We start from the raw sequence: 111,418 nt of genomic DNA, 5'->3' as shown, positions 1-111,418 counted from the left end.
TAATAATAATAATAATAATAATAATAATAATAATAATAATAATAATAATAATAATAATAATAATAATAATAATAATAATAATAATAAAAGTTGGAAGGGACCTTGAAGGTCATCTAGTCCAACCCCCTGCTCAGGCAGGAAACCCTATACCATTTCGGACAAATGGCTGTCCAGTCTCTTCTTAAAAACTTCCAGTGTTCCAAGTTTTAAAAACTTCCAGTGTAGAGCCTCACACTGAATTATTTCTCAGTACAGGTAGTCCTTGACTTGCAACAGTTCATTTAGTGGCCGCTCAAAGTCCCAACAGCACTGAAAAAAGTGACTTATGACCACTTTTCAGAGATTGCGACCTTTGCAGCATTTCCCACGATCATGCGATCAGCATTCAACCGGTTCATATTTGCGGCGGTTACAGACCTACTAGACATACCCAATTCCTGTAACTGTTCTTTGTATGTTTTAGTGCAAGGCTTTTCAACCTTTTCACCCATCGTACCACTTTTAGGGTATGGCAATATCTGAGTACCACCAGTCGCCTAGCAAAGTGTCAAAAACTTGATGACCAAAAAAAAAAAAAAAAGGAAAAAAGTGAAGTACAGGTAGTCCTCCACTTACAACAGATCGCTTAGTGACTGTTCGAAGTTACAATGGCACTGAAAAAGTGCCCCCCAAGCTACAGCCGAGCAAGACACCTGCCTGCCCACCCAGCGGCACTCTTCCTCCTGTCTGAGTTTTTCATTGTTGTGAGCATTTCTGTTGAGGATTGGCAGTGGGGGTGGGGTGGGGGGTGTTTGGTTTTTATTCCCCCCGTCTGCTGGGTGGTTGCAGCAGGTTTTGGTCACTTCACATGACCCTGGGACACTGTGACCGTCATAAATATGAATCAGTTGCCAAGCATCTGAATGTAAATCACAAGACCCTGGAGGTGCTGCAACATTCCAGCTGATTGGTGCTTCTTCTGGGCTCAGCAGAAGTGCCAGGATCAGCGCCGAGCTCCAGCTGGATCCTGACGCTGATCTTGGTGCTTCCACTGAGCCCTGACAGTCCCGAAGAAGCGCTGATCCTGGCACTTTCGCTGATCCCTGACAGCCCTGCAGCTCCAGCCGTCTCTCGCTCAGGCTTGTGTGGTGCTGCCACCAGTTCAGCTCATTCCCCTCCCTCACTACCACTTTTCTAGGATGGTTGCGTACCACCTGCCAGGTGCCAATGTACCACAGGTGGTACTCGTACCACTGGTTGAAAAGCCTTGTTTTAGTGTACTGGGCAACAAATGTCGTGAAAATAGTCAGAACTGAAAATCAATTACCAGCTCTCCAGCAGAAATATTCAGGCCCTGGGTATAGGTGTGTGTCCGTTGATGAGAGCAATCTTAAGCACCCAGTGTTAAGAGTTTGGGTTCTTCTGCATACTTTTTCCATTAGAGGATCATATTCTGGATGTTGCACAGCTGAAAGAGAGATCAAAAAATCCGTCCTGACAGCAAAGCACTTTTCAGGAGCTTGGAAGATAAAGATGCTGAATGAGGGCCCATTGCCAGAAAAAGATCTCTCTGAAATGCACACCTACGTGTCCTTTGGTGAGGCTGTCCTGGTTTCTTCTCTGTATCTTTTAAAAATGGGCACTTATTTTTAAAAAAAAAATCTTGAGGAGCAACATTAAGCAAGCTACACTATATCGTATTTTGTGGAATGCGAGCAAGTGTTAACAAGAATTCAGAGTACTGAACACTGCATTTTTGCCATTTTTTCCTGCCGCTTGTATGCCCAACTGACCAGTTGTGTTTTCTGTTTTTTTCTGTCTTTCTCTCTCATTCCAGTTCACTTTTGCTATGCTTGCATATCAAGGAGAACCCAATCCCTTGGGATTAAAATCCGCAGTCAAGCCGCTGATCAGAAATCCATGTCTCGCCAATATTATATCCCCTTAACATTGAGAAGAGTACAGAGGATGGACGATGTGACAAGACTTTTGGGGGGAACAACCCAGAATGCCGTTCTACAAACTCTTGAAAGCTTGCTAAATCAACTACATCGTGCAACATTTTAATTGTAGGGTGTGCAACATCACATTCCTGAGATGGTTGTTACAAACTTTGTTTTAATTGGAAAATGCCTTCAAAATATAACTTTCATTTGACCACCAATAAATACATTTTACTGTATTCTGATGGGGGGGGGGAGAAGCTTTGTTGTGTTATTTCATATGCTGAGCTCCGCTCCTTTCTAAGCAGAAGAGGACAAGGGTTTAAATTTCACTGGAACTCAAATCCTTTCCTTAATCCTGGGAAGACGATGGTAAGTTTTGGTTTGAAAATGCAGTTTTTATAGTCACAACGGGACTCACTGCAATTGCTTCTTGGGTCCCACTTGATTTCTCTGGATGAAGTGGAACATTCTTAGATCCTCAAACGGGCATCCAGTGCCAGATCTGGAAAATGGAACCAGATATTTAAAGCTCTTCTTTCCTGAGATATCCTGGCAAGGATGTAGAAGACTTAGAAGGAATTAAATGCATTAATGCTTACTGGGTCTAAAAGGCATGGGTAAGTTGTTGGCTATATATATTCCCCTTAGGCTCCGCATCCTCCAAAGACCTTCTCATGACTTTGTTGAATTTGGACAGCAAAACACAATCCTGTGGATGTGTATGGAGAGTCATCCAGGTCATGGTTGTCCCAAAGGTGCTTTTTCACGAGGCAACTGGACTTAGTTTTTCTTTGAAGACGTTTCGCTTCTCATCCAAGAAGCTTCTTCAGAGCTGACCGGATGATGGAGAATGGAAGGATTTGCCTTCTTTTAGAGAGTCATTGAGACCACTTGGAGGTTTATCTGCATCCTTAAGATCACCTGAGTGGTGCAAATAGGTGTGGAGTCTTCTTGGAACTGCTGAAAGGACTGTGTTGTAGACTGGAGATGGATGATGTCGTATCCTTCCCTTTCTGTTGAGAGAGGGCTATTCAATTTTGACATAGATGGCTTCTTTGACCCTCCCCCTTCTGAAACAATAATGAGGATAGTGACATATTCAGCTATCTACCTTCAACACCCATGTTTCTTTTCAATCAAATCTATCAAGGTGTCATTCAGCCATAAATTGCATCTCTTTATTCACTTGCCCCTGGATAAATTTGCAGATCTTGGAGCCAATCACCCTTGCATGTTGGGCTCAAATTTGAGACTTCCCTTGCAGTGGATTCCTCACAAGTCCCATTGAGGTCAATAGAATTTGTGCTCAGGTAAGTGCATGGAAGATTCATGGTGGATATTTTTTTAATGGGTCCTGAATACAGGTAGTCCTCAGCTTACGATTGGGACCAGAACTTCCATTGCCAAACAAAGTGATTGTTCAGTTGTTAAGGTTGTTAAGTGAGTCACACTCAGCTTTATGTCCTTTTTTAATGTCCTTTTTGTCACAGTTGTTAAATGAATCACTGCATTTGTTAAACGACTCACTTGGTCATTAAGCTAATCCATCTTCCCCTACTGACTTTGCTAGCTGGAAGCTGGCTGGGAAGAGTCTATTCTAATTTTGTATTAGAAAAATGTCTAGTTCAATTTTCTCTTAAGTTTGAAAAAAAAAACCTCTTGGCTTCAGTTATTCGAAACTGGTCAGTCTAAAATTAGCAGGCTGAGATGCATTGTGGTTTATTTTCCAGGCACAGATTAAGTTCACCCTGCTCCAGAATTCTATGCAACTCACAGGGTTTCTGCAAAGTATATCCAGAGATTGCCGAGATGGCTTGATGTTGAAGGACTAAAGCCATTATTTTAGCGTTAACGTTCAACTGTCCTTTAGATGTTTTGGGAAATTGTAATTATCCGCGTAGAATCCTGCTTTGCTTGAAGGTTCTGTGTTGTGTCCTGTGGTTTGTTTTGAGTAACTGCAACTGTCTGGTGCTTCTTCTTCTTCATAAGGGAATAAATCTTTTCTTTGGGGTAATTCTAGAGAGGGGCCACAGCAGTTGGCCATCATTTTAGAATTTTGCCCCGTTGCAGATGGCTCTGGCTGGCTTTTCTTCCGTTTCTCTCTCGCTGTAATTAGGAGCCTTTAAGGCTCAGCTCCAGAGCATTTTGAGGTTAGGTCTCTGGACTTTATTTTGTTCCCTAGTGGCTCAATTTCTCCTTCGTTGGCACAGCCTTGCCTCCTGTCTGCCTGACATCATGTCACTGACTCATTCTCAAACCACGGAGCATCGCTTGCCTCTATGACTCAAAAGCAAAACTGTGTCAGATAAAAAGTGGGGAAGATTGGAGAGTTTGGGGGCAGAAGGACACCTGAGGCTACTCGGAAAAACAACAACTACAGAACAAAGATGAAGACAGCTGAAAACTGATCTGTAAAACACAGGTAGGGCAATTTTGTTCCTTCTATTATCGTGGCTTAGATTTTGCAAAGAAATATCTTTGGAGTTTGGGGCGTGATAATATTCCATGCAGGCCACATCCAGGATCATCAACCATGGCAGTTGCATGTAGATTTGGTTGACTTTTCTTTTGCTTTGGCCATCTGTGGTAGGAAGCAGAGTTTTCAAGAGGGCGTAAGAACCTTCCTCTCAGGAAAGCCTCACCCATAGGTGAGAACCTGATTAGCTTCTCTCTGCCTTCTGCCCTGTTCCCAAGTTATTGCCCACAGGCATTCAAGCCTACCTACTGATCCCCAAACCAAAGCAGCCTCAAAGAAATTCAGGAATTTGGAAGGGCAAATTTACATCTTGCTTAATCGTAGGCGAGCAAGGCTGCCTGGATCCATCTATCTGTTACGATCTGCAGGAAGAAATATTTTCATTGAGACATATGAAATGATTTCTGCAGGACCTGAAAGTTATTTGCTGCCTTGTGGAAAGCCTTTTTTTTTTTTTTTTTAATCCTTCCATGGGATTGAAATTGTGAACCGGAAGGAAGAGGTTCCTAGACCGTCTGAACTGCTTTAATGTCGCGAGTTGCTCAGGTTTAGGTCAGAGAGCGGAGAGATACAGAACATCATTCGCAACGGTGTCTTCTGCTCATGTCTGGAAGATCTCAACCTTCACTCAACAGAGACAAGGATGCTCTACAATTTCTGCCTGGGACACAGGTAATATTACGCGCCCAGCAGAAGATGTGGAAACAATAAGTTTGACCTTCTGGAAAATTACACATCCACTCAAATTGCCACCCCAACAAGGAGAAAACAAGGTGAGCTGAGCCACTGGTAAACAAGATCTATACTACAGAGGCAGAAAGGAAAAAAAAGTCTCCACCCCATCGTGTAAGTAACAAGCAAGTACAGGAGACCGGAGCAGTGAGCAGGTTTCAGCAAATAGCCAATCAAGCCATTGGAATAGATCTCAAATTGGGGAACCACGAAGGGTCATTGAAGGGCAATCCAGGTGCACGCCGAGTCCTCAAACTACTCCAGGTAGGTTTCAAGCGAGCTCAGACTTGTTCTGTACCTCGAAATAATTTCTTCATCAGGCAAATGAGGACATTTGAACTTCTCCTTGTTTTGTCGTGATGGAAAATCCTCGGTTACAGTAGAATCAGGGACTGGATTGGATTCTCGGTGATCTAAAGCAGAGATGTTCCAAACTGGTTTTGGATGAAGCTTGTTTTTTCTTTGGAAGAAAATATGTAGATAGGGCTAGGATAGCATTGAAATTGGGTTGGTTCTTCTGTTAAGGGCCGACAATGCGGTGGGTCACTGGCAAGTGACAATTGTCCCCCTCCCCTTTTTTTCTGTATTAAAATCTACAAGTCAGTACAAATGTGAGGGGGCTTGGAGCAGTGTACTTAAGGAGTTGGAGAGTCGGATTTTAGCCCTGGAATTTTAAGCTGTACGCTGAAGGTCACATTTATTGCAGTGTAATTTCTGCTTCCCTGAACAACAGCATTTTTGAGCACATCCAGACACAAATAACTGAAGCAAAGGCAGATCCTTGAAGACGTGTGGAGTCCAATATTTTGCGGGCGCGCGCGAACAAACACTGCAGCATATAGTGGAACTCCAGAGGCTACAAGGAGTTAAGAGGACCAGTGATAAAAGTGTTCTGTGACTCTTGGGAAGTTGTTCAATTTGGTGTGAAATTAGCAGAGGTAGATAAGTGTTAAAGCAATGCAGTGCTCTACTTCATCATTTTAAAGCAAGTTTCTGATCCTTAAAGGGAGATGTACAAGTGTCTGGTTATTATGCCTGATGAAACTTCAGTAAGATTTATATTGAGGAACCGTTAAAATTTTCTTTTATTCTTATGCTCTGGCAGTGGAGTTTCAGAGTTCTGCCTATTCCACCTTTTTGTGGTTCCCAGAATCATTTCTCCAAAATAAGCAAATGTAGACAACTTCATTGAATTTATATTGCTTTATAAAAAACCTGAGGGGTTTCGTGTTTTGTTTTGGCCCCTGGAGAGGATTTTGCCAATCTACTACTATCGACTGAAATCTCTTTCATATTACAGTAGAATTCAAAACTTTGGACTAGCAATGGGACCCACTGCTCTGGGAAGGGAGGACAAAATTTGCAAGAAACTCTTAAAGTTGTGCCTTTCATGCTGCAGGGGACTACAATTCCCATAATCCCTGGCTGTTCCATGTTCAGCAGTTAGGTTTACATTGATTGGATTGGACTGGATTGGATTGCAAAGCATACTCTAGTCCAAAAATACATGTCTTGAGGCAATGAGTTTGCTGATGTTGGGCTGGATATTCTGCCTTGAGCATTGAGTGGGCTGGAAGTTTTGTGTTGTACATTGTAGTTGAAAATTCCCCAAGGATCCTAGGGCATCACCCTGACCCAGCTGGGCCTTCTGGCTTGAATAACAATTGTGACCTACCACTGCCTTGTTTTGCATTAATTTCTGTCTGGAGACTGACACCTGCAGTAAGCAGTTATCAAAGGTCTTTTTTTATCTGCTTTCAGCAACCATCTGCTAATATTTGCTATCTGGAAAGATCCCAGTGGCTGGGAATCTTTTCAAAACAAGCCTTTGGCTAGAATAAGAGATATAAAACCCATTGATGTCCTAGCCAAATAGCTCCTTAATGGCTACTTGTGTCTGTGTGTGTGTGTGGGGGGGGGGTAGAATCCTTCCAGCTTATATTGAAATAGACTTTCTAACTCTTTTGGCTCAACCAGTTACTTAATAAATGAGCTACTTTCTGAATAGTAAAATCACGAACACTTTTTGGAATGTAATTAAAGACATCAAACTTTCTCTGTCCTCTCATTTCTGTGCAGGATAATGTGACACTTGGTAAATTTCAGCTTTTAAGCAGAGATTCCTTAAAAGAAACATACTTCGCTGCACGGTGTTGGTTTGTTGACGGTAAATCTTGTAATTTAAACTTTAAATCTTGCCAGCTCTGAAGTCTGAGAGAAGACCTAGAACACGTCTCTTCTTTGGCATTATTCCTGGTCCTTTTTTGCTTCTTGCACTAGGTTTTCTCTATCCAGAAAGCAACCCCTTCACCAATGGAGATGTCCAAGCATCTGTCTCATCACAGGGGATGAGAAGAGTTTTTATTTATACTAGAGAAACCACATCGTAGGAGGGGGAAAAAGCATTATCCTAGTTCATGACCTGCATAAGCTATGATTCACTTAATTATATTTCCATAAATAAATAATTGCTGGGGGAAACAAGTAATGCTGTGCAATAAATCATGGCTTATATTGTTGTTGTTAGTTGCAAAGTCGTGTCCAACCCATCGCGACCCCATGGACAACGTTCCTCCAGGCCTTCCTGTCCTCTACCATCTTCTGGAGTCCATTGAAGCTCACGCCTACTGCTTCAGTGACTCCATCCAGCCACCTCCTTCTCTGTCGTCCCCTTCTTCTCTTGCCCTCAATCTTTCCCAGCATTAGGCTCTTCTTCAGTGAGTCCTTCCTTCTCATTAGGTGGCCAAAGTACTTGAGTTTCAACTTCAGGATCTGGCCTTCTAAATAGCAGTCAGGGTTGATCTCCTCTAGGACTGACCGGTTTGAACGCCTTGCAGTCCAGGGGACTCGCAGGAGTCTTATGGCTTATATACAGTACCATAATGGATGACTTTGCAATAAAGACCAAGTCCAAACCAAATCTACCTTATGGCAGCTTGGTGCAGTTTTGAACCTGGTTACGGTAGGTTTCCTCTTAGACAAGTGAGTGGGCAATCAGAGCAAGGATATGGTGTCACCGTGGACAGATATTTGTAGGCTTCATCCCTGCAGAAATGTGGCACCCGCCTCTTCATGAGGTTGTCTCCTGACCTTTGCTGACTCAGTTTCCCCTGTTGAGCAGCAAGACCTGTGAGCAGTTTCTCTGCACGTGTAAAAAATTCACATATTCAGAATCTCAGTATAGTCCCACTTACATAAATGACACCGATTGCATTCAAGTGAACGGGATGGAAAGATTCTTGTTCAATTTTCTGGGGATGCAGGGAGCTTAAAGAGATGAGACTCAGGATGGGGTCGCAAGCTTGGCAAACCCAAGCAGGTGAAGTCACCGATGGCTTCTGCGCAAGGTCCTCTGCCATACTTGGGCATCATCTCTGGAAACAGGTTTTCTCTGTTGAGTTTCCTACACAACTATGGCTCTTCTAGAACATTAAAGGAAGTAAGAAGGCTGTTTGATGAGAGCTCCCGGGAGATGGTAATAACAAGGCATCATTTTCCAGCTAAGCTCAAAGGCACTTGCTGCATTTCCACATGACTATGGAATTAGGAGACTGTTAATAGAGCCAGCTGGCAGTAGGCGAAGTTCTAAACATTCATTTTGGCATCGGGAGATGATAAATAGTTGGATTTGTGTTTTCCATTGTCAAGAAGGGAATTCTGACTTTTTCTTCCTCCTCCACCTCTAGCTCCAAAATCAAACAGGCTGAAAAATCTATGTTCTGCCTTCAATTGGAGAACCTAGTTTGCCCATGAAGAGTAACAGTGGCCTCTTCATGCAGCTGCTTATGGAATTTAAAAGCTGGCTGGTTCTGTTTGGGGCAGGTAGCCATCTCTTCAAGGGCTCGAGTTTCCATATTTTGATGGATTTATTCACGGACATGTCTTTACATTGAGAAAAACCTTTACAGGGTTTTTCCAACTCTTCCCAAGCCAAGATACATTGAGTTGTACTTTCTAATATCTTGCAAAGTTACCTGATTAGGAAAAGGTGGTCCATATCAAGATTGGGTTTGGGGGGAAAAGACATTTAACTAGGCTACAACATGGTTGCGTACTTCATGTCCAGTATGTATCGGAAGCCCATCCATTATCTTGGTTTGTTGTAAGAACAAACCATAATGGGATATATTTGTTCAGTTCTCTGTGTTCTGGAAATACAGGAATGTTGCATGTTAACCCACTCTTAAGGTTTAACCTGTTGTCAGAACTTGCAATAACCAAATCAATCTGGCTGGGTGACTGGCAAGAAAAGAAAGCTACCCATATCTTTTGATTATGGCACCAGGTTTGTGCTGCAGTCTGAGACTCCAGATCTGCATTTTTTTTCCCTCTCTGCAGGAATCCAGTCATAGCTATGTGCTTTATGCTGTCTAAGAATGCTGTCTAATATTGTTGGCCTTGTCTTATCTGGCATAATTGTTAAGAAGAGGTTGAGCATTCTTTGTATTTAAAATGCCATTGACGTGTTTTACTTCAGCGGCTCATAATCTTTTTGCCTACCTGCACGGCAATTATTTCAGCGGCACTGGCAATTGGGCGATTGTGCGTTTGTGCTTTGGAATAATTCTCTCATAGTCTTGCTGGAGCATAGCTGGATGAATAGGATGAAAAAGCCGTGGAAAGGTTGGTGTACTTTTTAGTTTCAATTTAATTTATGTCGTTAGCATTCCTGTTTCTCTAAAGCAGTGTTCCTTAACTTTGGCGACTTGAAGATGGTGTGGACTTCAACTCTCAGAAGTCTCCAGGCAGGAAGGCAGACTAGAGAATTCCAGGAGTTGAAGTCTACACATCCTCAAGTTGTCAAGGTTGAGAGACACTGGTCTAAATATTAATCAACCTGTTTCTTTCATGGTTAGAGGTTCTGTGTCTTTGATCTACAGCTATTCCTTTTTTAGCCTGGTATCTTCTGGATGTGTGGGCATTGACGCTCTCAGGCTTTGCAGCTAGCATGTTATGATGTTTGCAGTTTGTACAGATGTGATTTAAAGAGATCTGAAGGGCGCTAGGTTGGAGCAAGATATTAGAACTGTCTCTCCCTTGCCTGATGCAAATACGAGTATCCATTTCTGTCTCCTAATTGGAAATTGCGGCTGCCTTGACCACCGGTTTTGACAGCCCTTCTTTAAAACACAAATGATATTAATCATCTAAACAATGAATTCAACTAATTGAGGTTCAAGGAGCAAGGAAACTCTGGGTTAAAGAAGTGATCCTGGCATCCAGATTCCTTGTTACTATGGACATAGAAATGTTGGCTTTGAATTAAGTTTGAGGAAGTGCATTCTCATATATCAGGCCAACCATCACAAAAGGCTCCTGGCACAATTTCAAAAGCTCTTTGCAAGTAGGGACTTCATACGTCTGAGGAAAGCAACTTACCTGCTCTGTTTTGTAAGAGCTGAGAGAAAGGAAAGATGGTATCAGAAAGGTGAAGAGAGGGAATAAAAGGGATGTCAAGAAAAGTGAGGGAAACATGCCAAAGAAGAGGGAAAAAAAGGATGGCCTCACCTAGTTTTATTCATGGTGCCACTCAGTGTTGACATAGTTCAACCCTCACACTAATTATTCCTGTAAATATTATAGGACAAGTGGAAATTTGCCTGATTCTTACACCTCCAGCTTGAGGGCCTGGTGACTTATTGGCAGAACAGGAGAGAAGAGAGAGGGGAGGGGAGGNAATAAAAGGAATCAAGATAAATCATGAGATACAAACCACAGAGTTATAGTCATAAGAAGCTAAAGAAATAGGTAATAGAAAAGTAATTTCAGGTTTTTGAAGCTATGAGTTAACTATAACCAGAACCATTAGCTTAGTTGTGTCTTTGCCTAACACTTCTTTAACACTTTTATAACACGTCTTGCCTAACACTTTTTAAACACTTCTATAACATGTCATAGATTGACCACAGATGTTTCTTATATAGACTGGCTAATAGATTGTGGTTTTGACACTTGGCTATGATACCTTGGGACCACCCCAACGATGCCGCGGAAGTGATGTCCCGGTGCCTGGAGGCCGTGCGAGTCTGGATGGGGAGGAACAGGCTTCGTCTCAACCCGTCCAAGACCGAGTGGCTGTGGTTTCCGGCATCACATCATAGCCAGTTGGTTCCATCTCTGGCTATCGGGGGCGAGTCATTAGCCCCCGCAGAGAGGGCTCGCAACCTGGGCGTCCTCCTGGATGCTCGGCTGTCTTTAGACGATCATGTGACGGCCGTGGCCAGGGGGGCTTTTCATCAGGCTCGCCTGATACGCCAGTTGTGCCCCTTTCTGGATCGGGACGCCCTACATACAGTCACTCAAGCCCTCGTTGTTTCCCGCCTGGACTATTGCAATGCTCTCTACATGGGGCTCCCCTTGAGGTGCACCCAGAGGCTCCAGCTAGTTCAGAATGCGGCTGCGCGGGGGATTTTGGGGGCCTCTAGATGCTCCCATGTAACACCTCTCCTGCGCGAGCTGCACTGGCTGCCGGTGGCCTTCCGGGTGCCCTTCAAGGTGTTAGTAACAACTTTTAAAGCGCTCCGTGGCAATGGACCTAGGTATTTGCAAGATCGCCTCCTACCAAATACCTCCCTTCGACCAGTCCGCTCCCACAGAGAGGGCCTCCTTAGAGTGCCGTTGGCCAGACAATGCCGGCTGGCGACCCCCAGGGGGAGAGCCTTCTCTGTGGCAGCTCCTGCCCTCTGGAATGACCTACCCCCCGACCTACGTACAGTTGCGGACCTGCACCTTTTTCGCCGAGCCCTGAAGGCCCATCTATTCCGTGCGGCCGGCCTGGCGTAGTTTGATTATGTTTCAGTGGGGGGTTTTTTACGGGTGTGTTTTTAGAACAGGCCTGTTATTTAATTCGATTTTAAAACTATTTATTATTGTGGTTTTTAGTATCGCCTGTTCACCGCCCTGAGTCCCGCAAGGGAGATAGGGCGGTATATAAATTTAATAAATAAATTTTATTTATTTATTTATTTATTTATTTATTTTATTTTTATTTATTTATTTATTTTATTTAATTAAATATGGCTTTGCTTTGTGAGCATGTGCGACTGTCATGAATCAATCAGCATTCCTCTTTTGTTTCTTATAGCAAATTGTGTAAAAACAACTATGCCTTTTTGTAATGCACTCCTTGGGTGTGACACTCAGCGGCGTCCTCTTCTGCTTCTGCACAGAAATGAAAGTTCTGTCTTTCCTCACTCCTGGCTGGATATTGGCTCCTTCACACCACCTTCTCATACCAAGTCAGACCAGTGGCCATATGGAGTAATCAGCAAGAAAAAAAATAAGATAGCCCACCCTTTCACTAAGATTTTATTCCAAATTTCTCCTCTGGATGCCTTGACTATCTGATGGAGGACAGGAGGAGAAGAAGACTGTCTTTACTGGGGTATCCATTAATGGAGGACTACCACTAGGCATTCTTCTGTTTTCTTGTTCCTAAATTTTTAAATTCTGAAATATTTCTCTTTCTGCTATATTAGGTCATTTTATGATTATGCTCTATCCATTGAGGTTTGAGTTATATTTGATGACCTTTTGAAAATGTGCTGAATATATTTATCGATCTAGCTATCATATCTGTCTCTATCTGTCTGTCTGTCTATCTATCTATCTATCTATCTATCTATCTATCTATCTATCTATCTATCTATCTATCTATCTATCTATCTATCTACCTATCTACCTATCTACCTACCTACCTACCTACCTACCTACCTATCTATCCATATCTATCATTGATATCTCTCTCATCTATCTATCTATCTATCTATCTATCTATCTATCTATCTATCTATCTATCTATCTATCTATCTATCTAATCTTTTCTCAAAAATATTTTTTTTATTGAATTTAGCCCAGAGATAATAATGGTTCACTATTTCAATGAAGAAAATTCTCAAGTTAAAAGCAACATACATTTAATATATCTCCCAGTTTATCATGAGAGTCAACTTCTAGAGAAGATGGGAGACATAGAAATGAAATGAAATGAAATAAAATAAATAAGAAAGATATAATAAACTTTGCATCTGAAAGAGCTGCACAATTCTTGGGCTTGTTTTTTGTTGTTGTTCTTGTGTGTAATTGACTTTCATCTTAAAAGTTTTTACATTCTTTGTGTGGTGTATGATCACACCATTCTTTTTGTCTCAAGGGTGTGAGCTTTAAGATATACACACTTAAAGCTGAAATAGATGTTGAAGCTGGGGATAACTTGAGACTAAATTCTCTTGTTTCCACATGAATCTTCCACCACATAAATTGGTGGTACTTACGCAAGGCACTTATCGCCATTGTTTCCCTCTGTGTTTTTATAATGCCAAGTAATTTTAATACTAAGCCCACGCAAAGGGTGCATAAAAAGGTGAGCCGGTGTGGGTGAATGTAAAAGCATATTTTTTACCTTTGTGCAGCCAAGTTAAGAAAAGGGATACATTAACATATTATTTAGTCATATAGTCAAGCTTAATCTTGCTTGATGCTCCCTTTTTTATATGAAACATACACGGACAAATGCTAAATGATTCCTCTTGCTCTGATTCTTCCTGTTTGCAGGTTTGCAGACGACAAAGAAGATCAAGAGACCTTTACACATCCAATGATGTTCCTGGCCATCAGCACGCTTTCTGTCTTATTAATGCTACCCGCTCAACATATGGGTAAGAGCTGTTGCAAGACTCCCTGTTTCAACGAACAAAATTCCTAGGTTAAAAGCAACATCCATTTAATATCTCTCTCTAGGTTTATCATGAGAGACATTAAAAAAAACACTGCCGTACTAACGTCAGCCCTGTTTTCGTGGCCTTATTTCTACCTGTTTATTTTCTCTGACTTTTAAAAAAAAGTGTGTGCTCCCAGTTGTAAGATGTCCTGAGCTACAATTAAAGCTTATCTGTTTCTTTTCCTATTTCTGTGTCTACTGAAAAGTTGGTAGGTTTCTTGATTGGATCTTGTGAAAGATGGGGGGGGAGGGCGGGTTCCTAGCTGAGTATTAAATCATGGGGACATTTGCGCTGGATGAGAGGTTTCATTTGTGTGCACTGGAGGCAAATAGAGAATGGACAAAGAGAAAGAGACACTTAAGATAAGGGTTGTAAAACTGTCACTGTCCCGACTGCAGTTTGCGATCCGTTCTTTGATTTATCTTCCAAGCTTGGCCATTAACCATCTGTGCGACTTAAAATTGCCCCCAACCCACCCTTGAATTACTGGCTTTTGATGGTTGCCTATTAACATGGTGCCTTCTGTTCAGTCATCTGGTCCTTTCCTCACAGGAGCCAAAGTAGGAATATTCTAGGCTAGAAATGCCCAACTTTGGAGGCCAACTTTGGAATGTTGAAAGCCTGTTTAGGACCTCTTGTAAAATAGTGGGGGTGAGGCAGTCATAAAACACCCTTTTATCAGAAGACAATTACCACCCTTTTATTTTCTAAGTATACCTCTGGAATGCCTTCCTGGAGATCTTCTAGAGGATAGTGAGCCAGTGAACATAGAGTGGCCAGACTTCACTCTTTTGAGCAGGTCAACGTGTCCCGCTAGTCTGACATTTAGCCTTCCAACAGGCTTTTGACGTCACAAAAATATTTACATTAGAATGAGATGGGCTAGAGATTTTTATCTCCTGATAGAACTGCTCCTCCATTGTCCATGTATCAGGAATCAGCCCTCTCTTTTTAAAATATACTTTATATTGAAGAAAATTTTAACAAGATACAAATACAAATATTAGAAAACACAAGGACAATAAGAGTGAATAATGAAGGAAGAAAGAAGATGGAAATAAAAAGGAGAAAGAAGAAAGAAAGCAGAGGAGAGGAGAGAAAAGGAGTGCAGAAGTACTTCCATTGTCCTCTAAGCTTCATGGACTTGTGTTCTATGTACCAGATAAAGAAGTCCATGTTTCCTTCATGTGTGCCAACAGGAATGGTCCCACCTTGTCCCCATTTGGATCCAGAACTGGAACTCTGGCAGCCAGGACACGATGAAGGGAATCGCGTGAACATTAGCCAGGGCCAGAAGCTTCTCTTATCTTCTTCTGCCACTGTTCATTCCATCGTCATCACAAATGGAGGTAAGGCTGGTCTGATGAGAAGCTGTAGCATCTGTGCTATATTCAGTAGTGCAGAAGGGATTGCTCATTTGCTTTATAAAGACCTTCATTAAATGTAAATAAGCTTAATATTCTTAAAGTGATTTTAAAAATTGCATTCATTTCTTGATTTTTTTTTTCATGAAACCCCTATTTATCTGATGCCGGATCTTATTTTATTCTAATAGCAAAAGCAAGAGCACTTAGACTTATATACCGCTTCACAGGGCTTCACAGCCCTCTCTAAGCAGTTTACAGAGTCAGCATCTTGTCCCCCAAACAATCTGGGTCCTCATTTTACTGACCTCGGAAGGATGGAAGGCTGAGTCAACCTTGAGCTGGTCAGGGTCAAACTGCTGGCAGCCAGCAGTCAGCAGAAGTAGCCTGCAGTACTGCATTCTAACCACTTTGCCACCAGAGCTAATAAGCATGTAATTTCCTATTTAGGTTAAATATTAAAGTATTTAGGATGACAGCTGAATCCACCTCTTCCAGATTCCTAGAACAGAGTTTCCCAACCCTGGCAGATTGACGTTTTCTGGACTTCAACTCATGCTGGCTTGGGAATTCTGGGAGCTGAAGTCCGCACATCTTCAAGTTGCCAAGATTGTTATTGAATAGAGTGATGAAATGCATTGGGCATTCTGGGACAATTAAGTTGGAATGAGGCACCATTTGAGAGCAATAATATGACAGCCTTTGGGAACCCACTTTATTTAAATTTAAATTTCATTGCTGTTAGAGGAAAGTTTTAACTCCCATCCAGACAGGTATCAGTGCAAGTAATGATAAACATACTTATTCCATTATTTATTACCTTTGTTTTGGAATGAATGCAAAATTCCTTTTTAATTTGTTCTAAAACAAAAGCAGTTTCCTTACTCCCAGGATCTCAGCAAGCAAGGCTGCGTGCCTCTCTGGTATTCTAGTTTGCTGGTGCCAGGTGTAAATATTACACTGCTTTCTTGGCTAATGACTGGATTTGGTATAGACATTTTCAGTTATTTATACCAAGGGCAGGTTTATATAAACAGCATTATCTAGTAAACATTTTGCTGGACTTCCTCTCATGAACGTTGGCCTCTATTTATGGGGAGATTTATGTTGGAATACTGCTCCCCACTAAATTAAAAGACAAAGAGAAGTCATATCATGCAGGTACAAATATAGCAATGTCAAGATAAACAGTGTTAATTTTAATATGGATAAAACCAACTTTGGTCAACATCAGGGTGGAAATTCTGGGGGATATATTTCATCAGCTACCTTGTCTGCAGTTGTGTTGTTGTCCCAGTTGGAGAAATTGCAAATTTGATTATTGTGTTTCTTTTCCACTTCCTTTTTCAATGTCCTCCAAATCGTTCAGTGAGAGTCCATAATTATAGGATGGGTAAAGGCACAGTCTGCTATAAAAAAGGCACTGTTGGCTAGTGTGTCAACAAACCTGGCCATTGAAGTTCTTACTCTCTACTTGTCTTATAGAAGAGAAGGAGAAGAAGAGAAGGAGAAGAGAATAAATTTTTAATTTATTGCTCACATTTCTGTTCTGTAATACAGAAGTCTGATCAATCCACTTAGTTCACACTTCACCCAATTTGGATGACGCCTCGCTCCGAAGAAAGAGTCAGCCATGTGGATCAGAAACCAAAGCTGTGGGTGAATTATCTGTGGATTATACAGACAATGATTATTTTTTTCCTTCTGAAAAAGAGAAAGCCTGCCTTTGTAGAGAATTCGTTTAGAGAAAATCCAGTAAGGAGAGAAAAAAAATCAGAAGATTAAAAATACGCATTATAGACCATGTTTATCATTTGCCTTCCTTCAAAAGAAGCACAACCGAGAAATCCAAGCATGGATAACATAGAAGGAAACTCTTAACTTTATGGTACAGTTTTAAATCAACCAACTAAATACCCCTTTTGCTTCTCCTCTGTTAGGAAAACTAGTGATTAAAGATAACACAGCCCCCATTGTTTTGCGCACTCGTCATATACGGATAGAAAATGATGGAGAACTACATATTGGGAGTGAGAACTGCCCTTTCCGGAGCAGCCTGACAATCATCTTATATGGACGGTATGTAATTAAACCGACCTCATCCATAATTTTGAAGATTAGCCCCACAAGGCTTTTTTTTTTTTATGGGATGGATGGATGGATGGATGGATGGAGGAACAGAGATCTGGTGCATTAGACACCCAAATTACTGCAATGCACTGAGAAGAAAGACGCTTATCAGAGGATACTTCATTTTGCAGATATAGGTCCAAGTTCAAAGCTGGACCCTGCAGAAATACGTAGAATGATTACAAATCAGAACTGTTACCCCCAAGAATAAAAACAGACTGAATTAAAGGTTATTAAGATAGGATGCAATTAAAATTAGCTAGTCTTTCTGGTGGAGGATTTTAGTTTGAAGCGCCAATGGCAGGGTCTAGGTTAGATGTGACCCATCATTGCCCAGACAAAACTCTTTTCTTATATATTCCTAATCAACCCAACCCTCAGGTTAATATTTGGAGCCTCCGTTACAAACATTTGCAATTCTGAGATCGTAACATTGAGAATGGGAATGAGAATAGTACTTCCAAAGTAGAGGGGCAAGTAGAGCTGTTTGGAAGTTTTCTTCACATCTGGATTATCTGACTAGGATCTGTTTGAATCTTTTTGCTACTTACTAGTTATCTAATAGTAGCTTTTCCTGTTATGGAATTCTTGCTTCAGAAAGCATGCTTCTTTTGGCGCCAAATGGCAGTGAGGACAATTAACCAGTGGAACAGCTTGCCTCCAGAAATCATGGGCACTCCATCACTGGAGATTTTTAAAAAGAGGCTAGACAGTCACTTGTCTGAGATGGTACAGGTTCTCCTGCTTGAGCAGGGGGCTGGACTAGAAGACCTCCAAGGTCCCTTCCAGCTCTGCTCTGCTCTATTCTGTTCTGTTCTAATTTTATTTTTCTGGTGGCCTTTCCGGTTTCCGCTGGAACATCATAAATGAACTTCCTTTATTTTCCTGATTTTATTTTCTGCTGCTTTCAGAAAATATTTATTCATCAATGAATCATCCTTTATTTGATTATTTGAACCGATGGCTTTATAGTACACTCTTGTTTATTTGTTGGCACTTTGACTATTGCTGTACAGCAAATTCCCGAAGTTGAGGAGAAAACAAATGCTATTCAAATTAACTCCACAGGGCTGATGATGGCAGGCAGCCTGACAGTTATTTTGGGCGAAAATTCATTGGCGTCATCAACGGTGGAACTCTTGAGGTTCACGGTGAGCGAAAGCTGTCCTGGACTTTCTTAAACAAGACTCTGAATCCAGGGGGATTGGAAGAAGGGGGATACTACTTCGAACGAAGCTGGGGACATCGTGGTATCATCGTCCATGTCATTGATCCAAAGACTGCAGCTGTCATCCATTCCGATCGGTGAGTTTAGAGTTCAAAATCTTTCTCTATTTCAGCTAAGGCAAGCAAGCATTTCTCTTTTTTTCTTGGTATTGTTTTCCAGAGGTCAAAAACAAAGGATTAGCCACTCTGACCTCATGGTCCAAACAGAACTGCAAAAACACCATTAATAAGTTGTGCAAACATTTTTTAAAAATGATACACTGGCTGCCACAGGCACTAATTATAGGCTATTGGTGGGATCCGGTCCCACGAGAGAGTTGTCCTGAAGTTGACAGCCTGAAGATGCTCCCACAAAGATAATCATTTAAATAAATGTTGATTTGGTGGTGGTTTTACGTTTTGGGATGTGCTCGTGTCATTTTCAAGAGTGCATTAACGTTCCTTCTTGTGAACTAATTTGAGAAGTCCAAGGAAATTTAGTTGAAATAGAATAGAAAACAAGTCATATATAGGATTGTGGCACTCCCACTAAAAAGAAAGTGTGTGTATGTTTTGCACAGTTTGTGCAGTTGTTACGTTTATATCCTACCTTTCCTTCAGGACTTTAAGGCAACGTGCATCATATTTTCTCCTCCATTATCACTCTCTCTTTGTGAATTAGGTTGCACTGAGAGTAAACCTGAATCTGGATCTCCAGTCCCAATACAACACTGTCTCCCACATTTCATGACCAACATGCTCCCTAATTACCCTTAATCCATTTTGCATGGTGCATTAAACCCCAATAGACTAAATTCATACAATATGCAAAACCAGAATAAGAGCTAAGTAAGGTTAATGCTAATCAAGTTTAGTATGTTGTGAAAATCCACTGACTGTTTCCCTACCTGATTTGGTCAAGGGGTATTGTGCAAACATAGCTTGTGAATGCAGGATACAACATATTTAGATCTTGGAACGGGACAAGGCTGCAGGTGAACATAGAAGGGGGGAAATGGGTGTGGTTTAGGCAGGGAGTTTGGCTGGAGGTCAAACCCACATTTTTCTTAAAACTTCATTCTGAAGTTGATTGCCCCTTCTACTTTATCAGGCTTAAAATTACAGTGTTTAACTTCCTGAAAATAGGCAGGAACAGAAGAGAGGGCTGTAGAATGCACGGAGAGTGGTTTGAGCGAGTTGGTTAATTATGGACTAGACCAGCATCATAAAATGAATAAGCACTTCCGGTAGAATCACATATTTCAACGATATGATCGTGAAAGGAGAAAAAGATATACACACTTGAAGCTAAAGGCTTAAAAGATAGAAAGGAAGGGAGGAATGCATTTGGTTCCTAGGCCAAAGCTTGTACTCCCATATAATGGCAAAAAAAATCTACTAAAATGGGATGAATGTGAGTTATCTGATACCTGCAAGTCACTCTATCCTGCAGAGTTGGCTTCTCTTGAGTGCGAAAACAAGCACTGATGGCATCTTCAAGAGCGCCCGTGCATGAATTAACGTGGCAAAGGCAGATATTTCTACTTCTCACATGTCCGTCTGTGTTTCTTCAGATTTGACACCTACAAACTCAAAAGCGAAAGCCTCCGCTTTGTGCAATATTTGAACGCTGTGGAGGACGGCATGATCTTGTCGGTCGCGGTCAACGACGAAGGCTCCAAGAATTTGGACGACTTGGCCAGGAAAGCAATGACCAAACTGGGCAGCAAGCATTTTCTCCACCTTGGCTTTAGGTAGGAGCCTGTCCTGCCAGGCTTGCAACACAAAGTCCTTATTGTGCTTTTCCTGGATCTAAAATAATTCCACTTTCCCCCCCTCACCCTCCGCCCAGGAGGACAAACATCTCTCACAGTGATTTTCCCTCTTCTTCCTTTTCATCTGAGAGTACTCAGAGGCCAAGGACGCTGCTTGAGATGGGTTCAGCCGCATAGTTGGACCAAAATCGGTCCAGTTTTGAAGGAATGCTTCAAAATTGAATGAATCAGAGCAAATCGGGCTATTCAGAAATACTGCATGCAGAAGGACCCGTGTTCAGTCCCCTGGATATTTCCACAGAAGGCTCTAAAAAGCCGCCAAGATCTGGTAGAGCAGTTGTGGGGCTCCACGAGAAAGCATAACGGCCATGGGTATCAATGCACCCAATGATTGTATCCTTTGCCTCTCTAGGAATCCTGACCGTTTGCAAGTTTCTTCTAGCTCAAAGGATGTGAAACAGGAAGTTTGCACATTGCAAAGGAAATCACATCGCATCATCTTGGTGCATATAACAGCGTCTTCAAGCTCCACAGGGACCGCCAGTGAAAACAGAAATTAGAGTGGTTGCATCGCATAGTTTCTTTTGGAAACCTGCCCAACTGCCCAAAACAGGATACAGTAGTTCTGCTGGAGTAGGAGGCCTTGTGCTTCTACTAAAGCTTAAATGGAGTCACTGGTTCCTCTAATGGCATATAAGAATGACATTCAGAGACAGGGGGACAGTCAGATAAGAGTCAGCAGAGCCTGCAGGACCCTCCGTAGTTTCTTGGGCTGTGTGTGTTTGTGTATTTTCAGACTTGCAAGATTCTGTTAATCTAACTTTACAACAAGGTAGAACTGGTTCATCTGGGCATGCTTCCTGCCTGGAAGGCTACCTCACAAGGGTGACAGTTTCCTGTTCACCATTTGGTGAGAGCTGTGTAGTTCATTCTCAATTCTATCCAATCCAATCAAATCAACCTTTATTGTCAAAGTGCAACATGTGTACAATGAGATTGGCTGAGCCTCCCTTCGTGCACCCCCCCAACACAACTCACAGTGACAACAAACCCGCCACCTTATTACACCATGTGAACTTATTGCACAACGCGCCGGCCCCGCAAGCCTATCATACATGGAGTTATTTCCCATTCAGGAGTCTGACAGTAGGTAGACAGTCGAACCTATAGTAGGTTCTCTAACCATAGAAAGGTTGCCTTTTGATTATTGAGACAGTGATGGATCCCTGGTCTCCGTCAATATGAAGCCATTTCTTGTGGGATTCCACCAGAGCCAATTCCCTGTCTTTTACCCTCCCTCTCCCAAAAAAACAAACTGCAGGAATTCTGACCCATCTGCCAATTTACACTCTGAAGGCTGAGTAATCTTGATTAAACCAACCACCCTCAACCTCCCAGACTGGTCTTTTTGTTATGAGGAAAGAAAAAAACGAGCTGCAATCTTAAGGAAGCACTTTTCCTGGGAGTAGGCTGCCTGCCTTACTTATGAATAAGCCTGGAGAGGGTTGCAACACAAGCGGTTGCTCTGCCTGTGGTTCCTCGCTTTAGTTTTGGCGTTCTAGTTGCGGGAGTGTTGTGGGAGTATTTATGACACCCTGCTTTTTCTGGAGGTGGCATAAACAACACCCTCCTCTTCCATTGTTTCCCCAGAAATCCTCACCCTATATAATAATAATAATAATAATAATAATAATAATAATAATAATAATAATAATAATAATAATAATAATAATAATAATAATAATAATAATAATAATAATAATAATAATAATAATAATAATAGTTGGAAGGGACCTTGGAGGTCATCTAGTCCAACCCCCTGCTCAGGCAGGAGCCCTACACCATTTCGGACAAATGGCTGTCCAGTCTCTTCTTAAAAACTTCCAGTGTTGGAGCATTCACCGCTTCTGGAGGCAGGTGGTTCCACTGGTTAATTGTTCTAACTGTCAGGAAGTTTCTCCTTAGTTCTAGGATGCTTCTCTCCTTGATTAGTTTCCGTCCGTTGCTTCTTGTCCTGCCTTCAGGTGCTTTGGAGAATAGCCTGACTCCCTCTTCTTTGGGGCAGCCCCTGAGATACTGGAACACTGCTATCCTGTCCCCCCTCGTCCTTCTCTTCATTAAACTAGACATACCCAATTCCAGCAGCCTTTCCTTATATGCTTTAGCCTCCAGTCCCCTGATCATCTTTGTTGCTCTTCTCTGCACTCTTTCTAGAGTCTCAGCATCTTTTTTACATCGTGGTGACCAAAACTGGATGCAGTATTCCAAGTGTGGCCTTATCAAGGCCTTGTAAAGTCGTATTAACCCTTCACATGATCTTGATTCTATCCCTCTGTTAATGCAGCCCAGCACTGTGTTGGCCTTTTTGGCAGCTGCAGCACACGGCTGGCTCCTATTTAAGTGATTGTCCACTAGGACTCCGAGATCCCTCTCACAGTTACTACTATTGAGCAAGGTACCCCCCCATACTATACCTGTACATTTGGTTTTTCTTGCCTAAATGTAGAACCTTACTTTTTTTTCACCACTGAAATTTGGATGAGAGCAACTGACTGGCCTGAAGTCACCCAGTGAGCTTCTGTGGCCAAGGATGGACTCCAATTGGGCCTCCTACTCCATCACTCTAGCCAGTACACAACACTGCCTCTCCAGTGTTTTGTTTTGTTTGTTTGTTTTTAGAATGTATTCTTAGCTGATCTAGTTCTGTCAAGTATTTGTGGCTGGGTTCGATGATTGCAGGGATGGGAGCAAATCCTCCCCCAGCCTTCTAGGAAGCTGACCTGCAGTTTCTCCCGCTTGTCCATCCCACTCATCTGGACACAGTTCACAGTCTTTCCAAATTCCTTTTCCCCGTGGCATGTCCAAATCCTATCCAGAAGCAGCCCTGGTTTCACGTGGACAGAGCTTTTTCTTTCCCCTCCCCTCCCTCTCTCTCTCTTCCTGCTCGGGATAGCAACTCCAAGCAACCCCCCCCCCCCCCCCCCAGGGATACTATTGCTCAGAATTGTTCTAATTAGACATCCCTCATCTTTGGGCAGCCTTCGCAGTTTTGATTGAAACCAAAACGATGATTGCCGTTGGAGAAAAGGGCGTTCTTAATCCTGTCCAATATCTGTACCTTGAAGACCAGAAATCAAGCGATTCCAGGCAGAGTGACAAGTTCTCTTCCGTCTGCCAATTTGTCAAGTGCAAACATATTTTTTGCTTTAAGCCATTCTAGCCATTGCTGTAGCTTTGGGATGCTGCCATTGTCCTTTTGCTCTAACTGCAGGCTCAGTCTTAACCATGGGCTAACTCTTCCTGCCATTGGTGGTTTCAATTAGTGATTTTTCGAATGGGAGGGGGTTTAGCAAAAGGTTCCCCAGGGCCCCCCACAATTCGAAGTGCTTTCTCCCACTTTCTCTCCTCATCAATCCTTCTCTTCAGTTTCTGTCATCCTTTTTTTTCTTTTCTTTTTTTTAAAAAAGTAACATGTAGTTCTCTGGCCAAATGGAGAACGGCCAGCCGTGTACTTGTCGCCTGCCAGTTGCTTAACAATTTTCTGTCTTTACTGTCCAAGGCAGACAGTAAAAATGGGTGGCTTGTCAATCAGCTGATTGACTTTATTGTGCATTCAGGGATGCCTTATAGAACAGAACTATAAATAGAAGAACTTTGGGGCAACTTTGCTTGACCTGTCCATGAAAAAGGAGTGTGGAAACTGTTGTAGATATAAAGCGGGGTGAGACCGCTATGCCAGACATTGATGGCTAGGCAATTGTCACCTCTGTCTGCATCCAATTCACATGAACACTGTTAGTTGGAAAAGATCAGGGCCACGTATGATGTTCTAATTAAAGTGATTAATTACTAGTCATTCCTAGACATGGGAATCTATACAACTAACAGTTAGCACTATCTTGGCATAAGATCAGGGGTAACAATAGGAGGTTGGTCTTAAACCTGTTTGTGGCTACGTAGATATTCTAGGTTGATTCCTCTTTTGACTCCATCCCAGGCTCTGTCACTGCTTCTCCTACATCCACCCTTCCTGAAGTAAGGTCTTGTCTGAACCATCAACAGGCAATATTGCTGGACTGACACATGGATTCTGCTTGGTCAGTCCCAGATGAGAATGGACACTGAATGTGTCTTTTTGAGTCATGATCTCTTCTGGATTACATGTTTATTTTTCTTAAAATCTGCAGGAAAATATGCATAACAGAAACTAGACATTAAGATACTAAGATGCTAAGACTCAGACTGAGACTATAAGACTAAGACTAAGACTGAGACTATAAGGCTAAGACTAAGACTGAGACTATAAGGCTAAGACTACAACTAAGACTAAGACTAGAGCTGAAATGACCAGAGATGATGTCCTGCTACTTCCCCTATTACATTGGGTTGTTCTGTTCAATAAGCCATCTTCTCCCTACACTGAGTAGGCCAAACTGCCTCTCAAAATCAAGCAACATCCATGTGCAGATTCCCTTCTCCTTCTCAATAAACCTGTTGCCTTTTTTTCTTTTCAAGCAGCATTGGGCAAAAATGGCCTTCTAACCTACTTTAAGGATGATGAATAAACAGCTGGTTTGGAATGAAGAATGCAGGCTAATGGAATCTAATGCCATCTAACCACACAGAGAAGCAAACTTAAATAGGGCGATGATGGAAAGTTCTATAAATCTTATGCTCAATAATGTGTCCCTTTTCCTCTGATTTCTTAAACTTTTGAATCCCAGTTAGAATCCTGTAGGCTGTATTGAATTTCCCACCAGGTCCTTCTCATTTGGTAATGGCCAATGCTATTAATTCATGAAGTTGTTGCTTGAAACAGCAGGGCAAACTCTGGTAGGACAAAGAATTTTCAGTTCTTCTTGTTTATGTCTGGTTATCCCCCCAAAAATCTGTGTCCTTCTACTTGTGTTCTTAGTAACCTCTGCAACTGTCTGGTTTAAAAAAGTTAATAGCAAAAAATAATATATTAAGAAAAAAAAACCACATGCGCATATTACTCATCTAGATTTTAGAAGGATCTATAAACATCACTGCTAACTTTTCAGAGTTCCAAGAGTTCAAGGCAGACACATATTTATTAAAACACCCAGAGAGAAATATTTAGTCAATTAATCAATAAAATGGGCCTGCCTCTAAGTTTCCTATAATTTCCCTCTTTGTATTCTGCTCCATCTTTTGCCTAGTCTTGAGTCTTCCAGAGAGCGGAATTAAAAGCCAGATATTTTCAGTTCATTGAAAGGCATTTCTACGAATTTGGAACTGCTAATCTCTGCAGAGCTAGTTCCTTCTGGTTTGATCCCTGTTGGGATTCCTCTGAATAAGTTCTGAGAACTTCCTCATCCAAAGCTGGAGCTTTGTCAACTTGGAAACTGTCGAGGTTTATACTGTAAGGCGTTTGCATGATGGAATCCTTAGAAGTCATGACTCTTTGCTTTGTTGCAAGCCGAAGGAAATAAATTCATTAAGATAAGCAAAGGTTTTCTGGCTTTATAACCGTTCTTGGAAAATATGTTTGTGTGTGAATAAGGGCAGAGGCACCATTGACTTCAGCCAGGTTGAAGCTAGCTAGACTTGGGAAGTCAAAAACACATTGCAACAGAAGGCAATGGCAAACCACTTCTATCCAGCTGCCAGGAAAACAGCTGGATGCAGGCACCAGGAGTCTAGCTTCACTTTTTTTTTTTTTTAATCTCAGAATTTAGTCTGTCTGGGGAGCTGTGAAAAGAGAACAAAACAAGCCATATTTGAAAAAGACGCCTGCATTTCTTACAAAGAAGTAATACTGAGTGTCTGTGTTGTTTTTAATTCCACAGGCATCCCTGGAGCTTTATTACAGTCAAAGGAAAACCTTTGTCATCTGTGGAAGATCATGTTGAATATCAAGGTAATTACCAAGATATGGCCATTCGAATAATGGCAGTTAAATTGTATTGAGTGGCATTTTGGCATAAGGTATTGAGCTACTTCAGGTATTATTCGAAGCCAGGGCTTATGTTGTCTGGAATGGAGAACCTACATCAGTCTTCTCCAGCCTGGATGTTTTTTTTAGACGGATGGGCTTCAGTTCTCAAAATTCAGGCTGAACTTTCTGGGAATGAAAGGCTACACATTTTAAGCAGTGGCCAAATTCTGGAAGGATTACTGTCATCATATTCTTGACTTTGTAGAGGTACCAGACCCAAAATCTAGATTCCTTTCTATTAATTTAAATCCTACCTGCTGAAGTATCTTGGCCTCTTATGTTCTTGCTCCTTCCCTCCTAGTCTTTTGTGGAAGAGCAAGGGTTCTAACTATGCTTGGCTAATCATCCATGATTCATGCCTAGCCCCAGATCGCAGCAGAAACTCTGGATGGTAAACTAACTTCAAATTCCGCATCGAGATCCTGACTTATCTGCAATTAGTGACACTTTGGGGACAGGCTAGGGCTCAACCATAAAGTGAAGCTGAGTTTGGGAAAAGAAACTTTGTTATTGCAGTAAATTCCAAACGTGCCAATTTATGCTGTTCTGTTTTGTTTGCACACCTCACCTTCATGAGTAGAGTAAATTTCATGGGTAGCTTCCCACAAGGTCACAAATCTAGTAGGAGATTGGAGACGAAAGCATTCTTTGCTCCAATGGTGTGTCTTGATAGTGTGTCTCTCATATTATGGTCTGAACCCCATTTTCAAATTTCCCCCAAGTTTTCCTTCTTTGCCAAAAGAGCTGCCTCCTCCTCCTCCTCCTCTTCCTCCACCTCCATCTCCTCCTCCTCCTCCTCCTCCATCTCCTCCTCCTCCTCCTCCTCCTCGTTTTAGAATTTAATTTAACATTTACTTTGCAGCATGTTAAACTGTAATTGATTCATGCAAGTTATTTTGCAAAGTTCTTCTTCCCTGCTGGCTCCCTTCAAGCTGACAAATTGTTTCTAACAATTCCAGAAATTAGGAATGGATTGTCGCTAGTTCCTAGAAATGTCTGCAATGTAACTGTATTTTGAAAGTTAGAAAAAAGTAGCTTTCCTCACTTTACTTGAGGGAAACGTCTCGTTCCTTGCTAAATCTGAGTGAAAACCTGGTGGAATTATTTAAAAAGGTGACTAGAATAACCTTCTTATCCCTATATTTTTTACTCTGCAGCTGATTTGTTTGGAACCTCTTTAAAGCCTTCCAATTTAAGTCCCTGTGTATCTATTCTGCAACCAGAATAAGTCATTCATATTCCTTCCTCCCCCACCCACCCCTCATTCTGCTGAATTTGCAGACACTCCCTTCCAGGCTGACAATTAACTCTGCTTAAGAGATGATGTAAACAATCATGTTGATATTTAGCGCTTGCATTTAAAATTGTGCAGGTCCCTCATGTGTGTGTTCTCAATCCCGCAAAGAAACATAAAGACTGAATTGTTGACAGCTTCTCCATAACTAACTGCAGCTTTGAGGATTGCTAAGAAGTTCTTCTCTTGCTTCCCATTTGGGTATTTTTGGATTATTTTTTTTTTTTTTTTTGCAGGACGCAAAACTTCAGCTCTAGCCAAAGTATTCAAATTGTTCCAGGCAGAAAATGGAGAGCGTTTCAATGTGTCTTCAACCAGTGAGTGGGTTCAAGGTGAGGTTTTTGCAATGCAGTTACCAATAGAGTTGGAAATATTCTTCAACCCCAACATGCAAAAATCAACCTAAGGCTGAACTACAATTCCCAACATCCCTCATCCCAACATCCCTGATGTACGTAGATGCTCAGCAACACTGGGAGAACCACTGAATTTCCACCTTTTGGTCCCATAGTAGACAGGGATTTTACAAGCTGTTTTGATGCTGCACAAAGGAACTGATAGTTTCATTTCATCACAGCCAGACCAGTGATGACCAGCTATTGACACAATGACTGTAAGCAATAGCAATAGCAATAGCCCTTAGACTTATATACCACTTCACAGCTCTCTCTAAGCAGTCTACAGAGTCAGCCTCTTGCCCCCAACAATCTGGATCCTCATTTTACCAACCTCGGAAGGATGGAAGGCTGAGTCAACCTTGAACCGGTCAGGATCGAACTCCTGGCAGTGAGCTTAACAGGTTGCAATACTGCATACTAACCACTGTACCACCACAGCTCAGGCAGCCCTCCGGCACCCATTTGTAGCACCCCACAGAGATATTAATTAAATCTGGAGTTAAATTTAGAGATGCATAGCAGCAATTGGCCTCAAGGCAAATTCTTTCTCCTAGTCTTAAACTCATTTATCCCTCCAGATGCTCAGAAGAGATACTCAGACACCCAAACTCAGATTGTAGTCGCATGACCAGGTGGTCTTTTGTGGTCCTCCAGAAGCTTGAGATGCTGCTCTAATCCCTCATCAACTGTCCACTTTGGACATACTAACTTTGTCAATTTCTCATGAGAGCCCTATTTTATGAGCTGTGGATGCGTTTGGAACAAACATAAATTAAAATGAAAAAAGAATGTCACTTATTGGCTAGAACAGGAGTCTTCAACCTTGGCAACTTTAAGACTTGTGGACTTCAACTCCCAGAATTCTGGGACTTGAAGTCCAGATGTCTTAAAGTTGCCAAAGTTGAGGACCCCTGGGCTAGAACACTCAGATTAATCTTTATTTGGTTATGTTGTCATTGGAATCTCTGCAATATTATACCTTGAAATCAACCAGTAAACCATAAATGCACCATCCTGGGCCCATTAATTTTGGTTTTCCCATGTCTCTTCTTCTCCAGCCTGTCTTTCAAAGGCCAAATAGCTTGATGTGTTTTGGGACATCATCTGATGACCTGGAGAAAACACCAGGAGTGGGTAGCTTTTAAACAGATTTGCTAATATTTTTTGGCACATTTATGGAGCAGCACATTTTTTCCAGCATTCGTTAAGGCCCGTTGTGTCCAAAATGACCTTAATTTGAGTTGTTTCTTTTTTTTCCCCAGATGTTGAGTGGACTGAGTGGTTTGAGAAGCCAAAAATATCAAAATCCAAAGATGGAGAGAGACTCTCGGATTTAAGAGCTGCTCACCCAGAAATCTGTGATCATCCTATCGATCTCCAGGTATGTCATACGGAGTAATCATCCTCTATCATAGGGGGTCTTCAAAAACTTGGCAACTTTAAGACTGGTGGACTTCAACTCCCAGAATTCCCCAGCCAGCCATATTGAAGTTGAAGTCCACCAGTCTTAAAGTTGCCAAGTTTGGGAACCCTGCTCTAGCATTATACCTGTTTCCCATAATTTGGTTCTCTCTATACTGTTGGGATTTTTTGGGGCTGTAGATTTTTTTTTTTTGCAGTTATCTGAGAAAAGTGAGGTTTATTTGGTCTTATCTGCTTTGGGTGTGCTTGAATGGGATGGTCCTATGGGCAGATGTTATTGTATTTTGTATTGTATATTGTATTTTGTTGTTAATTTATATTGTTGTTGTTGTTGTTTTGTTTTATTATCTTTTATTCATTAGACATGAACCTCAGTCAACTGAACATTCAAATTGGCTGGCGCTGATGGTTGACATGGGTTGCTACCAGCATCCTATTATTATTATTATACTTTTATTCATTAGACATGAACCTCAGTCAACTGAACATTCAAATTGGCTGGCGCTGATGGTTGACATGGGTTGCTACCAGCATCCTATTATTATTATTATACTTTTATTCATTAAACATGAACCTCAGTCAACTGAACATTCAAATTGGCTGGCGCTGATGGTTGAAACGGGTTGCTACTAGCATCCTAGGTGTCAACCAGGTATCTCCTTAAAATATAAGATGTTCCGAGTAGTGCAGTTTTTTGTAACATTGCTGGAGTTATTGCAGGAAGGTGCAGTTTCTTGATGTGTTTTGCAAAGTTTATTATTATTATTATTATTATTATTATTATTATTATTATTATTATTATTATTATTATTATTATTATTATTTATTAGGCTGATAGATGGTGGTTCTCTCTCCAGATAGGAATGAGAGAGAAATTTGTACGGTTTGCATTTGAATGCAAATGTACTGAAGCATGAACAAATATGTGAAGCAAAATTAAGCCTCATTTGAAAAATCACACTTTGCCATTTTTCAACCCAATTCTCAGTTTTCTTCTTAAAGAAACATCTCTAATATTCAAAATCTACATTGTCAGGAAAAGACGGTACTCAAATGCATACTGCTAGGGGGAACAGTTAGCAAAATTCTGCATGAAAAAAAAAATCAAGCAAAAACCTGGAGAAATGACCAGCTAAGCACATTAATAAAAAAAGTAGACTTCAACCTATTGGATCTGAAAAAATGAAAAATGGGAAGACATTAAAAGCCACCCATCTGTACTTTCCAGTTGGCATGACCTACTGTTCCAATCATAAACTGGAAAATAGAAATAATTTCTTTTGAAGTTTATGAGACCGATGGATTGTGTTCTGCTCAGTATTGGCAAAGTGTATTGTTTTGCTCAGGTTGGTGTGAGATGGGTGGTCTACAGCCAGCGTGAAAACACCTAAGAGTCGTGAAACCCAGCTTTTTGGGTCATGATTAAAATTTGCTGTTTCAGAAAAATAGAATAACAGAATTGGAAGGGACCTTGGAGGTCTTCTAGTCCAACCCCCTGCTCAAGCAGGAGACCTGTCTCATTTCAGGCAATGACTGCCCAAACTTTCACCCTACAAGATTGCATCCTACAGCTGAAGTGCCAATGCAGCCTGTACATAGAACATAGAACATAGAATAATAAAGTTGGAAGGGACCTCATCTTCTAGTCCAACCCCCTGCTTGAGCATGAGACTCTATATCATTCCAGACAAATGGATGCCCAGTCTCTTTTTGAAAACCTTCAGTGATGGAACACCCACCACTTCTGAAGGCGAGCCATTCCATTGGTTGATTGCTCTCACGCTTAGGAAGTTTCTCCTTAGTTCTAGGTTGCTTCTCTCCTTGATTAGTTTCCACCCATTGCTTCTTGTCCTGCCTTCAGGCGCTTTGGAGAATAGCTTGACTCCCTCTTCTTTGGGGCAGCCCCTGAGATACTGGAACTCTGCTATCATGTCCCCCCTCGTCCTTCTCTTCATTAAACTAGACATACCCAATTCCAGCAACCGTTCCTTATATGCTTTAGCCTCCAGTCCCCTAATCATCTTTGTTGCTCTTCTCTGTACTCTTTCCAAAGTCTCAACATTTTTTTTATATTGTGTGAACACTTCCTTTACTCAAGCAACACTTTTAACAGTTGAACATCTCCCCTCCCAAACTATTATTGAGAGAGAGAGAGAGAGAGAGAGAGAGAGAGAGAGAGAGAGAGAGAGAGAGAGAGAGAGAGAGAGAGATTAAATATATTTAAATTTTTCATGGAACAAGGCAGAGGGTAATGCATGCAACATGTGTGTTGGGTGCAGTCATTCTTTAAGTCCTCTCTGCCATGTCTGATATCGATAATCCCTCTGTTTTGAAAAGCCAACTAATTAAGAAAATTCCATTCTTCTGTCACGGATGGATCAGAAGCCATCACGCTGCCAATCATAACAAATAATCCCATCCTAAACCATTTCGTAATGATTTATCATCGTTTAACAACGATGAGTCAGTAATCTGCCCGGTTCCAAAAACGCTCCAAAGTTTTCACAGATTTCCGCGAAGCACTTGGCGCCACTCAATTAAAGCAAAGCAAAAATCTTGAATACACCCCTGAGGGACGGCAACTTGAAAGAAGAGATTTGCCTCAAGCCATCAAAGGAGCCTGTGACCCGTGGATTATTTTCATAGAGAGCAACCTGCTTTCTTGTTGTGTTGGACTCGCTCCTGGATAAACCTGGAACCGATCGTTCTTCTGTCAGAATTGTTATTCTCGGTCGTCTTGCTGAGTTGTCTTCAGCACGCGGCTTTCAGCCTGGGTGTCATTAGGCCTGTGTGCCTTTTAAACAAGTGGCAGCATGAAACAAAAAGATATTTGAGTCAATCGGGACATTTAAGTCAAAAGACATTTGAATAACATCTTTTTTTTTTTTAAATTACTGATACAAGTCCCAGCACAGGTCAAAATGCTTGGCCACGTACCCACTTGATGGAAGCAGACTTCGATTTTGCTTGTCCCATTTTCTGTTTTAAGTGCAATGGGATGGTGATGACGAGGCTACCCTGTCTCAGGATAATTTATAGGCTGTTAAATTCACGAGGCAAAATCTTTAAGAATTAGGGTTATGATATGTCTATTTTGAGGCTACCTGATTATTGGAACTCGGTGTAGCTAATCATTCAAAAAGAATAAAAAAAGAAAAGAACATATGCCAAAGAAAAGGGAATATGACCAAGAGAACACTGGCCCCATAACACATCGTAAATCAAAGCCTGGGAGAAAAAAAAATTGTGAAAAATCAACAAGGTGTGGGATTACAGATCTGCAGGAGGGATATCATTGAAGAAAGAGGTACTACCAACATAAAGACTCACTTCCTGGTCCCTTAAGATCCCACAGTTTAATCAATTTGACCCAAGCAAGAACAAGTACAAACTTAAGAAATAATGTATTCCCTGCTTTGAATTATTTACAAAAAAATAATAAAGGCTGGATGAAAATCCCATCAATAAATACAAGAGGGAAGTGTTAACAGCTGGCAGGTTATTTCGATGCATCCCATCAACTTAAAGTAGGAATCTTGCAATATAATGAAAGAGCCTGGGGCAATTAGAAGGCCTTTGGTTTGGGATGAAAAGAAGAAAAAGTTTAGTGGTGGACAAAATATCTCGTTCCGAAGTACATTTGAGGGCCACCAGTAAAAAAACCGTCCATTTTAAGTGTAAGGAACTTTCCTTGGAATGTTCTAGAGCACAAAGCATCTAATGATGATCTTAAGCTGAAGAAATGAATGGGTTCAGTGGTGGGATTCAAATAGGTGAACAACCGGTTCTCTGTGTGGATGCCACTTCTGGAAGTCCATTCTGGGGCTGGGCAACAAAAAATTAGCTACCGGTTCTGCCAAAGTGGTGCTGAATCCCACCACTGAATGGGTTTTCCATAACTATGGTCCAAAGCCAAGAACTGCTTGGTAAGGCTCATATTATGACCTCAGACCTGGGGGGACCCAGTAGAGATCATGGGAAATATGCATTCTGTGTTTGTCACGGTGCCTTCGAGGCAAATTCCTCTTCCACTCAACTCGCTGCAATGGTTTAGATAAGAAGTTACCAGGCAGAAAATGCTTGTTTTTCTCCTTCTCACAAGTGTTGCTGAGCCTATGGTTCCCGTTGTTGTTGTTGTACGAGCTGTTATCCTTGATGATCATACGCTTGGCAATTATTGTGTTTGCGTTTTGATTCTCCTCCCAGGCGGTCACACTTGAGGGAACGAAACTGGCAACCGAGGTCCTATACAAAAAAGGCCATGATTATAGGTTTTTTTGCCGTGGCCCAAAGCAGACGGAGAAAGGCTGTCATAACTACAGAGTGCGCTTCTTATGTGGCCAATCTGGTAGGTGACTCATTCTCGAACGTTGAGCACAGTATAATTGGGAGGAAACTATTTTGAAATTTGCTCTACTGATCTATACATTCTGAAGGCAGCAGGATTTTACCTCAGAGACTTAAGCAGAAATGCAGTTTTTGCACCAGTCTAAAGTTTTGGGGTTTCTGAAGTAGCTTCTGTCACACAAATGCTTTCCATTGCCAACTTGGCTTTCCATTCTCTGTATCAGGTTACTAGTCTTCATGCAGCTTTCCCAGCTGTTGAAGTACAGAGCATATAAGGGCTGACTCTAAAAGGACATAGAATATGACAGAGTCCTGAGATGGCACAAAGGGCTGTACTATTTGTGCATTTGGGGTGGTTTTTTGTTTTTTTTTAGAAAACTTCAAATGGAAAACAAGTACAGCCAGGTGAAGTCTATGTTCAAGTCTTTCCCTGTCATGCTAGTTTTCTACATGCATGGAATATTTTCTTCAGGGCATTTTGTTCGGTATGAATGGGCAGTCAATAGGCTACCATCCACATCCGCCCTTCTGCTTTTTTCTCAGGGTTTTGTCAAGGGAGTGGAATGGAAGATAGGGCAACCTCACACTGTTTTCCATAATGACTATATATGCAAACTCTCTCTCTCTGTGTGTAAATAACAATAACGACAGCTTCCTGGTTATAATCATCAGATCTACGTGGTAGATTGTGGCTAAAGAACAACAGCATAGGAGCTACTTATTGTGCTTCCTGAATAAGAGGAAGACACACAAATCTAGCCTGTGGTTGACAACAACAGCTGTCTTGTCTTTCCAAAATCCTTGTTTGATGAGTGAGAAACATGTTTGGGCCATGGGGAACTGGAGAAGGAGAACTTGAGATGTTCCTCTACACTTCCTATATCCTCATCCACTTTCTTTCCCTTGTTGGCTTTTCAGTAAGACCCAGGCTTACCGTGCGGGTGGATACCAACGTGAACAGTACAATCCTAAGACTGGCTGACAATGTGCAGTCGTGGAAAGTGGGAGACAAGATCGTGGTGGCCAGCACGGACTACTCCATGTACCAAGCTGAAGAGTTTGAGCTCTTGCCCTGCAGAGCCTGTAAGCCCAACGAAGTCAAAGTGGCAGGTAGGGCTGAATGGATCATGCTTTGAAGGAGAGCTAAGGCCCTGTGTTTGTGTGGGTATCTCTGGGGCTGAGAGTAATAATAATAATAATAATAATAATAATAATAATAATAATAATAATAATAATAATAATAATAATAATAATAATAATAATAATAATGTTGGAAGGGACCTTGGAGGTCATCTAGTCCAACCCCCTGCTCAGGCAGGAGCCCTACACCATTTCGGACAAATGGCTGTCCAGTCTCTTCTTAAAAACTTCCAGTGTTGGAGCATTCACCGCTTCTGGAGGCAGGTTGTTCCACTGGTTAATTGTTCTAACTGTCAGGAAGTTTCTCCTTAGTTCTAGGTTGCTTCTTCTCTCCTTGATTAGTTTCCATCCGTTGCTTCTTGTCCTGCCTTCAGGTGCCTTGGAGAATAGCTTGACTCCCTCTTCTTTGTGGCAGCCCCTGAGATATTGGAACACTGCTATCATTTCCCCCCTCGTCCTTCTCTTCATTAAACTAGACATACCCAGTTCCAGCAGCCGTTCCTTATATGCTTTAGCCTCCAGTCCCCTAATAGTAATATTAGTAGTAGTAATATTACTAAATATTAAGTTACATAGTTGATCTCTTGTTCTCGACATACAATAGCAGTACCAATAGCACTTAGACTTACAGTATGTACTGCTTCATAGTGCTTTGCAGCCCTGTCTGAGCAGTTTACAGAGTCAGCCTATTTGCTCCCAACAACCTGGGTCCTCATTTTACCAACCTCAGAAGGATGGAAAGCTGAGTCAACCTTGAGCCGGTCAGCATCGAACTGCTGGCAGTAGGCAGAGTTAGCCTGCAATAGCAGTAGCAATAGCACGTAGACTTATATACCGCTTCATAGTGCTTTGCAGCCCCCTCTAAGCGGTTTAGAGAGTCAGCATATTGCCCCCAACAATCTGGGTTGCTAATATATTGATTTTGGAAAATTTTATTTATTTATTTATTTTATTTATTTATTTATAAATAAATAAAATAAAATAACTGTTTTCTAACCAAGCAGATTGGTTGTGGGTGCAATTTATCTCTGCTCTGCCAGCTCGTGCGGGGTGCAGAGAGAAGATATTTTCTTTCTTCCATGCCTGGCCCAGAAAACAAGTGGGGTGGCTGGCAAAGGAAGGATTGAATGTTTGTGAACTCATCTACATGGAATTTGTGATCATATGTGAGGCATATTGTGGCCATAGGCAGTCAGGTGATGGATATGATCAAAAGTACAGAGAAGAAGCTGGAACTGAATGTGGAAGAATAGCAGAACCCAACTGCCAATAAATACTGTAGTATGATTACTGGGTAATCTTAGACAGTTTGATGTAGTGGTTATGGCATCAGACTAGAAACTGGGAGATTGTGAGTTCTAGCTCTGCCTTAGGCACAACGCCAGGTAGGTGACCTTGGGCCAGTCACTCTCTTTTGGTCCTAGGAAGTAGTCAGTGGCAACCTACCACGGAACCCTTGCCAAGAAACTGCAAGGACTTATCCTGGCCGTTGCCAGGAGTCACACTGATTTGAAGACACACACACCACACACAAACACACACACACACACAACCTGCAAAAGGTAATCCCTTCTACTTTCCAGAATAGATGTAAAGTTACTCAGGTAATTTGAATAAGATGCTTTTCAGCACTAATGCTCTATAGTTTGATTCCTCCATTGTGCTCAATATCCTGGCTTGCCTTCAAAAGTTGTAGGTGCTCCATCACTGGAGGCTTTTAAGAAGAGATTGGACCATCATTTGTCTGGAGTTGTATAGGGTCGTGGTTGGACTAAAAGACCTCCCAACTCTGTTATTCTGTTCCTATGATTCTGGTGTTTTCTTCTGACTACAAGTGAGTCCATATACAATTGTAGCTTATTCCAAAACCATGTTTTAGCCAACTAGAGCTTTGGGTGATCTGTCAACTAAAGGGGATTAATGCCGGGTGGGACTGTTGATGGCTCTTTGACTTTGCAAGGAAATTGGATTGGATAAGAAAGGAAGAAAGGAAGATCAGATCACCCCATACCTCTGTTACAGTATAGGTCAGTGGTGGCGAACCTATGGCACGGGTGCCAGAGGCGGCACTCAGAGCCCTCTCTGTGGGCACGCGCGCTGTCGCCCCAGTCCTGGGCCTTCAGCTGGGTTTTATAAAACCTTTTCGCTTTCGGCCTCCGCCGCCGTGTGCAAAAAAAAAAAAAAAAGTTCAATCAATCAGTCAATTTCAACTTCTCGCAGGAAAAAAAAAGATCTTGAAAGTTGGAATCGATTGATTGAACTTCTTAGTCCCACCTAGTCTGCTGTTATCACCACAGCCACACCCACCCAATGGGCCACACCCACCTATTGGGCCACATCAACCCGGCACCCGACGATGCATAAGTGGGTTTTGGGTTGCAGTTTGGGCACTCGGTCTCTAAAAGGTTCGCCATCACTGATATAGGTCATCCTTAAATCATGAATCCCATTAACTCTGATGCAAGTGGCTCAGTAGGAAATACAGCCTTTTTTTGGCCTGTGGTTGCCAGGGTTGAAAGAAAGTGGATGACTTGTGCCAAGAAAAATATTTTTGTGGTTTTTTTTTTAAATGCATCATAGCCTCATGACTAAAGATGGCAGGCAGCTTTCTGCAGGGAAAGCGTCTACAGTTCTATTTTCTTTGTCCTCCCTCTTTGTTCAGCAACACTTACGTGATTGGAAAAAACACACTAAATGAGTGTGCCCCCAAAGACATCCAGAGATAATAGAAAGAAAGGGGAATGTTGAATGCCTTTCCTAAACTCCAGGTGCATCTGAAAAAGAGGGTGGTGGGAAGAAGAAGAACATCTTAAAGAATTCCTTCCTTCTGCTTGTCCCAACAATAACAGAATATCAGAATTGGAAGGGACCTTGGAGGTCTTCTAGTCCAACCCCCTGCTCAAGCAGGAAACCCTATACCATTCCAGACAAGTGGCTGTCCATTCTTTTTCAAAAAAACCTCCAGTGATGGAGCACCCACAACTTCTGAAGGCAAGCTGTTCCCCTGGTTGATTGTCCTCACTGTTAGGAAGTTTCTCCTTAGTTACTGCTTTGCTCCTTCCCATTGATTGGTTTGCATTGCATTGCAGACCCAAAGCCACACATGGATCTGTGGTCCAGGATTTTAAAAAAAATTACTCAGATTTCTAATGCTTTTCTCCAGAATGGTCGGGTTACAATAAATACCTCTGCCAGTATCCACAGACACCAATATTTTCACATTCTCTGCACAGAATATTTGGTGAACGAAGGGAGCTATTTTGGAACAATTTAAATTTGTGGTATAAACAGCCTTTCAGAGGAATCAAGTCATTTTTGTTCACCGGTAGGAAAGACCATGAAATTGCTTATTTAAAATCGTGGGCACCCTTTCTCCTTCCTGCCAATCTGCTCTTTAAAGTTAAGGCAATTTAACTTTGATGGTTCATTTCAAGAAAGCCATCAAAACAGATTAGACATTTGGCATCTGAGGGTGTTTTTTGTTCATTCCCATAAAATAGCTGTCGTGAGAGGAAGGTTATCTCCTTACAAAAAAAAAACACTGGCAGACTTGATGGGGATGGCTAAGAACACCCAATTATCAGGAAGCAAACAGCTACCAGTCACCCAAAGTTGGTTTCTATCAAGTCAGTTTATCTTTGTCTTATTTTTTTTTCCCCGTTGGCATCCTTCCAACGAAAGCACTAAGTTGTAGCTACCTGCTCTCTTTATTTCTCAACAATATCTCCAGGGCAGATTTAGATCCCAAAGCACTTTTAGAACTAATGATGATACAAGAAGGCCTGGACTTCGTAATATGCCAACTTTCAGTTCCTTTTTTTTCTCTTTCTTTCTTTCTAAAGCCAAGCATGTTAAATGAGTAGATGAAAAATAAAATCCCCGCGAGTGAAGGAAACTAGCAGTTTGCACATTGACAATCTTCACCACTTCCTCATTTACGACGACTCTTCGACTGCATTCACACAAGACTTTTTGATTTGATTATGATTTTAGTGGCCGCATTTGCACCACAAGTGAGGTTGGGTTAGTTTTAACTTCCCCAGGGGGAAGTGGGAGAGGGCGTCAGCATGTTGTGCTTGTTTAGTTGATGGTTCAGAATATTACACAGATCCCAAAAAAACGTGAATTGGTTCAAGAAACTAACTAAGAGTGTTGTGGGAATCCAAAGCCATATTCACCTTACGTCTATCAACCAGAGAACTTGGAAGCCCAGTTCTTTAAGACTTTAAGAGGACCTTAAGAGCTCTGGAAGTTGTAGGCTTCTAACTGGTGGAGGACCATATAGGCAGTTATCGCATTAGAGACCCACAACATAACTTTTTTGCTGGACCTGATGGGACGGGCAGGTGTGATCAGGAAGAGGTGGTCCCTCAAACAACCCAGCCTCAAATTTTGAAGAGTTTAAAGTCAGAACCAGGAAGCCTAAATTGGACCCAGAAGCACACTAGCAACCAATACAGCCCACAGAACAGAGATGTAACTTTAGGGCACACCTAATTGGCTGAACAATTGCATTCTGAACCAGCTGAAGATTCTGGATACTCTTCAAGGGCAGCCCCATGTAAAACACATTAAGGTAGTCCACCCAGGCGATGACTAGGGCAGGGCTTTTCAACCAGTGGTACGGGTACCACCTGTGGTACATTGGCATCTGGCAGGTGGTATGCGACCATCCTAGAAAAGGTAGTGGGGGAGGGGAATGAGCTGAACCGGTGGCAGCACCGCACAAGCCTGAGCAAGAGACGGCTGGAGCTGCAGGGCTGTCAGGGCTCAGTGGAAGCTCCAGGATCAGCGCTTCTTCGGGGCTGTCAGGGCTCAGTGGAAGCGCCAGGATCAGCACCAGGCTCCAGCTGGAGCTCAGCGTTGATCCTGGCACTTCTGCTGAGCCCTGAAGAAGCGCCGATCAGCTGGAATGTTGCAGCCTCTCCAGGGTCTTGTGGTTTACATTCAGATGCTTGGCAACTGATTCATATTTATGACGGTCACAGTGTCCCAGGGTCATGTGAAGTGACCAAAACCTGCTGCAACTACCCAGCAGATGGGGGGGAATAAAAACCAAACACCCCCCCACCCCACCCCCACTGCCAATCCTCTACAGAAATGCTCACAACAATGAAAACCTCGGACAGGAGGAAGAGCGCCGCTGGACGGGCAGGCAGGTGTCTTGCTCGGCTGTGGCTTGGGGGGCACTTTTTTTCAGTGCCATTGTAACTTCGAACAGTCACTAAGCGAATTGTTGTAAGTCGAGGACTACCTGTACTTTATCACTTTTTTCCTTTTTTTTTTTTTTTTTTTGGTCATCAAGTTTTTGACACCTTGCTGGGCGACTGGTGGTACTCGCATATTGCCATATCCTAAAAGTGGTACAATGGGTGAAAAGGTTGAAAAGCCCTGGCCTAGGGCATGAGTGACTACAACCAGCCTTCTCCAGATCTGACTTTCCTCGTGGGAAGAGAAAGTTATTGATGAAGGAACCGATTTCCTGAAGTTCCTTCCTCAACACTCCGGTCCCACAGCATTCAGTGTCCTTTCCTTTAATGACTGCTAGGCTGAAATCTGGTTGCCGTTGCAACAATAGAGCAGGGAAAATGTGTTCAAAAGAAAGTTTTCTTTAGTAAAATAAAAAGGAACGAGAACTAGCTTGGCATCAAAAAAATATAGGATGCTTTTTGTTCTCTAAACAGCCCACGACAGGCAAATGGGTAGAAGGAAACACCTCCCTTATTTGAGATATTTCAGTTTTCCTATCTGTATCCGAGGTGGGTTTTCCTGAGTTGAGAGTTTTCCACCTTCTGTGAAGGAGTCAATGCTTTTGATGCTTTACATCCGGACTTTATTGAATTGGAGACTTGGAGCAAAAGCAGACAAAGGACTACAGGAAAGCAGGAAGGGTGGTTCTGAGAACAGGAGATCAAACAAAACCTTAAAATCCCAGCCATTATCTTTAGACTTTTAAACTACGTGGAGGTGAGGCTGCTTTCAAATCTGGGGAGAATCGAACGTGGACAGAAACGATGCAATGCCCTTTTTTTCATGCAAGAGATAAAACTGCGAATCAATTGGCAGACAAAATGATCAGAGAGACTAGTCTGATTTTTTTATTTTTAAAGAGGGCTGTTTCCAGTTTGGCTTTGCAGATATCTTTGACCCTGAACTGGGCAACACAAAATGGGTTATCCATAGATTTCTGCAAAGGTTTACGTTAAAATCCACGGGAATCCTAACAGTATGCAGAAAGTGTACGGGACGTCTGAAGTCAGAGGGAGGGTTGCTTTACCAGGGCCTGGTTGTCCGTTGTGCATTCTTTAAGAAGCAATAATGCCAGGTTTTTTTTTGGGGGGGTGCAGTGAACTAGCGCAGAGGTCCCCAACCTTTTGGGCACCAGGGACCAGTTCCGTGGAGAAAGGTTTTTCCGTGGACTGGAGACTGAATGGTTTTGTGTGCTGCCTGCATCCCACGAATGGGGCTTTGCTTGTTTGTGTGGATCAGTTGCTGGCATGCCGCGGCCCAGTACCGGTCCATGGACTGGGGATTGGGGACCCCTGGACTAGTGGTTAAGATGCTGGGCTTGTTGATTTGAAGGTTGGCAGTTTGAGACTCAAGTAATATGTGATGGGGCAAGCTTCCATTCTGGCTCCAGCTCCTGGCAACCTAGCAGTTCAAAAGCATGCAAATACAAGTAGATAAATAGGTACCAGTTCAATGGGAAGGTAGCACCATTCTATAGCCTCGGCGTATAATCATGCCTGCCACATGACCACAGAAGTGTCTTCAGACAATGCTGGCTACCTTGTCTGGTTTGGAAGCATCACTGCTTCAGACAGGAAGGCGGTGCAGAAAGTGTTGAGGATGGCCAAAAAGATCATTGGCAGTTCCCTCCCATCCAGGACATGGCATATAAGCGTTACTTGAGCAAGGTCCGCAAGATTGTCTGGGACGCTACACATCCTCTTCACGACCTGTTTTCCTTGTTATCTTCTGGGAGGAGGGGGCTCCGTGGTATCCGTAGCAGAACATCCAGATTCAGCCACAGTTTCATTCCATACAGCATTAACCTTGTGAACTCTCAAGCTTCCTCCTTCCGTTATATATTCAAGTTGGACAGTATTTAATATTTATTTGTTACGTATATGTAGGAGTGTGGGTCTATACATGTGTTGTACATAGTATGTTTAGGTGTGTGTCATGTATGTGTTTCACTTTGAGAGCGGGCAACTAAATTTCATTTTTGATGTGTGCCGTTGTGCCCACAGTAAAAAAATGACAATAAAGGTCATCTTATCTTATCTAGGAAATAGAGATGAGTACTACCCTGTAGAGTGGGACATGAATGGACAGGGGAAACCTTTACATTTTTTAAAAAAAAATGCCAGTTTTGCCCTTCACAACTGGCTAAAGTTCAAACACACCCATAGTTGTGTTCACTCAACATACTGAAATGGATTAGGTTTAGCAGAATCCATTTGCCCCAAATATAGCATTTGGCTAGGTGGTTTTGTGGCCAAGCATGTTGTGTGAGGGCTCGGCTGATATGGCTGGCTTATTATCCAGTGCCTTGTGAAAACAGATTTGTTCAGAAACCAGCTTAGGTTATGATCATGTAATGAATGCAGACAGGTAGATGGGAAGGAAAGCAAGCAAAGAGAGTGCTTATTATAAAGATAAATATCTGAAGTGTTTTGATTTCTATGAGCTACTTCCTCAGAATGTGTGGTTCAGAAAATTCCATGCTAGGATGACACATCTCCAGATGGATAATTTAAAAACTTTTAAACACTGATTTATGTTCCCGCCTGATGTTTCACAACAACATGTCTTTCACAAAACCCTTGTGTGATATGCCCCAGATCTTCGAAAGCTGTTCCTAAGAAGTTATTTTTTTGTTTGATGAAAGAAGAAAGTGATTAAATACCTGGCTGGAGAATTCTCACCTTAATGATATTTAATTTTAACAAATTAAATGCAACCCAAGTCAATCTTTAATTTTGTCTGCTTCCAACCACTACTTTGATAGAGTATGATTGCTGGAAAACCACTCCAAGACTAAATTTGGTCTTCAGTCTGGGGAAAGGAAGGCATCCCTCTGACTTATCTTCTCAGATTCTCCCAATGCAAAAGCTTTTGCATGCATTTTTTTTTAAAAAATTAGTAGCTACTGGCCAATCCCTTGAGAATTCTGCAAGGGATTGGTGAAATCCAGTAGAAAGGGTTTTGGTTTTTTTTGCACCATCAGAAGGTTTAAAAGAGTAGAGTAGAGTAGAGTAGAGTAGAGTAGAGTAGAGTAGAGTAGAGTAGAGTAGAGTAGAGTAGAGTAGAGTAGAGCTGGAAGGGACCTCAGAGGTCTTCTAGTCCAGCCCCCTGTTCAAGCAGGAGAACCTATACCATCTCAGACAGGTGATTGCCCTCATTTTCCCCCCCTCTCCTTCTGATTCAGTTCTTTCAGCGAAAGCCTTTAAGAAGTAAAAATGCTTCCTTCCCCCCTCCTTTTTTTCCCCATTCACCTCTTTATTTAGTTGTTTCAGAGGTGATCTTAATAAGCAGGAGCCACGCATGAAGAATCTAAATTGGAAAGGTTTTGTGTAAAAAAAATACTTAATAACCCATCATGGATAAATTTTCTCTTATTTTAAGAAAAAACCCCAGATCAAGCTATACTAGGCCTTGAGTGATGCAGATTTTGCATGACCTGCAGAATATTGAAAAATCTCTCCAGGCTACTTCATTGTTATTGTTTTGTATGTCATGAATTGCATGTTATTTATTCCATTCAACATTTAATCTGACTACTGATACGATGTAAGATTTGATGCAAGTCTCAGCCTTAGCCGAAGGCTTGAATCGTAAACACGATTGGCCTTCAAGGACCAGGAAACAAAAACAAAACTAGAGGCATAATTTAAAGAGCCTTAGGTCATATTCAGGAGAAATGCAAACATACCATCTCTCTCCAGCTATTTCTTGTGCATATCCAGAGTTGCTCATAGATGTGGTTGGATTATTTAATGCAGGATGCCGCTCTGATGGCATCACTTCTAAATAAACTCATTTTTGCTGTGGGTATCTTTGCCATCAAACACGGCAATTCCTTTAAAGTTAACGGCTGTGGTCATAAACATGGCATCACCGTTTCTGAAGGAGAAAAACACACCTACCCCAAACTTACCTCAAACCACCCGTGGTTGTGTCCTTATCTCGGATCATGTCAAATCAGCAAAAGCATTTTGTGTAAACAAGGTCCAGCACATGAGGTATCCAGGAACCGCTTGCTACACATCCAACATTCTTGCAGGCGTGTAACATTCTTAGCAGGTCTGGGCAGATAGCTAAGATAACACGTGGTGCCTGAAAGCTGAGGTTAGCATAAAAGAAATCCTTGCAGCTTCCAGGTGGATGTTCTATAATCCACTTTTCTGGATCAGCGTGGCGGGTGTTTGAGCAAAGAGAACAGCTTGTTTGAAATATTTTTTTGAACTTTTGGCATCATTCTTCCTGACAAACAAAATCCACTTTGTTAGCCTGCAAAGTCACAAAGCTTTGGACTTTGGAATAGATGTAGAGATCGTCCTTGATTTATAACTATTCATTTGGTGGCCATTCAAAGTTACAATGGCACTGGAGGGAAAAAGGGAATTGTGACGGTTTTTCACTCTTAGGACCGTTGCAGCATCTCCATGGTCAAGTGACCAAAATGAAAATGCTTGGCAACTGACTCGTACTTATGACAGTTGAAGCAAATCCCAGAGTCACGTGATCCCCTTTTGCAACCGTCTGACAAGCAAAGTCAAAGGGGAATCCAGGTTCACTTATCAACCGTGTTACTAACTTAACAACCTCAGTGATTCACTTAACAACTGTGGCAAGAAAAGTCGTAAAATGGGGCAAAACTCATTTAACAACTGTCTTGCTTAGCAACCGAAATTTTGGGCTCAACTGTGGTTGTAAATCGAGCACTACCTGTATAGAGAGAGATAGAATCAAATATTTGTATGGTAAAATGTGGTAAGACTCTGATTAGGTCTTCATGATCTAGGCCAGGGGTAGGCAACCTTGGCTCTTTTATGACTCGTGGACTTCACCTCCCAGAATTTCTGAGCCAGCTATGTGGCTCAGGAATTCTGGGAGTTGAAGTCCACGAGTCATAAAAGAGCCAAGGTTGCCTACCCCAGACCTAGGCATAAAACTTGGTGGTTTTTTTGGTATGGGTATGGCTGTGTGTTTGGGAAATGTATTCAGTTTATTGAAGACAATGGATTTGCCCATCTTTTGCTGCTATGTGTCTTCTTTTTCACAAGACGTCCTGGCCTCTTCCCACCCTTTAGGACAGGTTCCTGGTCGTGCTGATCTATTTCTCTGTGAACCTCCCCCATTACCTTAATCTTTCCCCTTTTGTGACACCTTGGATGTTATCCTTTCCCCTAGGAAAAGCCAGCTACCTTCACACAGGAGAGATAATTGATGGGGTTGATATGCGGGCTGAAGTCGGACTGCTCACCCGAAACATTCTGGTGATGGGCGAGATGGAGGCGAGATGTTACGATTACAATGCTCATCTGTGCTCCTTCTTTGATTTTGATACTTTTGGTGGACACATCAAGGTACGGCTTGTAGGGGGGGTCTTCTCTGAATCAATAGCATAAAATAACACGCCAAAGATGGCAAAATTGACTGATTAAAGACAAGACTTTTGCTAGCTTTGTTTCTTTGGGCCTTTTTGCTTGAAACGGAAAGAAATGAAATTTTAACTTTGGAACTATTTATGACTGCAGCAGTACTGCATGGTATGGTCTATTCTAGTTGAAAGAGACATTCTAGTTCAGTGGTTCTCAACCTTTTTAATGCCGCGACCCCAACCGGTCGTAAGTCGAGGACTAAACTGGTCGTAAGTCAAGGACTAAACCGGTCGTAAGTCGAGGACTACCCAACCGGTCGTAAGTCGAGGACTTTCCCTGCCCGGGAGCGCCGCGCATGTGTGGTTCCGCCCCCTGTGCCGGCCGAGGCGTAGCTGGCAAGCGGCAGAGACGGAGCAGGCCGACCACCAGCTGGCCCAGCTCAAGGGAGGTAAGGCACCCGCCGGAAAAGGGGGAAAAAATGGCGGACAGCCTTGCTTGGCGACCCCCGTGAAATGGTCGATCGACCCCAAATGGGGTCGCGACCCATAGGTTGAGAACCGCTGTTCTAGTTCATGCTTGTGTCTGTAGCAAAGAAAGTTGGAAGTTCCTCTTTTCTATAGCTGTTTTCCTCTTTTCGTCTGCATCCTCCAACTTTGCTTTCCCCCCCCCAATAACACAAAATGCCAGTATCACCATCTTCCAGTCTGGAATCTTTAGATGGCATTGTAGCCCAGCACCTTTGGAGGGTGCCATATCAACTTTCTGAAAATGCTGCAATTAACTTGCATTGGATTATTATTGCAGTCTGGGCTCAATCTTTTCCATTGCTTCCTGTCAGGGAGAATTAAGACCCTGCTTATTTTTTTTTCTCCTTTAAAAAAATTCAGTATTTTAAATGATTTCATTTGTGCTGGATGCTCTTGATCATGTGCAGCGGCTGTGTATTTTTAACCTACCTAAAGATGCAAGTTCAGAAATTTTCATTCCATGTTTTCACTGAGTTATCTCTGTTCTCCAGATTGGACTTGGGTTTAAATCTGTCCACATGGAAGGCGTGGAGTTGAAGCATATGGGCCAGCAGTTGTTGGGACACTACCCAATTCACTTCCACATGGCTCAAGACGTGGATGAGAAGGGAGGCTACCAGCCCCCTACTTATGTGAAAGACATGTCCATCCATCACACCTTCTCTCGTTGTGTCACCGTGCATGGCTCCAACGGTTTGCTGGTAAGATGCTGGGATTTGACTCTCCTATTGCTGCAAACAGGAGATGCTATCAGGTGGAGAGAAATTGACAGGTTTTCTGTCTTTCATCTTATTATGCATCCACTTAAGGGGGTGGAAGATAAAATTTCCCTTGAGATGATCTCAACTGCTGCTAGTTTCATAGACCATCAACATAGTTTTCTTGGTAACAATACTAGAGTAGTTTGACATTTCCTTTTTCCAGGATTTTTTTTTTTAAATGTCCAGTTCAGCCTAAAGGTTGGACCTTTGTTGAATCCTGCTTAATTTTTGAGATTAACCAAACCAGGTTCTAAGAATTTCTACTTGCAAAGTGACTCTAGTGTGGGTAATATTTGGATGAAGGGATGATGATCCCTTTTGCATCCTCAAAACATATGGCTGTCATATCAGCCAGGATGGGACCATTCCCCATTCTTCTTCTAATTCCTCAAGACGCTCCTTAATCCATCACTTGAACTTTGTCTCTTTTGGGGGGTGATTTAATATATTTCCAAACAGAGCTACACACACAACCAGGTAAACATGCTGTAACAGAGATGTGTTGTCTTCTGTGTTTAGAAGAAGTTAACCTCAAGCATCGAAAGCAGCTGGTTAAGTCAGCCCTGTTGGTTAGTTACTTGCTTTCAGTCCTTTGTTAACTGGAAGAGTTTTATTTGGACCTTTGGAGTACTGTATAGTCATTGTTACTGTAGTTGTTTTGAATCGTTTTGGATTGCTGATGTTTTGCTGTTACCCGCTCCATCTCACCGCAGCAAGGTGGATCAGCATATCAATTGCTTAAATAACATAAATTAAATACAAGTTGCAGGTGCCATGTATATGAGTCATAGGCATGAGCCAACCTCAGGATGAAGGCCACAGAGTTACATACACCGAAATGGGAGTGAACTTAGGCAAATTCAGTTGGGTTGACTTGAAGATTAGCTTGCAAGGAACTCCCAGAAGTGCTTTTCAAAAGGCAACTGGACTTTCTTGATTTTTTTTTCCTTGAAAATGTTTTGCTTCTCATCCAAGAAGCTTCAAAAGGAAGCTTTTTCAAGGGAAAAAAAAAACCAAGAAAGTACATTTGCATTTTGAAAAGCACCTTTGAGACAACCATGACCTGGATGATTGTGAATCTCTATAGGCATCTTTGTATACAGAGAACTGCAACTATTTGGGGAAGCATCTATTCTATCAAAAGAACAAGGCTGCTCTCAAACATAAGAATTCATTTTGTATTGGGTCAAAATTATAAGTTCATCTAGGCTAATATTGCTAACATTATTGGCAGCCATATCCAGTTTTTCCAGACATACCTGTACATACCAGGGACCAAATTTTAGAGTGAAACCATTAAATCACAACCCCCCTATTATAACAAAGCTGTACTAGCCTTTTCAGGATCCTGCAGTTGAAACTCAAGTACTTTGGCCACCTAATGAGAAGGAAGGAGTCACTGGAGAAGAGCCTAATGCTGGGAAAGATTGAGGGCAAGAGAAGAAGGGGATGACAGAGAATGAGGTGGCTGGATGGAGTCACTGAAGCAGGAGGCCTGAGCTTCAATGGACTCCAGAAGATGGTAGAGGACAGGAAGGCCTGGAGGAACATTGTCCATGGGGTCGCGGTGGGTCGGACACGACTTCGCAACTAACAACAACAACAACACTAGCCTTTTGGTCTAAATAAGTTCTTAGGAGTTTCTTTCAGCTAGTCTTTAACTGCATGGATTGTCTGCACAGGCAGCAAACGCTGCTAATGGGACAGCTTATCTGGTGTGAAAAAATACCATACATAACTGAAACACACCCCCCCCCCACACACACACACACTTAGGATAGGCAAGTAAATCAGTCTGGGCTGCCTGCCATCTGTACCAGTTAAAATGTAAAATGCTGCTCCGGTTGTACTGTAATTGAGGTTTTAAAGTGCCTTGCATTGCTGCTCTTCTCGTTGCCTTCCTAAAGACCGAGGCTGCAAGGCAAAATCTGACGTCTTAACATCCTGGCCCTGAGTTATGGGGAGCGGTGTTGATATTTATGGCTGCAGGGCCGCACGTTCCGCCAGAAAACATTGATAGGCTGGCTCTCTCTCTATGGGGTGGAAGCGGTCCCTGAGTGTAAAATTTAATGAAGCCTGACCAAGAGGGAAGAGTTTCCAGATGCATTTCGAGACTGACCAACAATGACCGTTATTGCATCTGCTGCTGATAATTCCATTTTTAATTCATGGCTCTGGCTTTAATGGGAGAAAAGGGCCATCCCGTTCCTTTGGCTGATTTTTAGGCATTGCATCGTTTATAAATTCTCTGACTTAAAGCCGTGTCTTCTATCGGGCATATGATGCTCGAAGGATTGAAGGAAGGAATGGGGTGGGGATTAGAAGGGAATTAAAGGCAAGCTATTCTCCAAAGCGCCTGAAGGCAGGACAAGAAGCAATGGATGGAAACTAACCAAAGAGGGAAGCAACCTAGAACTAAGGAGAAACTTCCTGACAGTGAGAACAATGAACCAGTGGAACAACCTGCCTCCAGAAGCTGTGATTGCTCCAACACTGGAAGTTTTTAAGAAGAGACTGGACAGCCATTTGTCCAAAATGGTATAGGGTTACCTGCCTGAGCAGGGGGTTGGACTAGATGACCTCCAAGATCCCTTCCAACTTTTTATTATTATTATTATTATTATTATTATTATTATTATTATTATTATTATTATTATTATTATTATTATTATTATTACTGGCCTAGGGGATTTTATAGGGGTTTTAATTACTTTTAATTGGACACTTTCAAATATTTCGTTTTAATTAAATTTTAATTAGGTGTAATATGTATTTATGTTAGCTTTTTATCATCTGTCAGCCGCCCTGAGTCCGAAAGGAGAAGGGCGGGATATAAATGGAATTAATAATAATAATAATTATTATTATTATTATTATTATTAAAGCTAGTATCCTGATCCAGTTTATAGCTATCATAATCTACTGCATGATGCCTTACATTGGTGAAGGAAAAGCCTCTTTATGTACTTGCTTTCATTCATTTTCTGTCCATTTCATCTGTTTTTGCCCATTCAGATTAAGGACGTGGTTGGGTATGACTCTTTGGGTCATTGTTTCTTCACTGAAGACGGCCCTGAAGTACGTAATACCTTTGATCACTGCCTCGGACTTGTGGTAAAACCAGGCACTTTGCTACCGTCGGACCGGGACACAAGAATGTGCAAGACCATTACTGAAGATGCTTATCCAGGATATGTCCCCAAACCTAGACAGGACTGCAAGTGAGCAAATTTAATTATCTCTGGTTTACACAATGTTGCACGGCTCGCTGAGCATACAAGGAGAACTCATAATCAAATGAAAAGTTTGTTGTTTGACTTGCATGAAAATAGCCACCTGGACGTTTGGTTCCAAAAAGGCATTTTTCCATGAGGAAACATCAGACCAAATCAAAAACTTTTAAATTGTTTGGCTCTCCAGTGGGGAAAATAGAAGCGCACGCTTAATTCATCATTCCGATTAAGAATGCCTAGCCATTATTTCAGACAAAGAATTGGCTTTTCGTTCATTGTTTTCCATATTCTTTTTTAAAAAAAATTTATTAAGTACAAAAGGAAAAAAGAAATTAAAAAACATTGAACGTAGTGTATCATCCTTGACATATATCTTTGTCTAATCATTCAATACTGTACATATATAAGAATAAATATTATATATTTATATGCAGCTATACATTTCTGATAATCTTCCTCTATTTATATCCCTTCTATCGACTTCCCTTTTCATTTTCCTCCAGTGGGAAAATAGAAGTGCACGCTTAATTCGTCATTCCAATTAAGAATGCCTAGCCATTATTTCAGACAAAGAATTAGCTTTTCGTTCATTGTTTTCCATATTCTTTTTTTTTTGAGGGGGTATCATACATGCATGGTTTCTGGGCGTCGATTGAAGTGGATAAAATTCCATGTATACATCATACAATTCTTAAATAAACAACCCACTGGGATCAAGGAAAATAGTTCTTCTACTTATCCTGGATTATTTTTCACAGAAAAATGCCAGAAGGAATTTTTCTGTCTTAGAAAGTAATGGAGAATAACAACCTCTCCCCAGGCCCATTCTTACTTTAATAATGCAGATGGCGCTAACATATATTCCCCTCCTTTCAATTCTGTTCTTTGCTCTCCTGAAATGGATTTTGAAGGACAAGGCTTCAACAGATGGATAGACTGCCTTTCTTGAAGACTAGCAACCTCTCGTTTCGTGCAGAGAAAAAAAAAAGACATTTGGATCGAATAATACATTATTTGCAATGGAATTAGGCAGAAATTAAATAAGTAAATAAAATTTGCCTCCAAAGAAAGCTTGGACAAAAATTGACACGTGTTGCAATATATTATTTATCTTCCCAAGCACAAATCAAGTCAATATTCCAGTCCCGTGTAAAGGAGCAGTGAACATGCCTACTCTGCAAAACAATTCTGTTAATGGAGAATTAAAACCAAGTTGCTTGACAGAAAAAAAATGAACAGTGGAGAGGAAGAGACAGAACCCAGGGTGATGAAAGAAATTAAGCATCTGGAAAATTCTTAAAAATCTAGATATGGCAAAAGGCCAGAAGGGGCAAATGCATTGCCACTTAAGCCCACTAACCTAACTCGTTTGCAGATAGGCACACTCATAAAATAGAAATGACTTTTTTATAGCATCAGAGTTGTCTTGCAACATCACTCAGAATTTGTCCTGAAATTCCAGCAGCTTTTCAAACTTGGGATGAGATCTTTCCTTGCATGGACAATGGTGAAATGGAGAAAACGGGGCACCAGTGGGAGTGGGCTGGGATGGAGAGAGATGCCACAGGTCATTACACCGGTGTTTCTCAATCTTGGCAACTTTAAGGCGTTGTGTTTCTTCAATTCTCAATCTAAAACTTGCCAAGGAGAAACACTGCAGTTCATTAGCACTGATGATGTTACCTAGTTTGGGTAATGAAACATCTGCAACCAAGTTCAGAGAGCATGAAGGACACCTCACTGCATGACACAGTACAGAGAAGAGCAACAAAGATGATTAGGGGACTGGAGGCTAAAGCATATAAGGAACGGTTGCTGGAATTGGGTATGACTAGTTTAACGAAGAGAAGGACGAGGGGGGACATGATAGCAAGTCAAGCTATTCTCCAAAGCACCTGAAAGCAGGACAAGAAGCAACAGGTGGAAACTAACCAAGGAGAGAAGCAATCTAGAACTAAGGAGAAACTTCCTGACAGTTAGAACAATTAACCAGTGGAACAACCTGCCTCCAGAAGCAGTGAACGCTCCAACACTGGAAGTTTTTAAGAAGAAACTGGACAGCCATTTGTCTGAAATGGTATAGGGTTTCCTGCCTGAGCAGGGGACTGGATGACCTCCAAGGTCCCTTCCAACTTTATCATCATCATCATCATCATCATCATCATCATCATCATCATCATCATCATCATCATCATTATTATTATTATTATTATTATTATTATTATTATTATTATTATTATTATTATTATATACACTGTCTGTCACCAAGTTATCTGACCCAGATTGATTCTGATCCCTAAGCATGCATCTCCTCTGCAGACCTGACATTGGGAAAATGTTTGGGTTTTATTTTATTTATTTATTTATTTATTTATTAAATTTATAGGCTGCCCATCTCACTGTCAAGCAACTGTTTTGCTTTCTCATACTTGGTTTTCTTATCCAACAGTGCCGTCTCAACTTTCTGGCTGGCAAACCCACACAACAACCTCATAAACTGCGCAGCGGCAGGATCCGAAGTGAGTAGGATGATTTTCGCTCTCAAGGCAAAAGTTTTCCGATGGGTACAAAAGTGGCTCTGCCATTTGGGCCTGCCTAGCGGGATGTGATTCTTTCATCCAACTTGGGTTGGGAACAAAACCTTGCTAACCTGTCAGCCAATCTGCAAACCATTTGTGTAAAATAACCCTCTTGTTTCCTAAATAACTGCGAGAGACCAGCCCATTCTTAAATTAAAATTGATCGCACTCTAAACACACATAAAAAGTATTATTTTTAGTGTGTGGGAGAATTAGATTTCCTGAAAAGCATTCCTCAAAGAGGTTTCTGTGCACATCACTTTTTTTTTTCAGCACATTTTCCATTTGAGAGTCCAGAGCAGTGATTTATGCATAATTGTAACCAAGAGCTTCCCCAAAGCAGCTGATCTTATTGAATCTTTGTTTGAGATTGAAGGATCCAAGAGAGAGTGGGAGAGTAATAGGCTTCAAAGGAACCCCTTTGATGTTATTTTGATATAACTCTTTTTGCTATTGGAGGACTCCTGTAGGAGAAGCGAGCCTGAAACTGCAATTTGTTAAGTAGCTGATGGGAATTCTCGTGCACAACGATGCCAAGGAGAGAATGGAATAATGTACACAAAGAGGGCGAAATGTCCTTCTCTTGTAGAGGGGATAGAAAGGAAGCAGGTGCAGAATTGTATGTCACACAGAATTGTGGTCTTTGATCCCCTAGGAAGCTTTAATTACTTAGACCATGCAGACTGTCAGACACGAACAACTAGATCAACACATGCTAGTTTTTGTTGTTTTTCTCTCTGTTTTTTGTCGCAGATACCAAGAAAGTTAAACAGTTAGTATGTCCTCCTTTTCCTTTCCAATGGATCTGTGTCCTTCTTTGTCTACCCAGCTTCCAAGCCCAGGGGAGGATTAGAGCACAGCTCTTCCCACTCCTAGTCCAACATCTTAACCATTACTTCTTACTGGCTGTCATATGCGGTCACTTTCTATCTAAAAAAAAAAAAACTTTTAAATGTTTTAACCTGGATGTAATTGTAAGCTGCCCAGAGTTACCGAATGGTAAGATGGGTGGCCAATAAATTTTATATAGATATATAGAGATAGAGATAGATAGATAGATAGATAGATAGATAGATAGATAGATAGAGAAAGAGAGAGAGAGATACACACAGAGAGAGATACAGAGAAATAGAGATAGAGATAGATAGATAGATAGATAGATAGATAGATAGATAGATAGATAGATAGATAGATAGATAGATAGATAGATAGATAGATAGAGACAGAGAGACAGAGAGACAGAGAGACAGAGAGACAGACAGAGACAGAGACAGAGAGACAGAGAGAAAAATAAATTAGATTTTCCTTTTTTACATAATACCTTATGTAACCCAGTTCTGTCTTAGTCTGAAACTGTTGTTTTTCTTTGCAGGAAACAGGATTTTGGTTTGTTTTGCATCACGTACCAACAGGACTTTCTGTCGGAATGTACCCACCTGGCTATTCGGAGCACATTCCAATGGGCTCGTTTTATAATAATCGAGCCCACTCCAATTACCGAGTAAGTCCACCTGCCATGAAAACACACAAAAACTGCATTTTCTTTTCCCCCTTCCAATTTCTGAAATAGAAAAGCTGTTATTGGTCACTGTTCGCGCTCCCGTGAAATCAGTGGCAAACTTTCCTGCTGTCTTTAAACAAAGAAGAAAATGTGCAGATTCTGTTTTTTTACCTTGTGCTCCAAGTAGAGAGATTAAAAAAAAACAATCTCTCAGAGTCATGAATTTGAGATGGGTGATGGAGTGGAGTGGAATGGAATGGAATGGAATGGAATAGAATGGAATAGAATAGAATAGAATAGAATAGAATAGAATAGAATAGAATAGAATTAGAATAGAATAGAAAAGAATAGAATAGAATTAGAATTAGAATAGAATAGAATAGAATAGAATAGAATAGAATAGAATAGAATAGAATAGAATAGAATAGAATAGAATAGAATGAAGAATGAAGAATAGAGAATTAATAGAATAGAATAGAATAGAATAGAATAGAATAGAATAGAATTATAATGTATAGAACGGAGTGGAGTGGAATGGAATGGAATGGAACAGAAGAGAATGCAGAATAGAAATAGAAATAGAAATAGAAATAGAAATAGAAATAGAAATAGAAATAGAAATAGAAATAGAAATAGAAATAAAAATAGAAATAGAAATAGAAATAGAAATAGAAATAGAAATAGAAATAGAATGGAATCATGAAATCTAATGATTTATGAAACTAAAAGGGAGTGCAATCCATTTTGCACCAGATAAGGCATCTTTTTTTTTCCCTGAGGTTGATATTGTAGACCACCCCCCCCCAAAAAAAGATGCATACTTTCCCCAACCTCTAAGAATGTATTAGAGTAGCTATTGCTTACCAGCTGCCTTCCTTCCTTCTCCCCAGGCTGGAATGATAATTGACAACGGAGTTAAAACAACGCCAGCATCAGCCAAAGACAAACGGCCAATCCTGACTCTGATTTCTGGAAGGTAAACTGATTTCGGTGGCCTTTGGTTTGGAGTGATAGTTGTTCATATCCATGGGAAATTTTGCATGGATCTGGACTCTTTTCTGAGTCTGGCAAAGAGGATCTGACCTGCCAAGCTATGAAACTTTATGACCTGGGAACACCTTTCCTACTCTAAGTCTCTGTCTTAAGTTCTCATTCCCTGTAAGTTTTCTAATCATCTTCAAAAATGCCGATTTTCTCTGTCTCTGTCTGTCTCTGTCTCTCTGTCTCTCTCTCTCTCTCATGCATCTCCCGATCCTTGAAGTTCTCTAATGAGAACTAGAAGCTTGACTTGGATGCAGGAACTTGTGACGGGCTGATATCAAAGCAGCCGACCTCAAGGTGTTTCCTCAGAGATCTGGGGTCACTGATCCCCCTTTTTGCCTCTTGCAATTCCAGGTACAGCCCACACAAGGATGCTGACCCTTTGAAGCCCAGAGAGCCGGCTCTAATTCAGCGTTTTATCGCTTACAAGAACCAGGACCACGGAGCATGGTTGAGAGGAGGAGATGTGTGGTTGGACGATTGCCAGTGAGTCTTACCTCTCTTCAGTTTTTGCAGAAGCCGGATTGGATTTAGTCTCCTTTCCCAAAGCCTTTCAACTGGCTGAGATTTAGGTGGAAATGAAAATCAGCAAGGCAACAGGCCCCTCGTTTTTGCAAATTCTGCGAAGCCTGTGTCGGTGCATCGTGTGTGTTTGGTTCTGCACGTCAGATGTGCAGGCACCCTTTTTACAATATGCCGCCGCGAAAGAGTTTTAAACAGACTCTTCTTTCCTTGAAAGCAAAAACATAAGCAGCCGGTCTGGTGCTTTCATTTCATGTGGTCGCAAAGGATTGCTCAGAATTCCAGGCCCAGGGAAGTAGACATAAGACAGTGTTCCTTGGCGAAAGAATGGGTAAACAATGCTCAGCGCGAAAGTCTCGTACAGATGGAAGGCAATTTCCTTATTTTTGCTTTCTGAGAATGCCGGATTAAGCAATTACGTGTTTATTTTTAACATTTATTTACAATTTTCGTAGCCTGCCCCAGTCCACAGGGACTCTGGGCAGGCTCCAGCAAAATCAGATGTCTGGGATTAGGTCTTGAAGATTTTAATTCTCCAGTCCATTAACCAATCCTCATTCCAGGGTTTTCTATGGGAGGGGGGGCTGGTAAAAAAAAAAAAGATGCTGGCATTGAAGCCCCACCCTAGTTTGCTTCCATCAAAAAGGGGGCAGTTTCCGGGTTTGCAGTGGCCATGATGACTTTGGTTGAACCCTTTGCAATCAGATTTATCCAAGATGCAATATGGTCTCCTGCCTTGGGCAGTGGGTGGACTAGAAGACCTCCAAGGTCCCTTCCAGCCCTATGTTTCTGTGACCCCTGCTTTAAGCAGAAACATTCATATTGTTTTTAAGTTTTAACACAGCTCCACTCAAAGCTGACCCTCCAAGATTTCTTGTCTTAGTGAGATTCCACTTGACCTGGAGTCACCCCCAATTTCCAGGTTGCTACTCGCCTGCTGTGGAAGCCAAGGAGTGCAAGCAACTCTGGTGTGGTTATTTGACACAGGAAATTGCCCTCCTCTTCAACAAACAATGGCTGTGCTGACTCCATCCATTCCACCAGGTGTTTGTGGTTACTGTGGCAAATTGGTAGCTTAACCTTCCCCAATCTAATATCTTCCAAATGTGTTAAGTCTGCATTTGTTAGAAGTCCCAACCACTGGCTGGCTGCGTAGTCCTAGCACACCTGGATCAGATCCTGTTGCAGAAATCTGAGCTTGGCAATACAACTCTGCAAAACACGTGACTGTTGTTTTGCTTCTGAGCTTCAGTCTGTTGGTATCTTGAGAACAAAGCCTGCATTTTTTTCCTTCTCCTTCTTCTGGTCCAGGGATCTTCCAACTTGGCCCTTTTATGACTGGTGAACTTCAATTCCCAGAATTCCTCAGCCAGAGGGCAAAACTCACTTAACAAATTTCTCACTTAGCAACATAAATTTTGGGCTCAGTCGTGGTCGTAAGTTGAGGTCTACCTGTACACACAGCCAAGCACTATCTCAGATAAGCAGGGATTAACATGAATATTGGTTAGTAACATTTCTGATTGTAATTGTCCATCAATCTACAGAAATCCAAAGCTAGTTTTAATAGCAATTGCTGAAAAAGAAACTAAATGAAAGCACTTGATGCTGGGAATAGAATAGAATAGAATAGAATAGAATAGAATAGAATAGAATAGAATAGAATAGAATAGAATAGAATAGAATAGAATAGAATAGAATATGACAGATTGTAGAATAGAATAGAATAGAATAGAATAGAATACTATATAGAATAGAATAGAAGGGACCTTGGAGGTCTTCTAGTCCAGCCCCCTGCTCAAGCAGGAGAACCTATACTGTCTCAGACAGGTGACTGTCTAGTCTCTTCTTAAAATCTCCAATGATGGAGCGCCCACGATTTCGGGGGGTAAGCTGTTCCACTGGTTGATTGTCCTCATTGTCAGGAAGTTTCTCCTTAATTCCAGGTTGCTTCTCTCCTTGATCAGTTTCCAACCATTGTTTCTCGTACTTCCCTCTGGTGCTTTGGTGAATAATGTGACCCCCTCTGCCTTGTGGCAGCCCCTCAGATACTGGAGCACTGCTATCATGTCTCCCCTATTTCTTCTTTTCTTTAGACTAGCCAAACCCAAGTCCCGCAGCCGTTCTTCGTATGTTTTAGCCTCCAGGCCTTGGATCATCATTATTTGTTCTTTGAAGGGCGTACTCTTATATTATTTGATCAGGGTCTCTCCCTCCCTTTCTTCCAAAAAGAGTTCACTCTAAAAATACTTCTAGATGGTACAATTACAGGATGACACGTATCTTTCAGTGTAATTCTTATAACGAAAAAGATTCTGGGAATTTGGGGATACTGCTGCCACAGAGAACTAACAAGTCGCCTTAAAATAGGCCTTACTGTTTGTCCATCCTACTCAGTCTTGGCAGTTACATCTGGCAGTAACTTTCCGTGGTTCTTGGAGAGGTTTTTCTCATCACCTGTAGCTGGTGTTTGCTTGTTTGTTTTCAATTGCAAATGCCAAGGATTGGCCTCCAGGCTTTTACACAGGGTGTCCTCTGAGTTGTGTTCCCTCTCCACGCAGCTCTTAATTTTTTATTCATTCTTAGACGTACATCCCACCTTTCTTTTATAGACAGTGCACAGAATAGTGTACCTAATGCTCCTGTGTCCTATTTTCCCCACAAACCCAAGTTTGTGAAAATGGGTTGGCCTGAGAGAGTGACATTAGTCTGACTGGCTTTAATGTCTAAGAAAGCACTAGAACTCAAAATCTCCTGGTTTTTACTTTAGCACCTAACCACAACTCCAAGCCGCCCTGTCTTGATAGTTCCATGAACATTTATAGACATAAATCCTATTAAAACTAGCTTAAATGCATAATACACATTTAGCATTAAAATAGTCCCAAACTTTGCTTATCCTCTTTATCTTGCCTTTGCTTTCAAATCACAAAAGGCAGATTCTCCTTTTTGTTAACCTTTAGATTAGTAACTTCCTTGGAGCAAGGAGCTTTATTTACTCCAGCTTCAAACCACAGTGCAAGATGATGCTGCGTAGTTAATTTTAATTGCTACTGGGCAACCAGTGCCTTGTTGAGTCATTGTTTCAGAGATATTTCTTTAGCTGAATGTTGTTGTTGTTGTTAGTTGCGAAGTCGTGTCCGACCCATCGCGATCCCATGGACAATGTTCCTCCAGGCCTTCCTGTCCTCTACCATCTTCTGGAGTCCATTTAAGCTCAGGCCTACTGCTTCAGTGACTCCATCCAGCCCCTTCATTCTCTGTCGTCCGCTTCTTCTCTTGCCCTCCATCTTTCCCAGCATTAGGCCCTTCTCCAGTGAGTCCTTCCTTCTCATTAGGTGGCCAAAGTACTTGAGTTTCAACTTCAGGATCTGGCCTTCTAAAAAGCAGTCAAGGTTGATCTCCTCTAGGACTGACCGGTTTGATTGCCTTGCATTCCAGGGGACTCGCAGGAGTCTTCTCCAGCACCATAGTTCAAAGGCCTCAAAGGCGGCGAAAAAAATGCTGTGGAAGTAGGAGTGACTTCTGACTTCCTGATGGCTTCCCCATTGAGTTTCCTTGTTGGGAATCTGGCAAGGAGCATCGGGAATCTCCTTCCCTTCCCTTCCCAACAAGCAGGTTAGTGGCTGCTGCCAAGTGAGAGAGAGAGAGAGAGAACAAAGGATTATGAGACTGGCTAAGAAACTGTCATGGAACTTTGATCATGTGACCACAGCATCAGCCCAGCAGCACAGTAGCAGCCAGTAGCATGAAAGCAGCCACAATTTTCTCAAATTTCATTCCCTTGGTAGTCATAGGTCCTGGATGTTAGACACATTCTGTCAATTAGCCCATTTGAGATACCTTGGCTCAAATTGTTGCCCTATGATGCACTGTTTCACCCAGTTAAAAATCATGACAACGAGACTTTTAGTCGAATATAGATTTAATACATATAAATGTGCCACAAGGCAGTGAAGGCTCACCAGAATAGGAAGTATCATATACTTGTTTCTCTTTCTTTTAGCCTTCGGGGTTTCCTTTCACCCAAACACCCCTTGTAATTGTATATTAACAATCAATTTGAATATCTCATCTCTTTTTCTTTTTTTTTCAAATCCCAGAAAGTTTTTTTTTTCCAGCTTGTTAAGTTTTTGGCAGTGTTTATCCAGGCCAAGTTCAAATAAGTTTCCAGGTTTCATAACTTAGGTATTTTTATAGCTGTAGGGATCTAGCTGTTTTTAATATTTGTTACTATACCAGAGCAACACTGTGTATGCTAAAGTATATTGCAATTGACATGATTTTTCATGGAAAGCAAGAGTAATTTGCTTTAGAGGAGGAATATCACTTGCTTGCTCTTTTAATGCAGTGGTTTTAATTTAAGTTAATTTAATAATTTTAGGGGGTTCTCCCATCTTTCTATCCCACAATGTTTTTTTTCCCCCTAAAATTAAATTGAGACCCACTTTCTGGTCTAAAAAATAAGCAGGATTGAACCTGAATAGTACATAGATGGAGACACCGGGAAATCCTGCAGCTAAGTTAGACTGTAACGTGCCTTTTTGGTGTAGTGATTAAGGTGCTGGGCTCAAAACTGCGAGACCATGAATTCTAGTCCCACTTTAGGAAGAAAAACCAGGTGGGTGACATTGAGCCAGTCACTCTTGCTCAGCTCTAGGAAGAAGGCAATGGCTTCTGAAATCTTGCCAAGAAAAGAGTAGAGACTTGTCTAGGCAGTCACCAGGAGTGAACCTTGCCTTGAAGGAAATTTTATTGTACTTCATGCTCTGTAATTGTCACTCAACTTTCTGGGGTGACTTCAGAATAAATAACTTGAGGATCAGAGCCACAGTTTTGCAAGAATATAAAGGACTGGTTATGAAGGTCCAACAGAAAGATTTCATCAAAATGATCTGGGGGTAGGTCAGTGGTTCTCAACCTGTGGGTCGGGACCCCATTTGGGGTCGATTGACCATTTCATGGGGGTCGCCAAGCAAGGCTGTCCACCATTTTTTTTGTCCACCATTTTTTTTGTCCGCCATTTTTTCCCCCTTTTCTGGCGGGTGCCTTACCTCCCTTGGGCTGGGCCAGCTGGTGGTCGCCCTGCTGCGTCTCTGCTGCTTGCCAGCTACGCCTCGGCCGGCGCAGGGGGCGGAACCATGCATGCGCGGCGCTCCTGGGCAGGGAAAGTCCTCGACTTACGACCAGTTGGGTAGTCCTCGACTTACGACCGGTTTAGTCCTCGACTTATGACCGGTTTAGTCCTCGACTTACGACCGGTTGGGGTCACGGCATTAAAAAGGTTGAGAACCACTGGGGTAGGTGAATTGCAAAATCCGGGTGTTATTAAAGGAATATCTTTATTGAGTTCTCTAAGGTTTACAGCTCCTGTTATGTTTAATACTGGTTGAGAAGTGCAGTGAAAGAAATAGTGGTCTTGTTTACACCTTGATGCTTCATAATCTAGCACCATATTGGGAGAACCAGGACTTCTGAATAACACATAGATTCAGATTGTAAACCCTCTTTATAATGAGTTTTCCTTCTGCACCCTTGAATATTCAAATAAGCCTGTTTACTCTAAGATATCATGATTTTTTTTCACTGCAACAATGGGGGAATGTTATTGAGAACCAAGCAAACTGAATAGCCTAACTAATAATGTCATTAAGCACAGACGGGAATCCAGTTTTCCAGATTAACTCAGGAATGCTCTCTCTTTTTTGTAGGTTTGCTGACAACGGCATTGGCCTCACTCTGGCAAGGTAAGCATTCTTGGTTCCTGTTCAGAGTTTTTCACCTCTTGCAGTTACACAAAAGCTGGAGTTGGCCCAAGAAGCCAGGCTGACCAGCCATTTTGATCTCTCCTAGTGGTGGAACTTTCCCGCACGATGACGGATCAAAACAAGAAATTAAAAATAGCCTTTTTGTTGGTGAAAGTGGAAATACAGGGACCGAAACAATGGACAACAACATCTGGGGACCTGGAGGATTAGACCACGGTGGACGGACTTTGCCCATTGGACAGTGAGTTTCTCTCTGGAAATTTTCTTGTTGGGTTCAAGTTTCCAAACCAGTATAGAATTTAATTCTATTCTTTCTTTTTTTCTAAACCTGCCACTGAAGAGACCATAAATGAAAAAAGACATATCCTTGTTCTGCTCTTCTACAATGAACAGCTACTGATAACACACTTGAGATTCCGATATAATAATAATAATAATAATAATAATAATAATAATAATAATAATAATAATAATAATAATAATAATAATAATAATAATAATAATAATAATAATAAAGTTGGAAGGGATCTTGGAGGTCATCTAGTCCAACCCCCTGCTCAGGCAGGAAACCCTATACCATTTCGGACAAATGGCTGTCCAGTCTTCCAGTGTTGGAGCATTCACCACTTCTGGAGGCAGGATGTTCCATTGGTTAATTGTTCTGAATGTCAGGAAATTTCTCCTTAGTTCTAGGTTGCTTCTCTCCTTGCTTAGTTTCCACCCGTTGCTTCTTGTCCTGCCTCCAGGTGCTTTGTAAAATAGCTTGACCCCCTCTTCTTTATGGCAGCCCCTGAGATATTGGAACACTGCTATCATGTCCCCCCTCGTCCTTCTCTTCATTAAACTGGACATACCCAATTCCAGCAACCGTTCCTTATATGCTTTAGCCTCCAGTCCCCTAATCATCTTTGTTGCTCCTCTCTCTACTCTTTCTAGAGTCTCAACATCTTTTTTACCTCAGTGCACTTGTGCTTTTTGGCAATCCCTTAGAACCTAATGCACATCTTTCACCAATGCATTTCAGGAACTTCCCAATCAGAGGCATTCAGTTCTACGATGGGCCAATCAATGTTCAGAATTGCACTTTCCGAAAATTTGCTGCACTAGAAGGCCGACATACCAGTGCTCTGGCTTTCCGCCTGAACAATGCCTGGCAAAGTTGTCCCAACAACAACGTCACAAATTTGTTCTTCGAAGATGTCCCGGTGAGTTTGCCTTCAGGGTAGATTGATGGATTGAAGGATTGTGCCAAGAACAAATCTTGGAGGCAGAGTCGAGTTCCAGCAGAATTTGCAAAGGAAATTCTGCCCCAATGACAGAATTTCCTCTCTGTACGTTTGCCATTGGTGCGTTGAGCTGAGTTTGGATTTAGCTTCAGATAAAGGATCTACAAGTTGGTTTTGGCTATGTTTATAGTGATCTTGTTGTTGATGCCAGCATAATCCCATTTTAGGGATTTATCTTTGTCTTCAACTTATACCTGTTCATCTGGTGACCGTTCAAAGTTAAAATGGCACTGAAAAAAGTGATTTATGACTTGTCCTCACACAAGCATTGCAACATGCCCATGGCCACATGATCAAAATGGCCCTTGGCATCCCAGGGTCACATGATCACACTTTTCAATTAAAATGTCTAAATCAGGGGTAGTCAACCTTGGCTCTTTTATGACTCGTGGACTTCAACTCCCAGAATTCCTGAGCCAGCACAGGTGGCTCAGGAATTCTGGGAGTTGAAATCCATGAGTCATAAAAGAGCCAAGGTTGACTATCCCTGGTCTAAATAAATAAGTGATGAACACCTATTCCATTATTGGGAGAAGAACCATGAACATATATATTCAGAGGTCATCATGTGGGGAGCATGTTGTGTTCCTCCTCAAACGTTTACTAAGCCGTAGGTCTCTGTCCTCACTTGTAGATTTCCTCTAGAGTTTTCTTTGGGGAACCTGGACCTTGGTTCAATGGGTTGGACATGGATGGCGATAAAACATCAGTTTTCCATGATGTCGATGGCTCTGTGTCAGAATATCCTGGATCATACCTTATCAAGGAGGACAATTGGCTCATTAAGCATCGAGACTGCATCGAAGTTCCAGACTGGAGAGGATCCATCTGTAGTGGACGCTACGCACAGGTAGTAGGGATGGTGGTGGGCACAACAGATTTGGAGGGCTGTTGGTTTCTCGGTTCCCTGCCATGCCTAGGACAGGGTGAAAATTGAATTTATGGGCTATTTGCAATCTAATAGGAACCCAAAGATATAACAGAACTAGTAAAATGAAGCTTTTTCCACCAAGCCCCATTCCTAGAAGTTTTTTTAAAAAAACCAGTAAACTCAATTACAGCCTTCTATGAGGCTTCGTTTCTTCCATGCATTGATAGCTGAATGGGAAGCCAAATTTCACGCAACATGAAAGACTTAAATAGCTTAAAAAAAAAAAAACAATGCCATTGGCCTGAAAGATAGAGATGGACAGAAAGTCCTTATTGAAGGCAGGAATTTAAAAACCCCTGGGAATAAATAGCAATAGCATTTAGATCTATGTACCGCTTCATAGTGCTTTATAGTGCTGCATTAACAGAGGGATAGAATCAAGATCACGTGAAGTATTAATACCACTTTACAATGCCTTAGTAAGGCCACACTTGGAATACTGCATCCAGTTTTGGTCACCACAATGTAAAAAAGATGTTGAGACTCTAGAAAGAGGACAGAGAAGAGCAACAAAGATGATCAGGGGACTGGAGGCCAAAGCATATAAGGAAAGGCTGCTGGAATTGGGTATGTCTAGTTTAATGAAGAGAAGGACAAGGGGGGATATGATAGCAGTATTCCAATATCTCAGAGGCTGCCACAAAGAAGAGGGAGTCAAGCTATTTTCCAAGGCACCTGAGGGCAGGACAAGAAGCAACGGATGGAAACTAATCAAGGAGAGAAGCAACCTAGAACTAAGGAGAAACTTCCTGACAGTTAGAACAATTAACCAGTGGAACAACCTGCCTCCAGAAGCGGTGAATGCTCCAATACTGGAAGTTTTTAAGAAGAGACTGGACAGCCATTTGTCTGAAATGGTATAGGGTTTCCTGCCTGAGCAGGGGGTTGGACTAGATGACCTCCAAGGTCCCTTCCAACTTTATTATTATTATTATAGCCCTCTCTAAGCGGTTTACAGAGTCAGCATATTGCCCCCAACAATCTGGGTCCTCATTTTACTCACCTCGTAAGGATGGTAGGCTGAGTCAACCTTGAGCCGGTCAGGACCGAACTGCTGACCGTTGGCAGAATTAGCATGCCATACTTCATTCTAATTAAATGTACTATAATTAAATATACTATCAAGGGCTTTCTCTTTTCTTTCCCGAACAGGTGTACATCCAAGCATATAAATCATCCAATCTGAAGATGAAAATCATCAAAAATGACTTCTACACGCACCCCTTGTATTTAGAAGGCGCTCTGAGCAAAAGTACCCATTATCAACAATACCAGCCTGTGATCACTCTGCAGAAAGGCTACACCATCCATTGGGACAAGGCAGCTCCTGAGGAATTAGCTATCTGGCTCATCAATTTCAATAAGTGAGCATGCAAGCATGCAAAAAAAAAAAACCTTTCTGAACTTTTAATGCCCATCATTTAGGGCAGTGGCCTCCAACATTTCGGGATTTGTGGACCGTTGGGGAGAAGGGAACGTTCTGCGCAAGTGGAGGATGAGTGTGCGTGCATGCAGCTTCATTTGTGTAAGTGGCGCCACTCACACAAAGGGAGCTGCACGCACATACTCATCTGCCCACTGTGGGTGCGAGTAAAGCTGCACGTGGGCACACACTTGCCAGCTGTTTCCACGGTCTGGCAGGGGGCTGCAGCCCTGGGGGTTCAGGACCCCTGATCTAAGGAAACACAACACATTATCATTTTCTAACTCTGACATCGTAATTTCAAAAATTTCATTCTAAGTTTCACCATCATCTCAATATTCTAAGTTCTTGCAGAAGAGAGGCAAAGCAATCATAATTTAATGATCAATTAAATTAAAATCTTCTTCTTTACTCAGAGCCAAAGACCTACCACTGGAGAACTGTTCCATATGACTTTAATGGATCTTTAAATCATTTTGGAACTAGTTAAGCACCGGCATCTAAGCATTTAAGCCAGCATGGAAAGAATCACTTTTTTAAAAAGCTAAATATTTGACTTGGCTTGTGGCATGTTCCAGAAAAGTCATAGTCATGAGATTTGGGGTTGAGCTTTTTGTTTTTAGTAATGCTTATTTTCCTTTTCTTTATTTAGGAATGACTGGATCCAAGTTGGATTTTGTTATCCTAAAGGGACAACATTTTCCATTCTCTCAGATATTCACAATCGCCTTTTAAAGAAAACCTACAAAACTGGGGTGTTCTATCCAGCTTTTCAAATGGACAGACTTGAATATCGATATCCTACCAAAGGCTATTACTACTGGGATGAAGACACTGGGTAAGGAGTTAACAAGTATTCTCAAATTTTCCTGGGCTTGGGATAGAAAGAGATATTTCTGATTGCATTTGAGTGCATGACAATCTAAGCCATCCTTATGATTTCTTCTTTGTTCAAATCCTGCCCATTGGCATCCTTTTTTGATGGGAACATTCTCAACCAGAAAAACAATACCACATGTGGCCTTGCAGCTTTGTCACACAGCAGTCTTAACCACGTCATTCCACGGGACAATACATTTGTTGCATCTACCTTCATTGGTTTTTTAAAAATGTTCATGAGAACATGGAGAGAGAGAGCTGTTTTTCACACTTTCCCAGAGTCTAAAAGAGAACAGGAACTCGCACAAACAGGAAGAGCGTTTGGTTTAAAATCTTAGAGGCCTCTCCCTTGCAGTCCCACCTGGCCCAAAGGAAAGAATCCATCCTAATCCTTATGGATACCGGCTTCAGGTAGAAGGAAAAAAGGTGTGCATCTCCACTGGACAGTCCCTGTGGAGTTACATCTTGGCCACTGGCAGGAAGAGTTGTGCCCTATTTCGATTATTATGACTATATCACGGCCTTAATCATGGCTCTACAACTCTCACCTTCTTCATTTTTTTTCTTCTTTTAATAGGTTGTTATTTCTCAAGCTGAAAGCTCAGCATGAGAAGGAGCCATTTGCTTTCTGTTCCACCCGAGGCTGTGAACGCATCAGGATCAAAGCCAATATCCCTAAGCAAACTGGTACCAGTGACTGTGAAGTTTTAGCTTATCCAAAATATGCTGAGAAGCCAACAGTGGACGTGCCAATGCCCAAAAAACTGCCCAGTGCACACATGGTACACACTGATTTACTGATTTACTTGTGTGTAATTTCCTTAGGGGAATCTCTCTCCTGGATTTTCAAGGCTTTGTTTTGACTCTAGGGCAGGGGTCTTCAAGCTTGGCCCTTTTATGACTTGTGGACTTCAACTCCCAGAATTCCTCAGCTAGCGTGCCACGCTGGCTGAGGAATTCTGGGAGTTGAAGTCCACAAGTCATAAAAGGGCCAAGTTTGAAGACCCCTGCTCTAGTGAAAGCTTCAGAATATGTTAAGCCTGGAGGCTTGGGTTTGAGTCTCTCTTAGTGTTGTTGGCTTCAGTAGAGAAACTTTCTTCATATGTTGGCAGAGAAGAGGTTTACTGACAGGGGATCCTATCTGACATATTCTGTATTTACTCAATATCCTTTAGCCATGGTTAATTTAATACTTGTTTGCTCAATTAATAAAACGTTCCAGTCCGCCCAAGCCACTGACTCAGGAACTAACCATGCAGGCTGAAACCATATAACCAGTTTGTGGTTCAGCATAACATGTGAATACAGTTATAGAACCAAACTCCAGTCTTGGATCATCTAAGTCAAGAGGATTTTCTCTTGTTTAGCTTTAGTTTTGTAGTGTTAATAATATTTTTCAGTCTATTTTATCATCTTCCACCTGGGTCAAAGTTTCTAATTTTATACCACGGAAGGAAAGCAAATTGGAATCTTGCCTGTGAGGCCTTCAGAATAAGGCCATACATTGTGCAGATCTGATTCCAATATTCCAAGTTTGTTTAGAAAATCCTTGAAGATCAGATGTAAACGCCATTTTCTTTCATTTTAAAATCAAATAGAACAAGAAGGATCGTTTTGTAGAACTGAAGATAGACAGCTACAAAACCAAATATTATCATCTCAAGGATGACTTTGCCTACATCTCAGTAAGTGATTGCTCCCCATTTTTTTTTTAAAAAAAACACTTATTAACTTGCCAGTTTATTTTTATATAAGGATGTTCGTCTTGGGTTCAATTTAGAATTCTGTACGCAGTCCACATAAACCCAAAATGAAGCATCAAAAAAAAACATTCAGAACAAGCAGCCATTTGTTTCCAAACCTCCATTCTTGGAGGATATTAAGGATCGCTTTTTCCTTTTCTGTAGGTTGATGGCAAGTCATTCTATCTTTCTGAAGAAGGCATTCAAGTAGTAGTGATTGACGGTCACGAAGGAAAAGTTGTTGACCGGAAGAGTTTCAAAAATATTATTCTGCAAGGAATCCCAGCTCAGATCATCAATTATGTCAACAACATTCGAAACAAGTAAGTTAACTGGAAACAAAGGCTTTCAAAGATTCAGAAAGAAGTCATACTTGTAAAGTCATCTATTGCAGTACGCGACCTGCATCTCGCACCAGAATTATTCATCCGTATAATCAACAATCAAAAGAACGTCCGCAATAAATTGATCAGATTAAATAGGCTTACTGAGCAAATTTTGGGTGATTGGAGAAAGGAAGACTCTGTTAAATTCTGTGGATTTTTATGATGGTGACTGTAGGACAGCTGTTCAGTTAATCAGTTTTGGTGAATAACTCAATTCAATCAAATGATGCATGTCATTTTTCTGCCTTCTTCTAGCTCTATAGTGGTGATGACCTCAAAAGGACGGTTTGTTTCAAAAAGTCCATGGACCAAAGTCCTGGAGACACTTGGAGCAAAACCAGGCTTTAAATTAAAAGGTAATGCTTTATTAATATCAGAAAATATAGTATGAAATTTGCTAGACTTCTATTATGGCTGACTTTGTGAAGAGCGCTTTTTCTAGCAAGTTTTGCTGTCCTGTGGCTGCTCTTTTCTTTTCGGATCATTTTTTTTTTTTTTACTGCCCTGTGTCTTTTCACACAGAAGGCTAGTAAAGAAAAAAGAGACGGTAAAACCATTAAGAATTGTCCATCTGTTTTTTTTTTTACATCTGAAAATACTCCAAATATTTCATTTTGGCGAACTGTTGAAATGCTTAATGCAAGTGAAGCTTTGGAGAGGAGATTGCCTTTCAGTAACACAAGAGTTTTTAATCGTTCCCTTTTCTAACCAAAAATTCAGTAATTTCTTTTAGTATGGTGAATATGGAAAGCCAGTTTGGTGCAGTGGTGAAAGTAGAAGGCTAGTAACCAGTCTGTGAAGTCTAGTCCCACCTTTAGCACGAAGCTAGCTGGATGACCTTGGGCCAGTCAGTCTCTCTCAGCCCAAGCATGGAGACAATGGCAAACCACTTCTGAAATTTTGGCACAAATTTACCTTGGCAACTTACCAGGGACTTATCCAGGCAGCCACCAGGAATCAAGACAGACTCGAAGGTAGTCCCACCCCACCAAAGGATAAATATTAGTTATAAAATTCATCTGTACCTCAAATACAATCAGTCTAGAAATCCTAGGTTCTCAAGCAGCAAAGATTGTATAGTTTCTGCACCAGAAAAGTAAACTTGGGTGGAAGAGCCCTTAGAAATATTACATTTTTACTGAATGTAAAGTGCCTTTGAGAGAGATTTCAAGTATTCCACACCTCAGCTCCATCTTTCCCAATGTGGTAAACTGAGAGAGAAAAGATTTTTAAGAACACCAGGTTCTTCCTGCTCAGAACATTCCTAGAAATTCTGTTATCACCAAATGCAGAATGGCAACATGTTCACTTCCTGGTTTGCTACTATTCATCCCACTCATTTTTTTAAAAAAAAAATAATTCTAATATTATTTAAACTGGGGAAAAAGGGCTGTTCATAGTATAATAGAAGTGTGGAGATGGAAAGGATCGACCATCTTCAATATGCAAAAAAAATAATAATAATCAGTCCATTCTTCTTCTATTTGATGCTTTTGGTTATGATCTCCAAAAGGTTCTCGATAGATCAAAGGAAGACAAAGCCACATGCATCTTCTCAGGAAAAGATGCTGCTGGCTTAAGATGTGGCATTGATGGAAACGGCCTCCGATGACGCTGAAAAACACTCTCTGCGGCGTATTGATTATAAATATTGTCCCAGATCAGTTTTGCTCACTGCACTCTCTTATTTATTTATTTATTTAAAGATAAAATGGCTTTTGTTGGCTACAAGGGCAGCTTCCAGCCTTTCTGGATCAAGCTGGAGACCAACGAGGAGGCCGTGAGAATCTTTCAAGCGCTGCCCGTTCCCGTGGTCAAGAAAATGAAACTCTGAGGAAGTATCTCTCTTTGAAAACACCCTCCAGAGAAAAAAAAAGGATGAGAGGAATGATGGCTTTTCTAAGATGTAATATATTTTGTTGCTGTACATAAGAGAGAAGTTACTGTAAATAAGCCTTCACCTTGAACAACCAACATTCCTTGATCAAACGAGTCCACTTGGTTTGATCTGTTTGATTACTAACAGATTCCCTGTCCTGCCAGCAGCTTCAGGGCAACAGTTTTTTGTTGTTGTTGTTGTTTTTAAATGGTCTCATCTTGTCTCATCTCAATTCTGTGAAGCACCATGGCCACCTCTTGGTTGATTCGTAGATCACTGTGGTCCTGAATTCATTGGACGTGCAGAAGGTGCTTCTTCTTCTTCTTCTCCAATTCAACCTTTCACTCGTCTTGAATGTTCAAATACAGACTCAGGAAATGAATTCCACTTTTACGTGGTACTGCTGGCTATGTAAATAAGGAAGTGTAAGCTAAAGTCAATATGCACAGCTAGCAAGAACCGCCAAATGTCAAGAGCTGGTCAGTATTGCTAGACTGGTCAATGGGCACTGCGCAGGGTGAACAAGAGGGGGGAATTTTATAGACACCGTTTCTTGTCTCACTCGAATGCTAGAATAGCGTTAAGCTTTCCAGTTGCATTAAAGCTATTGCTGAGATGGTGGGAATCTCACACAAGACCATGGAGATCCCGTCATAGGAAGTCATCGTTCACGAAACAATTTGAACGTACAGGATATATTTGGCTAAAGAGGAATATCTACCTTTTTCCTAGCCTGAAAGATGTTACTTCTTCCCTCGTACGCATATTTAATAATAATTGAAACTATATTAAGCTATAGGCAAACGGGGCTATGTATACGTTCCCTGCCCACATTCCTGGATCAGCAAATAAAAATCTCAAAAGCCCTTGAGCGGGGGAATATTGTACAATGATGATAGTAATTAAGGGCAGTTTCAACCAAGACTCTCCAGCTGGTGCCCTTCTCTACAGGTAGTCCTCAACTTAAGACTACAATTGAGTCCAACATTTCTGTTGCTAACTGAGACATCTGTTAAGTGAATTTTGCCCCCTTTTACGACCTTTCCTGCCGCAATTGTTAAGTGAATCACTGCAATTGTTAGGGGAATCTGACTTTGCTTGTCAGGTCACAAAAGGCGATCACACGACCCCAAGCCGTCTTAAGTGTGAATCAGTTGCCAAGCATCCACATTTTGATCACGTGACCCTGGGGATACTGCAACGATCTTAAATGTGAAAAACGGTCATAAGTCACTTTTTTCAGTGTTGTGACTTCTAACAGTCACTAAAGGAATGGCTGTAAGTCCAGAGTGACCCTTTTAAGCAGTGGTTCTCAACCTTTTTAATGCCGCGACCCCCAACCGGTCGTAAGTCGAGGACTAAACCAGTCGTACGTCGAGGACTAAACCGGTCGTAAGTCGAGGACTACCCAACCGGTCGTAAGTCGAGGACTTTCCCTGCCCGGGAGCGCCACACATGCGTGGTTCCGCCCCCTGCGCCGGCCGAGGCGTAGCTGGCAAGCGGCAGAGACGGAGCAGGCCGACCACCAGCTGGCCCAGCCCAAGGGAGGTAAGGCACCCGCCGGAAAAGGGGAAAAAAATGGCGGACAGCCTTGCTTGGCGACCCCCGTGAAATGGTCAATCGACCCCAAATGGGGTCGTCACCCATAGGTTGAGAACCGCTGCTTTTAAGGTTTCCGACACCCAACTGACCATTTACGTTCTTTGAACCATGACTTTTCTGAAGTTATTATCCACAGCAAGTTGTTTCAACAAGCTACATATAACAGTCCGCTTTACACGATCTTTTGTTTTTGTCCGTATGTCAGTTCAAATCTTTTACCCGAAATAGCTGGTTCTTTTTCGGAACAAGATGTACAGCGTTTTGTATATTTTCTAAAGAAAAATAATAATAATAATCTTGACGGGGGAATGATATATTTATTTATTGCAAAGGCACAAAAAGGGTTATAAAGGGGGGTGGTTTTGCCAAAAAATAAAAAATGTAGGGAGTGCTCTCTTTGCAGTTGAATTTTTTTAATGGCCGCAGGTGTGACACACGGTCTCTTTGACAGAAATCCTTTTTTTTTTTAAATTCAATACACCTCTCGTTTCCAAATGTTTTCACTTGCAACTTAACATTTTGTGGTTTGGAACACCCAATTTATTGAAATAAAAATTTCAGCACAATTTGACAATTGGTGACTTTATTATGCTAAACTACCAAGATACCTTTCATCCCATTCTCTACTCTTAAGAGTAAAAAAAATGATTTACTTTTTGTGCTTGGTCTACGTACATGAAGCATCCCTTTAAAAACTTCAAAAAAAACCAAAAACATGCCAGAGCAAAAGTATCAAGAGCATTTCTCACCGTTTGAATGAAGGACAAGTTTAAAAAGCCACCCAGAGTCACCATATAGGGGAGATGAGCGGCATAAAAATGTAATAAAATAAATAAAATAATTAAAAGCTGCATTCTGGGAGCTCCTTCCAAGCAGTTGGTGAAAATGAGGAATACAACCACAGTCGTCACTCTGTTCTGTGTAAACTGGCATTCTATTCACTGTTTACTTAGATGTGACTCACTTCTACATCCCAATTCCCAAACAGTTAAGATTCCAAGTTTGGTATTTTAAGCAATCTACATAAGCAAAAGAAACCCCGATCTTCCTGGTCTGTGGTCCTAATTGAAAAAAAATTACTTTGGAAAACAAAACGGCTAGAAGATTGCTGAGAAGCAGCTTCTATTTCCTAACAATGAGACGTTCCATAAATCCTAGCTGTGGCTCTGGGTTTGCACAACAGGCATTGCTAGAATATGGTACTATCCTGGTTTGTACGTCAGCCTCTTATGCAAGCCTAAACAACTGGGTTAACTGAGAGAACTTGATTTAGTCAACCACAGGCTGATGAACTGGGCCAACCCAAGCTAATACAGCAATCTTCCATCTATCTTATGCTTGTTCTCTAGTGGAGTTCTTCTTCAATGGAAACTGGTAAACAAGATTTCCAAGCTGTCTCAAAGGAGGTGTTTTTTTTTTCTTCAAAAGGCAACTGTTTTTTCCTTGAGGAGGGAGAAAACATTTCACTTCTTATCCAAGAAGCTTCATCAGTTCTGATGGCGTGGGGGATGAAGAATGAAATGAATATGCATAAAACAGATTATTAATAGCTCTTAATAGTGAGCACATCTTTGACACTGGAAGCCTTTTTTTCTACAGAAAAAAAGACTGACGCTTTTATGTATTTCATAATATAGAAAGAAAAGTGTACAGGTAGTCGTAGCTTAACTGCCTCGGGCAGTGATCGTTCGTAGTTTGAACAGTGATGAAAAAGTAACTTTACAACCGATCCTCCCATTTAAAAATCTTATAAAGCAAGGGAAAGCTGAAGTAAGATCATAAGCAGTCACTAGTGACCACTTCACTTAACAAGCAAGTTGCCAGTCCCAATTATGATCACTAAACAAATCTACATTTCCAATCTTGTCCCCTTCAAATACGTTGGGTGCCTCTCTATGTCTCTCACAAACCCAATGTAGATTTAAAAAACTGCAAGGCAGCTGAAGGCATCGTTAAATGTTTGCACATCTAAATGTCCATGGAGTCTCAATCACCCAGGTCAATGGTGGTGAACCTATGGCACGGGTGCCAGAGGTGGCACTCGGAGCCCTCTCTGTGGGCACACGTGCCGTTGTCCAAACCTCGCCTCCCCCCACGACCCCCTCCTCTCCAGCAACCCCCTGAAGGAGAGTCGCCCCCAAGCGTGGCCCACGCGGAGCAGCGCAGCCAAGCACATGGCAGACAGGCAGCGTAGACAAGACTCTGCCCTCACACCCCATCGTGCACAGTTGATGCTACGGAGCGCGGGCAGAGGGCGTGACCACCATAGCGCTGCTGGGCTGCCTGGGCGATCTGCGGTGGGCCCTGGAGGCAGTGAGTGGCCCTGCGGGCAGGCAGGGTGGGAGATGGGGGGGCAGAGTGGGGGTGGGGCAGGGGGTGGAGCAGGGGCAGGGCCAGTTTTTGGGCACTCGGTCTCTAAAAGGTTCGCCATCACTGACCCAGGTTATCACAAAGGTGCTTTTTTCAAAAAGCAACTGGACTTGCTTTTCCCCCCCCCCCTTTGAAAAAGTTTCGCTTCTCATCCAAAAAGCTTCTTCAATTAGATTTTTTTTTTTGAAGAAAAAAAAAAACAAGACAGCCCAGTTGCTTTTTGGAAAAAGCACCTTTGGGACGTTTGCACCTCTGTTTCAAAAGTCAGCACACTGCCCCTTCAAAGCTCTTTGTATAATTGTTAATAGGTTGACGCTGCTTTTTCTGCTACTTGACAGATGGTTCTGCCATTCTGCCATTTTTCCCTCTCTCCGTTACACTGGTTGACAAAAGTCTTGTACCGGAACTCAGGGTTTGGAATCCCATTTCACAAATAACTCCAAAATAGCCAACAATAAATTTATCCTTCACGCAGATAAGCCATCAGGCATAATTTCTAATCTTGCCTATGGCTTTTCATTCGCGGTCTTAAAAAAAAATACAAAGCAAAGTATTTTGCCTTTCTTTAAGCAATACCATTTCATCCACAGGAGAAATCTTATAATTTGCTGGAGCAAAAATACACCTATTTGTTCTTGTTCTTGCGAACTGAATGCCAGAAAAACTCTTTCAAAATAAAATCAAGAGGAGGGGGGGAAAATAGAGGGAAGGAGCAGATAAATTTAACATCAAGGAAAGAAACAGTAAATTATCATTCCAATCGCCATCCGAAGTTCAAAGCAGCAAAGCTTTTATAGAACAACCTTTGTGTGTGTAAAATGTCAATTTGTTAAAACAGGCTTAGCTTCTGGAAGAGTTACACATTGCATTAGCCAGACTTCAAAACAAGCATATTTCCTTTGTTATTTGGCATACAGACAGCACCACCATGTGGATAGTCTGGGCTGACATCAGATACCAGAGTAAGAGAAGGAAGGATGGATAAAGGATTCCAAATAGCAATCTCTTCTGAAAAAATTATAGAAATTTATTGAAGTTTTGGAAGAAGCATTCACACAGACAGCAACTTTTCCTTAATTACCTTTAAAAAAAATTCTTTAAAGAAAAAAAACATGCCATGACTGTTCCATGTATTGCACATTTTTCATGGCACTGAATATAAAACTGTAACAGCAAATGAAATCCAATACAATGGCCACAAACTTGAACTTTTTTTTGGGTTAACATTCTTAGAAGAAAACAACGCAACCTGTAATATATATCCATTTGCATGGATATATTTACCGCAGAAAAACCATACTATATTCCCACACATCTTATTTTTGCAATCAACTGGACTGTATCTGTGGGTATTCTTCTTCACATTTTATACTATCGACAAGTATATTAACTGATTTAGTGCGATTAGCTAATTAACAGAAAATTTTATTTCCATTTCGGTGTGGAATACTGGATTATCAGTACCTTAAAAGCAAATCAACTTAGATCCGTTTTGGTATAATCAGCGACAAATCTCAAGTTACAAATTCTAAGACGCAATGAAAGTGTATTGTTCATTCGGATTAATCACAACATTGAGAAATCAGACAGCTTTTAAGTTTTGCTTTTCCTTCTCCCTATCCTTTTGAGTCATCTGCAATACCACCTGGAAAAATCAGCTTCCCAGTGGAGACCCCCTCAACCACCCTTCTCATCCCCTGGACACAGCCCATAATACTAAACTGACAGGGAGTGGAGGCTTAATGGTTGATTGAATATAAGCAGCCCACAGCCATTAACCACTGACTCTGCTATTTCTCAATGAATGCCTCTCATTAGTAAGTAAACTGCTCCCTTAACCATTTAATACTTTGAAACTTGCAAAACCAACCCCGTTTTCTCTTTCTGAAATGTTCCAAATCTCTTTTACAGCATTTCGGTGCATTTATCAAAGATCTTCTTTTCCTTTGCTTGCATGGTTGCTATCTATAACGGTTCCAGGTTTTACGTCTTTTTTCTTGGAGGATTTGTCAGGTTTCAGTTTATTTTTTTCTTTCCCTGCGCCTCCTTTACCAGGGTAGACTTGACCTTCCAAAGTGACATCTTCACATCTTTCTTGATTTACCAGAAAGTCTTTGACCTCCCACGCATAGCTTCCATCACGCAGCATAAAGATGGCGCGGTTTGAACCGACAATGAACCTAGATTTCAGAAGATATTCGGTTAGTCGTTTCTAAACTCCCACATTGCAGGAGGCAGAAACCCAGAAATATGGTTTTATATGCTACCCAGAGTTACTTTGTGTGAGATGGGTGGTCATATAAAAATGATTACTAACTAAATCCAGAATCTGGATGGATATTCAAGTATTAACTGGCACACCTGCATTTTAAATAAGTAAACGGTGCTCAGACTGGGAATTATTATAGCATACAATACTTTTATTACCTTTCTAAGACTTTTTCCACTGGTTTAAATGGAGCCTTATATACAAGTTTGGAATGGGATAGATAGGAAGCTATTTCAGTAATGTGATGACATAAAAGCTACTGTTTTTCAATGTGATGACTTAAAAGCTATTACTACACATACACACATACACATACACACATCCTGTGGTACTTCAAAGTAAAATACTAAACATCTGTATCAAACCTGTGTGGAAATAGTATTGTCTGAATAACCTAAAACAGACCTATGGCAAAATTGGATTGTTTAAAATCCAACTGCAATCAACCCCGCCTAAGTAGGGCATATAATGTATGACCTCTCCCAGAGGTAAAAATATATATTCATTTCACACAGTTAAAGTGAAACAAAGAAGTGCACAACCCTTGCACCAAGGTTTGCTCCTCAGAAAATGCATGCAGGTTTCAATTTAGATCAGAGGAAAAAACACTGCAAAGAGGAAAACTAGCTACATACACAAATGTATAGTGGTCAGTCGATAAAAGACTACATTTACCTGGAAAGTGATTTTTTCCTCCCCAAATAAATTAATTCTTAAAATATGGGGATCAGGTTAAATTTATTTCAGTAATCTGTGACTTACAACCATAACGGAGTCTGAAATTTCTGTCATAAGTCAAGGCACTCACACGACTAGACCCGATTTTATAACTATTTTTGCAGGTGTCGTTAAGTAAATCCATGTATTTTTAAGAGCATTTTTTGCCAGAAACTGTAAAAAAAAACACACATTGTAAATCGTGGTCACATGACCATGGAGCATTGCAACCAGCACTAAAGAGGAGCCATGTTTACAATGAGACACAGGGAATCGCGGCTGTAACTAGGAGAGTGCTACCTATTCCCATTTTTTTTTTCCTCCAGCAAAAAGAAATCCGGGGTGTGTGTGTGTGATCACACAACTCTAAAGGCTTTTACCTCTGTACGTCGTAATTGGCATTGAAAAGGCTTCCTTGCCACAGGTTTGTAATTTGCTCCGTCTCCTTCTCCGTTGGCTCTCCTGACACAGTGACAAACATCATGAGAGTTTTCCCCTTTTTGGTCATTTTCAAGATGCTCTCGGGCTTGCCTGGATCAATCTTGGAGAAGTCTAACGGTGCAGATGGGCGCTTGTGCTCAGGAAGATCTCCTTCTTCTATATCATCATCCTCCTGTGTTTGAAACAAAACAAGAACCTTGAAAAGACTTTGAAAAGAAAGAGGCCTTAATCCTCTCCAAGTGATATAAGCTGATTACTGGGGAAAAAAACAGACCCACTTATTCCTTTGGCATCCTTTACACTCAGTTTGTTGGTCAATTACATCACCCCTGCAAAACCAACAAAACAATGCCAATCGTGAGAATTATACTGCATCATATTCCAGCTTCCCCCAACCAACTTCCTTTCAAATGTATAGGGTTATAATTACCCATACCTTCAGCCAACCAGACGTAGAGCTTAACCCAGCACCAGATCTGGAAAAGCTATCCAGTTCTAAAATATTTCGCTTATTTCTAATGTTTAATTTCAGTGGTTTTGTATTGAAGCATTGGAGGGGGTGACAAAACAGGTGGAAAGAGATTAATTCTTGAAATCGACTTTTGTATTTTACTTGATTCCTATAGCCATCCATCTCAACAAGCAACTCCATTTTGTCTATTGGCTGTGTGCCACCCAGAGGCACACAAGCAAGATGGGCAAATTGAATAAATACATAAAATGCATGTATTTATTGAACGCACCCTCCCATTTTTAGACCACACACACACAAACACACACACACACACACACACTCAGTGAAGCAGAACCTGAAGTGATGGGGTGCAAAAGGACCACAATGGCCAGATCCACCCAACAACCAGGATGGTTTAGCAGCACCCAGGGGGTGAAATAGTGCTACACCAGCCTTGCTGAATGGTCTGAGATGCAGGGTTGTTGTTGTTTTTTTAGTTTGGGCTTACCACACTGGACAAAATGACCCCTGGGCTTTATGTCTATGGAGATTCTCAGTCATCCAGGTCATGGTTGTCCCAAAGGTGCTTTTTGCACGAGGTAAGTTGGACTTTGTATCTCTTTGAAGACGTTTCGCTTCTCCTCCAAGAAGCTTCTTCAGCTCTGACTGCATGCTGACTCCATTCCCCACCATCCAGTCAGAACTGAAGAAGCTTCTTGGTTGAGAAGTGAAACGTCTTCAAAAAAAACCCAAAGTCCACTTACCTCGTGCAAAAAGCACCCTTGGGACCCCTGGGCTTTGCAAATCATGGCTTAAGGATACACACGTTATCTGCATTAGCCAATGGCGGCTTATTGCACTAGCCAGGATCGAGGCTGCTTGGTGGAACCAAAGGAATCCAGGCCTCGTTCCTGAGAGGGCAGTAAAGGGGGAACACAGACAGTGGGGGGGGGGCTTCTAAGGAGCTTCTTCCTCCTCTTCTTCTTCCTCCACCTCTTCGCCTATACCTCCCATTGCTCCAACAGCCGCGCCATGTCGGCATCGTTATAGTCCCGAATGTCTTTCTTCTTCTTGGCCGGCTTGTCGGGGCTCTTCTTCGGCTCCTCCGCAGCCACCAAGCAGGCGCAGAGCACCACCACCGCCAGGCACAGCCACGAGCAGGGCGCCGCCATCTTCTCCCGCCGCTGGGAAGCGGAGCAGGAAGTGAAGGATTTGCCCGCCCACCTGGCGGGGAGACCTACTGCGCAGGCGCAGCAGGCCTCAAACCGGAAAAATCGGGAGGAGCTGGGCGCGACAAGCAAGTTTTTTTTTTAAACGAGGAGCTTTATAAGTGAGGCAGAAGGAAAGGGGAGGGAGGCGGACTGTACTACTTTGGATTCCAACGGGGGGGGGATATTTTTGGTTATTGTAAAAAAAAATAAATGCTCGTTTTATTGCTCTCGTTTTTTTCTTTTTAAAAAAGCAAGCGGGAATTCAGTTTTCATTACAGGCTGGAGATAAGCCTAGACAAGAGTCCCAATCCACAGTTATACCAAACTGTAACCTTGTATAAACTTCCTTGGGAGAAAGCTCCATGGCATGTAGGTGTTTTACTTCTGAATCCACATGCTTAGAAGGGAACTGCCAAATAAATGATGAAGTCTGCTATTTTCTTGTAAACACAATCTTCATGTTACAGTATTAGGAAGTTGGTTTGCTACACTTTGGCAATTGCAGATGTTTGTTTATTCTCTTAGTCTTTGTATTGATTCACTTCCAAGTAGTTTGCAACATATTGTAGCCTTTTTTGGATGGAAACCCCTAGAGAACCACTATCATAAACAGGTGTAACTTGACTTACAACAGTTTGTTTAGTGACGGTTCAAACTTACAACAGCACTGAAAAAAAATGACTTATTACCGTTTTTCACTCTTGCAATGAGTGAAACAATGAAACTAATCAAAGAGAAAAGCAACCTAGAACTAAGGAGAAATTTCCTGACAGTTAGAACAATTAATCAGTGGAACAACCTGCCACCAGAAGCTGTGAATGCTCCAACACTGGAGGTTTTTAAGAAGAGATTGGACAGCCATTTGTTTTGTGTGTGTGTGTGTGTGTGTGTGCAACATGCAGCATTTTAGTACAGCAATTAAACCAAGTCACTTTTTAATTGCTGTATTAAAATTATACTTATACATAAATAAATTATACAGAGAGCCAGTTTGGCTTAGTGGCTAAGGCACCATGTTAGAAAGTGGGAGACCATGAGTTCAAGTTCTGCCTTAGCCATGAAAGCCAGCTGGTTGACTTTCGACCAATCATTAGGAGACTTTGAGTTCTAATCCCACCTTAAGCATGAAAGCCAGCTCAGGTGACCACTCACTCTCTCTCAACCCAACCCACCTCACAGGGTGGTTGTGGGGAAAATAGGAAGAGGAAGGTGTGTTGCATATGTTTGCCACCTTAAGTGGAATACAACTAAATAGGTAAATTTATGTTTTTATAGATATATATTTATTTTCACAATCTTTTAATAATACTCTGTTAATAACAGTAGTAGCTGGAACAGTAAAGTGTGCAATAGGCCAGAACACACAGTTGTAGTTGATTAACGAGAGAGTGCTGACTCATGCGTGAGGCAATCTACGTTCTGACTGGTTGCTGTTAAGTATAAAGGGGGAGTTTCCCGTTTTTCCCGCCTTTTTCTTCTGTGTGTTTGATTTACCTCATGATGTCCCTGTGTCCCTATCTAGCATTTGTTCTTTCTGCACAATGTTCAGCAATAAATAAATGTATATATTTAAAAGACTACAAGCTCCTATTAGTATCTCTGACTTTACTTGGATAGCTGCTGCTCAATTCTCTGACAGAATACAAATAAATAGATAAATAATTTATATTTTTATAGATAAATATTTTCATCATCTTCTAATCATAGATGCCAGGCAATGTTTTTAGATGACTTTGCTGGTCTTAGGATACTTTAAAAAGGGCGTTCGTATCAGAGTAACAGTGCGGTTGTTGTTTTTTTTGTTTCAATGGGGAACAGGAATGGGAGACTCCCTTTGGGGCCTGTTTTTGTTAACATCAAAGGAGTTCACAACATTTGCGCAGAAATTAAGTCGGCTCCCACCCTTCCTGACTTGCATTGTGTATAACCAAACCCGTATGTTGCCCAGCTGTGGCAGAAGCAACCAATCTATATTTCCTGACCCAATCTATAGTTCCTGAAATGTATGGAAAGATTTTCACAGAGGCCTCCCAAATGTAATAGTTGCCTTCTGCAAATTCACAAAGCAGTTGTCACTTTTATTAGCCTGACAGCTCTTGATCGCTCAAATTTCATGTGCAACCAGAGAGTTTTTGATTAGCATTTCATTCATTTGCAGAATTAATATCTTGATTTCCCTTCAAGCAGGAAGCTCCCTTTAGCTCTGGAGAATGTACACCGTTGGGTCACAAGTTTGATTAATGAGATATTTAGTGTGAATCCTACCTTGATATCAGGTAGCATTAATGCAAGCCAAAATCCAGTGTGAGGCTAATGTGTTTGGGACACTAATCCACATGCGATACGATGTAATCTGATAAATATGGTGATATTTTTTTAAAAAAATGTGCGCAAAATGAAGAAAAGGAAGGGAATCCTTTCAGAGAAAGCTCAAGAGAGAAAAAAAAGCAAGGGCTCATTTTGAAGAAGTACAGCAGAATACAGGAGAAAACTTTATAGAGTATATAAAGTTATCTCCCTTTTGAATTATTTAAGTCTTTCTGAGTTCTGTCTAACTAGAAGAGATGGGAGTGATATTTAGATCTTGTCTTTATTTTGCTTTCCAGAACTACTCTAGAAACTAGAAGCTACTCTGTGACTTCGTTAAAAAGATGAACTTCAGTTGTAAGTATGTTCTGTGAAATGTTTTGCCGTTACATTAATACATTTATAAAAATATGTCTAAAGTTTTTCATGGCCTGTTTCTGTCAGGCTGTAACCAGCTGCCCTATTTTCCATAGAAATCTCTCTCAATAGTGCAAATTCAAATAATGCCACCATTTCATGAGGTTCGTTATCAACACTAATGGAGATCTACCTGTATCTACAAAAATGTGGGTAGGTTTCTGAAACCCCAAAGCCAGAGAATCTCTCTGAGTCTGTTGGCAAAGCCTATTTATTCATTTTGGTGTACAATTCTGATCAGATTTTTAAGAAGAAATCACGAGTCTTCTATAGTCTGGGATGGGTGGATATAGGTACCAAAAATCATAACGTGGTTTGTTTTGGATGGAGGTGAACCTACCCACCTTTGTGAATTGGTACGCTAGGGGGTACCCTGAGCCACCTAGTTTGCAAACCAAGGTGGGTAGATTCAGATTACAGTCTATTTATGAAACAAAGATGATCCGTGGCTTGTACAATATATGAACGGGAAAAGCAACAGATTTATTTCCACCAGACAAGATTCAGTCATCTGTTAGGGGTGCTTTGATTTTGATCCAGGAAGACTATAGGATTGAATTCAGCGGCTTAACTGTACAATCTTCTGTTTACACAACTTGAAGTAAACACCAGCAAATATAAAACAGTAAGCGGTAGGCTGGCACAAGCTAAATCAAAAGCAATGCCCACCACATGGCTTGCTGAGACGTGCCAGTCTAGATTGTGAGGAAGCAGAAGAGAGCAAGATTGTCACTGCAGTTAACGCAACTTCCTGGGTGTTTGCATGCGCAAAAACAATCCATAAACGAAGCCTATGCCCTAGGCAGAATTTGCTCCATACATTGCAGACCGACAAACTACTAGCAAGCCACTCCTTTTATTTTATATGTTGCCTCTGAATCCAGCCAATCATTTCTCAGAAATGCTTTCCCCCAAAACAGCTGCAGGATGAAAACCAGCCTGCAAGCCTCTCCCGGACCTCGATGCGGTCACGGAGGTGTTACGCGGGGCACTCGTTTTACGACCTATTGTTTTAACGGTTTTAATGCACACTTTCCCCCCTTCTTTTAAACATCGGGAACGGGTCCAATAATGAAAGACAGCGCAGGTCTTTTTTTTAAATTGTGCTGTTTCCTAATTGGCCGACAGGAACAAAACCGCGACCCAATCAGCTTGCAAGACCAATGGGCTGACCTCATTAGTTTGCATTGTTATTATTTCTTTCCTCCCTGCGCGCCCCCCTCCCCTTATTTTTCCAGCTTTGAAGGGGAGGGGGAAAAAAATCAAAACAAAACAGCTGGCTCGGGGGAAAACTCCGTTGGCATCGTAGACATCGCCAAGGTTGCCAGCCTCTCAGTCGATGGCCAGGTCTGCCCAGCTAATGGAGTTGAGGATTATGACGACTAATAATGGATGGCTTCGATTTGAAACCCCCCTCCCCCGAAAGAAAAAAAAAAGGAAGGAAGCTCAGCCCCCCCCCCGCCACGTGCATTATCCTACTTGAAAGTCCTCCAAGGGAGAACTCCCGTTTGAAAGATAACTAGGGCGCGGGGGGTGGGGGTGGAATTAACCTTCCGTTCAGGTTAATGCAGTCATAACTTTTTTCTTTTTCTTTTTAAAGGGAAGGACTTCGCCCTGAATGAATGCACAATTTAGATCAAGCTGGACAGGCGCCCGAAGACGACTGACTGTGTGTCAAGGGCGGGTAGCAGCCGCGCGGGCCCTTAAGGAGAGAGAGAGAAGCCAAGGCGAGCTTTGCGCAGACCCGAACCAACCCAACCCGGGAGCGCAGCAGCCGAGGCGAAGCTGGAGCCCGGCGGCGGCGGCGGCGCTGCTGCTGCTACCGCCGCCCCGCCTTTCCTCTCCTTTCTTCCACCGGGGAGGAGTTTTCCGTAAGCAGCGGGCGTGGGCATTTAAAAGGAAGGGCGGCGACAAGCCGCACAAAAGATTGCTATAGGCTTAAGGCGAGGTTGCAGCGGAGGCAACGGGAGGGAAAAGGGCGGCGGTGGAAGGAGGGGGGGGGAGGCAGGCAAGCAAGCAAGCAGGCAGGCGCGTCGGCTAGGGCGCACGGCCGCCCGCCCTTCCCAGCCATGCAGCAGCCAAGCCATCCCGGCCGGGCGGTGGAAGCCACCGCAGAGGCGGGCGCCGCTTAGCAGGCATCCCTCCCCCACTTTTTTTTTTTTTTTCAAAAAAGTTGGGAAGTCCGGAGAGCCCCCCCTCCCCAAACCCCCTCCCCGCTCCTCCCCGCAGATAGGAAGTGTTGCTTTCCGGCCTCGGAGTCCTCCACCCTTCTGGAAGTCGGGGGCAGAAAAGCTAGCCATGGCCGGAGGAGGGGAGCGAAGCCGGCGAGGATCCCGTCCCCGGGGACTCCCCGAGCAACCCTCCACCTGACCGGGGGGACGCCAGCCCGAACTTCTCCGCCCGCCAAGCGGATGCGCCAACGCCTTGGAGGCCGCCGGAGATGCGTCTTCCCGGAAACGGGGGAGCCAAGTGGGTGGCGTGATCGGGGCAAAAGAGGAGAGAAACGGCCCAGAGGATTCCGGGTCGGGGAAGGAAGGAAGGAAGGAAGGGGGCCGCCGAGCAAGAGACGCTGCCTCGCCCGCCCCGCCGGTCCTTCCCCCGGACGCCCGTGTCCTCCTTTGCTCCGGAGGTGAGCGCGTAAAAACGCTTCTTGGCGAGCCCAGCCGACTCTCCCCTCCCCTCCCTTCCCTTCCCTCGCTCTCCGCCCGCTGCCGTTGCTGCTGCTGCGGCTGCTGCTCAAGCTGAGCCGGGCCACACCCTCGCCTGCTCTTCCTGATAGCGGGGAGAGGAAGACCGGTGCCCGCCCGCTTTCCGCGCGAGGGGGGCGGCGGAGCGAACGGGCGGCGCGCCGGTCTTGCGCTTTGACTGCCCCGCGGGGTCGGCTTCCCTTGGAAAGGCGTGAAGTCTGTCGAGGGGTCGCCGCCTGGCTGAGATCTGGCCGAATGAAGCCAGCCACCCAGCCAGCCGGGAAGTTTTAACGTTGCTCTTTGTATTGGCAGGTCTGCGTCGCAGCGGCGGCTGGGTTTTTCCTGGCCTCTCTCCGAAAGAAAAGTCAGCCAGAGCCGCCAAGATGCCCTCAAAGAATCGAGGGTTTGAGGGTCCCATGAGCCAGTGGCGACCACCGCAGCGTTTTTCATCCGCAGGCTGGGTGTTGTGACCGCCTTTCTGGAGAAGGTGCTGCCCTGCTTGCTTCCGACTTGGTGGTGGGTCTGCCAGCCCCCTTTCTCTCCCTCTGGTGCTCCGAGACTCTGGTTTATTTGTGCAGATTAATGGAATGATGGTGCGGAAAGGGCAGAGCGATCCTGCCGGGCTCAGCGGGGACTCCTCGGGAGGCAGCTGGAAGCGGAGTGGTGGCAGCAGTGGGGTCCCCAGAGGCATGCGTGTGCCCCTCCGGCACCATGGCTAGTGGCGGCTCTGGCAAGTCCACTACTGAGACATCCACCCCCAGCGGCAGCTCTTTGCCAAGGAAGAAGCTCGTGGCCACCTGTGACCTCTGCAAGATCAAGATGCAGCTGGTAGCGGATCTGCTCCTGCTATCCAGCGAGAGCCGGCCCGTCCATACGGAGAGCTTGTCTGTCTTCGGAGAATCCTTTGAAAAGTGCAGGGACACCATCATCGCCAGGACCAAAGGCCTCTCCATTTTGACCCATGACGTCCAGAGCCAACTCAATATGGGCCGTTTCACCGAAGTGGGGGACATCCTGGGGGAGATGGGGGACTTGGTGGTCTCTTTGACAGAGTGCTCGGCCCACGCTGCTTACCTGGCGGCGGTGGAGACGCCAGGGGCTCAGCCAGCTTCACCCGGCTTGGTGGATCGCTACAAGGTGACCAGATGTAAGCACGAGGTGGAACATGGGTGTGGGATCTTGAAGGCCACCCCTCTCGCTGACCTAAGCCCTCAGCTCCTTTTGGAGGTCTCTCAGAACATGTCCAAGAACTTGAAGTTCCTGACCGATGCCTGCGTCCTGGCCAGCGAGAAGTCCAAGGATAGGTTTGCCAAGGAGCAGTTCAAACTTAGCGTCAAATGCATGAGCACCAGCGCCTCTGCTCTCCTGGCCTGCGTCCGGGAGGTCAAGACGTCCCCCAGTGAGCTGACACGCAACCGGTGCGTCTTGTTTAGTGGACCTTTGGTGCAGTCTGTGTGTGCGTTGGTGGGCTTTGCCACAGAGCCTCAGTTTTTGGGCAGAGCGGCCACCATCAACCCAGAGGGCAAATCTGTCCAGACGGCCATTTTGGGCGGTGCAATGAGTGTCGTCTCGGCTTGCGTGCTCCTTACTCAATGCCTCAGGGATATAGCCCAACACAACGACAGTAGCGCCAAGATGACTGAATATAGGGAAAGGTTGAGGAACTCGGCGTGTGCGGTCTCCGACGGCTGCAACCTGTTATCTCAGGCCCTAAGGGAACGCTCCTCACCCCGGACTTTACCGCCAGCAAATGCAAATTCTGTGAATTAATCTATTCAGTTTTAGATTGCATGGCCGCCTCTTAACAGAGAATCCCTTTTCTGCCCCAGATTTTCTTTTCGTATACCAAAGAATTTGTGTAGCGCAGTCCTTTAATTCTTCTTCTTATTGCTAAAATAATAGTGTGAGGAGGCAGTAAAACCATGCTTTTTTAGCTTACATGTCATAATCAGCATGGATGTCTGTTATCTGGGGAGGGAACGGGACGCACATCCCCTCCCCTCCAAATCTGTAAATCATCCAAGCAGCCTTACATTTAAGCATGGAACTGTCGGTGGCTTGCCGTGGCCTGAGACTGGCAGGCAGAATTCTGTTCAGGCAAGCGAGCAACTGCATTTCCTTCCTTCTGCTTGGTCCAAAATCAAGGTCAGTTCTTGGAGGACAAGGCTCTCTTCTTTTGCAAGGCCTTGTGTAAAATGATTTAAATTCTCTGTTCTTCTATTGCTGGCTGCCAGCAGGCTCCTAGTACCTTGCCCAGGCTAGTAACTTTGGAATTACTCCTAAGGCTGCCTCCAAGCTGATTGTGCTTCATTGCTTCTTTCTTTTGTTGAAGCCTGTGGCCAAGCAGGGGTTACAGCGGTTCTAGGAAAGGTGTGCTAATGAGGGGTCCAAGCTTTAATCGTGCTGGATGCGATTTTTAAAATGTTAGGAGATGGAGGGTGGGTTCTACCAAAGTCTCCTAGATTTTATTTTGTTTAGTTGAGCAGGAAGAAGAAAAAGGAGAGAAAAAAAAGTTACCTCAGTTTTCGTACACTCTGGAAGAAAGAAAACTTTTAAGAATGAGTGTAGCTACGACTTTTGCTTTGATTTGTATGGGTTACTTTCGAATCGAGTGATGGGTTAGAAGTGCATTTGCAGGGAAAGCAATGAGGCTGGGTGTCATTTTCCAATGGGGGAGCTACTGTGAGTGTGTTAAAATAGGGATTGGGTAAATTACACTATAACATGAGTGATTTTGGTTTTTAATTATTATTTTTTTCAGTGGTTTTTTTTTTAAAAAAAATCTTGCATGTACTGGAGTATTTATTTCATCTATTAAAATGTTGTTTCTCAGCCTTTTGTGAATCTCTCAACACTTAAAAGAATATCCTCTGTTGTATAAGTGTGACTTCTTCCCCCAAAGTGGATGATTCGGAAGGAGGTTTAATTTTACTATGAGCTTCTGTAGATTTGAATTCTCTTGACTTTTTAAAAATGACACATTCTTTTGCTTTCTCCTCTCCTTCGCTTGCGTCCACCTGCATTTTTCTTTGCCAAAGTTGGAGCTTGAGAAGTTGAATGGTTATTTTCTTTTTCCAGAATATTCCCAAATGAGCTGTGCTGTATCTGATCCAAATGTTCCAAAAAGCATCCACTAGGACCTTAGATATATTCATTCAAAAACAAGCCTTCACGTTTTCACTTAGGGGCTTCTCCTTGTAACATGTTGAGTTTCTCAGCCTTAACATACAGATTTCTAGATGTGGACATCTTGGGAAGTAAGCCCTGCTCTATGAGGTTTGCTTTGGAGTAGACAAAATGGTGTGGCAAGCCTATAGTCCTAGGTGTGTAGGGTCAAGACCCAGTGATCATATTACAGGTAATCCCCGACTTACGATTACAATTGAGCCCAACGTTTTTGTTGCTGAGACATTTGTTAAGTGAGTTTTGCTCCCTTTTAAAACCTTGCCACTGGTGTTAAGTGAATCGCTGCAGTTGTTAATAACACAGTTGTTAATGAATCTGGTTTCCCCATTGACTTTGCTCATCAAAAGGTTACAAAAGTGACCCCAGGACGCTGCAACTGTCATAAGTACATGCCAGTTGCCAAGCCTCTGAATGCAATGGTCGTGTGAAAAATGATCAAAAGTCACTTTTTTCGGTGCTGTTGTAACCTTGAATAGTGACTAAACGAACTGTTTTAAGTCGAGAGTTACCCGTATAGAGTATTTCGTATGACGTTAATAAAGGGAAATTTGTAATAGTAATATTCCTGTTCAGGGATGCAGCTTACCTTAGCAAATCTTCAAGGTGTCAGGGTGCTAAGGTAGGAAAGGATTTGCGCTACCTCTGATGTCCTCAGAGGTAGCGCAGGCAATAATATGTAATGAATAATAATGAACCATACCTACCTAAGCCTTTTTGGACCAGGGATTGCTCCCATCCTTTCAAGTGATAATTTGGAGCGCATGGAGTGATTCTCTTGGTTCAAGAAACACATCTTGTTTTCTTTAAAGCATGGATATCGGCATTTGTCATGCTTTTGCAAAGCCACTTCACCTTTGATATCTGTTGTAGTGGACCATGGCTTGCTTTTAGCTAGCATGTTTCTTCCTGAAAAGAACCCTTTGGAATCGGAGCAAAAGAATTCTCATTAGCTATTTGCAAAGGAATGGAGTTCTTTTCCTGGCATCTTTAATAAAATGATCAACTAGTAGGATCCACTCATGGGGGTCCCCAAATTCTTTCATGTTTTTTACAATTTGTTTTAACTCCGTTTAATTAGACTTGCTTCACTTATAAATGGCAAACAAACAAACAAAAAATACAAACAGACAATAAAGGCTAATGTTGATTGACTGCTATTAATTTGCAGTTAACTTTTATTAGAAAGACTTAACACATTGAAAAGTAGTAAAAGAGGATTTCTACTGCCAGTGCTTATTTATGTCCTTTGTGGCTAGAGAGTGTTTGTAATCCAGCCATGCCTCTTTGTCTGCAAGAAACTCGGGCGGTACATTAATCCCTAGGTTTATCTGAAGTCAAATTTACTTCTGAATAGATACAGGATTGTGCCATGAAATGAGCCACAACCACTGTAGTCATTGCATTGGTGATCTTACTTGGAATAAACAGAAAGACTGTGCGTTCATGTACACACATATGCCTGCCTGTGTGATCTGATTATTGATGTATGCATAAGATTTTGAAACATGACTAGGAGATAAAATATTTCCCTTGAAACCCTTTAACACAAAATGGAAGCACTGATGTACAGGGCGGGTCCCCGACTTTATGATCACAACTGGGACTAGAACTTGCTAAGCAAAGTGGGTGTTAAAAGTGAGTCCCGTCCAGTTTTATAAGCGGATCACTGCAGCTGCTAAGTGAGTCCTGTGGTCATTAAGCAAAGCAGCTTAAAAGTCAATTCCCACATTGACTTTACATTGGTGAAAGCCAACGGGGGAAAATTGCAAATAGTTGAATTTTGATCCCGTGTCGCTTGCAAGTGTAAAGGCCGGTCGTAAGTCACTTTTTTCATCGCCATTGTAACTTTGAACAGTCACTGAATGAATGATTCTAAGTCAAGAACAATATGTATAATATCTTTTTTATCATCCTGTTTCTCAGGAACTCAAGGCAACCTTCTCTAATTTTATTCTCCTAATAAGAATCGTCTGGCTGAAAGTTCCTGAAGAATTTCCATAATGGAAGCAGGCTGCTGCCTGGGTCTTCCCAATACTACTCCCAACATCCTAATCTCTGTGCTACTCTGGCTGTCTATGGAAAGTTGATTTAACGGCTGGATTCATGCATCGCGTTAAGCCATCGTGTAATTTATTTCCTTTCGACATAATGTGATTTGTAGTCGTTATGATTTGCAAGCCATTATTTATAAAGTTGTGGTTTATCCAAATCATGACTAAAGCAACAATGGCTTAGCAGGGTGTACGAACTTGTCACTAATATATATCAGGCTTAATTTCCAGAGAATACTTTAATGCAGGGGTGTCCAACCTTGGCAAAGTTAGGACTTGTGGATTAAAACTCCCAGAATTCCCCAGCCAGCATGATTGGCTGGGGAATTCTGGGAGCTGCTCCACAGATCTTAAAAGTTGCCAAGGTTGGACACTCCTGTTTTAATGGGAGTGGACTTAATCATTGCTTAAAGACAAAGATCAGTAACTAGCAAAGTCTATTCCTGAACTTCACCTCTCTCCTTGCTCTACCATAGATCTACCGAAAGGGCTTTTGCAAACAAAAGTGACCAGCCTACCTTTAGAAATATCCTCAACGGCATTAGGCTGGATGTTTGTATCTAATTATTTTTTTCCCTTTCTTAAATTGTTTTAAAAAGTCATGGTTGAACTGGGATCAAGTCAGGTTTCGGGTTTTCAGCTGCTTCCTAATCATGGCCGTGATCTCAAGCATAAGCAATAATAATAATAATGATGATAATAATAATAATAATAATAATAATAATAATAATAATAATAATAATAATAATAATAATAATAATAATAATAATAATAATAGTTGGAAGGGATCTTGGAGGTCTTCTAGTCCAACCCCCTGCTCAGGCAGGAAACCCTATACCATTTCAGACAAATGGTTGTCCAGTCTCTTCTTAAAAACCTCCAATGATGGAGTTCCCACAACTTCTGGAGGCAGGATGTTCCACTGATTAAGTGTTCTCACGTCCAGGAAATTTCTCCTGAGTTCCAGGTTGCTTCTCTCCTTGATTAGTTTCCATCCATTGCTTCTTCTCCTGCCTTCAGATGCTTTGGAGAATAGCTTGACTCCCTCATCTGGCATATATACTTATATATAGTTTAATACTACATGCAATATTTGCATGATGAAATGTAGACCGGTGATGTCACTTCCACCTGACCCATGGATACCTAACCACGTTGATGTTCAATGAATGCTCCTTGCAGTCCTCCATTTTTTTGAGTTTCGTAGAGACGCTGTTCAGGGGTGGAGCAGGCAGATATCCTTCCTGCACTGCTTCTGCCTCTTATTTCTGTTCTATCCCTAATAGAACAACCCTATCTATCCCTAATAGAACAACAACAAGATGCATTCAGGAGATGCAGTTAATGCAGCTAGAATAAGCTGGAGCAAGAACAGAGACACAGACATTAGGGGTGAGTGGGGAGGTCCCAAATCCCAGCTATTCCATCTGCCATTTCTCTCTTATCACTTCTCTGCTCACTGTAGCCCTTGATTCTCCAAAACTGATAATTAAAAAAAATACCTGAACAGGTCTGTTTTCTTTCTGCTAGATGGGGAAAAATAGAGGTGTTGGTGGCTAGGACGAGCCGTGGTGGTGCCGTGGTTAGAATGCAGTATTGCAGGCTGACTCTGCCCACCGCCTGGAGTTCAATCCTGTCAGGGCTCAAGGTTGACTCGGCCTTCCATCCTTCTGAGGTTGATAAAATGAAGACCCAGATTGTTGGGGGCAAGAGGCTGACTCTGTAAACTGCTTAGAGAGGGCTGTAAAGAACTATAGAGCAGTAAATAAGTCTTAAGTGCTGTTGCATTCATTTTGTTCTTGGACCCCTTCCTGAGTATGACAGGTGAACCCAAACATCAAGTGAAGTCATAACATGGTTCATTTAGATTAAATAACCTATATGAACAGGAGTCATGTTTTATTAACTCGGGTTTATCGTGCTGTCATCACCCAGCCAGGATGGATTACTGGGGATGATGGCAGTGACAAATCATTGGTTCTCCCTGATAACTTAGTGATTGGTTGTTCCACTACAACAGAGTGGGAATTGCAAATAAAAATAATATTGGCCATTTGGGCAACAGTGGTCTTGATCTATAACAATTTCTTTATCATTATACCTATTATATACTCTGGATTAGGCCCAGTGTTTTTGCTTTGGCTTCCTTCCTAACTCTTCCAAACACTCCTAACTTCAGCTGTGATTTTTTTTTAAAAAAAAAAATCTCAACAATAGTTGTAGTTGTCTCTATACTTACGTTTCTTTAAGTGTTTGGAGCTAGAGAAAAGCAACTTGCTTTGGAATATATTGGTTCATCATAAAATATTGACCTGCAGAGGCTTTTAAAAAATATTAGGTGTTCCTGTTTTAAATGTATGTGGGGCAATGGGGAGTCCCTCTGTATCTGGGGGAAAAAATAGCATAGGTTATTTGATCTGGAAAGCCTGATTGTTTGCAAAGTTAAGTGAGCTAATGCTTATTAAAACCGAGGGATTTTGGATACGCAAAATAGCACATTCCTAGATACTCACTCAGAAGAAATTCCCATTGCAGATGGAACTTAAATAGTCTGAGGTCTTGGGATTAATTTGAAATGAAAAGGGGATAAATCAAGACATGGATTGTGCTAAACTGTAATGCTCTTTGTTTAGTTTGGATTAGTGTGTTGCACGAATCCAACCTCCTGTGGTTTAGTCAATCAACTATGGTAAAATAAGAGGCAGTTTAGCATGTTGTGTGAACACAACCTTCTCTTTAGTAAGTTCCTTTGCAATTGCAGTGTGCTTTTTTATGGGGGGGGGTGTGTTTAAATCCAATTGTATGCGGTGATGGTATATATCAGGTGGCAGAATTGGCCATAAATTTGTGTGTTGAAACGTTGCATGGATGCGTAGAAATGGCACTTTAGTATACTGTAATTCAGTAAGCATTTCTGCTTGTTTCAGCCAGTTCCCTGTTGGTACTCCATTTGATCATGTTCTGCACAGATTAGTATGGGATTGTTCAGGGTTTTCCGTCATCCATGAAAATATCTATGATTGCATTTTGCAGCTGGGTTATATTTTTATTCTGCAACATCATGATTTGGAGAGACAGAATATTTGTTTATTCTTGCCTTGGTTACTTCAAATGGAAGTGAAAGTTACTATTTCCTCCCCCCCCCCCCAGTTAGGAAAATTAGGGAAATTTACAGACTTAGAAAATGCGCAGTTTCAATTTCTGTTTGGAAAGAAATACAACATTCTAGATAACTCTCCTCTCGTTTTCTTTAAAGTGCTAGTCGGATAAATGTTTCTGTGTTTTCCCCCTCATTCAGTTTGATGAAAGACAATTTGTTTTTGAACTTTTATTTACAAGGAAATTAATTCTTGTGGGTGGAGTTTGGTATGCTTGTGCTTGTAAGGTTGTGAGATGGCAGTGGAGAGTACACAAAAGCCCAATCTCAATCGGAAAGAATAAATGTAGCTCAAGGCTGAACTATGGAGTCCGTGGTGCTCTCTGAATGTACTTGCAAATGTTTCATTACCCAACTAGATAACACCATCAGTGCTGGAAGGGAGTTGGGTTTGCATCCTGTTGATATACAGTAGCCTGCCCTGTCAGTGCTGGTAAGGGCGTTTTCTCCTTGGTACTTCCTTGATTAGGCTGTTGCTTATTGCTTGATTGTTTGTCTGAGTTGGTACTTCCTTGATTAGGATATTGTTTTAGGTTCAAACCTTGCAGCTGTTAAGTGAATCACATGGTCATTAAGCAAATCCTGCATTGAGTTTGCTTGTCAGAAACTGGCAAGCAGTCCCAGGACACTGCAGCCATTGTAAACGCATGCTGATTGCCAAACGCCTGGATTTTGATCATGTGACCGTGGGGGATGCTATGATGCTCTAAAGCAGTGGTTCTCAACCTTTTTAATGCCGCGACCCCAACCGGTCGTAAGTCGAGGACTAAACCGGTCGTAAGTCGAAGACTACCCAACCGGTCATAAGTCGAGGACTTTCCCTGCCCGGGAGCGCCACGCATGCATGGTTCCGCCCCCTGCGCCGGCCGAGGCATAGCTGGCAAGCGGCAGAGACGGAGCAGGCCGACCACCAGCTGGCCCAGCCCAAGGGAGGTAAGGCACCCGCCGGAAAAGGGGGGAAAAATGGCGGACAAAAAAAATGGCGGACAGCCTTGCTTGGCGACCCCCATGAAATGGTCGATCGACCCCAAATGGGGTCCCGACCCACAGGTTGAGAACCACTGCTCTAAAGGGCAAGTAAGTCACTTTATTCAGTGCCGTTGTAACTTTGAAAGGCCACTAAACAAATGGTTGTACGTCAAGGACTACCTGTAATATTCTTGGTACTTTCTATTGAGTTTTTCAATCTGTTTCATGGACTTCCTAGGGCTCAACAGAAGCTCAGTGATGTCCCATGATGAGGGGGAAAAAGTTCACTTGAAGGCAGCCCATTTTTTTATCACTAGAATTTTAACTCTTGGTCAGAAATTTCTTCTTCTTAACAGGTTGTGGAGCCTGAAAAAGTTTGACAATCCCTTCTTTGTACCAACATTTTTTTTTTTTTTAAAAAAAGATATTTCTTTCCTCAAGGGCCTTCCAGTGTAATATTTGAGAAAAGAACACAACACAGGGTACTCTGTATTTAAGTCTGCCCTTGGTGATGGAAGCTCACTGGATGACACTTCTTCCTATCTTTTGTCTCGGTCTACTTCACAGGATTGTTGTACGCAGGAAGTTGGTGGAGGGAATGCTCAATATGACTGTATTTCAGAAACACGGGTCAGGAACTATTGGTTTTAAATGGAAATAGGATGCTGGTGGAAAACAGCTTGGAATGCTTTCCTAAAATAGCATTAAGTGAAGCTGACTGCCACAAGAGACTCAATTGTCTCATTTTATTGATATCCCACTATTCTATTTTTAGCAGTGCAGAGCAGAAATCTTCATTTTTCTGCCACTTCTCATTTGATGAACGGGAATTTGCTTCCAAAATCTCCATCAAAACAGAATTTTGTCTTATGTCTTACAGTAGTGGCCAAAATTGTGGAAACCTGTTGGGAAAAATGTATTTTTGAGGTTGGATGGCTAATAACACCACTTTTTTGGGGAGTAGTACCATAAAATTATAAATCAATGGAAAGATAATTTAATCAAGAATGTAATGCAACAAAGTTGATTGTCAAATGGTTGTCCAGTCTCATTTTTACAATCACCTTGGCACCCCACACTTTGATTCAGAAGAATCAGGAGGAACCCCTGGATAAAGGGTTTTGACTGCATCTCCCAACCTAGTGAGCATCTAGGATTCTATGCCACAGAAAAAGGTGTCCCAGCAAACCTCCTCAACATAACTCCAACAAACTGCATCATTTCAAAAACGACACAAAGACAAATATTTTAAAAGTTCTCAAAAAGCCCGAGGAGGAGGGGAAAAAATAATAATAAGAGGGGTGGGGAGAAGCCATTTCTAAACATTTCCAAAGATGAATGGATGCTGATTGGGTTTGACTTTAAACAGACTTGACTAATCTGGATAGTTTCATCCCAAAGTGAAAAGTGAAGTACGGTATGTGTTTTAAAATGAGTGTTCCAAAAATGATCCTTTTTTTTTTCATTCGTAGCATCATCCCTGCAAGCTTGCCTCTTTCTTCTATCCCCACGCAAAATTTTTTGGCAAAGGTTTCATTTCTGCCCTGGCTATCATAATATGTAGCTTATTCCTTGGCTCTTTAAAATAATGATGATGATGATGATGATGATGATGATGATGATGATGGTGATGATGGTGATGGTGATGATGATCTGGGTAGTGGATGTGCCTGGAGACAGCAGAATAGAAGAGAAAGAACTGGAGAAGATAACAAAATACAAAGACATAGAAATAGAACGACTGTGGCAAAGGCAAGCAAGGGTGGCACCAATAGTAAAAGGCGCCTTGGGTGCAATCCCAAAACAGCTGGAGCACCACTTGGACACCATTGGCATTGACAAATTCGCCATCAGTCAATTGCAAAAGGCAGCCTTACTAGGAACAGCTTCCATCCTGCGACGAGATCTGTAATACCATCAATTCAAACATCCACATCTGCCTATCCCAGGTCCTTGGTAAGGACTCGATAGGTAGACAAAAATGCCAAATCCAGTCTGAACATCTGACCGACTATGCAATGATGACGACGATGATGATGATGATGATGATGATAATAATAATAATAACAACAAAAACAACAATGACAATGAAATGAAGCAGTCTCCAAAAATTCAGCAACTTGCCCAGAACTCAAAGAAATCCTTTCCTAGAAGTCAGTGTTTTTGCACCCTGTTGAGCCCCACCCTTCCTTTTCCCACTGACTTCCTGCTGAAGTCAGAGTTTGAAGCCTTTTCTCTGTCTTCCTCTCCTTTCTGATGTCTCTTGTGTTTGCCCTGATGACGCGTGAGTCACGTTTTGTGTTTTTGTGACACAAAATGCCTGACTTTGATCCTTCTTAATTAAAGAAATTCTTAGGATAAAGCCTATGGACTTAAATCTTTATTTTTCTCCCCCCCTCTATTGGCCTCATAAGGTGGAGGTGTCGTTTTATTCAGCTACTGTTAAAATTCTGGCAAATGTCGTTTGGGGATAAGCTGTACTTTAGAGCGCTCTGATCAGATTTATTTTATTTTTTTTCACCCAGGCTGCGGTTTGGAAAAGCTTTTGAATTCCATTTTCCGTGCACTCTGATGTGGTGTGTTCAGCAAGAGAGCAAGTCCATCTGTTGTTTTAAGTCTAGAACTGCTGTCTTCTCTCCCTTAAAACGTTTGTATCGGGGCGTTTTGCTGAAGGCAGATAACTGTTTGCTGCTGCCCTTGATTTAAGAACAGGAAGACCTACCTACTTAAAAGAAATGAGTCAAGAGCTTGCAAGGGAATGCAGTCCATGTGTGCAAATGGGGAGAAACGAAACAGCCGGTTTACAATCAGATACATTTAAGAGTATTTTTCACTGGGGTGTAAAGTTCTTGGTCATTGGGCTTTTCTTCTGGTCTGAATTGCTTCAAACTCCCTTTAAAACTCCCTTTTTACAACCCTGTAATCCCTTAACTTTAAGTTGGCTTAGTGGCGAAGATGCTTGCCTGCCACTCGGAAAGTTGAAAGTTCAATCTTGGGTAGCTGGCAGATATTTCTCTCCTAGGGTGCAAAGAGAAAATATCTACTGTGAACTCTGTAGGCCTCTGGAAGGGCATCCGGCCAGTAAATGCTCAGCTCCATTCAGTCACCTTGACTCTATCCCAAATTAAGGGACTACAGCAGGAGTAGTCAACCTTGGCTCTTTTATGACTTGTGGACTTCAACTCCCAGAATTCCTGAGCCAGCTGTGCTGGCTCAGGAATTCTGGGAGTTGAAGTCCACGAGTCATAAAAGAGCCAAGGTTGACTACCCCTGGACTACAGGGTCGTAAAAAAGAGGGTTGAATTGCTTCAAGTAAATGCTCTGTGATTTCATTGCCAATTTCCCTTTCGGGGTTACAATTCCGTACCAAATTTATTTGTAATCCTTTGGTCCAAAATAACAACACAGCAGAAACTGTGAAAATAATTGGAAGCCCTTACAGTCATATTTCTTTCTTCCCCCTCACCCAACCCATCAGATGCCATTTTTTTTCTAAGTACTTCATGTTAAAGATAGAGAACTGTCTGATATAATTTCTTACTCATATTTGAAATACTGGGCAGAACAGTCACTGGGCACAAGTGTTGCGTTCGGAACTAAATCCTGTAGCATTACAAAATACGCCGTTCACTAGCAACAGTGGAAACAATCCAACTGCTTAAAGCAGGGAGAACAGTTTCCAATTCTCGACAGTTGGATGTATTATTCCTTGAGAAAATAACTTTAGCGGGATAACAACTTGAAGTGTTAAGACTAGCTTGCATGCACTAAGCCATAATATCGTTGGCTTTAGTTCTGTGAATATGACCTTGGTGGCTTCCAATTCATTCTTTACAACATGTTAATGCCAAGCAAGGATGAATTGTTCAGCAAACCGTGGTTCAGCAGGCCATGCTGAGCGTTATATGTTTCAAAATAAACTAAAAATCTGGCCGTTTTCTTGAGCTAGTGGAATGTACAGTGCTAAAATAGGAAACTGATGAAGAACAGATCAGATTGCATCTGAGTATCCTGGTTGATTTTGGCTGATGTTGAAAAGCTAAGAGGATCAGACCTGATTAGCATTTGGATGAAATACCATGGCATAAAGGACATCTCAAGATGGTGGGCTGGTTGGCAAATTAAAACATAATGAGTTTACAACACAACTCTTTTTTGCATTGTTGTAAGGAAAACAATGTGGACACACTCTGAAAAGGTCCGTGAATTGATATGGACTCAAATGAAACATTACCTTTTTATTTTCTCTTGTTCTGTCATGTTCATGTCGCTTTCCACAGAAGAGCAGTTACCCCATCACCAGAAACTCTGATAATATATGGATCTGAATCTAAGGAGAAATTTCCTGACAGTTAGAACAATTCACCAGTGGAACAGCCTGCCTCCAGAAGCTGTGAATGCTCCAACACTGGAAGTTTTTAAGAAGAGACTGGACAGCGATTTGTCTGAAATGGTATAGGGTTTCCTGCCTAAGCAGGGGGTTGGACTAGATGACCTCCAAGGTCCCTTCCAACTTTATTATTATTATTATTATTATTATTATTATTATTATTATTATTGTTGTTGTTGTTGTTGTTGTTGTTGTTGTTGTTGTTGTTGTTGTTGTTATTGTTATTGTTATATCACTGTTTCTGCTATCATAATCTTAAATTAGCAGTTATGTAGGTTCATACAGTTCCCTGCTGAAGCAACCTGTGAGGGTGGGGATATTGAATAGATTGAACCATCAGCCTGGACTTAGCATATTGTACCAACCCAGCCCCTCGGCCTTTAACTGTCATGGTCAGGAGAACATAATTTGAGTCTCCATGTCCTGGGTCAAACTACTCTAAGGCGTTGCATTCCCTGCAAACATACTGGAGAATAATCCCTGTTCAATGCAAACTTATTTCATATCTATGTATTTATACGTAGGAGCCCAGTTATAAGGACCATCACGGAAGAGCCTAGCGCTACAAAGTGCACGTTACCAGTGGGTTTCCACATTTCATCTCAGGGCCAGTGATAATCTATGAAGTCCTGTCTTTAGAATGGTAAACTGCCAGACTTCTTGAGTCTTTCCTATATGTCTAATAAATAAAATTTAACTCATCCACTATAGAAATAACATAGGAGGTTGCAAGATAAAAAGTTTCATCTTGTGGGAAAACCCCTTCCCATTTTTTTTAGTGTCACTTTAAGATTCACGACGGGAATCAGGTGCAAAGGGATTTAAACTGCAGACATGGCACTGTCCATCCCCTTCTTGCATGAATCCCAACTAATTCTTTGAATATTAAAAAAAAATCAATCCCACTTCCCCAAATAAAACCTCTTTTTGTTTGAGCAACAATTTCTAAGAGAGGGAGGGAGAGAGGGAAAGATAGAGAGAGACTCTGGCTGAATTTGCACATCATGCTATGCTCTTCTTTGTTTTTTTATGTTTAATCTCTGGAGGCCAGGTTAAGCTATCTTGTAAACCATAGTTAAAGCACAGTAGCTGGGTTTGTGCCATGGTAAAAAAACAAACAAACATCCACATCATGGCTTAGCCTGATTTGTAAGCATGATATTTTGGTTGCTGTTGCTATCTGAGGAGGAACCCTCAACTTCAAAGGCCACCAGAAGAACAATTGTCTATTTGGGAATTAGGAGCAGCTCTGCAGCCTTAAAATAATGAGTAACAGCTGGGCTTGGGTGGGGTTGAGGGAGCTTCCTGAATAAAAGCCCCTCCCTGACCAGAGACAGATGCTCCAGTAACTCGTCAACAGTCTTCTTCGGAGTGTCCCAGCTTTGCCATTGTCCTCCTGGACCCTTTGCTGGTTGAGTCTTTGAATTTGCTTCTTGAGCAGCTCAAATTCTGCTTTTTGACCCTGTCTCTTCTAATGTTATTGTGAGTAAACTGAGATAATTCAACCTTGGAATATGTGCTTAATCTTTACCTTGAGAGGTTTTTGGTTTTTTTTGCTGGAAGCATAATTTGAGATAGTGGAGCAGGGGGTGAAAGGAAGTGCCCTTGGGGTTCCTATCATTTACTCAAGATAAACAGTAATGACAGGTCATGACAAGTAATGACAAGGCCCTGCCAATCTGTGGCAAAATTTTGACTGCTATGAAGTTCAGAGTTGCAAATGATAGAATCGTGGCTCCATAGAGCTGGCGTTCTTCCACAGACTTGCAAAAGGGTTACATCAGGTTTTTTTTTCATACTTGGCAACTTTAAGATGGGGTGGATTTTTATTTATTATTTAAATTTATATACTGCCCTATCTCCCTTACGGGACTCAGGGCAGTGAGCAGGCAATAATAAAAATCACAATAAATATTGAATAAAAAGCCTGCTCTAAAATACCCCATATAAAACCCCTAGCAAAGCCCAATCAAAACTACGCCAGAATTTTAACTCCCAGAATTTCCCTGCCAGCATTTGCGCTCGTTTGAATAACGTTCTTAGCTTCTCTTGGGGGAGCACTCTTTATGTCCATAGATCCAGAATCCATGGCAACACTACTACACAACATACCCAACACTAAGATCAAAATGCCCAGAATTGTGGACCTAACTGGTCAGTCTCAGGACTCTTAGCAGAGGCCATAATGTAAGGGAACACTAGGCCCATAACTCTTAGCGTTCCCATACATACAACCAAAACTATGGATCCCGGTGCTGTATGGAGATGACATCTTTGCCATTAAAAAAAGAGGAACTACTAGAGAAGATGCACGAAAGAATGCTCTTCAAAGGAATAAAATTCAGCATGCTACCCTCTTCCTGAATACATTCCCTATTTTGAAGAACTGTAGTCCCTTCTGTAAGTCTCCATTATAAAATAGCAATATTTAATGTCTCCCACACATTGCATTTGCACGCACATAGTCCTTTTCTTCAGTCTGGGTCCCACGGAACTCATGTGCCCTATTCAACATCAGTCTGGCTGCATTGGCATGGAGTTTGCAGGACATTTAATAGCTCTCTTGCATCCTCAACCAGGGTCCCAGTCTGCATTTTTCCCGCCTCCCTATATTGGTCCTCAGTTATGCTGGAGAACCCGGTTACTTAGCAAAAGCTATTGGTTTCCTGTTGTTAACAGGATATGTTTCCGCCACAGCAGCAATTTAAAAAACAGCCTGAGAAATTATTTCAGCCTAGACTTCATCCATTTCCTGTAAAAGGAGGAAAAAAGGCCGGCTTTCCAAGTGAAAGCTATTTTACTGGCAGGTGGGATGAGCTGTGTTTTGAAAAAAGCTCTCTCTCTCTCTCTCTTTTTTTTGAAGAGCAAAAGCTCTGCCAACAGGTGTACAACTTGGGAATGAGGTTCCCAAGTGACTTTTTAATCCATGATTTCTAATTAAGCCATCAAACATAGCAAGCCTGTTTGGTGTAGTGGTTAAGGCATCAGGATAGAGACCAGGAAACTGGGAATTCTAGTTCTGTTTTAGGCTCCAAGCCAGCTGAGTGACATTGGGTCAGTTAGAGTTAGGGTCTACAGAAGCAACCTAGAACTAAGGAGAAACTTCCTGACAGTGAGAACAATTAACCAGTGGAACAACCTGCCTCCAGAAGCGGTGAATGCGCCAACACTGGAAGTTTTTAAGAAGAAACTGAACAGCCATTTGTCCGAAATGGTATAGGGTTTCTTGCCTCAGCAGGAGGTTGGACTAGATGACCTCTGAGGTCCCTTCCAACTTTATCATTATTATTAACAACAACCCTTTGCCAAGAAACTACACGGATAGTCCAGGAAGTCACCAGAAGTCAAAAACTATATCAAAGGCAGCAAACAGACAGACTTGGTACCAACTTAGAGTGATGGATTGAATGCAAACTGCCATGGTTTGTTCATGGTTATGGCTTCAGGATGTGAGTGCCTTTCCATGAATACCTGAGCGTGTGAATGCAAAGCTGCCATGTCAGATCCACACTGTGGTAAGGAAATCTTTGGGCTCAGACAAAAAATAGCCTTAAGAACAAAAACTGCCCTCTACTACATCCCACATCTGAAAAATATGAAGAGGACTCTTACAAGAGGCTATTTATGCCCACCCACATGCTCTCATGGTTTATCTATTACTTTCTTATTAAACCCTTTTGGGGATGGTTTTCCATAATATGCCTGGATAAATCAGGTTGGACTCGTTTGTCCTTTGCAAATGCAGCCAAACTGGATTTGGGGATTGCAGCTTACAAACATGTACCTCAGTGTCTAACAGTGCTACCTGTTCGACAGTGTTTCTCAAACTTGCAACTTTAGGACATGGACTTCAACTCCCAGATTGGTGACTGGGGAATTCTGGGAGTTGAAGTCCACATGTCTTCAAGTTCCCAAGCTTTGGGGGAACCCCACCCCACCCCCACATTAGACTGTAGGTTACCTTGGATCTGATTTTTTTCTGAATTAAAAAGATTCCTTTAGCGTGATCAGGGAATGAGTGAAACCATTTCAGCCCTCTTGGCCGATTTAGGCTGGAATAGATCTAATAATAATAATAATAATAATAATAATAATAATAATAATAATAATAATAATAATAAAAGTAGTAAAGTTGGAAGGGACCTTGAAGGTCATCTAGTCCAACCCCCTACTCAGGCAGGAAACCCTATACCATTTCGGACAAATGGCTGTCCAGTCTCTTCTTAAAAACTTCCAGTGTTGGAGCATTCACCGCTTCTGGAGGCAGGTTGTTCCACTGGTTAATTGTTCTCCCTGTCAGGAAGTTTCTCCTTAGTTCTAGGTTGCTTCTCTCCTTGCTTAGTTTCCATCCGTTGCTTCTTGTCCTGCCTTCAGGGGCTTTGGAGAAGAGCTTGACTCCCTCTTCTTTGGGGCAGCCCCTGAGATATTGGAAGACTGCTATCATGTCCCCCCCTTATCCTTCTCTTCATTAAACTAGACATACCCAATTCCAGCAGCCGTCTACTTCTACTTATAGAGCTTGGTAGAGTTTCTCATCAAGAATGTTCCTAGAAGTAGAGCAGAGTTGCCCAAAATAGAAAGAGGTCAGTACTTAATTGAAAGAAAAGAAAGAAAAAAAAATCCCATGATAGGTTAGGGCTAGCAATAATTGATGCCATAAAGAGACTACAGTATTTGTATTCCTCTTAAGCTCCTAAGAGCCAATTAAATGTAATGAGTTTAAACTAATTCTCTTGGGCTATTCATGGAAGGCTCTGTGTGTGTATATATGTGTGTTCACATTTTAATGCTTATTTTGCTTTCTAATTCTGGTCTTTGCAGGACTTTGTAGTGACTGAATTATAAAATTGAAAGAGGCTTTTGTGGCCGACAAGGAGCTCAAGCTCTCTGCACTGGGCAAAATCCATAATAAATTAAATAAATTACATCTCCCTGAAGACGTGGGGCAAAAGAAAGGACACCATTGGGTCCGCCATCAAATTCCTCTCCCTATTACGGGATTTTTTTCCAGTTTTCAACCTGTGCTTCTTTTCTTATAACTGGAGACCATGATTCTGTGTCCTGTGTTTTCTTTCTTTTGCCCTTTGAAAAGGGTAGTTTCAGAAACCCGCCAAGCCAGTTTTAAAGGACAACAGAAAGTTCTGTCTTGGGGGCAGGATGGGATGCTTGAGTGCTTCCAGACAAGCTTTTTTGATCAGTGTTCTTGAAACTTGGCAACGTGAACATGCATGGACTTCAACTCCCAGAATTCCTCAGCCACGTTGGCTGGGAAATTCTGAGAGTTGAAGTCCAAGGATCTTCACATTGCCAAGTCTGAAAAACACTGATTTAGATGAATTGCTTTGCTTCACTTATGGATGTTTCCCTTACATGCAAGGGGGGGTGGGAGAGAATCATTTCAAGTACAGCAGACATATTTTCACTAGTTCTAAGCTGGTGCTGGTTCAACCAGCTGTTGATACCCCATGTAGATGTTTAAAGAGGGTAATTTCATACAGAGCTCAGGGCAAATCTCAAATTCTAGACACAGTATCCCAGTAACCGGAGTGTGTGTGTGCGCGCGTGTGAATCAAGAGTCAGGCAGCATCTTTTCCATCTCACAAATTTTATTTAAAAGTACAAGTTTTGGTGAGCTGCAGTTCTCTTCATCAGATGCCTAGAATCGCTAGACTGATGTAGGATTTAAATTCGGGTGGGAAGAAAGGAACTTATAATAATAATAAAAAAGTTGGAAGGTACCTTGGAGGTCATCTAGTCCAACCCCCTGCTCAGGCAGGAAACCCTATACCATTTCAGACAAATGGCTGTCCAGTCTCTTCTTAAAAACTTCCAGTGTTGGAGCATTCACCGCTTCTGGAGGCAGGTTGTTCCACTGGTTAATTGTTCTCACTGTCAGGAAATTTCTCCTTAGTTCTAGGTTGCTTCTCTCCTTGGTTAGTTTCCATCCGTTGCTTCTTGTCTTCTTCTCTTGAGAAGAAGAGAGGTTGGTTGTGCAGATTGCTAATGCCTTATCCATCAACAATTGTGACGTGTTAAAACCCATCATGTTTGTTCAGACTCTCTTGAGATAGCCTGATACTTTTGATGCAAACGAGTTCTAGAATGACTCACTCAGTGGCGCAGTTGAAGGTCTGCTTTTTTTCCAAACAGTCATTTCAAGGTCTGCTACGAAATGTCCCAGGAGGTTGAAATTATCTAATGTTACTTTGTCCTTGTTCTGAATCAAGATATCAAATTTATCTCCATTAATTCTTTTGCACAAAGTTTGGGCTGCTTGTCCTACCTAGAGTCCAGAGGGAGATTGCTGGCAGATGACGGCACATTCCATGTTATAATAATAATAATAATAAAGTTGGAAGGGACCTTGGAGGTCATCTAGTCCAACCCTGCTCAGGCAGGAAACCCTATACTATTTCAGACAAATGGCCATCCAGTCTCTTCTTAAAAACCTCCAGTGTTGGAGCATTCACAGCTTCTGGAGGCAGGTTGTTCCACTGGTTAATTGTTCTGTCAGGAAATTTCTCCTTAGTTCTAGGTTGCTTCTTTCCTTGATTAGTTTCCATCCAGCATATTAAGCAATTAATAAATTAAAAACCCATACACCACACTAGATAATATATCATGCTATGCAAAGTGCAATGAGTAGGTGCACCTATGCTAAGCCAAAATAAAATTGCATTATACTTGAATATTTTGGGTGAAGTCCAACTGGATTTCATTTTTTCCTTGAAAATATTTTGCTTCTCATTCTAGAAGCTTCTTCAGTTCTGAAGAAAGGCGCCTTTAGGACAAGCATGACCTGGATGATTGAAAATCTCCATAGACATATTGGATGAAGCAGATGTTGCATTCTTTGGTCCACTGTAAGTTCTAATGGCAGCTGTTGATGACTGTGAAATATGAATATGTTTGTGTTCCCTATTAATATATTGGCAAGATTAGTTTTGAGGTCTTAAAAACTCAAATCACCTTTTGTTCTCTCTCTGCGTACCATATATATATATATATATAGAAGAGATCAGAAACATTATATATAATATATAATGTTTCTGATCTTTTCTAATGAGCGGAGAGCCTTATTCATCAAATCCTGCCAAAGAGAACTCTAGGAACTGTAAACAACAGCTGGAATGTTTCATTCATAAATACTAAAATAGCTTTTGATTTCATAACTATTGTTTGATGATTCCAATTTGATCAAGATAATGTTTAGGCAGTTGAATAGGCTGAAAAACAAAGAGTGTAAAATGACATTATTTTTCCTGCCCCAAATGCATGTGTTCTGCAGAATTCATTCACAATTCTTCAAGGATAAAATAAAAACTTGGCCAACCGAAAGAGACTTCCTTAAATTCTATATTTCAAAATAGTAGACGAGTTTCCTTCATGTAAATCAGACAGCGGGTCAGATAGGTTTTTAACAAAACAGGCTGTGGAATGACTAAGAAATTTTTTTTCCCACCCTTCCCTTCTGCTAAAATTTGGACAAAACGCTTTATCTTGGACCCACCCAACTAGTTGTTGCCAAGTTCAAACATTTAAAAGGTGGGTAATTTCTATATTTTCCTCTTACCCTTTCGCCCTGATTTTAATGACAGCATGTTCACGTGACATTACTGCTCTGGCAGATTGTTGCATGAAAAAGCTTTCTATAAATATCTCCACTATTAAATGAAAAACCGAGTGCGGGGGTGGAGGAAGAGAGAACACAGTTGTGTTGCAACCCAAACGAGAGCTCTGAGTCGGGTGTGCTCTGTGTCACCAGATCGTTCTCGAAACCTGCCTGGTTAGAAAGCCATTCATGGTACTAGGCTTTCCCGTTTCTTTCAACCATGTTCAAATCAGAAACATGTGCCATCCTGGCAAGGGAATTTATGTCTCATCTTCCCCCCCCCCTCCAAAAGGCAGGGGAGACGTTAGTCTATAGAAGCTGAGAGGCGGATAAAAATGGAAGTTTGAAAGAGTATGAAATCATGATCAATGTCTGATGTCAGGCACAAAGAATCGGGATTATGTGTCAAGTTCCAGCTAAGCTGATTTATTGCTCATGCCTATACACAAGAATCTAGTCAACTAATGGTCAACATTAAATTGTCACTAGATAAGAATCAATGGAATTCAAGAGGGGCTGGACTTAAACTCTTTGTGGTCATGTAATGACTCCAGGCTGAGTCCTCTCTTGACTCTATGCCCAGGCTCTGTCTACCCTCCTCCTGCATCAATGTCAGAAACAGCGATATTTCAAAACCAAACTAATAATAATAATAATAATAATAATAATGATGATGATGATGATGATGTCACTGACATTATTTGTTATTAAATTTATTTGCTGCCTATCTTGCCGTTAAAGCCATTTTTAAGCAAAGGGACTTCAGAAAAGAAGCTCCACGTGAAGATAGCTGAATTATGATTAGCCCGCAAACCTTCATAACTCAGACTGTACTGGAACTCCGAATATGATGAAAACCCTTAACGTGTTGAACAAGATATTTTGGCTCATTTGTGGCTAACACTAAGCTATAATTGTGCATTGTGCCAATCTAAAAGCGAATGACTTTCATTAAATTTACAGTGTACTACAGATTGCTTTATCATGGTTTACTCAGTCACCTGGATATGCTTTGAAATATGCATCAACTGAATAAGTTATGAGTCGTGTTTTGCCAACTAATGGTTAAGGTGCTGGACAAGAGCCAAGAAAGCTCTTATTTATCTACCCTCAAAAGCTTACAGAATGACTTTGGGCCAGCCATTTTCAACCCAAATCCACCTTATAGAATTGTTGTCGCTGCCCGGAGTCATCTTTTAGGGGAAATGAGCACCATGAAAATAAAATAAAATAAATAAAAATGGGGTGTGTGAAGCACCATATAGTCTACCTGGAGCAGTTCTGCACAAAAGGTGGAATATATATATATTTAAAAAATCAAATACGTTTATGCTGTATCTTGTGCACTTTCTGCACAAAAGGTGGAATATACGTCTAAAAAAAAATCAAATAAATGTGTGTTGTATTTTAGGGAATGTCATCAGTTTCCCTGCTACTTTATCTGAGAGCGGGCTGTGTGCTTTTCATTTTGTACGGTGGGCGGGGAATGTGATTTTGATGGAGGTTTAGATTATATTGGGAAGGATGTTAAAAAAAACCAACAACTCTCCTTTCATTCATATTTAATGCATGCATTCAATCCCTGACATGGATGAGAACATGCCAATGATCCATCCTCTTTGATGGCAAATTTAAATAAATAAAACCGCCAACAACAGTGGAGTGGAAAGCGTTTGCCCCAAGCCGACAGCAGGGATGACATCATAGGGAGAGAATGTACACAGTGCTGCAAAAGTATCCTGCTGGTTTGTATTAGCTTCACTACTCAGCCAGTTCTCTGAAGCTGGAATTAGGAGTGACCAGTTTGGAGGGGAAAGGACAGTGCTAAGTGTTGAAGGGAGCAGGAGAAAAACCCAGTCCTTCCATAGTCAGCATTCAGACAAGCAGAAATTACTACCAGGCAAAGGGCATGCTCAGATAAGTTAAAAGGGTAACTACGATGTGCAATAAAATTACTACTCGTTTTTAGTCGTCGGGCATGGGAAGCAGAGAGGCTGCAGGATTGGGGGAGGGGGTACTAAAGTGAAATTCAGGGCTGTTACACACACCTCTTGTGACAATGTGAATTTAGGTGGACTTGCCTTATAGCATCTGTAACTAACTGGCCATTAAATAAGTGTAGGAAGCCATTCCGTCTGTAGGAGGAGGAATGAATTGAAATGTAAACTAGGTGAAAGAAGTCTAACATCCAACAATACATCTGCTGCTCTCCTGCAGCAGGTTTCCCCAAATTGGTGTCATCCGGATGCTTTGACCTACAACTCCAAGAATTTCAATACATCTGGAAGGCACCAGGTAGTAGAGACAGGCTGGGGGGGGGGCCTTTCGCAAACAACCATCTGCGCTGGAGGTCGCAAATTCAGGCTGATTTCAAAACAAAGTAAAGAATTTGCTTCCTATATTCTGCTAGTGGATTTGGTCTTGCTAAGGCTCCAAAAGATGCTCAAAGTCTCGTTATAAAATCAATGCCTGCAACCTTCACATAGTTAATACAAATCATGGAAACGGACCCATTTCTTTATGGAAAAATCAGTTTCAATTTCTAGTTTCCGATATTCAGCTTCAAGGCACCCCATTTAATGTTTTCCTCCATTTCTTCTGTTTCTAATCTGGCAACTTCAATCTGTTGCACTTCCCGTTTTTATTTTTTTAAAACTCTTTGGACCAAAATGCATATTTTTATATACAGTAGATTTCCTCAAAGCGTTATATTTTGGTCCGTAATTTTGCTGAAATATACGGCCTTTTTACACTATCTTCCCTGATACGGAAATAATATTTATAGGTGACTTTTGTGGAGATATGTATTTTTTTTAATTGTTTCATACCAAAGGGTGGTGTTTTTTTTTTTCAAGTTGGCAACTGAATGCAACATTCAGAGAGATAAATTTTGAAAGGCAGTTTCTGTTGATTAGTCTGATAATGTAAAATAAAGATGAAAGAATATTAAATTCATTTTAAATGAAAAAATGATTTTTCAGATGAAAATGAATTTCCCCATCTCTACCCTTAATGATATTAATAAGAGTACTGGTGGAAATTATGCAGAAAGAGTAAAACGGCCAACACTAAACTATCTCTGATTTAAAAATAACTCCAAAGAACACACATTAACAATTAATCCCCCGAACCCACTAAGATCTGAAATTATGTAGCTCTAATCCATCCTAATCTGCAGAGATCTTTGCCATGGATATGCAATCATTCTAAATGTTTAAAAAGTACCAGTAACGAATAACAAGGACGCAATTTTTTTCTCCTCTCTTCAAACATCATCTTTCCCCACCCAGCAAAACATTTAACCACTACAAATCACATGGAACTTTGAATATAATCGCAAGCTCTTCATCATAATTGCTTCCACATGCTCACTGATATGACTTGAGAGGGAAGAAAGGAAAGGAAAGGACCTCTGACGAAGAAATGTAGGCTGATTCCTTCAGAACCTGAACTGCTTCCAGCATTCTAATATTAGAAGCAGACAACAATGGCCAAATTAAAGCCACCTTTCTTAGTTGGTCCCCAGGTGGGCTAAAAAACACACGAATAGCCATGGTGCAGCCGGTCGAACAAATTACAACATCAAAACAAAGGGCCGCAAAGTGGTTTTACCAGACCCCCCAACTGTAGGTTTTGACAGAGATGAATACAAGTAGTTCTCAACTTATAACCGTTTGTTTAGTGACCATTCAAAGTGACAGCAGCACTGTAAAAAAAAGTGGCTTATGACTATTTTCACACAACCGTTGCCGCATCCCCATAGACACGTGATCAATATTCATGCTTGGCAATTGGAATATATTTACGACGGTTGCAGCGTCCCTGCGGTCACGTAATAATAATAATAATAATAGTAATAATAATAGTAATAATAATAATAGTAATAATAATAGTAATAATAATAGTAATAATAATAATAAAGTTGGAAGGGACCTTGCAGGTCATCTAGTCCAACCCCCTGCTCAGGCAGGAAACCCTATACCATTTCAGACAAATGGCTGTCCAGTCTCTTCTTAAAAACTTCCAGTGTTGGAGCGTTCACAGCTTCTGGAGGCAGGCTGTTCCACTGGTTAATTGTTCTCACTGTCAGGAAGTTTCTCCTTAGTTCTAGGTTGCTTCTCTCCTTGATTAGTTTCCATCCGTTGCTTCTTGTCTTGCCTTCAGGCACTTTGGAGAATAGCTTGACTCCCTCTTCTTTGGGGCAACCCATGAGATACTGGAACACTGCTATCATGGTCTAAGACTGTAATAAATTGACTGACCTACTAAGCTTTGATTAACTATAAAATAAGCACGAGCTGTATTTTTTTTTCTAATAATGGCCGAGAATGGCCCTGCTGGAAAGGCTAATATTAAGAAGGTAACTTGGACAGGACTTAGATTCCTTAGTAACAAAAATCTTTCACATTCCAATCAAGATTGAGGCTCATAATGCCTGCTTTGTTGTTTGCCCGTTTATCCTCTTGTCCAACCCCCCTCCCCCCAAATTCTCCACTCCTTTTAATCCATGGCTTAACAAATGCTGAACATCTGCAGGTGTCCCAAAAGAACGGAGCATTCGCTACAATCCTTGTGTCCCATATTTCTCGCAAGGGCATTTTTCCCAGGAATTATATCACTGGGTGGGAACTCAGAAAAGAGGCCAAGTTAGACGATTTAAAAGAAAGAAAAAGGAAACGCCGAACTCTGGATCAGCTCTCCCTCTCCAGGGCTGTCCTGCAACTGAGAGATACACGCACACCAAAAACCTAAAAATGGGGTGACGATTTATACAGAGCATCTACCCAAAATGTGATGATTGAAAACCTGATCTTGCTATTCACAGAGGGGCCAATGGATCTCTGTTGGGAGACAACCACTTCGGAAAGCAAAGGGGATCTTGGGACCACGTTGGCCAGGTAGGAATCACAACCCACAATAAATCATTACAGCAACAACAACAAAAACCGGAACTTGAGTCTTCACACACACACACAAACACAAACACAAACACACGTTCTCTCCTACAAATTTCCTGCCATGGTCCATTATCCATTTTTGCAGAGTTTTGAGTCTAAGGATAAGTAAACAATGGGGCCCTACAAAACAGCTAGCTGTTTATTGTCATGTTCCAATAGTCAAAATTTCTGGTCTAAAACAATCGCCTTATTTTGCCTAATTTCAGAGTCGCTCTGCCTTTATTAATGGTAACCTTCTTTGTGTGTACTTTCAAACTGGACTTGACTTCTGGACGAGTCCCTGCAGATCATCATCTTTAAAGTGCACCATGGCATCGGACCTGGCTACCTCCGAGACCGCCTTCTGCCACAGATCACCTCTCACCGGCCGATACGCTCCCACAGAGAGGGTCTCCTCAGGGTGCCGTCAACCAGACAGTGTCGGTTGGCGACCCCCAGGGGGAGAGCCTTCTCTGTTGGAGATCCCACCCTCTGGAACGAGCTGCCCCCAGAGATCCGGGTGATTCCAGATCTCCCCTCCTTCCGCCGCGCCCTCAAGACATGGCTGTTTCAGCTGGCAGGACTGGCCTAGGGATATTTTAAATTGGATTTTAATCAACTTTTAAAATAAGAAAAAGGCCTATTTAAATATATCTTTTAATTTATTTTAAATTTTGTATAT

At 41.9% G+C, this 111,418-nt stretch overlaps 3 protein-coding genes across 3 annotated transcripts; 2 read left to right on the top strand and 1 right to left on the bottom strand.

The window, feature by feature from the left end:
- Positions 1 to 13,686: 13,686 nt before the first annotated feature.
- Positions 13,687 to 69,914, top strand: CEMIP (cell migration inducing hyaluronidase 1; the record flags this gene model as incomplete). Its single annotated transcript, XM_029285668.1, has 28 exons — positions 13,687 to 13,790; positions 15,053 to 15,202; positions 17,158 to 17,296; positions 18,416 to 18,652; positions 20,128 to 20,307; positions 26,142 to 26,212; positions 27,821 to 27,916; positions 29,245 to 29,363; positions 33,611 to 33,752; positions 34,670 to 34,861; positions 45,311 to 45,486; positions 46,520 to 46,729; positions 49,805 to 50,010; positions 52,472 to 52,541; positions 53,974 to 54,102; positions 54,993 to 55,078; positions 55,498 to 55,629; positions 61,377 to 61,412; positions 61,519 to 61,674; positions 62,458 to 62,638; positions 63,354 to 63,569; positions 64,803 to 65,014; positions 65,726 to 65,911; positions 66,530 to 66,734; positions 67,551 to 67,637; positions 67,860 to 68,017; positions 68,336 to 68,436; positions 69,787 to 69,914. Coding segments are annotated over 28 exons (4,105 nt in total), but the record flags the coding sequence as incomplete, so codon positions are not given.
- Positions 69,915 to 74,940: 5,026 nt separating this feature from the next.
- On the bottom strand, positions 74,941 to 79,010 carry MESD (mesoderm development LRP chaperone). The gene is made up of 3 exons (XM_015823933.1): positions 78,820 to 79,010; positions 77,298 to 77,530; positions 74,941 to 76,111 (listed from the first exon to the last, which is right to left on the bottom strand). The coding sequence occupies exons 1-3, from the start codon at positions 78,982 to 78,984 to the stop codon at positions 75,859 to 75,861; spliced, it is 651 nt and encodes a 216-aa protein (XP_015679419.1). The 5' UTR covers positions 78,985 to 79,010; the 3' UTR covers positions 74,941 to 75,858.
- Positions 79,011 to 85,133: 6,123 nt separating this feature from the next.
- TLNRD1 (talin rod domain containing 1) lies at positions 85,134 to 86,665 on the top strand. Its single transcript, XM_015823931.1, has one exon. The coding sequence runs from the start codon at positions 85,146 to 85,148 to the stop codon at positions 86,202 to 86,204; it is 1,059 nt and encodes a 352-aa protein (XP_015679417.1). The 5' UTR covers positions 85,134 to 85,145; the 3' UTR covers positions 86,205 to 86,665.
- The last annotated feature ends 24,753 nt before the right edge of the window (positions 86,666 to 111,418 follow it).

The sequence above is a fragment of the Protobothrops mucrosquamatus genome, unplaced genomic scaffold, assembly GCF_001527695.2.
Source record: "Protobothrops mucrosquamatus isolate PMUCROS unplaced genomic scaffold, P.Mucros_1.0 scaffold2056, whole genome shotgun sequence".
Lineage (NCBI taxonomy): Eukaryota > Metazoa > Chordata > Lepidosauria > Squamata > Viperidae > Protobothrops > Protobothrops mucrosquamatus.
Note: the sequence above shows the minus strand (reverse complement) of the source record. Positions and strands in the feature narration are given on the sequence as shown.

What these genes read in the sequence shown, in the direction of transcription:
- MESD (XM_015823933.1), bottom strand. Translation starts at nt 78,984, where the DNA reads ATGGCGGCGCCCTGCTCGTGGCTGTGCCTGGCGGTGGTGGTGCTCTGC. An exon ending in GGCTGTTGGAGCAATGGGAG is followed by an intron (nt 77,531 to 78,819) that starts GTATAGGCGAAG and finishes TTTCAAACACAG; the next exon opens with GAGGATGATGATATAGAAGA. An exon ending in GCCAATTACGACGTACAGAG is followed by an intron (nt 76,112 to 77,297) that starts GTAAAAGCCTTT and finishes TCTGAAATCTAG; the next exon opens with GTTCATTGTCGGTTCAAACC.
- TLNRD1 (XM_015823931.1), top strand. Translation starts at nt 85,146, where the DNA reads ATGGCTAGTGGCGGCTCTGGCAAGTCCACTACTGAGACATCCACCCCC.